General features: G+C 43.6%; 13 protein-coding genes and 1 non-coding gene across 17 annotated transcripts in view; 7 read left to right on the top strand and 7 right to left on the bottom strand.

Moving 5' to 3' along the window:
• Positions 1–12416: 12416 nt before the first annotated feature.
• LOC140304947 (perforin-1-like) lies at positions 12417–14462 on the bottom strand. Its single transcript, XM_072383737.1, has 3 exons — positions 14430–14462; positions 13751–14274; positions 12417–13624 (listed from the first exon to the last, which is right to left on the bottom strand). The coding sequence occupies exons 2-3, from the start codon at positions 14272–14274 to the stop codon at positions 12466–12468; spliced, it is 1683 nt and encodes a 560-aa protein (XP_072239838.1). The 5' UTR covers positions 14430–14462; the 3' UTR covers positions 12417–12465.
• Positions 14463–19755: 5293 nt separating this feature from the next.
• Positions 19756–22004, top strand: LOC140304946 (perforin-1-like). Its single transcript, XM_072383736.1, has 3 exons — positions 19756–19856; positions 19982–20517; positions 20656–22004. The coding sequence occupies exons 2-3, from the start codon at positions 19982–19984 to the stop codon at positions 21827–21829; spliced, it is 1710 nt and encodes a 569-aa protein (XP_072239837.1). The 5' UTR covers positions 19756–19856; the 3' UTR covers positions 21830–22004.
• Positions 22005–27498: 5494 nt separating this feature from the next.
• Positions 27499–29813, bottom strand: LOC140304945 (perforin-1-like). The gene is made up of 3 exons (XM_072383735.1): positions 29793–29813; positions 29104–29639; positions 27499–28871 (listed from the first exon to the last, which is right to left on the bottom strand). Exons 1-3 carry the CDS (start codon positions 29799–29801, stop codon positions 27704–27706), a joined length of 1713 nt encoding a protein of 570 aa, XP_072239836.1. The 5' UTR covers positions 29802–29813; the 3' UTR covers positions 27499–27703.
• Positions 29814–36445: 6632 nt separating this feature from the next.
• LOC140305184 (myeloid-associated differentiation marker-like) lies at positions 36446–42137 on the top strand. Its single transcript, XM_072383938.1, has 2 exons — positions 36446–37171; positions 42030–42137. Exons 1-2 carry the CDS (start codon positions 36446–36448, stop codon positions 42135–42137), a joined length of 834 nt encoding a protein of 277 aa, XP_072240039.1.
• On the top strand, positions 39138–72107 carry LOC140305347 (testis-expressed protein 2-like). 3 transcript variants are annotated; one of them, XM_072384182.1, is made up of 13 exons: positions 39138–39326; positions 39812–39921; positions 55319–56826; positions 58286–58486; positions 58631–58961; positions 59041–59279; positions 59408–59572; positions 59956–60055; positions 66245–66371; positions 67058–67165; positions 67344–67559; positions 67929–68049; positions 70433–72107. In XM_072384182.1, the coding sequence occupies exons 3-13, from the start codon at positions 55342–55344 to the stop codon at positions 70550–70552; spliced, it is 3213 nt and encodes a 1070-aa protein (XP_072240283.1). In that variant the 5' UTR covers positions 39138–39326; positions 39812–39921; positions 55319–55341; the 3' UTR covers positions 70553–72107. The 3 variants fall into 3 exon arrangements, with proteins under 3 accessions (XP_072240283.1, XP_072240281.1, XP_072240282.1); XM_072384180.1 differs by having other exon boundaries at positions 67052–67165; XM_072384181.1 differs by having other exon boundaries at positions 39156–39216; positions 67052–67165.
• A 1104-nt stretch (positions 72108–73211) lies between these two features.
• On the top strand, positions 73212–76494 carry LOC140305349 (group XIIB secretory phospholipase A2-like protein). The gene is made up of 4 exons (XM_072384185.1): positions 73212–73555; positions 74149–74237; positions 75959–76124; positions 76230–76494. Exons 1-4 carry the CDS (start codon positions 73300–73302, stop codon positions 76346–76348), a joined length of 630 nt encoding a protein of 209 aa, XP_072240286.1. The 5' UTR covers positions 73212–73299; the 3' UTR covers positions 76349–76494.
• Positions 76363–84479, bottom strand: LOC140305348 (uncharacterized). Of its 2 annotated transcripts, none has more exons than XM_072384183.1 (7): positions 83578–84479; positions 83363–83494; positions 82332–82460; positions 82103–82246; positions 80322–81716; positions 78858–78954; positions 76363–78508 (listed from the first exon to the last, which is right to left on the bottom strand). In XM_072384183.1, the coding sequence occupies exons 1-6, from the start codon at positions 84022–84024 to the stop codon at positions 78859–78861; spliced, it is 2343 nt and encodes a 780-aa protein (XP_072240284.1). In that variant the 5' UTR covers positions 84025–84479; the 3' UTR covers positions 76363–78508; position 78858. The 2 variants fall into 2 exon arrangements, with proteins under 2 accessions (XP_072240284.1, XP_072240285.1); XM_072384184.1 differs by having other exon boundaries at positions 82103–82237.
• Positions 84480–85722: 1243 nt separating this feature from the next.
• LOC140306452 (small nucleolar RNA snoR122) lies at positions 85723–85791 on the bottom strand. The gene has a single exon (XR_011915758.1). It is a non-coding gene; the product is annotated as a small nucleolar RNA snoR122 (small nucleolar RNA).
• Positions 85792–86350: 559 nt separating this feature from the next.
• Positions 86351–92949, bottom strand: LOC140305346 (uncharacterized). Its single transcript, XM_072384179.1, has 4 exons — positions 92771–92949; positions 89782–90412; positions 88192–88299; positions 86351–87950 (listed from the first exon to the last, which is right to left on the bottom strand). The coding sequence occupies exons 2-4, from the start codon at positions 90397–90399 to the stop codon at positions 86742–86744; spliced, it is 1935 nt and encodes a 644-aa protein (XP_072240280.1). The 5' UTR covers positions 90400–90412; positions 92771–92949; the 3' UTR covers positions 86351–86741.
• Positions 92950–93244: 295 nt separating this feature from the next.
• Positions 93245–95316, top strand: anapc11 (APC11 anaphase promoting complex subunit 11 homolog (yeast)). The gene is made up of 2 exons (XM_072383734.1): positions 93245–93609; positions 95056–95316. The coding sequence occupies exons 1-2, from the start codon at positions 93501–93503 to the stop codon at positions 95199–95201; spliced, it is 255 nt and encodes an 84-aa protein (XP_072239835.1). The 5' UTR covers positions 93245–93500; the 3' UTR covers positions 95202–95316.
• Positions 95317–95877: 561 nt separating this feature from the next.
• ppp1r27b (protein phosphatase 1, regulatory subunit 27b) lies at positions 95878–97528 on the bottom strand. The gene is made up of 3 exons (XM_072383733.1): positions 96918–97528; positions 96662–96812; positions 95878–96358 (listed from the first exon to the last, which is right to left on the bottom strand). Exons 1-3 carry the CDS (start codon positions 97144–97146, stop codon positions 96235–96237), a joined length of 504 nt encoding a protein of 167 aa, XP_072239834.1. The 5' UTR covers positions 97147–97528; the 3' UTR covers positions 95878–96234.
• Positions 97529–99840: 2312 nt separating this feature from the next.
• p4hb (prolyl 4-hydroxylase, beta polypeptide) lies at positions 99841–110289 on the bottom strand. The gene is made up of 11 exons (XM_072384191.1): positions 109957–110289; positions 108030–108236; positions 106891–107024; positions 106622–106759; positions 104723–104827; positions 104517–104642; positions 104173–104373; positions 103907–104027; positions 103129–103310; positions 102342–102458; positions 99841–101349 (listed from the first exon to the last, which is right to left on the bottom strand). The coding sequence occupies exons 1-11, from the start codon at positions 110093–110095 to the stop codon at positions 101284–101286; spliced, it is 1536 nt and encodes a 511-aa protein (XP_072240292.1). The 5' UTR covers positions 110096–110289; the 3' UTR covers positions 99841–101283.
• Positions 110290–126938: 16649 nt separating this feature from the next.
• Positions 126939–134566, top strand: ccdc40 (coiled-coil domain 40 molecular ruler complex subunit). Its single transcript, XM_072383937.1, has 17 exons — positions 126939–127029; positions 127948–128066; positions 128216–128299; positions 128452–128671; positions 129221–129378; positions 129466–129588; positions 130231–130349; positions 130611–130854; positions 130956–131138; positions 131474–131719; positions 131821–132034; positions 132206–132375; positions 132458–132549; positions 132891–133011; positions 133461–133649; positions 133725–133883; positions 134210–134566. The coding sequence occupies exons 1-17, from the start codon at positions 126939–126941 to the stop codon at positions 134468–134470; spliced, it is 2793 nt and encodes a 930-aa protein (XP_072240038.1). The 3' UTR covers positions 134471–134566.
• Positions 134567–139739: 5173 nt separating this feature from the next.
• Positions 139740–139774, top strand: part of card14 (caspase recruitment domain family, member 14) — a 14210-nt gene continuing 14175 nt past the window's right edge. The window contains exon 1 of the mRNA XM_072384178.1: positions 139740–139774. This exon is cut by the window's right edge and continues 414 nt beyond it. The gene's annotated coding sequence lies outside the window, so the exon portion shown is untranslated.

Raw genomic sequence — 139774 nt, 5'->3', positions numbered from 1 at the left:
AAATAAAAAAAGAGAAGGGCTCTGGGCCCAATGGGGGGGGGGGGGCAATGGGGCTGATAGAAGGGGTTGAATTAAGAACTTAGCAAAATGGAACACAGCAAACAGGCTTACAGTGTGACATAAAACCAAATCATGAGACTACGGACACCCAACTATAAACACCAGCTTTGTGAATATGAAAAATAAAAAAGAAGGGCTCTGGGGCCTATTGGGGGGGGGCAATGGGGCTGATAGGGGAGTGAAGGTCACGGCGGCCAAGAGGGGAGAGGTCAGAGGCCCGCGGCCAAGAGGGTTGAAGGGCACGGCGGCCAAAAAGAGTTAAGGGCCTGAGGCCAAGACACAGAGGCAATGCAAAATGGAACACGGCAAACAGGCTTACAGTGTGACATATAACCAAATAATGAGACTACGGACACCCAACTATAAACACCAGCTTTGTGAATATGAAAAATAAAAAAAGAGAAGGGCTCTGGGCCCAATGGGGGGGGGGGGCAATGGGGCTGATAGTAAGGGTTGAATTAAAAACTTAGCAAAATGTAACACGGCAAACAGGCTTACAGTGTGACATAAAACCAAATCATGAGACTACGGACACCCAACTATAAACACCAGCTTTGTGAATATGAAAAATAAAAAAAGAGAAGGGCTCTGGGCCCAATGGGGGGGGGGGGGGGGGGGGGCAATGGGGCTGATAGTAGAGGTTGAATTAAGAACTTAGCAAAATGGAACACGGCAAACAGGCTTACAGTGTGACATAAAACCAAATCATGAGACTACGGACACCCAACTATAAACACCAGCTTTGTGAGTATGAAAAATAAAAAAAGAAAAGGGCTCATTGCCCAAAAGGGGGGCGAAGGGCACGGCGGCCAAGAGAGATGAAGGGCACGGCGGCCAAAAAGAGTTAAGGGCCTGAGGCCAAGACACAGAGGCAATAGGGTGGCATACCTTTTGGTGGTCCAAATAGAAATTGGTTTAGATCAATTTTACAGACCAATTGGCAACTAAACGTTTTTTCCTTGGAGAGACGATAAATCCAGATGAGGTGCAGTCGTCACTCAGCAACCCTGTAAAAAAAATCCGGTTAGCCCACTAACCTTAGAGATCCAGATCTAATCTGAAAAAGTGTGCCATACCTTTTATCCGAGATCCAAATTAAATCCTGCTCCATTTGATGGAAACCTATTTTATGGACTAACTTGACCGTTTGGTAGGTCCAGTCGTCGCAGCAAACCTGTAAAGAAGTCAAATAAAGAATCCAGACAAACCAGAAACTGTGGTACTATTCCACAGACATTGTACCAAAAAAGAGAAGACAAAGATAAGGGCAATAATGGGGCTGATGGAAGAGGTTGACATGGGGGGGTACAATGGGGCTGATAGAAGGGGTTGAATTAAGAACTTAGCAAAATGGAACACGGCAAACAGGCTTACAGTGTGACATAAAACCAAATAATGAGACTACGGACACCCAACTATAAACACCAGCTTTGTGAATATGAAAAATAAAAAAGAGAAGGGCTCTGGGGCCTATTGGGGGGGGGGGGGTCAATGGGGCTGATAGAAGAGGTTGACATGGGGGGGCAATGGGGCTGATAGGGGGGTGAAGGTCACGGCGGCAGAGAGGGGAGAGGTCAGAGGCCCGCGGCCAAGAGGGTTGAAGGGCACGGCGGCCAAAAAGAGTTAAGGGCCTGAGGCCAAGACACAGAGGCAATGCAAAATGGAACACGGCAAACAGGCTTACAGTGTGACATAAAACCAAATAATGAGACTACGGACACCCAACTACAAACACCAGCTTTGTGAATATGAAAAATAAAAAAGAGAAGGGCTCTGGGCCCAATGGGGGGGGGGGGGGGGGGGGCAATGGGGCTGATAGTAGGGGTTGAATTAAAAACTTAGCAAAATGGAACACGGCAAACAGGCTTACAGTGTGACATAAAACCAAATCATGAGACTACGGACACCCAACTATAAACACCAGCTTTGTGAGTATGAAAAATAAAAAAAGAAAAGGGCTCATTGCCCAAAAGGGGGGCGAAGGGCACGGCGGCCAAGAGAGATGAAGGGCACGGCGGCCAAAAAGAGTTAAGGGCCTGAGGCCAAGACACAGAGGCAATAGGGTGGCATACCTTTTGGTGGTCCAAATAGAAATTGGTTTAGATCAATTTTACAGACCAATTGGCAACTAAACGTTTTTTCCTTGGAGAGACGATAAATCCAGATGAGGTGCAGTCGTCACTCAGCAACCCTGTAAAAAAAATCCGGTTAGCCCACTAACCTTAGAGATCCAGATCTAATCTGAAAAAGTGTGCCATACCTTTTATCCGAGATCCAAATTAAATCCTGCTCCATTTGATGGAAACCTATTTTATGGACTAACTTGACCGTTTGGTAGGTCCAGTCGTCGCAGCAAACCTGTAAAGAAGTCAAATAAAGAATCCAGACAAACCAGAAACTGTGGTACTATTCCACAGACATTGTACCAAAAAAGAGAAGACAAAGATAAGGGCAATAATGGGGCTGATGGAAGAGGTTGACATGGGGGGGTACAATGGGGCTGATAGAAGGGGTTGAATTAAGAACTTAGCAAAATGGAACACGGCAAACAGGCTTACAGTGTGACATAAAACCAAATAATGAGACTACGGACACCCAACTATAAACACCAGCTTTGTGAATATGAAAAATAAAAAAGAGAAGGGCTCTGGGGCCTATTGGGGGGGGGGTCAATGGGGCTGATAGAAGAGGTTGACATGGGGGGGCAATGGGGCTGATAGGGGGGTGAAGGTCACGGCGGCAGAGAGGGGAGAGGTCAGAGGCCCGCGGCCAAGAGGGTTGAAGGGCACGGCGGCCAAAAAGAGTTAAGGGCCTGAGGCCAAGACACAGAGACAATGCAAAATGGAACACGGCAAACAGGCTTACAGTGTGACATAAAACCAAATAATGAGACTACGGACACCCAACTATAAACACCAGCTTTGTGAATATGAAAAATAAAAAAGAGAAGGGCTCTGGGGCCTATGGGGGGGGGGGGCAATGGGGCTGATAGTAGAGGTTGAATTAAGAACTTAGCAAAATGGAACACGGCAAACAGGCTTACAGTGTGACATAAAACCAAATCATGAGACTACGGACACCCAACTATAAACACCAGCTTTGTGAATATGAAAAATAAAAAAGAGAAGGGCTCTGGGGCCTATTGGGGGGGGGGGGGGCAATGGGGCTGATAGAAGAGGTTGACATGGGGGGGCAATGGGGCTGATAGGGGGGTGAAGGTCACGGCGGCCAAGAGGGGAGAGGTCAGAGGCCCGCGGCCAAGAGGGTTGAAGGGCACGGCGGCCAAAAAGAGTTAAGGGCCTGAGGCCAAGACACAGAGGCAATGCAAAATGGAACACGGCAAACAGGCTTACAGTGTGACATAAAACCAAATCATGAGACTACGGACACCCAACTATAAACACCAGCTTTGTGAATATGAAAAATAAAAAAGAGAAGGGCTCTGGGGCCAATGGGGGGGGGAGGGGGGGCAATGGGGCTGATAGAAGAGGTTCAATTAAGAACTTAGCAAAATGGAACACGGCAAACAGGCTTACAGTGTGACATAAAACCAAATCATGAGACTACGGACACCCAACTATAAACACCAGCTTTGTGAATATGAAAAATAAAAAAGAGAAGGGCTCTGGGCCCAATGGGGGGGGGGCAATGGGGCTGATAGAAGGGGTTGAATTAAGAACTTAGCAAAATGGAACACAGCAAACAGGCTTACAGTGTGACATAAAACCAAATCATGAGACTACGGACACCCAACTATAAACACCAGCTTTGTGAATATGAAAAATAAAAAAAGAGAAGGGCTCTGGGCCCAATGGGGGGGGGGGGGGGGCAATGGGGCTGATAGTAAGGGTTGAATTAAAAACTTAGCAAAATGGAACACGGCAAACAGGCTTACAGTGTGACATAAAACCAAATCATGAGACTACGGACACCCAACTATAAACACCAGCTTTGTGAATATGAAAAATAAAAAAAGAGAAGGGCTCTGGGCCCAATGGGGGGGGGGGGGGGGGGGGGGGGGGGGGGGCAATGGGGCTGATAGTAGAGGTTGAATTAAGAACTTAGCAAAATGGAACACGGCAAACAGGCTTACAGTGTGACATAAAACCAAATCATGAGACTACGGACACCCAACTATAAACACCAGCTTTGTGAATATGAAAAATAAAAAAGAGAAGGGCTCTGGGGCCTATTGGGGGGGGGGGGGGGGGGGGGGGGGGGGCAATGGGGCTGATAGAAGAGGTTGACATGGGGGGGGCAATGGGGCTGATAGGGGGGTGAAGGTCACGGCGGCCAAGAGGGGAGAGGTCAGAGGCCCGCGGCCAAGAGGGTTGAAGGGCACGGCGGCCAAAAAGAGTTAAGGGCCTGAGGCCAAGACACAGAGGCAATGCAAAATGGAACACGGCAAACAGGCTTACAGTGTGACATAAAACCAAATAATGAGACTACGGACACCCAACTATAAACACCAGCTTTGTGAATATGAAAAATAAAAAAAGAGAAGGGCTCTGGGCCCAATGGGGGGGGGGGGGGGGGGCAATGGGGCTGATAGTAAGGGTTGAATTAAAAACTTAGCAAAATGGAACACGGCAAACAGGCTTACAGTGTGACATAAAACCAAATCATGAGACTACGGACACCCAACTATAAACACCAGCTTTGTGAATATGAAAAATAAAAAAAGAGAAGGGCTCTGGGCCCAATGGGGGGGGGGGGGGGGGGGCAATGGGGCTGATAGTAGAGGTTGAATTAAGAACTTAGCAAAATGGAACACGGCAAACAGGCTTACAGTGTGACATAAAACCAAATCATGAGACTACGGACACCCAACTATAAACACCAGCTTTGTGAATATGAAAAATAAAAAAGAGAAGGGCTCTGGGGCCAATGGGGGGGGGAGGGGGGGCAATGGGGCTGATAGAAGAGGTTGACATGGGGGGGCAATGGGGCTGATAGGGGGGTGAAGGTCACGGCGGCCAAGAGGGGAGAGGTCAGAGGCCCGCGGCCAAGAGGGTTGAAGGGCACGGCGGCCAAAAAGAGTTAAGGGCCTGAGGCCAAGACACAGAGGCAATGCAAAATGGAACACGGCAAACAGGCTTACAGTGTGACATAAAACCAAATCATGAGACTACGGACACCCAACTATAAACACCAGCTTTGTGAATATGAAAAATAAAAAAGAGAAGGGCTCTGGGGCCAATGGGGGGGGGAGGGGGGGCAATGGGGCTGATAGAAGGGGTTGAATTAAGAACTTAGCAAAATGGAACACAGCAAACAGGCTTACAGTGTGACATAAAACCAAATCATGAGACTACGGACACCCAACTATAAACACCAGCTTTGTGAATATGAAAAATAAAAAAAGAGAAGGGCTCTGGGCCCAATGGGGGGGGGGGGGGGGGGGGGGCAATGGGGCTGATAGTAGAGGTTGAATTAAGAACTTAGCAAAATGGAACACGGCAAACAGGCTTACAGTGTGACATAAAACCAAATCATGAGACTACGGACACCCAACTATAAACACCAGCTTTGTGAGTATGAAAAATAAAAAAAGAAAAGGGCTCATTGCCCAAAAGGGGGGCGAAGGGCACGGCGGCCAAGAGAGATGAAGGGCACGGCGGCCAAAAAGAGTTAAGGGCCTGAGGCCAAGACACAGAGGCAATAGGGTGGCATACCTTTTGGTGGTCCAAATAGAAATTGGTTTAGATCAATTTTACAGACCAATTGGCAACTAAACGTTTTTTCCTTGGAGAGACGATAAATCCAGATGAGGTGCAGTCGTCACTCAGCAACCCTGTAAAAAAAATCCGGTTAGCCCACTAACCTTAGAGATCCAGATCTAATCTGAAAAAGTGTGCCATACCTTTTATCCGAGATCCAAATTAAATCCTGCTCCATTTGATGGAAACCTATTTTATGGACTAACTTGACCGTTTGGTAGGTCCAGTCGTCGCAGCAAACCTGTAAAGAAGTCAAATAAAGAATCCAGACAAACCAGAAACTGTGGTACTATTCCACAGACATTGTACCAAAAAAGAGAAGACAAAGATAAGGGCCATAATGGGGCTGATGGAAGAGGTTGACATGGGGGGGTACAATGGGGCTGATAGAAGGGGTTGAATTAAGAACTTAGCAAAATGGAACACGGCAAACAGGCTTACAGTGTGACATAAAACCAAATAATGAGACTACGGACACCCAACTATAAACACCAGCTTTGTGAATATGAAAAATAAAAAAGAGAAGGGCTCTGGGGCCTATTGGGGGGGGGGGGGGGGGGGGGTCAATGGGGCTGATAGAAGAGGTTGACATGGGGGGGCAATGGAGCTGATAGGGGGGTGAAGGTCACGGCGGCAGAGAGGGGAGAGGTCAGAGGCCCGCGGCCAAGAGGGTTGAAGGGCACGGCGGCCAAAAAGAGTTAAGGGCCTGAGGCCAAGACACAGAGGCAATGCAAAATGGAACACGGCAAACAGGCTTACAGTGTGACATAAAACCAAATCATGAGACTACGGACACCCAACTATAAACACCAGCTTTGTGAATATGAAAAATAAAAAAAGAGAAGGGCTCTGGGCCCAATGGGGGGGGGGGGGGGCAATGGGGCTGATAGTAGAGGTTGAATTAAGAACTTAGCAAAATGGAACACGGCAAACAGGCTTACAGTGTGACATAAAACCAAATCATGAGACTACGGACACCCAACTATAAACACCAGCTTTGTGAGTATGAAAAATAAAAAAAGAAAAGGGCTCATTGCCCAAAAGGGGGGCGAAGGGCACGGCGGCCAAGAGAGATGAAGGGCACGGCGGCCAAAAAGAGTTAAGGGCCTGAGGCCAAGACACAGAGGCAATAGGGTGGCATACCTTTTGGTGGTCCAAATAGAAATTGGTTTAGATCAATTTTACAGACCAATTGGCAACTAAACGTTTTTTCCTTGGAGAGACGATAAATCCAGATGAGGTGCAGTCGTCACTCAGCAACCCTGTAAAAAAAATCCGGTTAGCCCACTAACCTTAGAGATCCAGATCTAATCTGAAAAAGTGTGCCATACCTTTTATCCGAGATCCAAATTAAATCCTGCTCCATTTGATGGAAACCTATTTTATGGACTAACTTGACCGTTTGGTAGGTCCAGTCGTCGCAGCAAACCTGTAAAGAAGTCAAATAAAGAATCCAGACAAACCAGAAACTGTGGTACTATTCCACAGACATTGTACCAAAAAAGAGAAGACAAAGATAAGGGCCATAATGGGGCTGATAGAAGACGTTGACATGGGGGGGACAATGGGGCTGATAGAAGGGGTTGAATTAAGAACTTAGCAAAATGGAACACGGCAAACAGGCTTACAGTGTGACATAAAACCAAATAATGAGACTACGGACACCCAACTATAAACACCAGCTTTGTGAATATGAAAAATAAAAAAGAGAAGGGCTCTGGGGCCTATTGGGGGGGGGGGGGGGGGGGGTCAATGGGGCTGATAGAAGAGGTTGACATGGGGGGGCAATGGGGCTGATAGGGGGGTGAAGGTCACGGCGGCAGAGAGGGGAGAGGTCAGAGGCCCGCGGCCAAGAGGGTTGAAGGGCACGGCGGCCAAAAAGAGTTAAGGGCCTGAGGCCAAGACACAGAGGCAATGCAAAATGGAACACGGCAAACAGGCTTACAGTGTGACATAAAACCAAATAATGAGACTACGGACACCCAACTATAAACACCAGCTTTGTGAATATGAAAAATAAAAAAGAGAAGGGCTCTGGGGCCTATGGGGGGGGGGCAATGGGGCTGATAGTAGAGGTTGAATTAAGAACTTAGCAAAATGGAACACGGCAAACAGGCTTACAGTGTGACATAAAACCAAATCATGAGACTACGGACACCCAACTATAAACACCAGCTTTGTGAATATGAAAAATAAAAAAGAGAAGGGCTCTGGGGCCTATGGGGGGGGGGGGGGGGGGGCAATGGGGCGGGGCGTTGATATGGAATAGGTGATATGGGGGAGAAATGAGGGCTGAACTTATTGCAACAGGCTCATTAGAAGAACTTGTACAGTTTCGAGAGCGCGATAAAGTTTGTGTAGTAAAATGGAACGCAGCAAACAGGCTTACAGTGCGTCTTATAAAACAAATCATGACTACGGACACCAGCGAGCACCCAACTATGAACACCAGCTTTGTGAGTATGAAAAATAAAAAAAGAAAAGGGCTCAGTGCCCAAAAGGGGGGGGCGCGGCGGCCATAAGGGGAGAGGACAGAGGCCCGCGGCCAAGAGGGATGAAGGGCGCGGCGGCCATAAGGGGAGAGGACAGAGGCCCGCGGCCAAGAGGGATGAAGGGCGCGGCGGCCATAAGGGGAGAGGACAGAGGCCCGCGGCCAAGAGGGATGAAGGGCACGGCGGCCAAAAAGAGTTAAGGGCCTGAGGCCAAGACACAGAGGCAATAATTTCTATTGGGACCACCAAAAGGTCTAAACCGATTTTATGGAGAAATTAACAGCTAAACGTTTTTGATATGACATATGGTTCTTGGAGAGATGATAAATCCAGATGAGGTGGAGTTGTTACTCAGTGACCCTGTAAAAAAAACCAGGTTAAACCACTAACCTTAGAGATCCAACCTGTAAAAAAAGTCAGGTTAGCCCACTAACCTTAGAGAGATCCAACCTGAAAAAGTGTGCAATACCTTTTATCCCAGATCCAAATAGAAATTAAATTCTGCTCCATTTGATCGAAACCTATTTTATGGACTAACCGGCAACTAACACGACCGTTTGGTACTTTTGGACTGATAATAAATTTTAATGAGGTCCAGTCGTCGCAGCAAACCTGTAAAGAAGTCAAATAAAGAATCCAGACCAACACAAACAAGAAACTTTGTGGTACTAACACTAGATGTAGTACTGAACTGTTATTGACTAGACGCTTCAACAGTCAGTTAAATGTAAATTAACCACACCAATTCACAGTTTATGTAAATCGGTGTAGTTAATAGAGGAAGTGAAGAAAAGACGTTGTGATGTTGGAGCGCAAAAACTTTTATTTAGAAATAGAGGGAATAGACGAATTACGCAAAAAGTAAAAGTAAGACTTAAAGTTCACTCATCTACCTGCGGGAGTAAGTTTTTGGGTTAATGGCACAAATTAACTAATGAGACAGTTGAAGTAACACCAGAGAATTTGGTGGCTCCCCCCTCAAGTTGGGGGATGCTGCACCGCTGTCATGAAAGCAAATCTCCATGTGAGCCCTGCACATGAATTTCATGTTGAAAAGGCCACAAAAATGTCAAGCAAAGCTAAACTGAACAGTGTGGCGCAGGGCCACAGGTTTCAAAGGTTCACAAACTTCTCTGGTGTTGCTTTAACTGTGACAATAAGCTCAGACCTCAGTGTGACATCATATGGCACGGGGAGACAGGTCGTCAGAGAACAGAAACAGAAAAGACGAGGCTTGGCGGCATCCAAAAACCACAAAAACCAGGCGCTTACAGATTGTAGATCTTCAGACGTTCTGCCTGTGGAAGAAGAAAAAAAAAAAGAAGGGTGTTAAGTTTTACAGAAGCAGTTTGTGGCTCAACTGGGTTCAGAGGTTAATTCAAACCGAGACATTTTATATAGTTATATAAAACTGATTTACGTAAAAACTTAGGAGGCAACTGGCTGCAGACAAGATGGCCGACCTTGTGTAATATCTGAACAGACATAGTTACAGCACTTTATTAACTTTGGGACCAACAATTGATCCATTTGGGATTTAATTTGATGTCCTCTTTAAACTTCCGCCATCTTGTCTTCAGGCAGATTCTCAGAATTCATGTAAAATGTCGGCTGAGCCATGAACAGAACCTTAACAGGTTCTATGGCCCCAACAAAAGGCTGATAACCAGTCTGGGAATGTTTTATGAAATCAAATCAAAAAGGATGCAAGTACCTGTCGTTCTTCTTTCTCGTCCCTTTTGTCTCCACCCACTGTGCAACATCTGTCCAGGTCCAGTCAGTCCAGCACAGTTCTATTGATGAGAATCAGAGCATCAAAACCACATCTCACCAAGATGTTACCAAAGAAAAGCTTCAGTGCAATCTGTTGTGTTCAAATGCCCGTGTTTTTGTTGGAATTCTAAAGGAGTTGAAGCCATCCCACTGATTGTTTGGATAATCCACTAATCAACATAAATGAATGAAAGCAGTTGTAGTGATGCTGATATATCAATGAAACTGAGATCAGATGCAAACAGCCGACCGATAATCTCTTATCGTGCATGTTCTTATAGCGCAGCTGTATCCTGTGCACTCAACATGTAAGTGCTTCAAATCTCATGTAGGATGAGAGAAGTTAAAAAGGCAGGCTGCATTTTTAAGTGACCGTTTTAAGAATGTTCACACGTAAACTGGACTTAACAAAGAATAAGTGAAAGATGAGGCACTCCTGTATGGGTGCCGTTTGCAAAGCAACATTTTGTCACATTTAGCTTCAAACCATGTTCAAAAAAATTGGTGTGAAATTTTGAGAGTCCATTTTTTGCACATTTACAACATTTGTCAACTTAGAGATATTTTAAATATTGAAATCAAAATATTAATTCTTACACTTAAATGTTAAATCTATATGTTAATGTTAAATCTAAATGTTTCAGGTGAAACTATACGTTTAGCTAATCAACTGCCTGTAACAGGATGTACCAAAATAAAAGCTCATAAGGGTCAGAGTGCGTTTATAGTGGCATATAATAAAACCGGTTACCGGCAGTTGAATTTGCATATTCGCTAAATATTTAGTTTCACCTAAAACATAAAATGTAGTAAATTAAATTAATATTCAATATATTATTGTTGTAAATGAGCAAGGTCTCAAAAATTCACACCAATTTTGCAAAGCTAAATGTGACAAAATGTTGCTGTTATTTTCAGCTTGGGCCGCTTTACAAACGGCACCGCATACACCTACCGGCTCACAGGAAAGCAGGCAACGAGCTGCAGGAACACGCGGGAAAATAAAGGTTTTGAGGGAAAAGGTTTTACTTTCTGTACTGGGTTTACCTTCTGAATGAAAAGTAGTTAATCTTTGTAATCTGCAACAATTAGTTCCATAAACGTTTAACCTATCGACCTCTCCATAATAAACAGGTGTATTTACGCATTTTACGGCCTTAAAGCGGCTGTTCTGCTATGAAATGCAATGAATTAGAGGCCCACTCCAGTTTCCTCAAACCTGTCGGCGAGCACCAGCTTTAAAGCTCTGTTAACACGCTGCTTTAAGTGATGAACACGCACAGAAAACACGCTTAAATCAACACCACCCCGAAGTGACATGTTTCCAAATAAAAACTTATTTCTTACCTGTTGGGATGAGTTTCCAGTCCTCAGCAGCCGAACACAACTGAACTGAACACGACTGTTCGGCGTCATAGTTAGTCCAGGCCTCAGTGAACCGCAGCCGATTTAAATTCCCGCTGATTACGCGCGCACACCTGCTCTAATCAGGCGGAGCACACCTGTTTTAATCAGGCGGAGCACACCTGCTCTAATCAAGCGGAGGCAGTTTCATTCACGCCTCCTCCATTTATCTTTGCTTCATGTGTTTTCTATTTGAGGCGTTAGATCAACACTTTCCACCTCTGTGAAATCCCTGAGATGTTTCCTGTCTATAATGATAATATTATTACAATGAATGGAGTAATATCAAAACCTCTTTAAACCTTTTATCCCTCATTTCGTCTCGGTTTAGTTCTGATTGCCAGTAGTATTATTTCAATAAACTTATTTTTATTTTAAACCTACTGTCTCTGCCTCCTTGGTCCAGAACTGTGTCCTTGTCCACCCACTCTTTGTCACAAATGCTAATGTTGAAGTTCTTATGTTACAAAAAAAAAAAACAATCGGAGATTTACCGTAAATGTTGCAAATATGTTTCAATGAGTTGGTATGAGTATGAGTTGTAAATGTAACTGTTCACATGACAACCGTAATTCTGACTATGTATAATATATATATATATATATCTTTAGTTTTTCAAATTTCTCATGCAGATGACCCTAAGATAAACACTTTTTGGTTAAATTTATTCTGCATATAATCATTCCTGGCCAGTTATCAGTGGCCAGGTCAGTTGTTTTCATGAGATTCATCACTGGGGCAGTGTATGCATCCTTTTGCAACCATGTGCATATTTAAGACTTGTGTATGAACTTCACATTTTGTGTTGAAAATAAATCACACAGAGACAAGAGTGCCTTTCCTGGTCCTTTATCATCAGAGTTTCAAGCATACAAGATTTAAAGATGAAAGCATAAAAACATTATTATTTGCCAATGAATTTAAGCCGTTTTCATAGATGTGATACTACTTTTGGCTTTAAGGAACACTTTGAAAAGCAAAAGCAAATAAAGATTTAACCACAGAAAATTAACATATTAAAACGTTTCGGGATATTTTAGCTTTCTCCCCAAGAGAACCCAGTTTTTGTGACGGAGGACCGCGGTCAGAGTGGAAGTAGCAGGGGTCGGCATGTAATCCTGACACTGCTGACCACCGAGGCTCGGAGCACACTTCACCTCATAGGAAAAGAAGAAGGTGCCGTGAGTGAACATGCAGCTGTCGGTCACATTTCCACTATGAGGAACAAATGAACACCGGCCAAGCAGATCACTGTTCCAGTAGGTGTCCTCGTCATAAACAGAGAAAATAAGCTTGGTCTTACTGTTCAAATCTATGGGTCCAAAGTCAAATGTCTCTGACCACTTAGGGTTGTCGTTGTTTGTTATAATGGCAGTGCGCCTTATCTGGTCACCATATTTAACCTCCACTGAGCCATCAGTTTTGGTCCACCTGTCACCATACAGGCCCTTTGCACTAAGCCCAAACACCCTCAGTGTTGCCAGACCTTTCCCAGCAGGGCAGCAGTTTGATTTGAGATTCTGGTTACCTTGACAGACACAAGCACAAGGCTCTCTTTTGTTCGATCTGTGGCCAAACTTACAGGTCTCTGAACAAACTTTCCGCAACGCATTTCGCTCGATATATTTCTCCACCTCCAGTTTCAGTCCTGCTCTGGCACGATGACCGGCCGGCAGTATGGTGTGCAGGGGATTCAGGCTGTACTGGACCACATCAGGTGTGGTTTTCAGAGACCGGAGCCAGGTTGAATACAGTGAGGGGTCAGATTTGGCCTGAAAGAGGATATCAGCTCCATCAACGTTTCCACCAGTGACCACTGTCTCACGCTCACTGAACATGCTGTTGAAACTTGGGATGGAGAGATTTCTTGCCTTCTTCTTGCAGTATTGCATAAGTGCCTTGATGATATCAGGATGCGTAAAGCTGGCTGAGGCTTCGACCGTCAAACAGTCGTTGATTTCTGTCGCCGACAGGCCGTTCAGGGTTGCCTCACAGGTCTTGACAGCAGTGATGGCCTTCACTACCCCTCCCAGAATCACCTGTTTGGTATAATGTGTACCATACGTGTCAACTAAAGCGCGATATGAATCCTTGGTTTTGTTTGAGTACGAAGGAAGGGAATTCACAGCTGATTGAAATTCACGACTCAGTGGAGGTTTTGCTGTCAGTCTGTAGCTGTGGAAAAACAAAGATCACATACTTAAGTTGCTATGGCTCCAACAATAATTTAGTTAGTTATCAAATATACTTCAGAGTCAGCATTTACCTATTTTTAACTAAAATATGTTTCCAAATACTCACCGGTAGAGGTTACAGGACACAGAATGGCGGAAGAAGGTGTAACGGTCCTTCTCAGCACTTTTCCTGACAAAGGCCCATTCTCTGGATTTGGTACCTCCATAAATGACACTGGGGTCTACAGATAAATTAAGGCCAGTTTTCCAGTCACTAGACACAGCTGATGTGGACTCATTGGCCAAACTTTCAGGAGAATGATAGACTACGCTGTCGACCTTTAAACTGCACTGGGGGAGGATTCTCCAGTCCACCACAGCTGCTGGGACCTTCTGCTTTTTTCCTTTCACGTATTTGTTGACGTACAGCCGGCAAGTTCCATTTCCAAGCTTCCACGATTCTGTGTCGACGACGGCGGCGCCTTTCCTCTCCACTGTGACGATGTCAAAGCCCTCTCCTCCCAGGTTGTAACCGGGGACAAAGTGGGCCTTCTTGCACTCTTGTGGTGTACCGATGAAGCTCACGCTGGATGGAAGACACGGAGGACTCCACGCCCAGCACAGGAGCAGGAGTTGCCAGAGCTTTGCCATCTGTATGGGAAAATATGATGTGAAAGGAGGTAAAACACATGGTCATAAAATCTGACATCTAACAATGCAGAACATAAATGTAGCTCAGTTCAAATTTTCAATAGCCTTGAATCACCATAGAGGAGATGAACAAATGCATACCAGACCTACTCTACCTTCAGTGTTGGCTCAGTAAGGACTGAGGTCACTAAGTAGACTTGTCTTATATTGTAATATCCTGGCCCTGGAGGAGGAGCCTTCACTGCCACTTTATTTTTACAGTCCACACAGCTTTGCTTTTCACACATTTTTACTGACCTCCCACCATCAGGGTGTTTTCTGTGGCATGTTCCAGTTGTTTTTAGGCTGAAAACAAAACAACATTTAAAGAATATTAAGAAAGTATTACCTTCCACCACAGGGAGATGTTTTTTAGAATCAAAACTGAACTCTCTAAATGCAAACTGATGCACGTTTACTCCATAAAAGCCCTAATTTCTGCACATTATGAGACAAAAAGCTCTCTTTTACTCATAATGTCTCTCTACCAAACAGTAGAGTGGGACATTAAAAGTTTAAGACAGTTTTATCCAGTCAAGCAAAAAAAAACTGGTCATGTGTACAGTAGTATTATTCTAAATAAAGTATCAATTATAAAGGATATAAAACTGTCTTGAAGGTCAACAGAAACTAGGAATCCAATCTGTTTGTACAGACTGTATAGATACAAATGAGTTTATTTGTTACATAAAGTACCACAAATTGAACAATTTGATCTAAAATATACATTAATGGTCATATAATTACCATCATTTTGTTTTTAGTTGTGTATTTTTGACATAAAAAATTAAAAAAGCAAAATTTCCTCTTGAATATCTTTGTACCTTCTACAAAGTTTTATCAGAAGAAGATGAAGTTGTGTCCACTGCTTGTGTGAAATGTGCATTTTTAAGATATGTAACTGTGCTTTTAGGATATGGTCCAAAAACCACAGAGTCCTGCTCTATAATAAGAGCTAAAACATAGACATCAGGTTGAAGCCGTATCTATCAGTGTCTTTCTTTCAGTGGGTTCTTGGTCTCAGTCTTTGTGTTGATGGAGTTGATGGAGATTCTCAGGAATATTTGTGTTTTGGCTTCTTAGACTTTGGAGGGATTATTTTGACAAATTAAGATGATCTCACTGAGGTGATCCTAATCCAGACATGATCATTTTGATCCCCCCTGGCAGCATCAGGGCTCTATTTAGGATTGCAGTGTCAGGCTAACATGTGGTTCTTACAGTATCTTGTTTTCAGTTTAATGTATTTATATTAAACTATAGTAAACATTTTAATCCTTTCTGACTAATAAGAGTACCATCACACAGGGATGTACGTTGTGCATAATGCTAATTGTAACAAGCGAACCTCTTTAAAGTTGTTTTTCTTCTAAATAATTACCTGGTTGGAGTCCCATCTACAGCATACAATGAGGAGCCTGTCTGTGATTTCTGTCCGGTGAGCCAAGCTAACCACTGCTCAGAAGAATTATTAAGATTAAGAGACTTTTATTGTCATGTTGATACACAAAGTTACTCCTTGGGTCATTTAACCCATTCAGGTTGGCACCTGTTGAACACACATGCACGGGGTCACACTCATGGAGTGCATTTAGCATTTAGCAGACACTTTTATTCAAAGGGACTTACAGGTAGGCAGATAGGGTAAGGGGGCCTTGCCTAAGGAGCCCTACTGGAGGTCGTACCTTTCATGCAGGGGATTTGAACCCACATTGCCATGTGGGTGACCTGGGGTGGCAATCTTACCACTACTCTATCCAGTCCCCATTTATTGGAGGGGTGGACAGCGGTTGCCACCCTTTCATCGGGTTCTGTGGATGCTTATCACATGGGTTGCACTGGTGACCTTTCAAAGGTATCAAGGTGTACCACCAAAAATTACAGTTCTAAACAAGCCAGCATCGAGCACCCTGCCACTAAATAAAAAGGTGAATTGAGTGAATAATACCATGGGCTGTGAACGTAACACTGAATCTAAAAATGTCTGCGTTGAAAAAATGTTTCATTCAAATGAGCCTGGGATGTCGTCAAAGCGAGATGTCGCACCAGCGTTTCTCGCTTCGCCCTCACAAGTTCCCTCAAACTCCCGTTAATGAGCGCAAGGTGCGACTCTGCTGATGAATTAATAGAGGTGTGATGCCGATGCTCCATAAACTTGTTGCATAATGTGAGAAGAAAAACATGAATATCATACGTATAAATAGGTGCCACATTTCAGAATGCCCACATGTTCTCTTTTGGCTATCAAGTCCTGCGTCAACAACCAGTTTCATGACCTTGTGACCCCACCGCTGTTCCTCTTTGGTCCTTCACACATCCCAGTCAGAGGCGATTAAGTCCAGCATCTGTGTGTGTTTTCGCACATCAAGCCGGGGTTGCAATATCAGCATAGTGTAGGGAACTCAAGTGTGGAATTTAATACAAACTTAAGACTTTAAATGGTGGAGAATACCAGATGGGGGGATTTCTACATCAAAGAAGAGAAATTTACAACAACCTTTGCACATGAAAGCATTTTGGGGGAGTTTTCTCAGCCCCTCTTTCCACAGACCTGTGCCATAAATTTAGGTAAATGCATTAATAGCTTAGTGCTAACGAAGCTGAACAAACAGCTCCCTTTCAGGAGAGTATTGGGGAATTATTCATTATTAATTGATTATTGATTTAACATACCAGAATCATAAGATTCTGCCTTTTTCCTTCGATTGAAGGTGGAGCCCTAAAACTAGGTAAAATAAGGCTTACTCAGATAGTGAGAACTTTCGGATAAATCCTTATATCTTATCACATCAGACTACGTGTGTCCGCTATAAATATATATTGTTGGTGCCTCGTGAGCCAGCGATATATAATTTGGCTACAATAGTGACAACATTTTCTCTTGTTACAGTGGAACTATTTGTGATGCTGGCTCTTCCTTATACTGTTTTGCCTCTGTTGCTTCCTTTTTCAGAGGCTTGTGAGCAGCTTTGACCCCCAATTCGACCTCTGTACTTTCCTCAGATTGAAAGTTAACTCATTCCCTTTGGATTTTCTGTTACTATGGATTTTACTTAATTTAATGTGTTTCCTGTTTGATCGTTTCAATCCTCAGTCCTTTACCTTGTTTTCTGCTCTCTCATATCACCTGGATCAATCGCCACGGTTGATTATATTGCGTCACTATCTCGTAAATAAACTTTTAAGATTACATTTAAGCTTTTATGAAGCTCCTAAAAAAAATAGAAACAAACAATGCTGCCATTGTTTACGAGGCCTTGTTTGTCTTTGTGCAGTGTGTCTTCTTTCATCTGTCAGCTGAAGTTTTTGAAGTTGAGCGGTTTGACACGAGGGAATTGATGTAGCTATCCGTCACCTATTTATATCACAGACAGCAGGTGTGCTGCTACAGAGAGGCGAAGTGATTGGTCGGGAGCCTCAGAGGACTCTTTGTGCCTGTGTAAATACACAACATACAGTAGTTGTATCATTCTGCCTTAGAAAAACATGAATGCACACAAACATGCACGGACATGTGGAAATTAAACCTTTGGTGAGTGTAGGCAGGTACCTGCATGTGTGCCCATGTTATAAAAATGCGATATAGAAATAATTATGTACTCAACTGCTTAAAAGTTCGGGCAGTTACACATCCGTCGCTTGAAGCTGGCACCTGCACAGACACTCCTGTCCATTCAGGCAACTCGTGTTTGCAAAACTCCAAATACTCCAAAAACTGAATTATTACCAGATGCTGTAGAGTCTGAACACAAATAAATGAAGGTGTGCATGACATTAAAGGGTTAAAACTGAAAGGTTATCACTTCAAGGAGGAAAAAATCTAAATTAGAAGGGTCCAGTTGAATTAATTAAATGACCTGAGTATCTAAAGAGCGGCCACGATAACAGCAGCTTGAATTCTAAATACTAAGGAAAGGAGCTTCAATGCTTCCTTCATAGTCTCTTTTAGTTTAGGAAACACCAGGAAATAATTCTGTCCCACAGTTCCTTGTGGCTGCAACTTTCAAAATGATGCTCAGTTATTTTCATCCTGAAAAGGACAATATGAAGTATTATTTTGAATATTCAAGCAGATCCAAGTTCTCAAAATCAACCTGTTAATTACTCTGCTCTGGCAGGACCAAAAGAAAACTCCCCACTCGCCCTTCTTTGAGGGCGGTATCCCTCTTTTCAAGCTCAGGTCCTCTACCAGAGGCCTGGGAGCATCAGGGTTCTTCGCTGTATGTTCCAAGAACTGTTGTTCCCGAAATGTTTTGGAGCCTCTCTCCCTGTTTGTGGTTCACAGCCCCGAGTGCTACTTGTTTAAGATGGTGTCCTGTGGCAAAGTGATGCAGTGGTTAACACTGTGGTCTTACATTAGGAATATTCCAGCTGTGTGTGGAGTTTAAATGTAAAGTTGGAGCCTGTGGAGACTTTCTCTGTGTCTGAAAAGGCATGAATGCTTGTTTAATCGACCATTTTAAGTGTGAATGTACATAGTCGTCTCTCTATGCTAAACCTATGATTAACTACCAACCTGTACAGGCTGAAAGTGCATATCAAGACAGGATGGATGTTTCTGCTCTCCTCAGGCCGAACACTATCTACAGCAGATGAACAGGATCTGAAAGTGATGTCCTTAAGAAAGAGGAAAAAATCCAGCTGTGACCTGACAGGACCTGAGAGATGCATCTGGACCTTCAGCTGATCCATCTACTGTTGGCCCAAGCCTCATCAGAAATGGTCTCCATGGAAGGGTGGCTGTCAAGAAGCCATTCTTAAGGAAGGGAAACAGGGAGAAAAGGCTGAGCTATGCCAAATGACACAAGAAGTGGACTGAAAATCAGTGGCAACAGGTCTTATGGAGGGATGAATCCTCCCCAGAGCCCGGACCTCAACATTATTGAAGCAGTGTGGGATCATCTGACAGAGAACGGAACAAAAGGCAGCCCACATCCAAAGAAGAGCTTTGGGATGTCCTTCAAGAAGCCTGGAGAACTATTCCTGAAGACTCCTTAAAGAAATGACAGAAAGCTTGTCTCAGAGGGTTCAGGCTGTGTTGGAGAATAAAGATGTTGACTTCCAACTTTGTTTTTGTGTAATAAACTGTATTTCCATTCGTGTTTCATTAAATCAAATAATTCAATTCCTGTTTTCCAAGAAACATATATAGAAATAAGGGCTGGATCAATACTTTTGTGCAGTAAAACAGCTTTTTAGTAGTTTGTGGCTTGAAGAATAAAGAGCATTTGTCATAATTTTGTAAAAGCACATAAACATTTAACATCTATCATGTGTCACTGAGTGTTGCTTCCCCTTTTGATTCTTCATCTTCACAAGTTCCTGTCAACACGCTGTGTGTCCATAAGCGACACAAACTTTAGTGTGATGTCCCAGCAGAGTGTAGAGTGTTTAAAAACACGAGCTTAAAAAAAAACAACCAAATATAAAACTTGTGAGAATCTAAAATATGAGATGAGCAATCAAAACTCCTCCTCCTGGACATCAGTATTTCAGGCTGGACTCTGTGAGCCACTGATTAGAGTTTGCTGTTAACATTCAAGGTAATGATGCCGTGATACTGATGAGAAATCTCAGCTTTTAGCTGCTTCAGGCCTATAAACTTGTATTGAAACTGATGCAGTACCTGATTAATGATTAATGGGCATGTTGGCTTTGTTTCCCACAGATGGTGAGGCTCTGGCAACTCCTGCTCCTGTGCTGGGCGTGGAGTCCCCTGTGTCTCCCGTCCAGTGTGAGTTTCATCGGTACACCACAAGAGTGCAAGAAGGCTCACTTTGTTCCTGGTTACAACCTGGGAGGAGAGGGCTTTAACATCGTCACAATGGAGAGGAAAGGCGCCTATATCATCGACACTGAAACATGGAAGCTTGGAAATGGCACTTGCAGAATGTACAGAAATGAATACATGCGAAGTGAAAAGCAGAAGGTCCCAGCTGCTGTGCTGGACTGGAGAATCCTCCCCCAGTGCAGTTTAATGCTCTCCACTACACTCTATGACTCCGCCGAATCTCTCATCAATGATTCCACATCATCTGTGTCCAACAACTGGAAAATTGGTCTCGACATCCCTGTAAACCCTTCAGCCAGCGTTGGGGTTGGTTTTGGAGGTTCTCAGTCCAAAATGGCTAAATTTGGCATGCAAAAGTCCAAACAAGACCGCTACACCTTTACTCGTCACTCTGTACAATGTACCTACTATAGGTGAGTATGTAGCAAACATTTGTCCTCTTTTAAAATGCAGTTTACTGCATTACACTCCAATTGATTTAAACTGCTCAGCAGTAATGTAACGCCTTAATGAAACAACACTGACTGACGTTACTTTCTGTGATCCCACAGCTACAGACTGATAGCAAAACCTCGACTGAGTCAAGACTTTGAATCAGCTGTGAATTCTCTTCCTTCTTATTCATATAGTACCAAGCAGGAGTATCGCAGGATGATTGACTCATACGGCACACATTACATCACACAAGTGTTTCTGGGGGGTGAAATGAAGGCTATCACTTCGATCAAGACCTGTAAGGCGACCATGAGCGGACTGTTGGCAACAGAAATCAAAGATTGTCTTTCTGTTGAGGCCTCAGCAAGCTTTGCAAGTTCAGCCAGCATCAAGGCCATGTATCAACACTGTAAGGACAAAAGTCGTAAGTTGAACTTTGGTCAGAGTTTCAGCAGCGCATTCAGTGAGCGCAGAACAGAGGTCGTCGGTGGAAACATTAACGAAGCTGATATCCTCTTTCGAGGGCAATCAAACCCCTCAGTCTATAGAAAATGGTTGGAGTCTCTGAAAACTATACCTGGTGTGGTCCGATACAACTTAAAGCCCCTGCATACCATTCTTCCTGCTAATCATCGCGCCAGAGCAGGGCTGAAGCAAGAGATAGAGCAGTACATCATGAAAAATACTGTGTTGAAAAAATGCTCAGAATCCTGTCAGGTTGGCCGCAGATCGAACAAAAGAGATCCTTGTGCTTGCGTCTGTAACAGTAACCAGAATCTCAAATCAAACTGCTGCCCTGCTGGGAAAGGTCTGGCAACACTGAAGGTCTATGGGCTGCGTGCAAAGGACCTGTATGGTGACAGGTGTACTCAAACTGATGGTTCAGTGGAGGTTAAATATGGTTACCAGATAAGGCGCACCAAAATCATAGAAAATAATGACAACCCTAGATGGAGGGAAACGTTTGAATTTGGACCTATCAATTTGAACAAGAGAGACGTAATCACATTTACTGTTTATGATGAGGACAGTAATTGGAACAGTGATCTGCTTGGCAAGTGCTCATTTCTTCTGCGTCAAGGAAGGCGGAACGGGGTTTGCACGTTTGATTATGGCACCTTCTTCTTTTCCTATGAAGTGAAATGTGCTCCAAGCCTTGGAGGGGCCCGGTGTCAGGAGTACATTCCCTCCCCCATGAGTGCCTCTCTGGCTGAGGTCTTCTACAGCAGAAATGGCGTCCTGGTTGGAGACACTGGTGAGAAACATACTGAATCAGACAGTTTGTTGTGATTTGATGCCATAAAAGTAAAATTGATGTAACTGAACTGGAAGTTAAGCCGACTGGAGATGTGAAACTTTACACTTTTCAAGATGTTTTTCATTTTTATTTCACATTTAATCACATGCAACATTTATTTCTTTGTCTTAGTTTCTCAAATTTCATTACAATAATGTTTGTAAAACTTGTCTGTCAGTAAAGCATTAACAGCTACCACATCGGTGTCTGTCTATTTGTTATTTATGAATATATAAGTGTTTTAAAAAAGGCTTTAGGTAAAGCTTAAGAATGATTTGATATATGAATTAATGCAGGGTGTATATGAGGTCTTGTGGATTACTATTATAAAGAATTAGTGGGGATTATTTTGCACTTATTTGACAGATAATCAGGTAAAAGTAAAGGTAAATTCATACATATTTCCATTAACAATCAAGATGGCCACATAGATTCATATTTATGCATTTGACCAAGAATAAAACTTGCTAATATAATTTTCAGCTTCATTATAAAGTGGTTTTAATTAGTAATACTTTTATGTCAGGTTTTATATCAGGCCGAAAAAAGGTTCTCTTCATTCTTAAAATCATAAATTAAACTTATTTTGATAAGAATAAACAACGAATAAACAAATAGTACCAACCAAAAACTGTTTTAAATGTATTTTTGGATGTTGGCAGAAAGTTTTTTGTAACTTAGACTTAAAAAAAAGGTTAATTTATAGCTTGAGAGGCAGATTTTGTTCAAATAAGACACCATTTTGCATGCATTTGAACTTTTATTTTACTTGGAAACTGGCACTGGAGTGTGCCTCAATGTTAAATGACAAAATGCATCTTCACACTGAAGAAATAAGTCAGATGAGGGTATTTTCTGGCTCTTCAAATCACCCAAAGGAAGATCAGGAAAAAACTTTGCTCATACCTGAGGGACAATAACAGAAGTTTGAGTTACATAAACAGGTATCATTGGAATTGTGCTTGTTTGGTATTAATCCACCTTTTACATGCATTACTTTCATTATGGGTAGAGTTGTGGTAAGATTGCCACCTTTTGTGTGGGAGACCTGGGTTCAAATCCCCTGCATCAAAGACACTACCTCCAGTAGGGGTCCTTAAGCAAGACCCCTTACCCTAACTGCCTACCTGTAAGTCGCTTTGGATAAAAGCGTCTGTTAAATGCATAAACATAAACATTATGGCTGAAATTTTTTCATTAGTGACTTTCAAAGTGACTATTTTACTGCTCATGCACCTTAATTTGCTTATGCTGTCTTATGTTTGTCAGTTTGTGAAATGAAATGAAAATATTAAGTAAAGTATAACAGAGAGAAAAACAACATTTCACAACAACAGTAAAACACTTCACTGGCGGAATTTTTCTTACTGAATTAAGGAAGGACACTTTAACACAAAGATGACAGTTAATTAAAACATATTCCAAACTTCGAAAAGTTAAGCAAAAATATTCAAAGCAGTGTGTCGCATAAAGGATGTTTTTATTCCGTCGGGATTTGAGCTTGTTTATGTACATTATGTCTGTAATAACGTTATGGGCAGAACACACAGGAAAAGTGACATCTGCATCGAATCAGTCGTGAATACTGACTGTCAACAGTAAATTCATTACTGAAGATTGTAAAGGTGGCATTAGTCCATCCCACGGATTTCAAGTTTGTAAAATTAAGTATAGTGTCGCGGTTTGTTGGTGCGAGAAGGGAGGACCCAGATGCGGAAAATCTTGAACTAAGAAAACAAAACAAAGCAATGACACAAGACAAAATAAGACTACGGCAAAAATCTGACCTGAGGAGACATGAAACATGAAAGGTAAGGTGAGGATTTTGCAAGGACCTGGAAACTAAATGCTGCGGGGAGGTGATGAGGTGCAGCTGTGGAACAGAAACAGGTGACTTGAGTGAAACTAAGTGACAGGGGAAAAACATGACAAGAAAATAAACCAAGAACTTGAAAACATAACAAAACAAAACTCCAAACGTGACATACAGTAAGTTCCGGACAATAGAGCGCAACTGAACATAAGACGCACCCTCTAATTTTAAAAAGAAAATCCAGTTTTTGCTTGTATCGGCCGCACTGGATTATAAACCGCGGGTGTCCACATCATAATATGAGATATTTACACTGAAAGATGTCACACTGAGGATTTTTAAACTTTTAATTAAATGCATATGATAACATAAAGAAATACATCCTGAAAATGCCTTTTTTCCGAACAGTGCCTGTAACACCGATGGTCTTAACTTAAATACCTATCGATAACACACAAATACAAGGCATAAATGTTTTTTTTTTATAACAGTGCCTGAAACACAGCTGGTTAAAAATAAAAATAAAAATTCAGTTACACAATTCCTACCAGGAAAAGTCACTGATCGCCTTCTTCATCTTCCTCCTGCACACTAAAACCGTCAAATGCATCTTCTTCAGTGTCCGAATTAAACAACCTCAGAACTTCTTCACTCGCTGCATCATGCATCACTTTCTGATTGTTTTCCATGTTGAGGGTGAGTACAAATGACAGATTTACAATAATTAAGTCTTATAAGTGTGTTTCATTTATCATACCATTAATGTGGACCACTGTGAACTATTCGTTCATTTTATTGGTTTAATGTTACAAGGCAAAATGTTTTTAGCGCAGTAGATGCTTATAGTCCGGAATTTACGTTAATCATCTTCTTTTTAACACTAATGTAAACGCTGTTAGTGTGTCTCTTTGTACTTGAAACATGCAGACTATTGCAGCACCTTGCTCTTTTATGTAAATACCATCTGCTCTCAGCCAAACCTGGCAACCTGGCTGCTATTACGGTGCACATCATGGTTGCCACTACCACATTCACAAGAACAAAAGTCAGTATTAAAGGACAAATATTCCTTGAACTCATCACTAACATATGGCAAACAAAACTGAACTGTTGTTAGTTTTACCTCTTAAATTTAGAAATATTTTGGTCACAAACACATTCAGCTGGAATCATTTCTCACTGCGCTGGATGTCCACAAGGTGGAGCTATTGACTTGTACAAGGTTTATTTTATTTGCAGTGTATTCTGTAAACTCCCTATATACAGCATCATCCGGTAACAAAATTAAGGACATAATAAAAATCATCTGGCCCTTATCAGGTCTTTAAAACTCGGTAAATACAACATTGGATGAACAGCATCATTATTCCTACAGATATATTAGGTGGGTAAGTCATTCAGCCGTATGAAAGATTATTTTACAAGTGAAAAACATCCAAGGCAGTTGCCAATCTTTCCAGGAATGGATGCTGCAGAGAGTTCACTGAACAAGGATGGCTTGTTTGGAAGGGCTGCAGGAGAAAGCCTCTTCTCTCTAAAAAGAACATGGCAGCACAGCTTAGGTTTGCAAAGCTGCATCTGAACAAAGCACAAGACTTCTGGAACAATGTCCTTTGGACAGACCAGAGCAAAGTGGAGATGTTTGGTCCTAATGCACAGCAGCACGTTTGGAGGAAACCAAACACAGCATATCAGCACAAACACCTCATACCAGCTGTCAAGCACGGTGGTGGAGGGCTGATGATCTGGGCTGGTTCTGCAGCCACAGGACCTGGGCACCTTGCAGTCATTGAGTCCACCATGAACTCCTCTGGATACCAAAGTATTCTAGAGTCAAATGTGAGGCCATCTGTCCCACAGCTAAAGCTGGGCTGAAACTGGCTCATCAACAGGACAAAGATCCCAAACACAGCAGCAGATCTACAGCAGCATGTGTGAAAAAGAAAAGAATCAAGGTGTTGCAATGGTCCAGTCAGAGTCCAGACCTCAGCCTGACTGAAATGCTGTGGTGGGACCTTAAGAGAGCTGTGCAGAAACCAATGCTGCAAACCTCAATGAGCTGAAGCAAGTGAGCCAAGATTCCTCCAGAACCAGGAGAGAGACTGATAACGTCACACAGGAAACCATCACTGCAGCTCACTGAAGCTGAAGCTGCTGCTACAAGCTGCTGATTCATCTTCCTTATTTTTGATTTAATACATAACAACAGTGGGTCATATTTCACGTGTTGTTGTTTATGTGAGGTTTTTATTTATCTAATTTTAGGACCTGGTAAGGTCCTAAAATCAGGAGCTTTCATCATGTCCTGGCACATTTAACCAGGATATGAACATGCATTTTAAAGGCCTGTATTAGTAAGTAATGTGAGGCTTTTCTGTGTGTTTCACATGGACTCCATTCAGCTCAGTCTGCTACTCTGCAATTTAACCTGCTTTTACAATATATAACCACCCACCAGACTACTTATTCCCACACCTCAATAAAACTGCAAAGCCTCACCTTATATTCAATATCATGGTAATCATGTTCCTGTGATGGACTGGCAGCCTGTCCAGGGTCCAGCCTGGGATAGGCTCCAGCTTTAAATGGCTTAGGGCCAAAACACGTTTTGTTTTGGCTTTTTTTCCACCCTTCAAGACCATCTCAGGTCCTCAGGAACCGGTTTACTTTCTGTTCCCATAGTCAGAAATAAACGTGGACGAGCTTCTTTTAGTTTGCATGAGTTAGATTTGTGGGACAACTGCAGGTCTGTGTAACCTCTTCCTCCTTTAAACCTTGAGACTTTCCTGTTTACCACTGCTTTTAATTCATTGTATAACTGAACTTTGATTGATAACTTTCACTACAGTGTGTGTCTTACTTTGTTTTTGGGTTTTTTTCAAAGCACTCTGAATCACCCAGTTGTTGAATTGTGCTTTTGTCTTAAAATGTACATGAGAGAGTCTGACAGATGCCACACACTTGCACATTCACATGTTCTTCACATCTAACTCGATTTAAATCTGATATATTTCAGCTCTGCAATAAGAAGAATAAAACTTTTTATCTATTATTTTGTGTTTCCTGCTTCAAATGAGTTCCTCAATACCTCTTACATTATTTCAATAGAATATGTTTATCTTCCTTTATTTAAGGTTTCAGTTCCTCCCACTCAAGCACGGTGTCTGACTTTAATGGCTTTCAGGTTAATTTACTTTAAATATCACCATGATATTGTGTTTCTAGTGATAATGTCTTTCATTCATTGCGATATAAAACTAATTAGTATGTGTAGTTGGTGTTTTTTTCCCCAAATATTTAAATAGAAGAGATCTCTGAGGGTGGTTATTTAAGGGGTTAAATGTTTCTTTTCATATAAATTGTTTTAATTAGTTTGATACCTGAAAGAATGGTGTGTTCGTCCATTCTGTTATGATTATACTATGAATACGACAGATAATGCTTCACTATTTCTCAGTTATCTTGTATCTTATTTTGAAATTATACTGCATGACTTAAAGTGTATGCATTAGTTCTTTGTTGTGATCTGGCTGTGTTAAATATCCACATACAATGCATTTAAATTCTTATTGTATCTTACAATAAATATGGAATAAAGTAAGACATTTATATAAGGCTTTTTATACAAAGAATCAAACACCTGTTGTCTTTGCTGATGCTTTATTGCAAAATTCTGCACATAAATGGAAAGAAACATGGAAAGTTGGTTATCAGAAACACATTAAGATTCAATTTAAGAAAAAATAAAGACATTATGTTTATGCATTACCCGATTAACGGACTGTCGGTATAGAAAATGGATGGATGTTTATACATTTGGCAGATGCTTTTATCCAAAGTGACTTACAGGTAGGCAGGTAGGGTAAGAGAGACCTGCCTTAGGGGTCTACTGGAGGTAGCACCTTTCATGCAGGGGATTTGAGGCCCTGTCTCCTACATGAAAGGTGGCAATCATACCACTACACTATCCAGTCCAAATTATCACTTCTGAACACAAAAGTCTTGAAAAAAAAGAATGCTATAAGCTTTGAGGAAAATCCTTCAAGAAATCATCTCACAAAAGGCCTGAACTTGAATCACCGGCTGCCTTAAACGACTCTCCGGCCAGGACACCATTTCTGGTGTAGAAAACCTTGGCCAAAGAGGGACTCATGGGGGAGGGAATGTACTCCTGACACTGGGCACCTCCAAGGCTTGGAGCACAATTCACTTCATAGGAAAAGAAGAAGGTGCCGTGAGTAAACATGCAGCTGTCTGTCACTTTCCCACTATGTAGATCAAAGGAACATTCACCAAGCTGATCACTGTTCCAATAAGTGTCCTCATCATAAACAGTGAACGTGAGTTTGTTTTTCATGCTGATGACTATAGGTCCAAATTCAAATTTTTCTGGCCACCGAGGGTTGTCGTTGTTACTGATGATAATTGTGTGCTTTGTCTGGCCACCATATTTAACCTCCACTGAACCATCAGTTTCAGTCCACCTGTCACCATACAGGCCCTTTGCACGCAGCCCATAGACCTTCAGTGTTGCCAGACCTTTCCCCGCAGGGCAGCAGTTTGATTTGAGATTCTGGTTACTGTTACAGACGCAAGCACAAGGATCTCTTTTGTTCGATCTGTGGCCAACCTGACAGGATTCTGAGCATTTTTTCAACACAGCATTCTTCATGACGTACTGCTCTATCTCTTTCTTCAGTCCTGCTCTGGCGCGATGATTAGCAGGAAGAATGTTGTGCAGGGGCTTTAAGTTGTACTGAACCACACCAGGTATGCTCTTCAGTGAGTTGAGCCATTTGGTGTAACTATCTGATTGGCTGAGAAAGAGCGCATCTCCATCAATGTCCCCACCAATTACTTCTGTCTCACGCTCATTAAATTCACTGCTGAAACTTTGTCTGGAGTTCAGTTTCTTTGCCTCAGCCTGACAGTGTTTAGTCATGGCCTTAACACTGGCACTGTTTGCAAAGTTAGCAGAAGCCTCAACTGACAAGCAATCACTAACATCTGTTGCCTCCAGTCCACTCATTGTTGCTTTGCAGGTCTTGATAGAAGTTACTGCTTTTATTTCCCCCCCTAGAGACACCTGTGTGATGTAATGTGTACCATAAGTGTCAATCACATTGCGATATGGTGACCTGTTTGCAGAGGAATAAGGAGGGAGAGAGTCCACGGCCGATACAAAGTCATGACTCAGCGGAGGATTTGTTGTCACTCTGTAACTGTGGAATAAAGAAAGCATAAGAAAAAAATCATGTTTCATCAGTGAAAAAGCTAAAAGCTAAAGCTATCTATCTTATGTTTCATCAACTTTGTTTGTCACTCTTGATGCTTTTTATGGGAAACTGCTGCCTTTATGGTCAACTATCAAAACACTTGATAAAAGGCATTTCTCATCCAACTGAACAGATAGACTCAGAAGTTAATGACAGTGAGATCTTTCCGCACACTCACCTGTAGAAGGTACACTTAACAGAGTGGCGAGTAAAGGTGTAGCGGTCTTGTTTGGATTTCGTCATGCCAAATTCAGACGCTCTGGAGTGGGAACCTCCTAAGCCACCCCCAACGGTGGCTGTAGGGTCTACAGGGATGTCAAGACTGATTTTCCAGTCGTTGGACACAGATGAGGTGGAATCATTGACCAGAGTTTCAACCGAGTTGTAAACTGTGCCTGAAACCTTCATGCTGCATTTGGGGAGGATTCTCCAGTCCACCACAGAAACTGGGACCTTCTGGATCTCTTTGTTCATGTAGCTGTTTCTGTACATCCTGCAGGTGCCGTTTGCAAGCTTCCATGTTTCAGTGTCGATGACGTAGGCGCCTTTCCCTGTCATTGTGACGATGTCGAAGCCCTCTCCTCCCAGGTTGTAACCTGGAACGAAGTGAGCTTTCTCGCAGTCTTGTGGCGAACCGATGAAGCTCACGCTGGATGAAAGACACGGAGGACTCTGCGACCAGCACAGGAGCAGGAGTTGCCAGAACCTCACCATCTGCAGGAAAAAGGGGGTTGGAGAGAGGGGATAAAACAGAATGGACAAGTGGAAATTTCACAATACTGTATAATAATTCAATGTGTAGAAACATTTAAAACAGGATGTAACTAAAATGAAAAGTTCTGCCAAAAGAGCTCTTTGGTGTCTTACCTTGACCATGGATGTCGAACTCTGCTCAACTCTTTCAAATGTCTGATCTATCTTATAGTATCTATGCAGAGGTGGAGTCTCTTGACAACTGCACTGTGAATACAATTCTCACATTTTTTTTTATTATTAGCCCAAGTTAACCACAGAAAGTAAACATTGTTTACTTGTTTCACACTTCATTTAGCACTTGTTGGCTGTTATTTAGTGGGGCCATTTTCACACATTAAGGAGATGGAAATATTACAAATATGTGCTTTGTTGATTTCTTAGAAATAAAAAGATTAAACTTCAGTTTTTCACATGCACTGTAGGTATTTAGGCCCTCAACTCCATTACTGGCTCAGGCACTTTTGGCATTCACAGCTGCCACATGTCTTATTTCTGTCACGATCATGCTTGGCTGTGGACTTTGTTCGGTTTCTGGGTTGCTTCATGTTGTACTGAATCATACCAGGTGTGCTCTTCGGTGAGTTAACCAAATTCAGTGCTGAAACTTCCTGATTATAGTCAGGAATCATGTTTTGTTAAGCTTGTATTTTGTTCCGTCTCCTTTTTGCTTCATCTGGTGTGGTTCCGGGACTTCCTGCTGGGTGTGGTGGTGGTGCCGCTCACCTGCTTCCTGTGGCCTTTTGAGCTCCAGTCTGCAGTCTTCTCATCGCCAGATTATTGGTACAACATCGACTAAATCATAGCTTAAGGCTTGTTCTAAGAACTCTTGTTTGTATTCTCAAGTCTCTGGTTTTTGTTTCTCTTCTCAGAGAAAACTCGGTCAAGATTGGAGCAAGCCGTGCACGCACCTGATCACGCTGATCCTGTTTTTAGCTGCTGCACCACCTCTGCCTCAGTCACAATTTAAGTCTGTTCTGGAAGAACTATAACCAGCTGCGGAAAGTTTTTGCCCAGCCTCTATCGGTCAGTACTCTACTTCCTTGGATTCTTGGATATTCTGGATTGCCTTACATGATTTACCACCTATTGTCCCTTCTGACACTTACTGCCACAAAGGATTATTCTGAGTTTGATTTCTCCCAAAGGAGCTTCAGTTTTCCACGATAAACACTTGTTCTTCTTCTACTCACCTGCTGTCTCTGCTCCTTCCTGGGTCCTGCCTGTCTCACAGCTTGATGTAACAGTTGTGTGACTTGTGCTATTTATACAAAAAATCCTTCTTCACTCCTTAAGGCTTGCTTCCCACAGATGCTATCCAGATCCATCAGATTGGTATCTGGAGTTCAGTGCTGTGCCTCTGCAGAAAGGTGTTCATTAGGGGAGTGGTGTTGCCGTATTTTATGGCTGTGGGGGGGTGAATGCTCTGAAGAAATGTTTAGGTCGATGTCCAAGTGAAATTCAAATGAGACAACCTTTGTGTAACAATGTAGTTTCTCTTACCGTCTGTTCTTAAGGGAGGAACCAGATGCACAACTTCAAAAAGACAAGATTTATTCCAAAAAACAAGAACAGAAAACGCGGCTGAGCCGGATATCAAAAACTTAGAACTGTGGAAAAGCAAAACAAGACTGTGGCTATGAAACAAAGACAAGACTATGAAAAAACCAAGAGGCAAAACCTGACCTGACAAACGTGACTTGACCTGAACATGAAGGGTAAGGACATGAGGGAACATGAGGGAACCTGGAAACTAAGTACTGTGGGGAGGTGATTAGTTATGAGGTGCAGCTGACTGTGGCAGCATCTTCTGTCTTCTTACCCTGACTCCAGTGTATCACTGTGCTCTGAGGTTCATCACTGGTTGTAGCCGCCTCACCCACCACTGTGAACTATACACAAAAGCAGGCATGCCTTCCTTAAATGACTCTGGTGTAAAAGGCTCTTATAGCCTAGTTCCCTCTTTTTTTATGCACTTTTCTTCGGAGAACCGAAAGCCATTCTGAGTCCGAACTGAATCAGGAAAAAAAGCATCCAGTTTCTCTGCCCCGTCTTCTTGGAATTCCCTCCAATCAGAACTTAAAATTGCAGAACTTGTTCCTCTGGAAGCATTCTGCTCTGTTTTTTAAAACAGATAATGGAAATCTTTCAAACAGTTCCTATGCTCTTAAATTGCTGCTGTATCTATAACTTCTGCACTTTATTTTTTTGTTATTTTCTTGCTTTTTAATATTTAAATGTGTTTTTTTGTTATTTTCTTGCTTTTTAATATTTGAAATGTTTTTTTTTTGTTATTTTCTTGCTTTTTAATATTTAAATGTGTTTTTTACCGTCTGTGTGTTATTGTTGTTTGTCTGTTTTTCACCACCATGACGTGTGTTGCTGCCTTTCTTGGCCGGGTCACCCTTGTGAAAAAGGTCTTGAGCTCAGAGGTTTTTTTATCCGGTTAAACAAAGGTTATCAATAAGACACATGACAGGTCTTATCTCATGATGCACGTAAACTTCCTGTCACATGGTAACGTGGCGCTCTAAGTTTGAATATCTCACATTTATATTCAAATAAACAACAATTAAAAGATCATCTACCAAGGTAGCATAACATAAAGTTCTTTTTGATCTCATTTGCATTTTGTGGAAATTAAACTTAGCTGGAGCATTTAAGCAGAATAAGAAGACATGATCTTTGCAGCTGCTCCCTCTTCACAGACCACATCACACATATCTTGCAGTGGGTGCTTTGTGGTCGAACTTGTTTTTAATAATGAGGAAGTTTAATTTGCAGCAGATTATCTGATAGGTTTGTCAACGTCAATCACAAAATCATTTTCGTGTGTTCTGACTGTCTCGGACATAAATTATAATGGCCATCTATAACATTTTTAAGATAACCTGATGACCTTTGCAGATGTTTTTACTTTTATTACTGTCTGTTTTATCTTGATTAACTGCAGGTGGCTTAAGTTAACAGGTAACCTTAAAAAACATGTTTACATGTGATATTGTAACAGGATGAATGTGCATTCAGTCTTATTTTATTTCTGTTTTTCCTTTTAATGAAATTCCACATGAACTTGCATATGAGACACAACATTAAAGGGCACCTCCATAAATAGAAATACCAAAAAAAGACAAAGAACCTAATGTCGTAAACAATGAATATTGTGTACATGTTTCTTTAGATGCTTCAGCACCTCTGATTCAGATGAAATGGATCTCTTCAAAATATTATTAAGTTCTGCAGCAGCCTGCTAACGAGGCATTGATCTGAATCAGGTGTGTTGAAGCAGGGAAACGTCTAAAACCTGCAGGACAGCGGCCCTCGAGGATGTGGACATCCCTGGTATAAATGGATCTTAGTCATATTCACTGTTTCCATCTCACTGATTTGTCCCTGCATGTTATACAGCCATGTCCACATTATATTTAAATCCCAGCAAGTCCAACAGCTTCTTCGGATTCTCCGAGATTAGATGAGACTTTCCAGTGATACAATGCCTTTTTTTTCCAATGCTGCAACCTCAGAGATCAGATATTTCCACGTGGAAATAGAGGAAGGGTCATCTCTGACCAGTACACAATCATAGACTTCTGAGCCAGCATCAAAAGCAACTGAACCACCTCCTTGTGTTGCCTAAAAGTTTCCAAGAACACATTTAAGTGGCTGACGACGCACATGACGATCTGATGCACTAATTTCACTCACAGTAAGATTTGTATTATTTTCTACTGATCATTGAGTTCAAGTTTGATCCGTTTTGACTGACGGTAAGATGGCTCATCATGATAGAATTTAGAGTACAGATCACAAATAGTTGCAACAGTCATCTCAAGCATGTGAAACTTCCTGTGTCGCGTTTTCTGTCACTGCTGCAAAGTTGCAGAAGCATCCCGCCTTTTTTGAGACACTCAAATCTTCAGGTGGATGTTTTACACGATCACGCATAGCATTTGTAATAGAAATTTCATTAATGTTGGACCACGTTTCTGCAGCAGAACTGTAAAATACTATCACAGCGTTGCCAGAAAACAGCAAACTCAACAAAGGCTTGCTCAGCAACAGATGAACCACAAACTCACACATCTGGCTTTTTTGGCAGCTCTGTCCATCTGACATGCTTCATATATCACACGTATTTTTTTATTGCTTTTCTTGGAATGAGGAAGCTCATATTTATTCATTTTTTTGTAACTTCTAAGCGGTGTACTTAGAACACCATTTAAGGCAATCCTGAATCAAAATCATTGCTTATCAAATTTCCTTAACAAGTCACACAACGATCAGATGTTTTAAGTGATGCTTGAGGAAGTACAAGTACCACAGAGTACTACATGTGTGAAAATAGGCCCCATACTTTAGTCTCTGAAACCAGACTATTGCATTTCCGTGTTATTCCGGGATTATGCCAATTAGTTTTATTAAAAGTGTATTTAAGTTGTTGTATTCCTGAACATCCAAATCCTGATTATCTGTACTTTGTTGCTTTACAGGCATCTATCAAATGCATGAAATGCAATAAAAGGTTGTAAAAAAGAAAAAAAGGCAATAAAGATAACCTCAGTTGGTATTTATTGTTTTTCTTTTTCAGTAATAGCACTATGCTGACAATTTGATGGTTGGCAAACATCACATCACAGCTGAAATTACAAAAACAGCTCAAATCCCAGTTAAAACACCTTCTGTTGTTTTGAATTCCTTCTTCTGACATATTTTGCTTCTCCAGAGAGAAACAGGTTATTAAAAGCCTTTTGTTGATGACTATCATGACAAAACCCTGGATGAACAAAAATCCATCCATCATCCATTTTCTACACACGCTTAATCCGTCGGTCGGGTCGCGGGGGGGCTGGAGCCTATCCCAGCGGTCATTGGGCGAGAGGCGGGGTACACCCTGGACAGGTCGCCAGTCCATCACAGGACCACACAGAGATAAATGAGACAAACAACCTTTCACGCTCACTCCTAAGGACTCTTCCTGATGCATCCGGGCTTGGAACCAGCACTAGAAATATACTGGCTCGTGCTCCCCAGTGGCTGGGCGCTCACACTCACACCTCGAGACAACTTTAGAGTCACCAGTTAACCTCACATGCGTGCTTTTGGACGGTGGGAGGAAGCCGGAGTCCCCGGAGAGAACCCACGCTTACACATGGAGAACATGCAGACTCCACACAGAAAGGCCCCAGCCGGGAATCGAACCTGGAACCCTCTCGCTGTGAAGCGACGGTGCTATGAACAAAAATGTGATTTGATGGTCATCCTGATATGTGATATATATATTCATCCTGAATATTCACTACTGCAGATCCACATTAGTCAGATTTTCACTGCTGTGGAGTCGTATTTTCTTGTCCTTGCAGATTTCCTTGACCTCAGAACGTTTTCCAACAAAGTCAGAAAAGACTATCGGCCTCGAGTCCCCTGAGAAGTTGTGTGTCCTATTGTTGCCACATGAGGGCGCAAACAACCTATGAGATAATCATAGCGTCTGTCACACACACACTTCCTCCATATTACTATCAGTTATGATCCAGAAACCCTCCGTGTTTAATTTTGTACAAATAATTTGGAAAAATTGGTTTGGATCAAGTTACAAATAAATACGCAGCCTTGACGCACACCACAGCCAATACCACTGCAGTTTATCAGCCACGTCCGTGTTTGTGAAGTGTGCCTTATTTGCTCTATCAGGAGTTTATGAACTTGAGTTTTGTGACACGGGGAAATTAAAGCATCCACCATCTATTTATGGCACAGAGAACAGGTGCACTGATACATAGAGTTAAAGTGATCAGTCCAGATCTTTACAAGATGCTTTGTGCTGGTCTAAATGTGCGTGTACTTTATCTGTGTAATAATAAAGTAATAAATGCGTAATAAATGCGCATTTATTCACTTAAGCACCGAATTTCCATCGCCTTTGTGTGAGAATGCACTCACGTTTACTTCCCATACACTTCTACAGTGAATGCATGTGTAGGATCAGACAACGGATGATTCACAACTTGCCACTGTAAATTGTCTGATTAAATAAGCCGCCGGCACCCACGTTCATTTCCTTTTACGCAGCTCAAACATTTTTCCAAGTGTCAGTTTGAAAAGGGAAACCAGATGCTCTTCACAAAATCACCTTCTTCTCCCTGGGGGGTCGAGTAGGCTCACACCCACAAACAGATCTGGTGAGCAACACTCAGATGATGAACAGCTTTTTGCAGGTCATAGCACAAAGAAACCACATGCAGTGTATGTAGTGCTACCTCTAATTTATAACTAGTTCCTCAGAAAAAAGGAACAACATTTCATGAGAATTTAAAACAGGAGGAAGATAACTGTTTGCATTTGCTTTTTTATTGTGGTTACTTGCACCTACCTCTAGTGAGACTGAAAGTGCGCGGCTGCAACCTCAAAAGGGAAGTAGGCGAGGTCTATTTTCACAGCAACAGTGCTTCAAAAACATATTCCAAGACATTGTATTTTGAAGACTATACACCGTATGTGAGATGATGACGCACTGTGTAACGCAAGGCTGAAAAAGGAATCGAACCCTCACTTTTTTTGGCCTGGCTCTTTCCATTGACTCCATCGGATTATTTTTCATGACGCAAGATTTGGTGGGTTTTTGAGGATTAATGCTGTTTGAACGTGTGAGATTTTGAACCATCAGACTTAAAATAAATCCAGAGGAAGTGAAACAAAGGTATTTTTCGACATACCAAAAGAAATTCTGCCTCCCGCATGTTGGATAGCTGAGATTTGACCTTGGGACGATGCCTGTGATTGTACTAGAGGCCCGAGACTTCACCAGCCCACTTTTTGTGGTGCGAACACTGGAAATCCTTTCCAGCTGTACGGCCTTCAGTCTCGTAGCCTCACTGGGAGATGAAGAGCTAAACAATCACTCTTATGTCAACACATTCAAGATCTTCTGTATGTTTACTTGGTGTTTCTTCTTCGCGTTTACCCTCCTCATCCACATTCTCAGCACCATCCAATTTCACAGCCTCCTTCCGATTTCCTGGAAGAACCTGACAATGACAATGGCAGTGCTGGGAGCCCTGATGAGCCTCAGTAGCGCTGTGCTTTTCTCTTGGATGCTCATACGTCACAGTGATCTGCTACCACGTCCTGTGGCGGCTGCAGCGGTCTCCTGTCTCATCGTCCTGGCCTATTCCTCAGAGTCGTACGTGCTCTGCACCCAGGCCCAAGAGCAAAGAGGCTACATGGGCAGCATGCCTGGTCTCCTCAAGATAGTCCAGCTGTGGGGAGGCTGTCAGATGATACCCCTGGTTGCGGTGTTGGTCTATGACAACCTCAAAGGAATACAACACTGGCAGCTGTGGACATCTGGTGTCTCATACGGCGTCTGCATCATCCTATCACTCGTCATACTGGTGGTGATTTTAGGGGACTTTGCTGGGCGATGCCTCCTACCTTTTGACAGATTTCTGGCTGGCTTCAGTCTGATCGGGGTTCTGCTCTATATGCTGGCCACAGTGATTTGTTTAACCAAAATACTGCAGCTGAGTAGCCAATCGAATCTCCCACACAAAAGTAAAGAGTTGATTATCATAGAAACAGTGGTCTCCAGCATTACTCTGTTAGCTTACACAGTGGACCTTGCTTTCTCCATCAAACTCTTGTGTGACAGGAATAATGTGTGAAACTCCTTGTGAAGTTCATCATACTTTATAATGCCTGTAAAAGTTTAGAGAGGAGAAAATCATGCCTCCTGCACATATGTAACAGTCTAACTGAATGAACATTTATGCTCTCAATCATTGCTGTAGAATCAAACTCTCTTTCTATTCTCAAAGACGCTCAACGTGTTGTCAACGTATCAAACTTTAAATAAAAGAAGTGTATAAACTGACCATGAAGACCACTTTTTAGTGTTCCACTAAGTGCCATAAATAGGAATGGTTTTATTGATGGGAATCAGTTATGCGATATTTAGACACAGGCCACAAAAATGCACTTACTGGGTGGGTTATGTGACAGGTGCACCGAAGGCTTGTTCTAATGACACAATAGCATGTTGTATGTTCTCCAGTGGATGCTTATCTGTCGTCATCACTGATAAAGTGTCAAATCCAATCGTTTTACCACGGATATATAGGTCCGATTGTTCCTACAGAGAAAGGAGATGCCAAAAGGTTCAGAGTCAGGGGGAGAAGCCAAGACTTTTTTATAGAGCTGGCCAGGTTGAGGTGTTCACAGAAACTGAACACAATACGTTGGACACTTTTATTGACATTCGCAGGCATGACTGCCGTGCAGAAGTACACCATGTTTACAGTGTGGCACCCTTAATCAATCAAGCCCAGTTTCTAATGTTCAGATTTGTGAACTGCTGACAAATATCATGAGATTTTTACTGTTAAAGTACATAAGATATCAGAAGCAGCAGCATGTGTTCATGAGAAAGATGTTACCTACACTCCTTCCACCTCAGCACTACGTGACTGTATGATAGTTGTAGACAAAGACCACAGAGTGAAGGCATCTTGATGAGTCATCAGCATGACACCTTCATCTATTCATTTAGTTTTATCTATTTGAAAATCTAGCCTCATTTGAATGTGATGAATGAATGAATGAAATACAACATTAGAAATGAAAAGTTGTAAAATCTGTAAAAGAAATAAACAATTGCAGAGTTTTGAAATATAAAAGTGTTCTGAAATAAAAGAAAAAATGTATTTCTATATCAGTGATTGTTTACATTTGTTATTAATTTAATACTGATTGTGATATACTGGCATGAACTTATTATTCATGGTGTTCATGGGCAGCTCTTGGCTCTATTTACAGTCATTTAAATAAATGTTTCTCGTACACATGAAAGATGTGGAATAACTCCAAGTGTAAAGTTTCTTTTTACGTCATTTATTTCAGTACAGCTGCTATGGATGAACACTAGGTGGCAACACCACATGAGGATGTCTCCATACTTCAACCACAGGACCGAACGTGAACATGAAATATGCATCACAAACACATCTGTTACGTTTTGTTTTATCGTAAAAATACTAAACATGATAAATTCCTGTTTTAATTTTTTTTAAACAAATTGTTCAGGGTTTACCGTTCAGTCTCACAGATTTATGATGATTTGCCTCCATGTTGTGAATGTAGCCACATAACTTTATAAATCTAACAAAATATCTAGTTTGGCTGTTAATTAAAGAATAAAAATATCACGTAATTTTTTCCAACTTTTTAAAGTCAATCAACACCTTTTCTAATGTTCTTCAGTGTGAAATTATTAATCACGGAACATATTACAAACCTATTTACATTTTACACTGTTTACAATCTCACATCTGCCTCATCTGCTCCAGGCCAAATGAGTAGATCGGTCGAAACATCGATCGCTCCCTTGAGACCGCGTCGGAGAGCTCTTTCACGGCTGTTGGGTTCGATTAGTCTGGCCTTGAAAAAGTCCAGAGTTTCTTTTTCTTTTTTCCTTTAAGGAACTGACTCCAGTTAGACTGTTGTCAACAGGCTGAGCGAGAAAGCGACACACTGAGACAACTTGGTACGTGGACTTGATAACACAAACACTAACGGCGCCCAACTCTTCGGACTCGCTTTGGAAGTTCGGTTTTGTTCGGCGCATCCAGACCAAAATGAAGCCCCTCACACACGGTGAGCTATCTCTGACTTGTCCGTTTTTTAAGGCAGTCTAAGAGTTGAGTGAGATTACTTCGGTCAGTCACGGACTTTAAAACAAATTTGCGGTTCCGTTTTAATGGGAAACGTTTCTTTTTCTCATCGGAGCTCCTGTTTGATTTGATTTTTAAGCTAGTAACGTTTAGAAAGTGGGTCAGTTTACGTCGTTGTTAGCTTGCTGTCATGCCTGCTTCACGAGACAAGCTGGTTTTTCCAGTCGTTGTTTATAATTAAAGCTCAAGAAATGTATTTTTAGACCTCGTTAGTGCCTCTTATAATTCCCCCCAGCTATATTCAGAGGATGTCAACTAAATGCAGAGCTTTTTAGTTTGCCATATGGCGCATTCAGGGTCCTCAAACGTTGTCACAAAGCAAGACTCGCGCACACCATTAATATTTCCTTGTTAAGAGTCATGTTTTCACTACATTTGACTTGTTTTTTTTGTCTTTTCTTTTTGTAGCTGACAGTGTTTTCTCAAAAGCTCACTGAGCATCATCGACATGTGAAACTTGAGTCTGCATTAGGCAGATGCAAGTCCCAGGCTGGATTGAATGGCACCGAGGATACAAGGTAAGCACTTAGCCAGTAAATTTGAACTCATTATTGATCCGTTTCCTGAGCTACAAATGACCTGAGTGGGGGCAAAGTCTACAGTGAGAACACAGAGGGGAGGAGTGCAGGGAGAAGCGAAGCTCTGAATAATGAAAAGCGGAGAAATGATGCAGCATCTTGTTGTATTTCTTACCTGAATTGTAAAACTAATGAGCTATGGAGGGATCTGCCAGCGTGAAAACTTCAACAACATGTTTACCAGCTCTGTCAGTCACCTGTGATCAAGGTGTATGAAGTATACTCGCTCATTTAAAGGAGCTTTTGGATGACTAAGCGCACAGGAGCTGTCGCAGTGCCTAAAGCACTGAGCAAAAGGCCGAGGCTTGTGTTCTTTGTTTGTCTGACGACACAAATATTCCAAATTCATCCCCAGGCAGGTTTGTGAAGTTTGGGCCAACATTCACACTTCAAGGCCCCAAAGTGCTGATGGTTCGAGTTGTTCGCAGCAAGGTGTTTTACAGGTTTCTTTGCAGTCATTACCCTCAAGGTATGTTGAAACGATCTGCTCCCCATTAGTGCTTAATCTGTTTTCCTGCAGAAGTGGTTTGTGTTCATTAGAGAAGCGCCGGTCTGGAGCGGTGTTGCAGAGCAGAAGGCTGCAGCGACAGCCACTAAAGATGCTCTCTTTGAACTCATTGTTTTAGACTTCTGTTGAAGCTTTTATGCCTGGAGGCCTTAATCATGTAATCGTGATTTAATGCTAATGAAACCTGTTGCTCTGGGAAGGCTTGAGTACAGTTTCACCCCCCAGGCCTTGGCAACAGACCACATTGCTTTTTGGTACTTAGTTTATTAAATAACTCGTTTTCTTGATTCTTGCACTCTCAAACGTTGCAGAGTCCTTATTGACTGTTGAGTTCTTGTCTTTCTGTGTGCTATTATCAGCCGTACATTTGTTTTTACCTCAGCAGTTGCTGTGTTGGTGAACAAAATGCACCAGAAATGAGAATCTAACTTGAACACATGATCATGGATCTTTGGAACTGAAGTAAACAACAGTTTGGACTTCTTGTGAAAATCAAGGCTTCTTGTGTAGGTCTGGCCTGAGTTATTTACACTCGCGGTATGTGTTCTGATAGTTTATTTTGTGGTATCGTGCTGCACATTTCTGTCCGAATAGCTGATCTCACGCTCCATGTAAAGCAGGGTTAAAGGCAGCTGTCCAGATGTTTGTTTAGCATGTTCAGTTTTAAAGGTTTGGTCTCATGAAACACACAAAAGATGAAGAATGAGCTGTAACACAATTCAAATTAGTCATCTGAAATGGGTTTCCTGTTTATTTAGCTCTGTATCAAATATCTAATCTAAAATCTATTATTTTCTATAGTTTCACAGAATACCAAGACATAGTCTGCCATGACAACTGCATTTATTTGGGTGATACATTGTCCAAGAAGTATTTTGGGATTGAAAAGTTTAGAACAATGGGCTTTTCAACCCTTTCAAAACTTTAAAATAACTGCTGAGACGCACAATTGTCAGAAAGGTTCCTTTATTATACGTCAATGTAATGATTGGAACAGATTAAGAGATTAAACATGAGTCTTTTATGTTTAACTGTCAATAAACCCATGGAATGAACAAACTCCAGACTCATTTGTGGACTAAACTGTCATTAGATTCAGAGCCTTATTGTTTTTTGGGGTTTTTATTCCCACAGATGGATAAATATTCATGTAATACCTTTTCAAGTATATTAAGTTCTGGCTACTGAGGCAACACCTGTAGGTTGATAAATGGGTTTGTGTTGTAATAAGTGAAGGGTAGGATCAGTGAAGGGAGAGATTTGCAGGTGGCGAGGGACAGATTGAGCTTTACGGTTGGAGCTGCAGGTGCAGTGAAAGAAGATCTCACAGTTTAATGTGTCAGTCGGCAGCATATCTAAATGATTTGGGAAGGAATTTTAATTTTCCTTTTGTGGTGGTTTAAATGCTGAAACCACACTCTCCTGCAACACCCTAACTGGTTTTGGACATTTTTTCCCTCACTTCTTACGATGCAGCTAAACAGGTAATGGCAGTCATCTAATCCCCGGCGCTGTTGTGTTCATCTTTACTGTGATGCAGGGAAAACTGGGCTTACAACATGCCTGTTGGCTGTGCTTTGTGGCCCTCCAAGTTCCCCCAGGTCTGAACCTGGAGGCTCCTTCGGTGCTCAGACCAGCTGAGAACTAACAGAAAGTGTTGGATGATGGATGTAAAAGATGGGGAACTTTGGCCTCTTGTCATGTGCTGACTCTGTTTGGCATTTGGCCCGTGAGCTTGTCGTGGTTTTCAGGCACCTGACTCGTGGCTCATTTTGATTAAGAGCAATAAAAAGCAAAGCTTCACTTTCTAACATCTTTTTTTTGGCTTGTTTTGAGAAACGCTGTGAGAGCCAGTGAGTGACTGACTTCAGATCCAGTCATGTTCTGTGGCCACAGGCCTGGGTGTGCCAGAGATCACGGGAGGTGCAGAGATTATCAAAATTAGATTTGCATTTGCAAACCACTGCACATTTCCAGGATTATCCAAAGTCTGTGAGGGTGAAGTTAATCGGGTGTAAACTGCATCAAGCATTTCATGAAATGGCATCACACTTCTCAGGATGTGAATGAGCTTTGGGAGGAAACTGGGTCTCATTTTGCAGATGTTCTCAGCAGGCTTCTTATCAACGTAATCATGGGTGTTGGACCTCTACGTTTCCAGCCCTTCAGGAAGCTGAATACCTCAGCTGTAATTATGAGCTTGCTTACCTTCAAGTTGACTTAGTGTCAAATAAATATTTCAAGGACAACGCAAACAGAACCTTTTTTATGGGAAGGTTCCTACCAGAATAAATGACCTGGAGTTCCCTGATGCCAGCTGCTCCTTTTACAGCCAGTTTCTGCCTGTAACCACCTCCCCTGCCGGCTCGGAGGCATGTACATGACACTGATGCACAATGAATGCATATCAGTTCCCCTCTGAAAGTAATTTATTATTGCACCAAGACCAGGAGCATGCATGTGTGCACACATGGAGGCTTTGTGGTAGGAAGGAGGGAAGGTTTCCGGTTGTGAGAACTCAGGGGGCTTCGAGTAAAATATGGTTACAATTCACTGCCTTGTACCTTTGTGCCTTTTATTCTGGACTCACAGTGTTTCCATAACTGCACACAGACCTTTGTCATTGATCAGTAAGACACTGATGGTAAACAGAACGGCGCTCCACACATCTCTATGTTAACAGCACCTTGTCAGCTGTCTGCTATAACACGAGCTGAGGGAAGCTGTAGGTGTGTGGTGAGCCTCATCAGTCAGTCATCATTCATGCCAGAACCGGTTCCAGACGGGCTCTGCTATCCAACCTTTCCAGTCACGGAAATCTGAAATGATGGCCGTCATTGAGAGATCAGGAAAGTGTGTCAGCTTGAAGTGATTTTCAGAGCTTTTTCAGGTGCCGCCCCCCCCTTCCTTCCTTGCTCCCATCATCCTAATGATCACTTGTTACCAACAGGAAGAGACAGATGCAAGGTGGGGGGTGGGGAGACGTTTAAATATAGCCTGTCTATAAATAAATGTTCACACTTGATTCTGAGACATAATCCATAAAACTTCAGTGCATTCTCTTGCATACATGTGTTGCCATCACTCATTTTCTGTTTTGAGCCCTGAGGAATAATGCAGCTGCCTTTCATAAGACTGAAGCCACTCGTTTACAATTTCATGCTTTCATTCACCATTTTAGGGTCCAATGAGCTGCTCTCACACTCCACAATGTGGTCTTTTGTCTTTACTCACTGTCAGAGAAATGCTTCGGCCAATCCCTTTCGCTTTGTCCAGCGCTGATGACAACAAATGATTATATAATTCCAGGATTGTCGTTGGTTTCCTGTTGTTGTGCAACAGCTTTTTGTTCACACTTTCTTTTGAATACATCTTGAATGTGCAGCCCTGCAGTCTGCGATTCCTCGTTTTTTCCCTCGGCCTTTGTTCTGCCGTGAAGTTGCTTCTCATTACTCTGTGAAGTCTCGTGTGGGCTTCAGAAGCTTGCTGTTGTGGAACTGACTTGAGTGGCACCACATTTAATTACTCCATACAGATTTGCTGCTGTTGCAGGTGTGGTGAATGGAAAATGCCAGAGATTCGAAGCAAGAGGACGGCGGCATCGGATTTATTGTGCTCTCAGACTATCTTGTTATGGTTTTCTTTAATTGTATATATCTGGGGAAACTGTTGAATGTAGTTTGTTGATGTCTGGCACGGCCTGGGAACTATTTGGGGAAACAGAAGCTTCTTTGTGGAAGAAAAGCAGGATGCTGGTCCTGTGCTCTCCAGGGTTGCCTTCATAGCCACACTTTGTCGACAGGACATTTAGTTTAACTGTGACTTGTTTTAGCTTAATCTCTCCAGCAGATATAAGCTACAAGACGCATCTTTTTGTTTGGTCTTTTGATGTTTCTTGTTCAAATTCTTGAGAAGACTGTCCTCATTATTACTCCATATCTTTCCTCAGAATCATAAACCATAACTAAAGTGTGCTTTTAGTCAAAGTCCATGAAAAGAGTTCTACTTTTCCTTAATAGCTTGTGTGTAAAACGTTATTTCACGGTTGACCTCTTGAGCAACAGTCATCTTACACATGTAGGATCATTGCTCTGTAGCTTAAATCAGGCTTTTAGTCAACAGCAATGAAGAAACGAATGAATAACTCTAATAATACTCCTCCTGTGATCCATTTTGTCATTATGAGAGCATTGTGTTTGGTATGGACCGATCAGAATCCTTCACTGACAGCTGCACGCATCATTTATAAGGAGGTTGACATACAAAGCTGTTCAAATGTCTTGAGCTGCTTCTCATTTCCTTCTCTTTTGCTTCCAAGCAGAACAATTTGCTTTCTTCTAATCTTTTTTCAAAGTGGTCTTGAGCAATAGTTCTTCAGGCTTTCTGAAGGTCTTTAAAAGATTTTCTTTGGTTATTGGCTGCTTTTTCGTTGATTTCCAGTCCAGTTCTTGTTGAGATGAAAATGATCTGGTGGTCTATAAGTAACCTATGAATCATTTAGTCATGCAGAAGTCAGCTTTAGTGATCAAACGGTGACAAAGATTAGTTCCCAATTCTTTAGTTGGATCTATGACAAATTCATAAGCCAATTTAATAGGATTTCTGCAGCAACAAGGTGATTCCCAAAGAGCTATTAGCTGAAAACTTGGCATATCTCAGCATGGTGTGCAGTGTGTCCTTAAAATATTTGAGGAAACTGGACAAGTGGAGGACAAAAGAAGAAGTGTCAGCCCTAAAAAACTATCTACAGCAGATGAACAGGATCTGAAAGTGATGTCCTTAAGAAAGAGGAAAAAATCCAGCTGTGACCTGACAGGACCTGAGAGATGCATCTGGACCTTCAGCTGATCCATCTACTGTTGGCCCAAGCCTCATCAGAAATGGTCTCCATGGAAGGGTGGCTGTCAAGAAGCCGTTCTTAAGGAAGGGAAACAGGGAGAAAAGGCTGAGCTGTGCCAAATGACACAAGAAGTGGACTGAAAATCAGTGGCAACAGGTCTTATGGAGGGATGAATCCTCCCCAGAGCCCGGACCTCAACATTATTGAAGCAGTGTGGGATCATCTGACAGAGAACGGAACAAAAGGCAGCCCACATCCAAAGAAGAGCTTTGGGATGTCCTTCAAGAAGCCTGGAGAACTATTCCTGAAGACTCCTTAAAGAAATGACAGAAAGCTCGTCTCAGAGGGTTCAGGCTGTGTTGGAGGATAAAGGTGAATTATATCCTCTGTTTGAATAAATCCCAGCATCTTTTTCCGTCAGTATGTAAAGGAATGAGGAGTCGGCTCAAGGCTTTTGCACAGTACATGAGGATTAGTTATATCAAAGTATGTCTTCACTGAGAGAAGAGCTGAGCTGTGATGGACAGGCTGAGTCTGTTTCTGCAGCAGGAAGCTCCATCTCTAATCTGTGTCACCGCTGCAGCAAAGGTGTTCATTCAAAAATAATGAGGGCTTGTTGATGTGTTTAAGCAGTTGGGTGAGGAGTGCATTATTTAACACGGACAAAGTCTGGGTCAATGAACTGAGGGAGCCCGACATGGAACCAAACAGGGTATTAATTGCATTCCCAATGGCTTATTTTCTGTGTGAATAACAGCAAGTCATAGTGTTTCCTCTGGCTGTTGTGGCTGTGTAAAGCCAGGATCAGAGTTATGACACCCTGCTCTTTCTCAGCCTCTCTCCCCCTCACTCTGTTCCTTAAATCAGGATTGTTTTTACTTCATAGTCTCTGTGGACGCTCTATCACATGCTCCTCATGAGCCACTGTGCCCTCGCTGTTGTAATCCACCACAGCTGAGCCACTGCAAGTAACAATTGAGCAATACAGCTATCTTCATGAGCATTTAAAAGCAAGTGATAAGTCTTCAAAACCTGACAAAACAGCTTTGTCTCAAGAATGTTTTAACGATAGCAAAACAGATGGGAAGACGTACTTCCTTGATTACTTAAAGGATTTCTTTTAAAATCTAAACAGCTGTGCTTTTCTATGATTGAACTCTTCACATCTGTCACATTATGGAAAGAATCAGATCAGTCAGTTCAAGCCTCCAAAGCTTCAACCGACAGATTTTTACATGAAGAAAAAACCCTTCGCAGCTTTAATCCCCTTAATGATCCGATATGTTTCACACCAAAACTCAGCCCAACTGCAGACACTTCAAACCAGTCGCAAAGACAAAGAATTATGAACAAGAACAGATACAACTCCAACAGAAATGGTCCTGTTGCATCAGCAGGGGTCCAGTTAATGTGCTCCAGTGAAATAGTTGGTCCACAACGAGGCTTTCGTCCATGAGGACACATGCAAACCTTCAAAGGTTTTCCATCAGACCTCCACTGCAACCGCTTCGAGAACCGCTTTAAATTTACTTTGGTTAGGCCTTTTTTTAGGTGAAAATGACTGGTGTTTTCAGGGGTTAAAGCTGTAAAGTGTACGGTTTATTTAAATTGTACCTGTAGTACAATGAGATGTGTCTCCTGTTCATTCTGCATTCAACACAGACATTTAAATACATATTTTAATGAAACCAACAACACATTAGAATGACAACAGATGCTTTTCAGAGTGAGAATATAATACATTTAAGTGTAAACAGGGGCCGTGTCTTTGGTCTTTTCTTTCTGATGTATGTTTTATGCATTTAGCTGACGCTTTTATCCAAAGCGGCTATAAGACGGAAGATATTTATGTATTTATATCCGTTGTTTCCAGGTGAAGCAGCTGATGTGATGAAGTGATGTCATGGGATGTCGATGCTGGATTTATCTTCTTTTTTTTAAATGTACGCCACTTTTTTACAAACCACACGCATTTGTTCTTTGTTTTAATTGGCCTAAATGAGGTTTCTGCTCACATCTGGACAGCACAGCTGTATGTTTTCAGTGCATCTTACCGATTGTTGCTTTAGTCACAATAGTTGGTGGAGGAATGCTGGCAGCCAGTTGATTCTCGGGATGATCTCACCGCCTTAACATTTCATTCCCCGCCTGTGTCACCAGCTTGTCAGCATTCTTGAAAACCGGTTTGGTTGTGTTGAGCTGGCTTTGTTTTTGTCTCCAGAACACAAACCTGCCCACTTGCTCATGAACACACTTTTGAACACATTTGACTCTTAAAGCTACATCAAGCGCAGCGTTGCTTTCTTACTCTGATACACAGTGTATGTCTGTAGCCGACAGAAATGTGGAGAAACCAAGAACTTAACAACTGAGCTTGGCACACCATTAAACCATTGAAACCAGGATGAGTCTTAAAGGGATATTTCTATTTATTTAGGTGGGGTTTTGTGAAGTATTTAAGTGTATTTGGTGTCTTGTCGTACAGCTCAGGTGTTGAGAATCAGAAAAGATTCCTTTTTACCGAACTGAGCCAAACTAATTGCTGCTCTTATGAGGGACAACCGAAGGGATCATTTTCTCAGTCTTGGACAACTTAAAGCTGTCATGCAGCACAGCAAAAGAGGCCTTTTTACACGTGCCCTTCGGGCAAGGGCTGAAGCACAACAAAGACGCACATTGGAAGTTTGGAGGCAGCATGGCGGTTGAAATAGATCCGCCACCGATAACCCGGTTTGTAAGTGAAAGCTGACATTGTGGAAGACGCCACTCTAATGCTACCACTATCAGCTCACATCTAAAGACTAGTGTTTTTAGTCCCAGACTAGCCTCAGACTAAAGACTACAAGACTTTAGTCTTACAAAGACTGTGAATCTTTTAGGGTCACCATTTAGAAGACTAGAATTAGATTTTTTTTCCCATCATGCTCAGCAGAAGTTTTACAAAAATGGAGGAGAAGCAGCTTTTATCTGCAGCTGCTCTGGTCTGTGCAGTGGTTTGTAGTGAAAAACCCAACAAAAAGTAGAGAAAACGCCACAGATAACGGGCACGGCCTTGGCTATATGGAAGGGGGGCAGCAGCAAGGTTTGTCTGTCCTTCAAAGGGAACTGGAGGTGACACCAGTTGCTCCTCCTTTTGGACCGTCCATTTTCGCCTGCTTGTCGCTCGTTCTTCTTCGTCCGCCGACATGTTTGTTATTGACTGTCTGCTTTCCTGTTTCTGATGCTGTCAGAGCTCATCTATTGGCTGTTGGTTGTGTTACTGCGACCTGCGATAATATTAAACACGTTTGATATGATCCCAAGACCAGGGAAAGACTGGTATGAAACGCGGTCGCAGACTGCAGATTACCGCCTTAAACTTAACGATCGAGACTCCAGTTCGACTCCTAAAGACTGTCAGCTTTTAGTCTGGAGCTGTGAAAATCGTTTGGTGTGAGCCCAGCATAAGTTACGATGCTGTCACCACTCAGCTGATTTCATGATGCTGAGCTCAATATGTGTGAGCACACACTGATGCGTTACTGAGTCGCCACTGTGGCAAATCTGAATCACCAAGAAGGAGCAGCAACAGGTTTATTAGGATGGATTTTTGGGCTGTGAAGCCATGACTAATGTGAAAAGGCCTCATGGAAAGAGTGAAATGTGAAATAGTGAAGGAAATATGGAAAAACGTGATAAATAACAAAGGCAAACAATGTGGAAACGAAGACAGAAAAGTAAAACTATTTGAATAATATCTTTTTCACTTAGTTCTTTAAATTCTTCTATATATTTCCTCATTCAGTTTCCTTATTTACTTCTTTCTTTCTTTCTTTCTTTTGGCACTTTTATCATTCCATAGCTCACAAATGGATGACAAATTAAAGGAAAACAAACACACAGTTTATCGTCTATCTTGCGCCGCCAGAATATCTTCATTGTACTTTGGTGTTGATTCTGCAACAGTGGAAGAGAGTTGTGTTACATTTCAGGCCAAAATATCAGAGTCTAACTTGGGTAAGATCCTAATACTGGTGTTTACTGTAGGATGGGACCATTGTCACCATGAGACCTTATGTAATAAGTGACCAACTCACCTGGTATTGATCTTGCTCTGATCCTTCCTCTCAGGGCACAAGTTGACCTTTAAGACCCATCAAAATCGCGGGGTTCAGGATTTCCCTGAAGTATGACCTTACAGACTTGTTGCAATACAAGAGAGAGTTCAAATGAATACTGAGTAGATGCTTCATAAATGAGTCCTTTCTAAAATATGTGCCATGGAAGTGCAGCACAGAGAGATGTCTTTGGAACCGAGTGTTAGCAAGCATCCTCTTAATGCCGCTGATATCATCTGAAACGGTTGTGTATGACATTTGAGATCCTCTGAGGGGGTTGGCATGTGGTGTTTTCTTGGCAGAGAGCAACAGGCAGGGTGACTTGCAAAAATATCCTCATTGTGAGGTGACTGAGCTGCAATCACTGCTGTTACATCACAGGAATTTAGGGTTTAACGGCTGGAATTTGGGGAGATGTACTTGTAAAGTCATTGTTCTATTTATTTATTTTTTTTAATATAAACCACTCCCAGAATTGAAAGAATTGCACACATGTCACAGTATTAATGATCATATCCTGCTTTTGTAGTAAGGCTACAGAAACTCCACATATGACACATCTTCTGCTGTAGCTGCAGGTTCTAACTCTTCTTATTCTTACGCTTATTGATTTATGTTTCAGTCCTAAGTTGGCTGCTCTCTTTTGTTGACTGATGTTTGCTCAAAGGCTCTCGGACAAACAAAACTCGTTCAGACTTGATTTTCGATTCATCAGAAGCTGTTGAACAAAGCGTCACATGTGGACGCTCATAGTGAAGCCGCCTCTCTCCAGCTGGATTGTGATCCATCCTGCATGTTGCTTGATGTTAAGATAATGATAATAGAATTAAAGGGAGGCGTTTAAAACCTACCCAGCTTCTCATCTTACTGCACCTGACCATCTACTGTGCAGAATAGGGATACTTCATGCTTTTTTTTAGTTTTAGACAGTGTTCCCAGTACTTTCTCTCACAGAAGCTCTCCCAAAGACCTTTAAACTCTGATGTGTGAAGTCAGTGGCGTTCCCTTCTATGTGCAAACCATAACCTTTTAAAAAGGGATTGAGTACCTTCAGAGGCCTCGTCCCTCAGTGGCCTCTTTTATTATTGTTCTCCATTTGTATAATCACACAACAGAGGTTATTAAGCTGTTACTTCCTGTTTCCAGCGTTAGTTTGACCAGATGTCGACTTTAGACTATTTCTAAGTGCTTTTGTTTTTCTTCTGGAGACAAACGTCGACACAGGTGCTAACATACCTGTTTTGTAGAGCAACCAGTTCAGCATGTTCTGCCATTTGTTGTCATCATGGGAATGCTGAAGAAATGACATCACTTGGCAACACCCCACGGCAGCGTTAACCCCACCCACAGCGCCGACTGGCTGTTCTTCTTCACAGTTTCAGAGGCGAAATACTGCCCTCACTTTTGGATCCATCATTGCTTGGTGTGGCATCAATCGTATACTTTAGCAATACTTAAAGTCCCCCACTGATAAAAATCAAGTTGTTATCCTTGTTAATAGCTCCAGGAGATGCTTTTTTAAAATAAAAATGGAAGACATTATAGCGCTGATTCCTGCTTTTAATATGCAGAGTTCTTGCTACAGTCTCAAAAGGGCAAGAAGAAGATTGAAGGAGCCAATCTTAACCATTTATTGATGGGTCTTTACAGATATACTGTGTGGAACTAATAAAACGACAAGCTAGCGCAGGCTACCGAAAAACTGTGGAAAAATCTGTGAAAAACTGTGGAAAAATCTGTGGAAAAAATCTGTGGAGATGATGGTTAAAAAGAAGATCAGAATGAAAAAGTCAGACCTGACATGCTGTGTTTATGCCTGTAATGGCACAAAATCAGATTCTATTAGTCTTCATTTCTTGCCCTAAGATGTTTATCTGAAAGAGTTTATTTGGAGACATTGCTCTGTCCTGTCAAAGATACCAGAGAACACAGGTCTGCAGCTCTTCTGCAAATTAAAGCCTAAAAACAGCTGAGTTTTGCCACTATATATCCAACCACTAATCCAGGTGACCCCACGAGTACGAGCAGGTAAGTCCCCGAGCTTTTAAGTTTATTTTTTATGTCTTACACTCCAGCGGTGTCTCGGTAAACTGGGCCCAGTGTGTAATGGGTTCATGTCTCTCAGGACTGCTGTCATTGCTTCGACAGTATGTTGCAAGAGCGGGGGTGGGGGTGGTGACTGGATGACACACGGCATGAGGGAAGGTTTCTCTCCTTCTGTCGGTTGCTGCAGTGGCTCCAGTAATCCTGACAAAGCGTGATGTGCAGCTTTGTTGAGGTCATAGAGTGGGACAATGAGTCATGCTTCTGTAAAAACTGGCTGCTAAGGAGGCTAAAGCTTCTCCAACATGGGATAATAACAGAGACTTCAAAAACACACAAGAAGTATTATCCCACTCATACACGGCCTGCCAGTTGATGATGGTGTAAGTCTGACTGCATTTCTTTTTATGTCGATGTGAAATCCGTTGGATCGGGTTGTGAACTTGTGTTGAACTCTGTTGGAGAAAAAAAATAACGTTTGCACTCGATGTTGTAATTGCGGAGCATCTTTCTTGGGTCTCTCCTGAAAGGGGAACTCCGGTATTTTTAAACCTCAACCTTATTTCTGGCATGAAATACGTTCATCTACGCACCGAGAACAGTTTGGTGAAAGCCAGCATCCTTCGGAAGATATTTAGATAACTGGAGATCCATATAACGGAGTGAACGGGGCTTAGAGGATGCAGCCTCTAAATAAGGCATTATCTGTCTTTATTTCACCAATACTTTAAGAAGAATGAATGAATGAACGTGTGCTATAGCTCTGTTAGCTCATAGCTGCTGTGTTGTTTTTATTGGCGGCTATCGGGGAGCTTATAGAGGGCTTTCTACACACTCTTCTACTGGGATGACGTCATAGACGGATCTCGAGTTATCTAAATATCTACCGAAGGACGCCGACTTTCACCAAACTGTTCTCGGTGAGTAGATGAACGTATTTTATGCCAGAAATAAGGTCCAGGTTTAAAAACACCGGAGTTCCCCTTTAAAAGCTGGTTTTCTTCTGGAACCAGCTTCATCGGGATCAGTGGTGAAACTTCACTGTCCTCTAAGTGTCTGAGGTGGGGACAAACAGAATTTTTCACCATCAGTTGTCAGCTTTCCACATGTGTTGAGATTTTATGAAAAGGTGGAATAAAGAAGTGTTGAGCATAAGTTTTCCATTAACTGGTTTGAAGAGAAGAAACTTGGCTGCTCATGGTTGTAATCCAGTAGAAGAAGAGTCGTCCTAACTGGAAACAAACCACGCTCTGGTTCCAGTTACCTGTACATATTTATATATCTTGGAAATGGAATTTAGACCTGACTAGTGTGTGGTGATATGTAGCTGGATGGACTATTTATGCTCACTTAAGGAGGTATTAAAGTAAGGCAGTAAATGAAAATGAAGCATTGTATGATAACTTCACAGAAGATTCCTTCTCCTGTAAATTTTGTTTGGGATCTGTGGTTTCAGCATATCTGGTTGCTTAAATTTCTCTCAGATTTCAAAATCTAAAATGGCTCCAGATGTTGGTCTTTAACATTGACGATCTGATGAGTTGAACTGAGGTCTGGTTTGACTAAATATCGTCTCATTGTGCAGGCAGTGGCTCAGAAAACTAACAGGGTAAAGGAAAAGGCATGTTTTTAGAATACGATTCTGGGATTTTACGAGTCCCACATCTGATCTGATCTGACCCTAAACCAAGAAATGTACGACAGGGTGCCTCATATTTAAGGAATCCACATAAAGTCCACCTTCTTCTCAACATTACAGAAGATTACATTAAGTTTTGCTCTGATTGGGAGATGGAACCAGCTGTCAAACTAAAAAAAAAACTGTCTTACCTCATTCAAATTTGCTATTTTGCAAATACTGTTACGGCCTTACAGTCTTCTATATTAACATGAAATTCATTTGCAACTGACCATCCGCAACAAGAGCCTCATTGTGCTGCCTCTGACCAAAGGTTGGTTAGCTGGGAACGGAGGTGGCTGGCAGCCTGCCTGACTGGGTAATAAGCTCACTCACGACCCATGTGACGGTGAGTGGCTGAGTCTGTAAATGAGTGAGCCAGCTTGATATGATGCCACCTCTGCTGCCCGGACACAGCACAAGGACGCCGGTGCCAGATGTCAGCAAGACTTTACCTTCGTCCTATTTTTACCACCAGGGGATGTGACGCAGTCTCAGAGTCGGAGACGTCGCATATTAAGTTTGGAACGAGAGTAGGACCCTCACATAGGTGAACATAAAGGTGGATCTTTGTTCAATACGTACTCGGAACTCACTGAGAGCAACACAAAGTCCTTTAGGTCATTTGATGCGATCAATCAATGATTGTTGCATTATCCCATTTCAGTTCTCCGTGTGGCTGGTGGCTGTTGCCCCAAAGCTTTTTAAAGTGATGAAGACTTAGATCTTGTCAGTGTGATGGAAATTGTGGGATTCTCGCACACGATGGCGTCACAAATCTGTTTCATGGTGAAACGTAACATGCAAAACCTGTTGTTGGGAGAAGGCCAATCATGTGATTTCCATCAGTAAAATGTGGATCGGATCAAGTGTTTGTTTTGGTTCAAAGCTGCTAAAGCAATCATGTGCTCTGATGGCCTCGATTCTCGTTTGAGTTCTGCCGTCTTTGCTCTTGATTGCTCCTGATTAGCCACTTTGATTTAGCTGATTATTTGATTGTGGTTTGTTAAAGGCCTTGTTAAGGTTTTCGGCAGGTAGATGAGATTCGTGTGCGTTAAGATGCTCGATTGCTCTGAAATTAAGCCTCATACAACCAATCCGGTTGAGCTATGCAGTAAGTGAGGAGATTATATATCATTTCCTTGTTGTTATTTCCTAAATTTCATTTCCTCTTAAGCAGGAATGCCTGGATGTTCTTTTTAGGGAATAATGACAGTGACTTTCTTCATGCTACACGCATGGTGTTGATACATTTCTAATTGGCTAAAAAGCTTTATTTATTTAGATAACACAGTTTGACAGACAGAAAATAGGATTTCTGCAGCAACAAGGTGATTCCCAAAGAGCTATTAGCTGAAAACTTGGCATATCTCAGCATGGTGTGCAGTGTGTCCTTAAAACATTTGAGGAAACTGGACAAGTGGAGGACAAAAGAAGAAGTGTCAGGCCTAAAAAACTATCTACAGCAGATGAACAGGATCTGAAAGTGATGTCCTTAAGAAAGAGGAAAAAATCCAGCTGTGACCTGACAGGACCTGAGAGATGCATCTGGACCTTCAGCTGATCCATCTACTGTTGGCCCAAGCCTCATCAGAAATGGTCTCCATGGAAGGGTGGCTGTCAAGAAGCCCTTCTTAAGGAAGGGAAACAGGGAGAAAAGGCTGAGCTATGCCAAATGACACAAGAAGTGGACTGAAAATCAGTGGCAACAGGTCTTATGGAGGGATGAATCCTCCCCAGAGCCCGGACCTCAACATTATTGAAGCAGTGTGGGATCATCTGACAGAGAACGGAACAAAAGGCAGCCCACATCCAAAGAAGAGCTTTGGGATGTCCTTCAAGAAGCCTGGAGAACTATTCCTGAAGACTCCTTAAAGAAATGACAGAAAGCTTGTCTCAGAGGGTTCAGGCTGTGTTGGAGAATAAAGGAGCTCAGACCAGAGATTCACTTTAAAGCAGCTTAAAGATGTTTTAATTATGTAATTAGCAACAGTCAATCTTCATATTTGATATTCTTTAACCTTTTTGTTTCTCTGGTTTATACTTTTGTGGTTATTTAATATATTTTTGAATAACTGAAGCACTTCTGTACTTTTATTCCTCTGTTGGTCATCGAACTGATTAACAGACTCATCACCTCCTCCCTAATCTCTTGTGATCTCTCTTTGCAGACTGACTCAGTGGGAGTACTGAAATGACCAGCCAGCATCCGAACCATGCAGACGGCTCTCCCCCCACAGACAAACTGCCACCTGTGGCCTCCAAGCTTCATGTCCAGCGATCGCTGTCAAAGGAGTCCATTACCATCCACTTCTCAGCTGTTGGGAAGGAGGAAGAGGAGGAGGAAGAGGAGCTGTTCATAACATCTGTCCCCTCTACTTCAGCTGCTGTGGTTGACTCGAAAATTGTGACGGCCTTAGAAGCGAGTGAGGAAATGTTTGAAGGGCTGAATCTGAACTCTGGGGATGTTGTTATTGCTGATTCATCCAGAAAAACCCCGTCTTCACTTATTCCTGAGCAAAAAGCCTCGACCACCAATTCTTCTCCCACAAAATCTTTGAGCTTTCCCTCCAGCGATAAACCTTTTCTCAGTCTGGTGAAGTCTCTCTCCTCTGACGTTGAGTCTCGCGATGGCGCCTCTTCTGTTCCAGCTTCCTCAATAAGACACCGGCATCTCATGAAGAGTCTCGTCAAATCTTTGTCTTCGGATACATCCCAGGACTCCTCCTCTTCCTCCTCCTCCTCCTCCACATCCTACCGTCTTCCAGAACCTCGCCTTAACCTGCAGCTCTTTAAGCAGTTCGCACAGTCCCGGATGCCTTCCGCTGCCATGGCATCAGCTAGTGACTCTAAAACTGCCCCCTCCTCGCCGTTAACCTCGCCAGAAAACAGAAGCTTCTTCAAAGTCTCAGAAGTCGAGGCACGAATTGAAGACACCAAGCGGCGTCTCTCTGAAGCCATTTCCGAACCGCTCCAGTTACTGAGTAAGATCATGGATGAAAAGGGTGGCAGCTTAGTTGGCAGCAGCATCTACCGGCCTAAGGTGCTCTCTGCCAGTGCCACGGAGCTCTCCACCATCGCCTCCTACAACGGTCACCCAGAGAGCAACAACAATTACTGCATCAAAGAGGAAGAAGGGGGGGAGCTGGAGGCCGAAAGCCCCAACAGCTGGACTTCCATCACAGCTGAGTCACTTGGTGACCCTTCTGCTGACACTAAGAGCCCCAACAAATCATCTTTAGTTACCATGTCGGCTCTCGCAAAACAGGATGATGACGAATTCTGCATCCTGGACAGCGAGGACTTTGGGACTTGCACTGACACAGAGGGTCATAGTGCTGATAAAACTGACATTACTCGATCTGGTAGCCAAGGGCCACTAAGTAGTAGTTCTGACCCAAACAGTGACGATGAATGTGAAGACATTGAGCCGCCGCCTAGTATTCCACTCTACACCCTCTCTGTCCTTACTGTTCTGGTCTATGGGTACTTTGTATTACCTCTGCCGAGTTACATTGGAGGGATGCTGCTTGGGATTGGGCTGGGTTTCCTTTTAGCCATCGGTGTTGTGTGGCTGACGGGACCAAAACGTTCAGGAGTCGCTGTTCGACATTCCAGGAACCGTGAAAAGCTGTGGAATGTGACCAGGTTGGATATTAAAGAACCAGACATTTATAAGGTTGGTGAAGATTTTCCCTCTGTTTAGTTCTCTTAATTTAAAGATTAAGGAGCTTTATTGACAAGATTACCTGATGTTACTAAATCTAAAAAGTCTGACAAGTAGAAGCAAGAAACATGTTTATATTGGACTTAGATTTAATGGATTAGATGATCAGATCACAGCTTTACACACACTAATTAAGACTTTTGAAATATATGCATCATAGGCAGCAGTCACAGTATTTAACTCCATTTGTGAACAGTGTTTGCAATTAAGTGTTAATATCACCAGTCGGTATTTTTTCAGATTGTGCTTGAAACTATGTTTGAATCTCATGTGTAGTAACGTTCATGAATTCATCAATCAGCATTTTAAAACAGTTCTTCATTGCAAAGAGCTTTGACAAACACAGGATGAGGCTAACAGCAGCGGTTACAAACTGATGTGGTGTTACTAAAACAAGACAAACTCTGTGATCTCTGAAAATCGGCTGTGATTTCCGACAGAAACGCTTCAGAGGCTCAAACAGTAGACTGATAGGTTTAAAGGGGAACTCCGGTATTTTTAAACCTAGAAATATGTTCATCTACTCACAGTTTGGTGAAAGTCGGCGTCCTTCGGTAGATATTTAGATTCCTCCAGATCCATATAACGGAGTGAACGGGGCTTAGACGATGCAGCCTCTAAATAAGGCATTATCTGTCTTTATTTCACCAATACTTTAAGAAGAATGAATGAATGAACGTGTGCTATAGCTCTGTTAGCTCATAGCTGCTGTGTTGTTGTTATTGGCGGCTATCGGGGGGCTTATAGAGGCTTTCTACACACTCATCTACTGGGATGATGTCATCGACGCCCGCCGCTGCAGCACAGCTTATTCACTCCGGTAAGAACGTCCATCTTACTCAAAGTTGTCGTCCACATCGTCAAAATCTGATAAATATCCTGCCATGTTGCACAAAACTATCAGCAGCAAACTCTGTGTGAAGTTAGCCGACTGTCACAGAGCACGGAGTGAATAAACTGTGCTGCAGGGGGGCGTGTGGATGACATCATCCCAGTAGATGAGTGTGTAGAAAGCCTCTATAAGCCCCCCCGATAGCCGCCAATAACAACAACACAGCAGCTCTGAGCTAACAGATATTTAATACTGTTCACGTGTTCAGAACTGTGAATTATTCATTTACCTTCAACCTGTTTTTCATTTTTAAAGCCCAGCTTTATGAGTAGATGGTGCTGGTGCAGCTGTTATTGTTCAGATCAATGGATCCTTGATTAATCCACTGCAGACAGACGTACGAAGAACACTTTGTAACTTTTTTGCGAAGCATTTCAGGCGATGGAGCGTTGGAGTTTTATCTCGTCTGTGTTTGTGGTTGTTTATGCAAATCTTGCTTTTTTTCCTTTTGTGTGTAGGATTCGGCGCTCCTGTTTGGGAGTAAATCTCTTTAATGCTAGTTGGTTTGCCTTCTCTCAGGGCTGGATGAATGAGATATCGAACTATGACCCGGAAACGTACCACGCCACGCTGACGCAGTCTGTGTATGTCCGCCTGGAGGGTTCCGTCATCCGTCTGTCGAAACCCAACCGCAACATCGCCCGCCGTGCTGTGCACAACGAACCAAAACCCGAAGTCACCTACATCAGTCAGAAGATCTATGACCTTACCAACTGCAAAGTACGCTTTTACACTTCTTTAACTTCAGAGCTTTGAAGGTTTTATTGAAGGTTGTTCTTTAACTTTTATTTAGTTGGTTAAGTTTTGAATGTCAGCACCGGTTACACATCGGTCTCTGGTTTATGACCACGAATGTCCCTTCAGGTGTGTTTAGTGCCTCAGAGTCTGGCCAGGAAGCGAATATGGAACAAAAAGTACCCCATCTGCATTGAACTTGGGAGACAAGATCACTTCATGTCGAAGGCAGAAGGGGACAGTGCGGAGGCCGGTGAAGCGTTAAGCTCGAAGGATAACGGCGAGGGGAGCAGAGGAGCTCAGGAGCGGAGGTCATCATCTTCTTCCAGCAGAGATCTGACCCTCTACCTGTTTGGAAGGACTGGGAGAGAGAAGGAAGAATGGTTCCAGAGGTTTCTGTCGGCCTCTAACCTCAAAGTGGAACTGAAGAAATCTTCCTCTGTTGGTGGCAGTAAGAAGGGTGAGCGATCGCTGAACTGTTTTTTTCCCTTCTAAGAGCGTAGTCTAATGGGAATGTCTGAATCCCCTCTGTTCCACAGCCTTGAGCTCTAACAGCCGCAACAGCAGCCGCGGCAGTCTGGATGAGGTGCTGGCATCTCTGCCCAGGTCAAAAGATTCGACAGCCTCCTTAACAACCGCAGGCAGTGCCAAAACAAAGCCTCTGTTAGACTACAACGTCTACATGGGCTCTTTGCTGCCAAAGCAGCTGCCAGTCAGCCCCACAGCTGGCAGCCCTGCCCTGCAGAGTCTACAGAGCAGTCCGGGGACTGATAAGAAGGTACCACAAATGATTGCTGTCATCTAATTTGCAGTTTAACCTTCCTGTGCTGCAATAACTGTAAATCATCCATGCAGATGTATTGATTTTCTGCTGGCGTTCACCTGCTAACTGCACCCTGTCTGCAGCTTCAGAGCAGCGCCTCGGCTCAGGTGCAGCCCAGGGGAGAGGAGGAGGATTTTGTTGCCTGGGTAAACGCAGCTCTCGGTCGAGTCTTCTGGGACTTCCTGACTGAGCCCTACTGGGCTGAACTGGTCTCCAAGAAGATTCAGATGAAGCTCAGCAAGATACGGGTGAGTGGGAGCGAGGCCCGTAAGAACAATTTATCCTTTTAAACGGGTTGAACTGAAACATGTCGGTCACCCTCCGGCTTTTCAAATGCCAGCGTGGCCCTTTAAATAACTACAGAAAATGTACAAATCCTGCTCATTCTCTTGAACACGCCGAGCAAACCTGAGTTATTTGCCACGTGTGCTTTGATCTGTGACTGTCTGCAATATCCTGTGGAAACATGGTAGTCAGAGCAGCTGTGGAGACAGACCTGTTCAGTCCTCCAAGGACTGACACAGAGACTCTTCACAGAGACAGTGTGTGTGTGTGGAACTGTAGCAAATTACATCAAGGTGCTGAATGATTCACAGATGATTGACCAGGTGTTTGCTTTTGTGCCTTTCAGTTGCCTTACTTCATGAATGAGCTGACTCTCACAGAGCTGGACATGGGCTCAGCCACTCCCAGAATCCTTGGGGCTTCCGCACCCTACGTTGACTATCGAGGCAAGAAAGAAAGCAATTTCAAACCACATGAAATACACACACTTTTACGTCTTTTATGAGGACAGACGGGCATTGAGGACCAGCTCGAGCTGTGGGAGCTGATGTGTAGGACACATTATTTACTGTAGTTTATTTATTTACTGGGACTGGATAGTGTAGTGGTATGATTGCCACCTATTGTGTGGGAGATCTAGGTTCAAATCTGCATGAAAGGTACTGTCTCCAGTAGGAGTCCTTAGGCAAGGCCACCTTACCCTATCTGCCTATCTGTAAGTCTCTTTGGATAAAAGCGTCTGCTAAATGCTAAATGCATAAACATAAACATAGTTTTAAACCACGCAGCACATTTAAAGCCCCGACTCCAGGAGCACATCAGTTATCCTGCAGGGTTACGCCTATAAGGCTCCCGCAGTCTTGCTTTTCTGCATGAAAGTCTTTAAAGAGGGATGCTGCATCAAATAACTGCAGAGACCAGCGGTGCACGCACAATATTAGATTTCCTCAGGAAATTGATCTGCAGAGTTTCTAAAAGGCACATTTACAGCTAAGCTGCATAAACGCATCCCAAATGATGCAGAATGCATGAGCAGCTAACTAAAAACACCCTGAAAGATCAGTAGTTTGTGAAGACATCTTCAGCACGTCCCTGATTGATAACTTAAGCTGTTCTAAGTTACCTTTCCCAGCTTTTCCAGCTGTGGAGGCATAAAAAGTTTAAGTAGTAACATTCCAAAAGGTGCCTGATTTCACTCCCTCACCGTACGCTTCAGAGTCTCTACATGAGAAATGTTTTTATATTATTTCCGTATAAACAAGCTTCTCATATGCAAAAGTAACACTCCCACCTCTGCACAGCATGTAAATGTCCTGCCTCTTCTTGTCTTTTGATTATGACATAAACTATGAATGAACCGGACCCGTCATTTAAGTGCTGTAATTTTTTCTCAGTGTCAAACTATTTTCAGATGAACCTCCTCTCACTTCTTCCACAGTGATTCACACAAAGCAACCCCCGCCTTTCAGTCCCCGCTCTGTTGTGTACAGCCGCAGTGTTGGCTAGTCTTCTCAGGGGGCTAAACCCAACCAACAGCTCACTTCTTCTGGGGTTCAGTGAACCTCGGGCTGGTTAGAATTTATTCTGAGGTCATTTCTTTTCAAAGGTCTTCTCGGCTCAGTCGAGGAGTGATTATGAGCTGCTCTGCAACTGTTAACCATTACGTCTTTAATGGAAAAATAGGACGACTGCATCATTTAATCAGTGACAATAGTTCACGTTTAAACGAACAAAAGGGACATTTGGTCTCATGACCGATCATTTCTCTCATTCTTTCTCGAGTCTCATTGTGACCAATCACAGTGCTGAGGTTGTTTCACCCAACAGCAGCACCCATGACTGCTGCCCTAACTGTCCTCTGACAGCAACACCATCCAGGCAAGCAGTGGCAACGCTGCAAGCAGCTCTCATCAACGCAAGCAACACATAAAAACTTTGTTTGTGCTAAAATTATTAGAAAATAAACAGAATTTAGAATACAAAGACGGGGATGACACAGACGCACCGTTTAAACCCAAAAAATGGGGGAAATAGTTTGAACCGAAGACGATGAAAACCATTTTGCTCATTAAACAGCAGGCAGAGTGAGGGTTACTGTGGCTGATGGGGTCAGAGAGACATACTCGCCATTTAAACAACGTATTTCCCCTTCTTTACAGCCGCTGACATTAGTCCCACCAGCAGTATTAATGCTCAGAGCTGAGCAGGTTTCACTGCCCAACCTGAGGTCAAGTCATCACTGCATGATCAGTAGAGTGCAGTACAGTCCAAGGGCGATAAAACTTTAAGCACGTGCCTCTGAATGTGGCATTAATTAGCTAAACTACCTTCAAATAGATATTTTCCATGCAAGCTGAGAGCATCTCAGGTATTTTTGCTGCTTCACAGCACAAGAAACAATGCAGCTGATAGTTGTGGTTTAACTTTGTTGGTTAAGTTTCATGAACAAGCCTCGCGCTCAGATAACATCTGGCTGGTCGCCTCCTCAGCATCAACAGTGAGCATCTCAGCAGCTCAGCGAGGCATCCGACCGGTGGGCCGACTGACCCAAAAATCTCTGCCAACCAGATTCTAAATGTAGAAATGGCACATTTTATCTGTCCCATAACAATAGAATTCAATCTTTTAGCGTGAAAATCTGGTTTCACTTTATATGAGTTCATCTTTACACCCGTAATCATGAAAGAAATCTCATTAAATCCACCAGAATTTCACCGGCATGAAGGACAACGGGCCTCATGCAAGAACGTATTTTTATTCTAAATTTTTCTCTCGTACGAACACGTCAGGTTCAACAAACGCTCTTAACTTTGGAAAACGTGTGTAAACGACCTGCGTAAATGATGAATGCCACCCGTGCATATTTAGGTGCACGAGGATAGTAAATTAGCATGCTCCACGCCCAAAATAATACCATATAAGGCCACGCTTCCTCTCTCCTGTGCCAGGAAGTGTTGAGTGTTGAGTTCTGAGAATGGCATCAAGGCGCAAAAAGAACAACTTTACGGGCTCTGAGACTGAAGTTCTGCTTTCAGAGATCCAAAAAGGGAAAATCTGTCATTTTCAGCAGTGTCAGCAGTGGAGTTACTAAAGCAAAGGAAGCAATTATGAGTGCTGTTAAAACAAAAAAAAACGTCTCGCCATGAACAGGCGCTCTGACTGCAGCTAAAGTCGTGCAGGCAGTTGTTGCCTCATCATGGCGGCACTTTGATGGGGAGGTCTTCTGGCACCACACCTTCTGGTCTGCCTGGGCCGGTTAAGGTAGTGGGAGACCCTCGATCATGGCAATACTGTGCAAAACACAGCATGCCCCCCCGCGCTTTATCGAGACACACCAGGCCTTCAATTTGTGCGCTCCACAACGGCTGCTTTGGCGCCTGTATGTGTGCAGCCTACTGCTCCGATTAATTAGTGCATAATTTAAGTCAAACAGAATAATGTCAGCATAATTATGGGGCATAATGTATATATTTATCTACGATTGCTTCAAACTAATTAAATATATAATCCATTAGTCAAGCAAACTTGATTGAATAACAGCGGACTATTTTACTAAACTCCTACCACAGGTCTGGTGAATGCGCAAATTCTCTTAAATCAGTCCAACGCACGACTTAAGAACAAATCTGCTGGTAGGAACGGTTCCTGCATGAGGTCCATTGTTTACCAGCTCATATATGAGGGCTGAGAGTGTTTAATCCACTCTGACCTGATGCAACATACGTGTGCTTTTGCACTTGTGTATTTCCTGAAAGAAACGTTGATGAGCACGAGCGCAAAGTCAGTAATTAACTAAAGAAACGGAAAGTTTTAGCTCTGAAATGGTTTAATTTCCTGCATCCTGTTGATCTTTACTATATTTGTATGCAAACTATGCATTTGAAAACGAATGTCTGCACAGCTCAGGTCTCATTGGTTTAATCTTCCCTAAAACCTTTAGTTGTGTCAGATGTCCACTTCCTGGTTTTCTCTTCCCTTTACGTTGGCCTTCATGCCATCTTCCTCTTTGTGCCCACACTCTCACTTCAGTCTGGGTATCTCTCCTCCGCTCTGTGCGATGACTCAGTGCCTCATTTTTATCACATAATAAGAGCAGCAGTTGATTGCCTCTCCAACTGAAATAGCAACAGCTTTTCTTGGAACAGTTCAAGGTAAATCACAGCTGAAATGCCACTTCAGTGTGCAGCTTCCTCACAGACAGCGATGGCTTTCAAACGTTTTGATGTATTTTTAACAGATTGGAAACAAAGTGACCCTGATCGGGCACAGGTCTTATTTTTAGATGTTTGTTACTTCTGAGCATGAGGTGGAACACAAAAGAGTTCTTACACATTCGGCTTAAGATTTCTGAAGGTGTTTAACTCCTCTAAGTCCTGCTCATGCTTCTCTTTAGAGAGTTCTGGCTGCATTAAACCCTCTCACTGAAGTGGTCAGCTTAGTTTTCCTGTTGGAGTGGCGTTACAGTGGCTGCATCCTGCTGGCATCTTAAGTCCTGCCTTCACCTTGTCTCGCTCCTCTCCTTCCTGGAACAAACAAGCTGAGTGCAGCGGATCAATGAGCCTCCTCAGATGTGCGTGTGTTCGTGTCCAGTTGTGGAATAATTTTGACATTTGGCTTCATCCCAATTAAGGAAACCTTCCCTGATTCAGCAGCTTGCACTCGGTGCCCTTTATACCCCCCCTCAGCTCACACTTTCAAGTCTGATCTGCCCTCCCAGGCTCAGCTGAACCACCCTCACGCTGCCTCTCTTTATTACCAGAAACCTTCCGCTCTTCCTTTTGTTCTAAAACCTTTAATGTCGTCTCAGCTTATCTTTCACTCACTGAATCTCTCCGGTTTCCTCTGGTGCAGCACACTTAATGCAGGATGACGTCATTTAGCACAAGGGACTTAATGCCTGGTTGCCATGTGCCAGGTGTTCATGCAGCCAGGCAGAGGAGAGGTTCGACTGTCTCAGTGCTGCTTGTCTCTTCATAATCTGACGTCTCACACAACATCAGATCAGATCAGAATGTATTTTATTACTTTTGCTGAAATCACAGATAACAAATGACTGAACTCAACTCAACTTAGTTCAGTGCTAATGTTCTACATTCAGAACATGATACAAATAATCTGCTGTGCATTATGAGCAAACATCTCCACTTTGCTCTGGTCTGTCCAAAGGACATTGTTCCAGAAGTCTTGTGCTTTGTTCAGATGCAGCTTTGCAAACCTAAGCTGTGCTGCCATGTTCTTTTTAGAGAGAAGAGGCTTTCTCCTGCAGCCCTTCCAAACAAGCCATCCTTGTTCAGTCTTTTTCTAACTGTGCTGTCATGACCTTTAACCTTTAACATGCTAACTGAGGCGTTGGTCAGTTTAAAAAAGGGTTTATTTTCTTTAAAACATGCATACATACTGTTGCTAGGCAGCAGTGCTATCTGAATCAGATTATCGGTTTCTGTTAACTGTGCAGCAGAGTTTCACAGTGAATGTGCACACACTTTAATTTATTACACTCCCACTTGACATTCTCACCCACTTAGATCTACTTTAGAAAACATTGCTGCAAGAACGTATTTTTATTCTAAATTTTTCTCTCGTACGAACACGTCAGGTTCAACAAACGCTCTTAACTTTGGAAAACGTGTGTAAACGACCTGCGTAAATGATGAATGCCACCCGTGCATATTTAGGTGCACGAGGATAGTAAATTTGCATGCTCCACGCCCAAAATAATACCATATAAGGCCACGCTTCCTCTCTCCTGTGCCAGGAAGTGTTGAGTGTTGAGTTCTGAGAATGGCATCAAGGCGCAAAAAGAACAACTTTACGGGCTCTGAGACTGAAGTTCTGCTTTCAGAGATCCAAAAAGGGAAAATCTGTCATTTTCAGCAGTGTCAGCAGTGGAGTTACTAAAGCAAAGGAAGCAATTATGAGTGCTGCTAAAACAAAAAAAAACGTCTCGCCATGAACAGGCGCTCTGACTGCAGCTAAAGTCGTGCAGGCGGTTGTTGCCTCATCATGACGGCACTTTGATGGGGAGGTCCGTGGGGGTCTTCTGGCACCACACCTTCTGGTCTGCCTGGGCCGGTTAAGGTAGTGGGAGACCCTCGATCATGGCAATACTGTGCAAATCTTTTAGAAAACATTGCTGCCCCCTAGTGGCATAAAGCCAAACTGCACCAGAAGTATATGCAAAAATGTGGCTCTTTGTACACAAAAGTATGTGAATCTGTGTTCTGAGGAGAGGAAAAGAGAATATCCAGAGTCCCACTGAGGAGGTGGTGGGGGGTTTAAAAGCATATCTGATTTCTCCCTCTTTCTTTTACCTCCCTCCCCAGTTGAGTTGCCTCATCTTTCTCTACTAAGCAGAAAAGGAAATTGAATCAGTCGTGATCCCTGCCTCAGTGATGCTCGGGGGGGGTGTTGGGAGCAGAGAGGTGGCGCAGAATTTTATAAGTTGGGAAACAAAGGAGGCAAAAAGAGCTTGAAGAGATGCAGCTGTTGCTTGTTTGTTGTGTCTGAAATAAACCGATGCTGGAGAGGACATCTGGTCACAGTTCTTTCTACTTAAGACACTGTACCGCACCAAAGCTTCACTGTGGTTTCGTGTCACTCTGAATAATTACTAATCGTCATTGTGCTCTCATCAGGTCTGTGGTTTGACTTGGAGATTTCCTACAGCGGCTCTTTCCTGATGACCCTGGAAACCAAGATGATCCTCAATCGCCTCGGAAAGGAGGGAGAAGGCCTTCGCTTTGGGGAATTTGGCAAAGATGGGTAAGATCATCAGGATCACACATTAAACCGGACTTGGATGGATTTCCAACCATTTGTGACTTAATTTAGGAAAACTGTACGCGTCTTTGTCTGCTGTTCTGCACCTTTTCTGTCTTTTTCACTTCTCCCCTCCTTTCTTGTCCCCGCTGCTCCTTCTTTGGATTCTACTTTAATGCGGATGTTGCTCGGATGTTTCTTCCTGTGGTGAGTGGTGCCTGACTTCCAGCACAGTTTCATTTCCTAATACCATCTAATGCTTCATCTCATCAATCATTCATTTCTCACTGTGCTCAGTCCTTTCATCAGTGGATTTCAGCACTTCCATCCCTCAAAATAAATCATGATAAATTGTCTGCAACAGACAGATATGATATTTCATCTCAGTTTTTTGGCTGTGACACGATGACCATGAGAAACCTGAGGTTATCAGTGCTGATACCAGCCCTGCATGCTGCACCTATAGAGCACTAGATGCAGATCCTGTCAGGGTTACACAGGCTTCCAGTAAATGGGAAGTGAGCCTGTTTTAGGGAAACAGGTGCAGATTCAGCTTTGCATGAAGTTTAAAACACTGAAAACTAATCATCCATGGTTTCTTAAAGCTAACTTATGGTGATTCACATGCTTAAATACCCCCCCCCCCCCCCCCCTCTGATCCACCTGTGTGCGACTGTTTCCAGATGCAGGCCACGGACTTACTGCCTGGCTGATAGTGATGAAGAGTCATCCAGCGCCGGTTCCTCGGATGAGGAAGACTCCTCAGAGCTCTCAAGTGACTACGCTGGAGCTGAGGGGTGAGAACGAGTTTCTGTACTTTCTTTTGCTTTCATAATCGAAGATGATAGGATGTAGAAATATGAGGAGACATTAGATGAACCTGCTTTTGTAATTTAATGGAAATATTGGCTTAGATGGTCTGGTAACAAAGGCTGCTCGGTGAAAATAAAACGCTGACTCACAGTTGCTGTCCAGATACAGTTTCGTGGGAGGTCATAAACCCAGCAAGATCATGCGCTTTGTGGACAAGATCACCAAGTCCAAGTACTTCCAGAAGGCCACAGAGACGGAGTTCATCAAAAAGAAGATGGAGGAGGTGTCCAACACGCCCCTCCTGCTCACCGTGGAGGTCCAGCAACTCCGAGGAACGCTGGCTGTCAACATACCTCCTCCTCCCACTGACAGGATATGGTACGTGAAGGAAGTATTGTCTCCCTGTTGCGTAATCTGTGGAATTACGGTGCACAGCGTCCATGTTTGTCAGAGGCTGCTCTTTCCCACAGTCTGCTCTGTTGCAAACAAAGATCTTCCAGTTTCCTCTGGTGTGAGTCAGAAGTCACAAATGTTTACCTCTAAATGGAGGAGCATTAACTTTAAACTTTAACACTGAGAATGTCTTTACTGAGAATGAGTAAGAGTCTCGCTGCTCTCAGGCAGGAGCATCTTTAACTGAATAATTACAGGTGGAAGCTCCCCTCTGCCCTCTGGTGGCGGTTCTGAGAAGAAGAGGTTTATTCGTCTTTGAGCAACTGGTTTGACGGTGCTAGTTCTGTGTTGCAGGTATGGCTTCAGGACGCCGCCTCACCTGGAACTGAAGGCACGACCTAAACTTGGAGAAAGAGAAGTCACCCTGGCTCATGTCACAGACTGGATAGAGAAAAAACTGTTCCAGGAATTCCAGGTATGTGTTGAAGCCTGCATGTGATGTAGTGACCCAGTCCTCCGGTACGCCACAAAGCAGCTCAGAGACAAAAAAGGCGAAGCTGGAGGTCTTCAGGTGGCTAAATGTTATTGATAAATTACACAAGACGCCTTACATGTTGGCCCCTTTTAAACTACTGTTACATATTAAACAATCAGAGTATGTTTCACATAGATTGCATATAAATAATGGATGTAGCCAACAAGTTGTCATCTCTTTGTTTAGCTACATCTGAAACCCACGGATGATCATAGCTCAGATGGAAGAGGAGGTTGTCCTCTAATTCAGTCCACAACATCTTCATATGTTGAGATTTATTTGGACGAGACACTGAGCATCAAGTAGCTTTAATGCCGACTATCCAATCCAGTCTAAGTTTATTTATAAAGCACATCTAAAACAACACAGTTGGCCCAAAGTGAGTACTGTCAAATATACATTTACATCAGAAATCACCGGCAGAATAAGTAAAAAAAACAACTAGAAATAAAAGTTCAACAACTCGCATTTAAAAACAGGAAGAGAAGGAGCCTGAATAACATCGAAAGCCAAGGTCAGGTGATCAGTAAACCTTAGGGACCGAGAGGGAACATATCGCTAAAGCAGGTCAGGGAGGTCGGCTGGAGGGAGTATTCAGACATTTAAATGCCAGAAGCCACTGGAGAGCAGACAGAACTGGTCAATTATCCTAACGCTCCGGTTGAAAGGCGAGCAGCAACGTTCTGGACAAGCTGAAGGCATGAAAGGGAAGTCTGGCTCCAACATAAAGAGCATTAGTCCAGACGAGTCGAGATAAAAGCCTGAATCGCCTTTTCAAAGTCTTGCCATGTCAGAGTCTTACTTAAGAGACTTTCTGTACAACAGCGCTGGTTCGCTTGTTAAATTTCAGATCATAGTCCATAATTATACGTTTTTACTGTAACGCATTAATTAAGATTAATTAATTACACAAAAATTAATGCATTTTAATCGCACTTATTTTTGCACCGCGGAACGTTTCTCACTGGATGAGTTTCAGGCAAACCGATTATATCGAAGCACCAACTAACGTCCATGACTTCAGACAACAACAAACCACAGCGAATGATAGTTAAACATGAACGAAGAAGCTGTTGAGACCGCTTTGGTTGGCCCTGTGGATGGGAAATGTTTTAAAAGACAGACGGATGGGATGGTCGGTAGCGTCGCTGTGGGATGGTGCAGGTGACCCGTGTAAAGAGGCTACAGTCCTCGCTGCAGTCGGCCTGGTTCGAATCCCGCATCGAACAGCCTTTTACTGCGTGTCATTCCCCCTCTCTCTGCTTTCTGCCTCTTTTTATCTGTCCTGTCCATTAAAAGCCATAAAAAAGTCAATTTAATAAAAATGGACGGATGGATGGAAGCGTCGATGAGAGCGCGGTTGGTTAAGTACCACCTTGAAAAATAATAAACGATGTTTTTTAGCTTAAGCTTATGTATTCAGTCACTATTCAATGGTATACTAATATCCATGTGAAACAAATTGCTTCTCACTGTTCTCAGGTCAAATATTTATATGCGATTAATTTCGATTAATTAATTACAAAACCTCTAATCGAGTCCCGGCCCTAGTTTTTACCAGTGCTTTTTATGTAGAACCAAGGTTAGAAGTGGACAGCAGTGGAAAGATATCCCCAGTTTCCTCAAAATCAAGCAGATAAACACAGAAAAGAAGGGGCCCAAGAATCGAACCTTGTGGCACCCCGCAGTAGAGAGGCACCGAAGACGACATAAACTCAGCTAAACCAACACAAAAGCTTCTGTCTGCCAAGTAGGAATGAAACCAGTCTAAGGCTGCACACGTGATGCCCACCCAGTGCTCCAGATGGGAAATAAGGACCCTGTGCTCAACAGTGTCGGACGCAAAGGTCAAATCTAAAAGTTAACAGGGCTGTGTCGGGTTTTTAATCCAGCCTGGAATAGAGTATCTTTACCTGAGACACACTCTAATGTTTAAATGTGCTGCATGAAACTCACCACAAGTAGATTCAAAGTTTTACAAAACTGGCATCATGTTTCATTGACGTAGATTAAGAGCCTCAACTGATTAGGAAAAGAGGTAATCATCTCCTCAGACTACAGATGCACTGTTGGCCGGAGCTTCCAGCCTGTGGTTGGAGCAGACAGCTTGAGCTGGCATGTTGTTGTTGCTGCAGATTTCTTATGTGGCAACACTCGTCTTTACATTTTAAAGCCATTTATTTATAATCCTCTAGGTGTTTGTACCCTGGTCAGAAGTCTCCTGGAGAAATGTTGCGTTTTGAAGTAGAAAATGTGCTGAAACTTTGTATTTAAAACATCGCAGACGGCTCAAATCAACTCATTATTCTCTCTTCCTGTTTAGAAAATCCTTGTAATGCCAAACATGGATGACGTGTGGCTCCCCATCATGCATTCTGCCATGGACCCGCGCTCAGCTGGCGGACCCTCAGGGGGCCCCTCAGTGGACCCAGAGGCCTCCTAGTGTGAGACGTCAGCACCAGTCAGCCTTATAGATTGTTTACAGTATTGCCTAAAGCTCACGAAGTCTCAAAATGGGAATTTACAACCAAAGTCTTTAGGTGTGACACTATTGTCATACAAACACATTCCCCTGGTGAGTCGCTGTCTCACCAGCCTGAAAATAAACTGAATTTTAAAAGGAACAAGGCAGAATCGACCAAGTACACTAAAGACTAACGGTTGCTTGCTGCTATGTTGGATAGAACACATTAATGAGGAGAACTATTTTTAAGAGTATCTAATATCTGAAGATGGGTCAAGTTGGGCTCCTTAACAGGGGCGGGTTGAGTTTTTTGTGATGAAGAAGCATTCACTAGACACCTTACAGCCTGCAGGTAACGGAGGAAGCGGGAGCACGAGGTGCCTGTTTAGTTTAGAGACTCATGGGATAATAGTGCAATGACGTGTTGAATTAGACTTTTAGTGCCACGCAGGTAAACTTTGGAGAAGCTCAGACTCTTGATTTGTGTTTATTTACCATGAAAACATGGATTTCTTTTCTCTTTTTTAATCGGATGTCGTGAGCAGTATTCTTTTGTGCTGTGACCAGACCTCGAACGCCCCGTTCAACTGCCAAGCCGCTGTTCCTATGCCACTGATGCCCGTTTTCCACATTTAAATGTGTGGATCCGCTGCTCGAGAGCAGATGATGTAGTGAAAGTGTCCTTCACTGTGTAATTAGCATGTTAGTGCAAAAACACTGCAAGTGCAATGGGTGCAATGCCTTCAGTTTGAGCCCGTGTGGCGACGTGTAACCGTGCGTCTGCTGATGAGGCCGCCAACACATCTGTTGAATGTATTTATGAGAGACAAACGGTTTTTACCTGGTTACATTCAGACTGGGGTATGCAAGTTATTGCACAATACACTTTTCTTTCATTCCTTTTCCTTTTTTTAATGATGAACACTACCCCGCCTTGCATATCCCTCACCAGGCTGTCGATTGGTCGTCACTCTAAGAAGGAGCAGGTGGCGTATTTACCCGTGCGTCACTTGTTCTTTAAATGACAAACAGCCACCCGCCAGGCTGCTGGTGGGCAGACGCCTCAGTGCAGTTAACATTTGGGTGAAGTTAAGGTACAAAGAGCCTCGTTAAGCATCTTTTGCCTGGAATGTATAGCCTTACCTACAGGGTCCCTCGGAGCCGGGCCGCTCTCTGGGGTTAAAGGTGCACATCCTGAGCCGCGATGCGGCGGCGGCTCGTCTTTACGAACGTACTAAAACACGACCATTAACCTTGTTTACAGGACTTAGTTTAGCATTCTTTCAGCATCGTCTTTGCTTCCTCGTTTGTGTCTCGGTTCCTGATGAAGTATTTTTGAATGACCTTGTAAAGTGGGTTCGGTTTCTTTGCGAAAAGCAAGATTTTCTTGAGGATATATGAAGTTTATGACCTGATTTGTATCTGTGAATTACTAATGCCTTTTTTGACAATTCCGTGTAATTCTAAGGCCAAATTTGGTGATTATATGTGTATCTGTCTTATTTATAGAGCAAAATAAATCTGTTAATGACAATGTTGTTGCATAATTCATGCAAATCCTTCTTGTTGTGTGTTTATTTGCCGCAGAATAGGAGGTTATTTAAAATGGATCATCTTTCCTGTAATGATTCCTTATTAAACCACCAAAAGATGTTGAGATATTTTGGAAAAAATCAACAATTTCTCCAAAACTAGATTAATTTAAAGGGGAACTCCGGTATTTTTAAACCTGGACCTTATTTCTGGCATGAAATACGTTCATCTAGTCACCGAGAACAGTTTGGTGAAAGTCGGCGTCCTTCGGAAGATATTTAGATAACTGGAGATCCATATAACGGAGAGAACGGGGCTTAGAGGATGCAGCCTCTAAATAAGGCATTATCTGTCTTTATTTCACCAATACTTTAAGAAGAATGAATGAATGAACGTGTGCTATAGCTCTGTTAGCTCATAGCTGCTGTGTTGTTGTTATTGGCGGCTATCAGGGGGGCTTATAGAGGCTTTCTACACATTCGTCTACTGGGATGATGTCATCGACGCCCCCCTGCAGCACAGTTTATTTACTCCGGTAAGAACGTCCATCGTACTCAAAGTTGTCATTCATATTGTCAGAATCTGATAAATATCCTGCCATGTTGTACAAAACTATCAGTGTGAAGTTAGCCGACTGTCACAGAGCACGGAGTGAATAAACTGTGCTGCAGGGGGGCGTGTGGATGACATCATCCCAGTAGATGAGTGTGTAGAAAGCCCTCTATAAGCCCCCCGATAGCTGCAGCACAAGTTTGTGTTTCTGTGATCAGACAAAAGCTAAATTTAATGAATAGAATTTACTGTTATTCCCTCTATAATGTCACAGCTGCAACATTCATTCTCTCGTTATTTGTGACATTTGCACGATTTAAGCCGTCCGGAGGTGAAGTTCTCTAAGTGTAAACTGTCAGTTTGCTCCTGCAGTTGCTGTTTGTGTCCAAAGAGATTAAATTAGCAGAGATTAGATTAAAAGAGATGTGTCTGAACAGCGGTGAACGCAGTGATCAATCAGCAGGAATGATAGGAGCCTGTTAAAAGGTGAGATAGAGGACGGACTTTGTTCCTCCACATGTGAGGCCATCCTGTGTTTGGCTCAAAGTTCAGGTCACGCAGACAGTTTCTGTGTCCTTTCTGTTCCCGTCTCTTCCTCTGAACCTTTAACTCTGTTGGCTCTGAGCTGTCTGGACCTCAGGATGACCCGCTGGGCCTTTCTCGCTCCTCTCCTGCTGGGCCTGTTCATCCACAGCGCTGCCGGTCAGGAGGACCCCACAGCGGCCGCTCCGCCGCCACCGGGCCACGCGTCTGATGGCAAGCAAACGGACGATGAGAACGAGGACTGGGCCATGAACTCGCTCCGGGGCGGCTTTGAGGCAGTCGGCGGCTACTTTGACTCGGTGCTGGAGTTCATGGGCGGACGGGATGGAGTGTGTCAGTACCGCTGCAGATATGGTAAGATCCCGATCATTCTGGGTTTAGTTAGTGTTTCAAAGCCTTTCAGGCCAACTGGGAGATGAAATTCTGTGGGATACGCTGAGTAAATCCACGTTTCAGGTCATCATTTTAAAAAGTACACCTCCAACAGGATGTGGAAGCCACGTTTTTGCAAGGTTCACAAACTTAACAGAGCAGGAATGCCAGCTCTTTCCACAGAGAGTAAATATTGAAACAATGCTGTAATTTTCAGAGCATTTCAGAACATTCAGAGCACCAACAAGTGATTAGAATGAAGAAATAAGGCAGATTTTATTTGAATTTTTACTTCCAACATGTTCAAATGTTCTGTGTTAAAACCACTGATGATTAAGTCATAAAGTTCTGATAAAATGATCATTTAAAAAGTCAGTCGGCGGTGAAGAAGCTGCTGTTTCTGTTTCTGTTGCTCTGTGATGAATCATGAAGTTGGTTCTGCTCCAGCTCTCATAATCAAAAGGATTAATTCAGCGAATTCTTCCACTTATCGCCGCCGTTATCTGGGCGAGAGCCTCGAAGCGGACTGTGACCTCTGGGTGAGAAGCATCTGATCTTTGTTGTTCCTCTCTCAGGTAAAGCTCCCGTTCCTCGCACCGGCTACACGATGCCTGAGCCTGATGGATGCAGCTCCTACTTCTTTGGCCTTCCTATTCCAGATGGGGTATGCATGTTCAAGCAAGCAATTTAACTGTTACTGGGAATAAAAGGTGGGGAAGAGGCTTTGAATTTAACACACTAATCAACAGTCACTTCGACACACACACTAACGTTTGAGAAGTCAAAAACAGAGTTTGTTCAGTTCTGAGCAGCTTTAAAGTGAATCTCTGGTCTGAGCTCCTTTGTTCTCCAACACAGCCTGAACCCTCTGAGACAAGCTTTCTGTCATTTCTTTAAGGAGTCTTCAGGAATAGTTCTCCAGGCTTCTTGAAGGACATCCCAAAGCTCTTCTTTGGATGTGGGCTGCCTTTTGTTCCGTTCTCTGTCAGATGATCCCACACTGCTTCAATAATGTTGAGGTCCGGGCTCTGGGGAGGATTCATCCCTCCATAAGACCTGTTGCCACTGATTTTCAGTCCACTTCTTGTGTCATTTGGCATAGCTCAGCCTTTTCTCCCTGTTTCCCTTCCTTAAGAACGGCTTCTTGACAGCCACCCTTCCATGGAGACCATTTCTGATGAGGCTTGGGCCAACAGTAGATGGATCAGCTGAAGGTCCAGATGCATCTCTCAGGTCCTGTCAGGTCACAGCTGGATTTTTTCCTCTTTCTTAAGGACATCACTTTCAGATCCTGTTCATCTGCTGTAGATAGTTTTTTAGGCCTGACACTTCTTCTTTTGTCCTCCACTTGTCCAGTTTCCTCAAATGTTTTAAGGACACACTGCACACCATGCTGAGATATGCCAAGTTTTCAGCTAATAGCTCTTTGGGAATCACCTTGTTGCTGCAGAAATCCTATTTTCTGTCTGTCAAACTGTGTTTTCTTTGCTGTTTTTCATAGATGAAACTAAAGAAATGGGAACAAATGATGTGTCTTTGTGACAAAGTGCCTAAAGATCCAATTTAAAATGGCTTCTTTGCTAAGTTGTCTGTTATGTATCGACACAACACTGGTTCATCCCTTGAGTTTGGAGCCTTTTTTATGCTTGAATGATAAATAGCTCAGAGTTAAGTGGTTTGAAAAAACATTCCTCTGAATATGATCACTGGCCTGAGTGAAAAAACTCCTCGCTTCAAAGTCCAGATAAGAACAGGATCATTATCTGAGGATCTGAGATTAAAGACGTCAGCCAACCAGAGCAGAGTTATCTCAGCAGCTGCAGCTCCTTACCTGTGCCGCCTGCAGCCACCCCGGCCCCACAATGTGACGCGGTGACATTCTTCGGTGCCGGCGGAAGTCAGACAAACTCTCTGTCCAGCATGTGTTGTATTTAGTAAAGATTCATTAGTAAGAACAAACTTTCCAGATTTACATGTCTGACCAACTGAAGCTGCATCTGTGGAGGGAAACCGTAAGAAAACGTGTTGATTTTTTAGCCTTTCTGAGGAAATGCAGCTTTTTGTGCACCAACAAAGTCCTTTTTGGTTCTGTAATGAGATCGGGTCGAACAGTAATGTGCTCTGGGATGGATTCTGGTGACGGTACATTTAAATCATGTAATACTGGACCAAAAGTAATCACACCCTCAGCTCTCAGTGGGAGCATCTGTCAGAGGTTTAACCGCCACAAAGCGTGTATCGGACATATTTCTGTACTTCTGTCTCTGAATAAAACAGCTCATTCATGTTAGATGCTCCGTTTTCCAATCACTTTTGGATTTAATCAGCTTTTCGGGCCCAGTGCTTGTACTTATCTACCGTTATTGATCCCTTTCGTTGTGTCAGATGGACGTGGGAATCCCCGCCATGACCAAGTGTTGCAATCAGCTGGATATGTGCTACGACACCTGTGGATCCAACAAGTACCGCTGCGACTCCAAGTTCCGCTGGTGCCTCCACAGCATCTGCTCGGACCTGAAGAAGAGCCTCGGCTTCGTGTCCAAAGTCGAAGGTGAGTAACTTCATCTGTTTCTGCTTCCCCTGAACAGCAGGCATCGGTCTGGGGGGGGCAGCCTGAGAACACAGCTCTGTTCTGACCCGTTTCTGCTCGTTTCAGCCTGTGAAACTGTGGCGGACACCCTGTTCAACACGGTGTGGACGCTGGGCTGCAGGCCCTACATGAACAGCCAGAGGGCCGCCTGCTACTGCCAAGGAGAGGAGAAAGATGAACTGTAGACAAGAACCGTCCTTCTATTTATAAAGACACGATCAACCGGAGGCCCATTTCAGACCGGCAAAGACTGTTTGAGTAATTTATTCGGAAGTTCTTTCTTTTCTTTTATTAAAAGTAATTCTTCATGAATAAATCTTATCTAATGAAACGGTTTTAATTACTGATGTGGTTATTATGAATGATATGAAGTCAGAACAGCCAGTCGAGTAGTTCTCCAGGACTACATGCAGGATGGGTGAAGCAGACATTTTCCTTTATTCAGAGGACTGGAGGAAGCCACCGCAGGAGGGTCAGGAGCCGCTGCTGCAGGCCCACAGCGCCATGATGTTCACCTGTTTGTTACGCAGCCTCTCTTGCATCACACCTTCTTCTTCTACATTAAAATGTTGGTAACTTGCATCCGGAGGGAAGTTAACTGAGCTTCTCAACCTCTGATCTGTGGCCTCAAACAGTCAAAATAATACCTTTAAGTGGTTTATTTATTCAGAACAAAAGTCATCTCAAGAAACTTTAACAAGTTCAGTACAGGTACGATTCATTACATCCTCTAAAAGCCAAACTGGGACCAGCTCCACAGCGGCGGGGGCCTGGAAACTGGAGGTTTTCTCCCTTTGGAAGCATCTGAGCTCCCAGCCTGAGAGCAAAGCTCTCCGTGGGGAAAGTATTCATCTCAAACATCAGCAAACTTCTGCTGCAGGAGAACTTAAAATAAGAAGCCGTGACTCTGCTGTGTGCAGCGCCGTCTGTCCCAGATCTGACGGCACATTTCTTCACGTTGCTGCCGTGTTGGGGAGGAGGGGAACCCTGAGCTGAACTGGGATCTGTGGTTTTAATGCTGCAAACATCTGTTATTCTCTAACAAAGCTCTGCTTTCTGTGACTTCTCAGAGTCGAGGTCTTGAAACTCTTGAATAAGTCGGTTTCCTTCTGTTGCAGCTCTGAACCTTAAAGACTTTGTTAATGTGGGTAAAACCAAAGAAACACCGTGTTTAAAGCATTTGGGAACGTTTATAGATGATAAACTGAGCTTCACGGGCAGTTTAGATGAAAAATGAGGCTGTTTCTCATTAAGAAGCTGAAGGAGCTGAAGGTTCACGGACGCCTGCTTTCATCCACCAGGAACAAGCTGAAGAAGAGAAGCACTGGGGATTATTAAGGGTGACACACACCCTCTACGTCGGGTATTTGAGTTACTAAGAAAGAGTAAAACACACATTCATGAGGCTTCTTTTATCCCAAATGCATGAAGCTGATGGGCTCCACGGGACGGATGTGAGCTGTTCTGCAGGAACGATAAAGTTCTGTTTTCCAAACTAAAACAGGAACTCCATATGAAGACGAGAGCATTCATAAAGCTTTGTTTGAAACAACCCGGCCGTCACCCAGCTGTCCGCCTCTGGTCCTGCAGTCAGCCGAGCTTCAGCTCATCGCCACCGACTCAGACTGCGTCCTCACCTCTCTAAGGGAGCTGTGGCGGTCCTCGGTGAAAAGGCCCAGAAGCCTCCACGGTGACCAGCTCAGGAAAAACACAACAGCGTACGTACCCCGAGTATTTATCAGGCTTTAATGCAGACATCAGTGAGATCTTTGACACTTTAGAGTAATCTGAGCCCGAGGATGAGCTTCCAGCCTCCCAACAGGCCGTGATCAGCACACAGCAGAGAAGGAATCTTCCTGTTCGGACCTCAACCTCGTAACCAAAGAAAGGACAGGAAAACATCTGCAGCTGGCTGATTACAGTAAAATAAACCAGTTTAACATGAAAATAAACCAGTTTCACATGAAAATAAACCAGTTTCACATGAAAATAAACCAGTTTAACATGAAAATAAACCAGTTTAACATGAAAATAAACCAGTTTAACATGAAAATAAACCAGTTGAACATGAAAAAAGATCAGGAAACAACCAGTATGATAAAAACACGGTTCAATGGAAGCCTCCAAAATATATTCAGAGCAAAGGGTTTGATACGAGAGAAAAGGACCAACAGATTCATCACTGAATGGTAACAGCTTCATGTTAACCTGCAGGTTAGTTCACAAAAACACTCTCAGGTAGTTCAATATGAGTGGAAACGGTCCTGCGATGCTCAGCTGTGAGCAATGGCTGTTAAAGATGGAGGTTCAGAGCTCAGATCACCGTCTCTGCGGTCCACAGACGCCTGCAAAGAGGACAAAAGCATGAAGAAGAAGAGTTTACAGTCGGCTGATGCTGCAGGAACATTTCTGTGCACAGAGGAGGTCAGTTTGGGCTGGGGGGGGGGGGGGCGTTCAACCTAAATACAGCAAACTGTACATTTTCTATTCATTCAGTCAAACGAGGGCTGGTAAATTCTGCAAAGATTTGATTAGAAAGCTGAAACATTTGTGTGCAACTCTCCAGGGAAGATGCTGAATATTCTCCTTTTAGCGGGTAAATCAGGCGGTTTTATTTGACTCCATCAGCCTTGGAAGCTGAACGAGGATCAGAAGCACAGTGAAACATCAGAAACGTGCTTCAGGTTTACTTACGTTAACTCAGCTCTGAGGTCAAAGAGTTGTCCGGCTGCATGGCGGCGGAGTTGTGGAGCTGCTTCGCCTGCTTTGCCTTCTGGTTAAATGCTTGAAGCTGGAAAAGAAGGAAAAAAACCCAGAAAACTTTGACTTAGAGGGATTTCAGATAATCATCATGAGGGTTTCCCCCTTTGTTCCAGAACATGTTTGTGCATCTTTCATATGTTGATGAAACACTTCTGCTGCATTAAGCTGAAGGAGGCGATAATCTCACGATACGATGCACGGCATTCAGCGATACGATTTTAGACGATTCGATTCGATTCGATTTAATACTCATCATGTTCTGAAAGATTTTAAAGGGACAGTGTGATTTGGCATGAATTGGACTGCTGGTCTGACCTTTGACCTGGAAGGAAAACACCGCCAGACAAACAGAAACAAGCAAACACGTCACAAACGTGTCTTCAGCGTACGCAGACTCATGTTTATATTGTGAATATTACATCATCAACCTGCTTGTTTTACTTGCTAAATACCAAAAACACAAATCCAAATTATCTAATCACAAACCATCTTTTTTTCATTTTTGAGGAGCTCAAACAAAACATTACAACAATCCTACAGTCTATAAACAGAAAAGCCATTAAAACCACTGATCTATGCACTTTATAGAACATTTTTATTAACTAATTTATCACGGTTTTGAATAATGTGTAAAAAAAAATCGATACTTTGTTGGGAATCAAAATATCGATATATATCGCGGTATCGATACAATCGTTCAGCCTGACTTCTGAGAACATCTTTGGTTGTCGTGGGTGTCGTATGGCAGTAACAAGCTAATCCTTAGAAGACCGTTAGGAGCAACAAGGACGGTTTTTAGGAGCCTCAGGAGTTTGAAAAGGTGAAAAGACAGAGAGGAAATGTGCTCAGGAGCTGTTCAAATGCTACAGATTAGCTCGTGTTTGGGAATAATCTTATTAGAAAGGCTAGAAACTAAAGTTTATCAAGGATCTGATGTCCTAAAGGTCCAGCAGCTGGTCTTCAGTTCCAGATGTTTACAGATGCTGTTAAAATCAGAGGAGATGCTACACAGTGGGAATGTGTCCTGAGACGATATCCAATCAGAACGAGCCATGAAATCCTAAAATATGTTCATTTGTGAATGAAATTAGAGCCACAATCAGCGCCTTCTGCTTCTGTTTTACACCGAATCCAAACGTCCTATAATCCTATCCTATAAAGTCCTATAATCTATAAGCAATAATCTAAACTAAACTGTGGAAAGTTGTTTTTGTGTTTGCTGCTCGAGTTAAAAAAGACTCAGAGATGGAAAACATCCCCAACATTCATCAACCCTGCGATAATTTCTCTTAAATGACATAAATCCACCAAAATGTCAGATCTCTGGCAGCTATTTCACCAGATGAACGCCTCACAGCGCCACCTGGTGGTTCCTACAATCAGCCAATCACTGACCTTCTTCCTCAGGTTGGCCTTTACTTCCTCCTCTGTTGGCTGCGGCTTCTCCTCCTCCTCCTCCTCCTCCTCCGTGCTGTCCTCGTTGTCCTGCGAGGCCAGCTTCCTCTCCCTCTCTGCAGCACTTTCCATCTGTTTCTGCGCCAAGCGTCTGGCCCTTTTCCTTTCTTTCCGTCTCCTCCGCTGGAGGTGCCTCTGCCCGCCCCTGTGCCTGCGAGCCTTTGTGAGCGGCCTCAGGTGGCGCTGGGATGGCTGTTCAGTGGCGACGACCCTCAGGCAGCGCGAACCGGGCGCCAGTCCACTCTGACCCTCGCTTACAGACAGGTCCGGGTTGATCAGTGGGAAGATGTGCTGAGGATGAGTCTGTTTGTGTGCTGCTGAGGCCTCGCTGGCTGGCTGAGGGAAGGAGTTCAGGCTGGTGGAGGCAGCAGGAGGACAGCTGCCGCTCTGAGCGTATGACCAGCAGGGGGCGGCGGCGGCGCCGTGGGAGGCGGCGGCGGCGCCGTGGGAGGCGGCGGCACCATGGGAGGCGGCGGCGCCGTGGGAGGCGGCGTAATGGGAGTATTGGTACGAGCTGTAGTCTCTGTAGCCGTGTCCTGGGGCCTGGTTGCTGGCCTCCTTCCGGTCGTGGTGCGTCGGTCCATCTCTGCCTCCTTCTCTGGAGCGGCTGCCTCCAGACTGCTGCTCGTGGTCCGGCTCTCTGCTGTGAGAGCGGCGGCGGCGGCGGCGGTGCGACGGGCTGCGACTGCGGCTTCCAGAGGTCGACCTGGAGGTGGAGGAACAGGAGGAGGAGGAGGAGGAGGAGCGGCTCTCCTTCTCCTCCCTGCTGTCGGGCCTCTGCCGGCCTTCAGGCTTCTTCCCGTAAAGCCTCTCCTGCATGCGGTCGGTTAGCTTGTTCATCTCGTCCACTTCCAGGCTCAAACCCACAGTTTTAAGAATGTTCTGCAGTTGTTCTTGCTTTTCATCGAGCTTTGGGGCGTCTTCTTCCTCCTTCTCCTTCACTCCCAGAGACTCTGGCTGAGTGCCGGAGCCCACGCCTCCGGTCAGTCCATCTCTGTGGTCAGTCGTCCTCTCCTTGGCGCCGGGTAGGGATCGCTCTGGGCTGAGCGTCTTCGGCGCCGCGCCGCTGGCCCGGCTGCAGCCCGGCGGTGAGACTCTGCCGTCCGATGGCCGGCTCTCACTCCTGAGGCCCGGATCCGACTCGCTCTTCACACCAGGGGAGCGAGGCTGGGGGAGATCCTCTCCGTCGTCGTTGACGATCCTGCTGAGCAAGTTGATGTCGACGCCTTCGTTGAGCACGCCGAGGAAGCGCTCGAACCCGCCGTCGGCGCTCCTCTCGTCCTCTGCTGGTGACGTGACGCTCCGGCCTGGAGAGGACAGCCAAACATCCGGGACCTGTGACGTACACAGGCGTCACTTACAGCTTCAAAGTTAACTTAATAAGGAAAATCCGCTCATTCTGTACTTCTGTAACAGCATAAAACAAAAAGAATATTTAGAATTTATCCAAAAAACTAAAGTTTATAAACTTTACACAAAGTTAAAGAACTAAAAAAAAGTCCCGTTTCTTTTTCCTTCCTTTCCAAAAAGCCCTTTTTCCCCAGTTAAACTTCCAGCTCTGATTTATCAGTTTTGCTGTGTTAATTGATCACAGCATCAAATATTCAGCGATCCAGACGTGTTTTAACCTGCATTTTCTTCTCATGTGTTACCAGGAACGAACAGTTGTTCTGCCAAGCTAAACCTGGGTTTTTAAACCATAAAAAACCCGTGAGATTCACCTTAGCGTGCTCCTTTCTGTTGAGCAGCTTCAGGAAGCGTTCGAAGCCGCTGTCGGCACCGTTGTGCTGCTTTACTGGTGAAGTGACGCTCTGGGTGGGCCGAGGGGCCGGAGGGGCCTCAGGAACCTCAGGGACCTCAGGAACCTGTGAAACAGATGAGGGAAAGTCAGCTGGTTCCTCCAAGCCTGTCGGATGTCTGTTCGTGCATGGAGATCCGTGCAGGACGCACCGCGTCTTTTAAGTTGGTATTGGCTCCTTTGTTGAGTAAACTAATGAAGCGCTCAAAGCCTTCGTTTCTCTCCTCGTTCGATGGTGACGTGAAGCTCCGGCTGGGAGGAGACAGCAGGACATCAGGGGCCTGTGACAAAAACAGAAAAATAACCATCAAACCATCAACCTTCAACCATCAAAGAAATGTTCTCACGACTTCAGGCTGATTCTATTCCTTCTGATGCTGGCTGCTGTGAAACTAGGATTTTACAGAGGCTTAAAGATCCTGCGTTGGTTTGAAACGCGCTCTGTGTCCTCAGAAATCACAACATTCAGAAGCTCCGACATGTAGGTCACCAGTAAAGGCGGCGTTGGGCCACAGGAGGTCGGGTTATAAGGCAGGCAGCTTGAGAACAAGCCGGTAGAGAAGTCACTTGGATCTTTATGATGTATCAAGTCCCCTGATGTGTCCCCCTGGTGGAAAACTCTGGAATCACTTCGTAAACAGGCAACAACACGAACAATTGCAAATGTAATTGTAAATGTGTGATTGAGGAAGGAAATATAATCCTGGCCTAAATCAAACACAAATGTTTTGTTGGATCATTTTTGGCTTTGATTACGGAACATATTCCCTGTGGCATTGTTGCCATAAACGTACAAAACGTCACGTTTAACTTTCAGCATTTACTTTCCCTTCATCTCCACCGTATATCCTGTCACATTTGGCCCCACAGCGCCCCCTATCAGTCACCTGTGAAATTGCAGCGTTCATTTCTGGGAGGCAGTCATGATAAAACCGCAAATGTGTGAAATCTAAAAGTATTCCTGCAAACAAAAGGATGTACGACGAGTCCTCGGTAAACCATGAGCAGGTGCTTTCCAACCTCTCTGGTCCATCCTTTCTTCTTCTGCTGCTTTTCCACAACTTTAGATTAGAATTTAAAGCTGGAATCTGAGGATGAGCTACTTTAGCATCTACATTACTACAGCCAGATATTAGGGATTTCTTTACATTTTCATGATTTATTCAACAAATATATCACAAACCTTGGCTCTGTTAGGTGGAAAAACACCACGTCTCTGCTTTAACAGCGCCGCCACTCTGAGCTTGAGCGGATGTTGGTCCTGCATCGACCCGTCTTTGCTCTGGATCTTTATTCTCCCTTTAGAGGACTGGACCTGATAAGAAGAACAAAGTGCATCCCAGCACACAGTGTATGCAAAGAGTTGTGCGCTCTGACATATGATCTACCGCTCTTTACCTTGGAATAAATGCTGAAAGGATGCTTCCGCAGAATATCCTCCACCCTGTCTCGCAGAGTTTCCCCTTTGCACATATCAGAGGAAACACCAGGAGACTTAAAAAATCCAACTGTTTTAACGGCGATGGCAGCTTTCTTGTGTATAATCTGCTCCTCTATCTCTTGGAGCTGTTTCCTCTTTCTTGACAGCTCTGCATCATACTGATCCATAACCAGTGGTACACCATCTGGGTCCTCAGCTTCCGAGTCCCGGCGGTTCTGGGTGGGGGGGCTGGGTTCCCTCCACCCAGGGCTGCTGCTGCTGTATGCTGAGTATTCACAGTAAGAGTCCCAGTCACTGCCAATCCTTGAGGTGCTCTGCATGCTTTTATTGGCAGCACTTTGGTGATTTAATTCCAGATGTGTCTGCAGTCTTTGATTAGAGTATTTCTGATTATGTGGATTCATCGTTCAGCCTCTTTTAGTTTATAAAGGCTCTGAACTTGTAGAAGAATACGTGCAGATTACTGAGGAGGGATCACCCCCCCCCCTTCCCCTCCCCATCCCTCCCCCACACCGAAGCTCACCAAGGAAAAACAAGGACCAAAATAACGTGATTTAACATAAACAGTATTAGTCACTGGTTAACTAATAAGCTAAATGACAGACGTATCGACTAAATTGTGTCTACAATTAGCTTAGCACAGCAGCTAACATATTTACCTACTTCTGCTGGTCAAACATAGATTATATCACGGAATTATCCTTATTTATTTTATCTCGAAAGCGACGAAACTCCGAAAAAGAGATTAAGTTCATTTCAGCAGCACAGAGGAACAATCTTTAAAGTAAAAAACAGCCCGAACTGAGGAACAACCGAAGGAATGCAGCAACTGCTGCTTTGGTGCTATAAAATGACAGCCGCGCCCCCTACTGGTCGGAGGACAGAAGTGACAATAATAAATGGTCTGATTTATCTTTGGTTATCTTTATAATGCTTTGTGCAAAATAAAAATGTAGCTTTCATACATTAGACTACATTTTAACATGAAAGCACTATGATACAAGTCACTCCACATGTAAAGTAATATATTACTTATTTAGAATGACTTCATTATGATCAAGAAAATGTACCTTAAGTGTTACTCACTCCGTTAAAAAAATTCCACATGATGATTATTTACTTTCCACCGTGTCCTCCTGCATGCTCAGGACGGGGGATTGACTCGAGGGGAAGTTTCAATGCAATCTGTTAGTTTCTCCGTTGTAAAAATAGCATTTTATGAACTGGACTCATTTGGATTGGAGTGAATTTGATCCGATTGGATCATGATTGTGTTACAATGAGTTAGATTATGTTCGGTTTGGGCTGGTCTGCATCTCTGAAGTGTTATGAGATGATATTTGCTGTGTTTTTGTGCTTGATAATTAAAGCTGCACTGGATAGATCGCCATTATTCCCACATTAATGCTCATTCTGTCTGCGGTTAACGTGGAACTGGTTTTAAATTGTCACGTATAGGACAGAAATTTATTTCCACTGATGGATACATTTGTAAAAATGTTACAAACACTAAGACATGCCACCAGAATATTAGATTTTTCCAGCCTAAATCACAAAAAAGAACCATAAAATTTCTTTAGATCAAAAATATTATCGTTCCCATTAGTCAACACACACATTTATTAATAAATCATTAAAGACACACTTACAGTGAAGCTGACACCCGAGAGAACGATTAACATCGATATTTAGCTTAAAGCTTTCAGTAGGTTTACTTTATTATTGGTTAAAAAGCTCTTTGGAAAGTAGAAAACTGAGTAAATGAATGATTCTGTATCAGTGATTGTGTATAAAAACTATTTATTCTTTACATTAATGATCTTAATCTGAATTATACGTTAAATCTTTTCATTTTCCCCCCACATAAATGTACTTTTCTTTGGATAAAACCTAAACAAACGTTTGTTTCTGCTTTATTGGAGTCAAAAAAGAAACTTAAATTAAAAGTTTCTGATGAACTAATCGAGCGTAAGAAGCTCCTTTTCTTTAAGTTGTGACTGATCAGAACTAAAAACAGAAACTAAATCATGATTACATTAGACAACAAACCTAAATCTAAAGCTTTATATGTACTAATTATTGCTCATTTATTCTCTTACATTTAACTCAGAAATAAGTGATATTCATCATGAAAAAGGCTGATTATACTGTGATTAAACTGATCTATGAAAGAATGTTCGTCGTGTTTAAAGCAGATTTTCTTCAGCTGTACCTCTGCTGTTGGAGTTAAACTGTAAATCAACATGATAATGAGCTATAATTCATCTTTAATGAACATATAAATGTTTTCTGCTTCGACTCGAGTCTGTTCACCTAAATTTGAAGCGATGGCAGATTATATTAATGACTTAGATCCTATCTGTGCAGCTTTGGGTGGAGACGAGGGAATGAAAAACACGAGTTAATCATTAGATAACTGGACTAGTTTTCCAGAGGAAAGGAGCTGAAATTAAACAGCTTACATGGGGGATTATTTTCCCTGCTTATGGGACTCAACACTTTTCCATTCTGATACCAGGAGAAACTAATCTGAAAGGTTATGAATCGTTAGCTCGAACGTGAAGCAACGGCTCACTTTAGCCACGAACAGAGAGGACGACCCAGATCCACTTACCAAAGAAAGCGTTCATACGAGGGTCCAAACCCTTCCTCAGGAGTTCTGCTCTTCTGTACCGAGCAGAGCGTCCCGAACACAGCCGTATAAACACAAAGACAACATGTAATTACACAGCTCTGCGAATCACTGTTTAATATCTTACAGTTTTCTGCACGTACACGGAAACAGAAGAGATGTGAACCTGGTGGATCACGCTCCGCGGCTACGGCGCTCCTGGAAAAGAACCTTCAGAAATATATTACAGTTCCTGTAAAAATCATATCAAATCATAGTGTTTAAACAAAGTATAAATAATAAAGTTGATGAGAAACGTTCATTAAAAGAGGGAAACTGCAAAGTTTGTGTTATATGCGCTATGGTTGCATGTGTAGGAGGAGGATCCTCAGAAAGTGGGAGGAGCCTCGGCGAGTGGGAGGAGCCTCTTTTTATGGGGGCGTCTCTGTGAGACTCCCTGAAGCCCCAACTTGATCCAGATGTTGGGCCCAGACCAGCACGGCGCAACACTCACACTTTTTTAATGGCCTGCAGGCAGCGGGGCCTCGGCTGCGTTTTTGTTTTCTGGTTTTTGTTCAGAGCTTGAGCGGCGTTTCCACCGGGCAGGTTAAAGAGCTGTGGGTACGGACGTGGGCCGCTGAGGTGAGGCGGGAATAAGTGCCTCGCCTGAGCGAGCACGGGGGGGAACATGTTTGGGGGTTGGACAGGTGGGAAGGGGAGGAGGGGAGGCAAGCGAGGCAAGAAAAGGCCCGGTCCAATCCGGGGGAAGATGGGAGGCGGGGCCAGAGACAGCGCTGGGTACGGCAGCGGCGAGCGGTTGGCAGAAGAGTAGGTCGGCATCACGGGAGAAGGAGGCGGCTGCGTTACAGCGTACGTGGAGTGCTGGGAAAATGCTTTTAGTGCGTCAGTGCTTTCCTGAGGGTGAGGTTTACATTCCTCGCTGTCCTGAAAGGAGCGGCCGCTCATCCGGTTTCCATATTCCGCCGCCGGCTGCGTTCGAGGCCCCTCCGGCACGTCCCTCTGAGCACTGCAGGAGTCTTTTTTCGTGTAGCAGTCGCGGGCCAGTGGGCTGAAACTGGATCTGCTGGACGATGACGACCGACTCCGATGCCGGGTGTAAAACGCTTGCCGGGTGCGTCGCTCGCCGCTTGCTTTGCGGCCACAGTCGCCCTCGCTCTTCCCATACAGACGCTCCCGAATTCGATGAGACATTTGGCCGAGCTCCTCGAAGCCCAGATCCACGCCAATGGCCTGCAAAACATCCTGCATCTGCTTGTGCTGCTGCTCATCTTCAGGAGTCCGAGGGATCTTTTCCACCACAGGAGACTTGGGCCCGCTGTCGAACGAGCTTTCCCCGCCATCGCCCCTTTGAGGATAGTTTTCATCAAACGCAGGGCGCCTGCTGGGACTCACGGACCTGTTGGGACACTGGAGAGGAACCAGTCTGTGGGAGTCCTCCGTCTCGCCCCAGCAGCTGTCGTGCTGCCGGTCCGTTTGCCTCTCAGAACAACCAGGCGACCACGGACGAGCTGCGGCGTTCTCATAAAAACTCGGAGACGCCTGCCGATGGTTGAGTTGCGGAGCGGTCTGAGTTACTATCTTTGTGAGCACGTCGACATTCACTCCCTTGTTGAGAACATCCAGAAAACGCTGGAAGCCTTTGGATGAGGTCTTCTCAGGGGTTGCGGCACTCTGTGTGATGGCGTCTCTCTCAAAAGCCTGATGGGAAACACAGACGGGAAACAGATCAACGGCGCACTCTTTGTTTGCATCAGCGTCTAAAACGGAGTTTAAAGCCATTAAAGATTAAAGAAGAGGTTTCCCCACAGCCTCGAAGTGTCCTCCATGTCTTCTATCCTATAACTGGGACAACTTGTTCCATCTCACTCATCAGTTAGCTGCTTTTACAGCGTTTAACAACTCAAAATAAATAAAAATAACAACACTTTCAGCCTCTCACCTGCCCACTGGATCCATTCACCGGAAACCTTGTTCTGTGTTGATGAAAATCATCATGATATACAGATGTGGTCGGGCTGTCTGTCCACTCTCTCGTCTGCTCATAAATCTGTGGACAAGCGGAAATATTTCATTAGTCATGAAATAGCTTCTGTCCCATGAAGGGAAAAGGCTAAAAACAAGCAAAGTTACACATAACTACAGACAGTTTGGTCAGCAAGTTAAGTCAGATTTGATGATTATAGATATATTTTAAATACTTGATAAAGAAGGTTATGACAGGAGCAAATTAGGGCTGATAAGGAGGCGATAAGTGCTTTGGTCTAAAAGCAGCTTCCATGAAAAGTCTTTTAGGAGCAAAGAAGTTCAGAGGATCTCCAGTTTGTCCATAAATGTGTTTAAAAACACAGTTCCTGGAGGGGATTTGTATCCGTTGGGCGGCCGCGGCTCAGTGGTTAGAGCGGGTCGTCCAATAACCAGCAGGTCGGTGGCAGTCTCGTCCGTGCGCTGTGATTGGCTGCCCACCGCTCCAGTGGATAAGATAAAATATATGGTATCTGTCTCCATGAGTGTGTGACCCTGCGCATGTGCATGTGCATGTGTGTGTGTTCACCGGGATGGATCAAATTCGGAGTAATTTCCTGACTAACATGACAGTAAAGTAATCTAATATTTCTCCCTCTGCAGAGCAGAATATCATGAAAGAATTAAAGGAATCTGGTATAGTTTCAGTGTAAAGGATGAGGAAGCAAGCCTAAGGAAACCCCCGTGACCTCTGACCCCTCAGACGCTGCATCAAGAACCGTCATTCATCACCAGCTGATAGAAGCACATGGACAAGGGATTACTGTGGAAACCTTTGTCAAGCACTACAATACAGAGTTCCATTCCCAAGCTTTACTGTGCAGAAAAGAAGCCTGATGTTAACCTCGTCCACTTCTCTGGGCTCGGAGGCGTCTGGGATGGACCGTCACACGCTGGAAACGTGTGCTGTGGTCAGACCCATCAGTATTCCAGATCTTTGTTGGAAGAAATGGAGCAAAGAGCAAAAGCAGCATCCAGCCTGCTGTCAGCAACCAGTCCCTGCAGCCAGGCTCTGTGATGGTATGGGGTTGGATCAGGGGGCAAAGCTCATTTCCACTTCTGTGACGGCAGCATTAATGCAGAAAAGCTCACTGAGATTTTACAGCAACATATGCTGCCTTCAAGGCCACATCTTTTCCAGGGACGTCCATAAAACCACATTCTGCACACATTACAAAGGTCGAGGAGCTCCTGCAGTGCTGACCGGTCCCAGATGGAGAATCTCACCCCGAACGGCTGCACGCTTCAAGAGCTGCTTCCAGAAAGAACAGTGAAAACAACACCTGAAAGTCTTCATCACCTGGCTTCAGCGATGCTGGAACGTCTCAAGTGTTGAGACGGAAACAACACAAAGCGGCAAAAAAATAGATAAAACATTAAACTGACGGAAGGAGAAATATCTCCGGTTCAAACATGATAAAAGTCATGATTAAGAATCCCTGCTGTGGTACCCAGTTCTTATCTATGTTCACACTTTATTTGGAGGGGAAATGAGAGGGCGACCAACCTTTGGAGAGTGGTACGGTGATCGCGTCCTCTCCTGGGAACAATCCTGGCTCTGCTTCCGCTCGTCTCCATCTTTGTAGGAACCAGAAAAGCCCGCCTCATCGTGTCGTTTCCCGTATGCAAACTCTTTCCGCTGAGGTCTCTGCCTGGACTCTGGAGAGCTTTTCCTGTATCTGAAATCTTCTTCTTGTGATGGTGTGTATTTAAACTCTCTGCTTTTTGGATCATGTGAATAAGCGTCTGGTGACAGCCTGTATGTTTTCTCCTGAGACTCATCTTGTCTGTATCTATAATCGCTGTCATCCTCCTCTGCAAACCTTTTCCTTTTATCATCCCAAACAGGGGAGGACATCTGCCTCCTCGCTGGACTCTTCTGGCTCCAGTCTCTGCTCAACACATCTTTACCGTACTGCTTAGGAGAGTCGCTGTACTCTCTGCCTCTGCTCGTCCTCTCTGTGCTACCGTGTCCATCTCCTCTGTATTTATGATAGGAATCCCGCTGATTATCTCTGTGGGACTCGTGCCTTTCTTCCCTTCTGTTGGCATAGTCATCCCACTGCCGTGAACTTCTGTCGCTGTACTGCCGCCGGTGGCTCTGCTCGGATCGCTTCGAGTACATCCTCTCGCAGCGGCTGAAAGAGAAGAGAACGAGGTGTGAAATCTGCCTTCAGACTTGACTTATAGACACACTTAAGAGAATTGATTGAATCAATCCTGTTTTTTTTTTTAAAACATTTTTCAAACAAAGAAATAAGATTTAAAATTTGAAGAATGTCCAGAACGAGAAAGGCGGCGGCTCGGATCAGTAACGGTTACAATAAAATGCACGCCACCCGAAAGCAGGGACGGCTCACAGGCTCAGGTCTTCCTAATCCGTCTGAATGAGCTCATTTAGTGACGGGCGCTGTGGCCCGCCTCATTTGGGCTGAATTTGTACGTAAGGTGATGTGCTGCTGATACTATTCAGAGGGGAAGAAGAAGCACTGCGATGTTAGCTTCAATGAAGCACTTTCTTCAAAGTCTTTGGAGGAAAAACATGAAGCGACGCATCGAGCGAACATGATTAGAAGCCGTCGGTGTTACAGCAAGGCAGCACCTGTCTCTGTTTTTCTGTGCTTACTTTGGATGCTGCAAAGCAGTTATGATGAAAATAAGTTGCAGTCACGACCGTTAGAGAACGTTCCAGGACTTAGGTTTGCAGGTAAGATCGAAAACAGCTTCATGAGTGGCAACATGTCGATGTTTGAGTCCAAGGGAGGACGAAGCCGGGCGTCTGAGCCCAGCATAAAACACATGGAGGTGAATAAGAGTTTGCTCACTGCCTATTTTGCAGAATCTGGCTTTTTTTATTGGGGTGTTTCTCTTTGAAATAGAATTCACATATAAACAAAATTATAGTTCAATAATCAAACAGGTTTTTCATTTTAAAATGTGGTTAAAATAGGAGTTTTGGTTGGAAAATTGGTCAAAAAATCCTCGGAGACTAGATGAACTAATAACTTTAAAGGGAACCAACTTGGGGAGAACGGTTACTGTAACTGTTGCACTTTGTGTTTTACACAAAGAAAGAGGACATGGGACTCATCTTGTGAGACTTTTTTCTGTTATAGTCAGTTATGATTCACTCTGAAGTGAGCTAACCTGAACCAGCTGAAGCTGGAACAATAAATTTAGTAAGGAAATGCCCAAAGTAAGATTTCCAAAGATCCAGAGAGCCATAAATCAGATTTCAACATAACACTTGAGGAACAGGTCCAGTCAGATTTATGTAAAACATAGTTTATCTCAAACTGTTGATGTGCAACACAGATCAGTTCATTAGAATTTCCTCCATCAATTACACCTCACTGCACAGATATCAGATAAATCTAAACCTGCTCTGTGGGAAATGTGTTTTAGATGCATTCCTGAGCTGGGCTCTTTCATTCACTTTACCTGGATTAGTACAAACATGAATGCCTTCAGGTCTTCTTTCCTTTAAACCCAGGACTTTTCTTAGTGGGAAACTTTTCTAAAAATCAACTAATTTCCACACGTGTTACCAGGAAATGTATGAATCCTCCTCAATTCCACCTTATGGCACCGGAAATGTGGCTGCCTTACTTGGATTATATAGGAACTTTACTGGCTTTACCATAAGGCAGAAGAGGGATATGAAGAAGGGACATAGTGCAACATTTAAGCTATTTGTCCAGATACTTTGTTAGGACCGACCTATCCAGGATGTGTAAAGTACTGCAAAGAGGCCTAATTAAAGTGGCCTAATTAAATCTCTTTATGGAAATACTAAAAACAAGATTAGACTCTGAATGTTAGCCATTCATCAGGATTCTTTGGGAATTTGTATTATAGATATGAACATATTAGATCCCTGAAATGGGAACAGAAGTTTTGTTTTGTTGGCCTTAGAAATGAGTTCCGACTTAACCAAAGTTCACTGAACAGAGATGAAAGAGGATTTTTATGAGATGATTACAGAAAGAAGTCAGTAAATGATTCATGATAAAAGCAAAGACGTACTAAAAGCACTTTTTACAAATATGGAGTAAAACACAACAGTATTGGTGACCTGTATGTATAACAAGAGTCTCTAATTGAGTCTTAAAACGAGTTTTAAGTGTTCACATAATCCCGAAACACTAACAGTTATTAGCAACCTCTTCTTGGCGGTAAAATAACCGACTGTAGACGTTTTGAACAGACTTTTAACAAAGAAGTAGGTGATAGCTTTCGTCTCCTTTGACGTAGCTGATGTTAGCTGCAGTTTGCTAGCAGGCCAACTGCAAAGTCGCTAGCACTGTCCGTCTGGTTAGCTTTAATAAGAACTAAAAATAAAAAACTATCATTAAATATCATCGACGGGAGATCATTTCCATTCACTGACGATGTAATTGTGTGACCACACATTACGCAGTGCTCATTTAGATCAGCTAAAGTGCTACTTATGTGCTAAACGACACAGAGCGATGGTCACCCTGACATTAAATTACCTTTTCCGCTGGACGGCCCACTTTCTTAAAGTTGAGGGACACCTGCAATGTAATTAAACTACTTAAAACGCTCAAAGTGTGACACACGATCCTTGTACTTCCAAAGGCAAACTGTCCGCGGCAGTTAACGTGCATCTGAAGCCAAGCCGTGTCTGTACCCGGGTGATTTGGCTTCCTACCTGACCCCGTCAGGAAGAGGTAATCCCAGCTACCGCCACCTCCTGGACGGAGGCTGAACGATATCATGATTAAATCTACAGGTTTAGCTGTTTTTCACATACCGCTGAGCGACTTTAGAATATATTAGGGTTAGTAAGATATTTTGTTGTTTTTTAAATATTGTTTTATTTTATCTTTCAAGGTTTTAGGCTTTTTTTCGAACGGCTTCACCATTTTTAAACCCCGTGACTTTAGGGGGCAGTGTTTCCTATCTGACCAATGAACCTGCTCGAATTGAGCACAAGAAGAAGAAAATTGTTACCTGGTCTGATACTCATTGGCGGGGTGTTGTTAATCTGTTAAACTAGCCCTAAAATGAATTGCTTTCTTTGCAGATAGATTGTTTACCTTTTAAGGTGTTGGATATCTGAAGGAGACGTCAAACGCCTTTTTTGTTATTACTTGAACTCTGGTGAACATCCTGCATCAGCTCAACATTAGCTTCCATGCTAACTGCTGAGGTTCGAGAGGCGTTTTGGTGAATGTTTTCTGCTCCTGTCAGACCCCGAAGATGAAGGTGAAGATCAAGCAGTGGAACGGAGTGGCCTCCTGGTTGTGGGTTGCAAACGATGAAAGCTGCGGGATTTGCAGGATGTCGTTTAACGGCTGCTGTCCTGAGTGTGAGTAACGAAGCTGGGCTGTTTGGGCTTTTGGTTCACATTCACGTGTTTATCGTCCCTGCTGCTCTCTTGAACAATATTTAAATAGAGGTACCAACAACGACACTTGATGCACACAACAATACAAACCAAGGAAACAGTAATCAAATAAAAAGCCTATGTCCTCATTCCAGGAAAATTTCAGTTTCTTTCAGACGTCATCACTGCTTCCATAAGAAGTAAGAAGGTCAGTAGATCTCAGACTCTACAGGCCTCAGTTAGCATGTTAAAGGTTAAAGGTCATGACAGCACAGTTAGAAAAAGACTGAACAAGGATGGCTTGTTTGGAAGGGCTGCAGGAGAAAGCCTCTTCTCTCTAAAAAGAACATGGCAGCACAGCTTAGGTTTGCAAAGCTGCATCTGAACAAAGCTCAAGACTTCTGGAACAATGTCCTTTGGACAGACCAGAGCAAAGTGGAGATGTTTGGTCCTAATGCACAGCAGCACGTTTGGAGGAAACCAAACACAGCATATCAGCACAAACACCTCATACCAGCTGTCAAGCACGGTGGTGGAGGGCTGATGATCTGGGCTGGTTCTGCAGCCACAGGACCTGGGCACCTTGCAGTCATTGAGTCCACCATGAACTCCTCTGGATACCAAAGTATTCTAGAGTCAAATGTGAGGCCATCTGTCCCACAGCTAAAGCTGGGCTGAAACTGGCTCATCAACAGGACAATGATCCCAAACACAGCAGCAGATCTACAGCAGAATGTGTGAAAAAGAAAAGAATCAAGGTGTTGCAATGGTCCAGTCAGAGTCCAGACCTCAGCCTGACTGAAATGCATGAGAGAGACTGATAACATCACACAGGAAACCATTACTGCAGCTCACTGCTGCTGAAGCTGCTTCTACAAGCTGCTGAATCAGGGGGTTCACTTAGTTTTTCTGCAAAGTTCTGCTAAGATAATGACAAAGTGTTATGTGTCAAGATATTGTTCATCTGAGGATGAATTTACTTGTTTTTTAATTTTTTTTGTAAAGCCTTGAAATTGAGAAGCAGGTAACTTTCTTTTTTACATGACCACAGCTCTTAATAATAATTATGGCAGCTGTTGGTCGACTAAACCAGCCTCAGTGGGAGCTCTTTGCTGGTCTGTTTAGTATTAAGACTTAAAGTTGAATGTTCTGGATATTCAGAAAAATTAGTTAAAACATGTCATTTAGAGTGAGTTTGTACAGAGTTAAAGCCAACCGGTTATTTATTAATAAAATAGAGATGATTGATACAAATTTAAGTGCACTTCTCTTAGCAAAGTGTAAAAACGGGTAATTACACAGAATAAATAGCTTTAACTGCACCATCATCAACACATCTGATGCCATAATGGTTGCGTGGTTGTTGGAAGAGATCTTTCACAGTTATTTCAGTAAACTGAAACTGTAATTTGTGATCTTGCATTGCAGGTAAAGTTCCCGGAGACGACTGCCCGCTGGTCTGGGGCCAGTGCTCCCACTGCTTCCACATGCACTGCATCCTGAAGTGGCTGAACTCGCAGCAGGTCCAGCAGCAGTGCCCCATGTGCCGCCAGGAGTGGAAGTTCAAAGAGTGAAGCTGCTGCTCAGCTCTCACATCGGCTGTAAATAGCAGAGTTTTGTACCTGTGAGATGCACATTTTTCAGTTTGTTCTGTTGATTTAAATTGTGATTAAATGGAAATGAGTCACGTGTTCTTCATGCTGCTCCTTTTCGTGGTTTGGGTCAGTGCTCAGCACATGGATTCTGACTTTCATTCTGTTGAATGAGTTTAGAAAACACGATGATTCCAGCACCAACCCTGAGGAGTCAGGCGGTGGTTGATGTCAGATTAAAAGCTTCAACATGTTTTCTGACACATGATTCTGATTTAAAATGGCTTCCTCTGCTGCTGAGGAGCCATTTCATACACATTTCAGTCAATTTTGATGTTAGATTTAATCTTCCTTGTTACTTTTCTCAGGTTCTTCACAATCTTTGCTACAAAACATCTCATTCAGTTGGAGAACCTTTAAGTTTTGTAATATTATTGAGTAACTGTTGCAAAGAGAACATTTTAAGCCAAACTTCCACCTGTTGAGCAGGTGTCAGGATGATTTGTCTCTTTAAGCTGGTTATTCTATCACCTTTTCTCTGTGTGCAGGGCTTAAAGGAGCAGTTTAAATGTTCAAATGAAGCGAATAAGAGATCTTTATTTCCTTTATTTAAAGCAGTAAAAAAAGTCATATATGAACAAGTCAAAGTGGTCAGGGAGTAAACCGAAGCGCTGCCAGAGGTACAAATAAGCTGAGCAACAACAGTTTAATTTCTCATCACTCAGATATCCTGTCAAATAAAAAAATATATGCATTATAAAAAGCTCTGATCCTTTTGACAGGGTCCAGCAGATAAGTGCTGCTGGAGAACACAGGGAAGCTCCAACCAGCAAACATTCACTGCGCTCAGAGGGCTCTGCAGCCTTCCGTGCGCCTCACATCCAGTCCTGCACCTCCAGAGCTGTGGCAGCTCACAAATTCAGGATCTGGGACCGATGCGTGCCCAGGACTGCAGCGCAGTCAGACGACTTCAGCAGCTTTCAGACGAGTGTGAAGCTCCAGAAGCCGGGTGTGTTCAGTCATTGACTGCCAGCCCGAAGAGCACCAGCAGCTCCTGGTTCTCCGGCTCGATGAGGTCAGCCGGCTTCTCCCCGCAGTCGTTCTCCAGCTCGGGGTCGGCTCCCAGCGACAGGAGGTATCTGAAGGAAACACAATACACCGCCGCTTAGTTCGAGGACACTTGCTGCTATGCTCCAGTGACGGGGGGGTAATGAGGTGCAAGAATGCAGCAGATCATTCCGCTTCTCTGATGTCTGTGCTGAAGGAGCCACAGTCAGCTGGAATGAGCTTACATCATAAACGGGGCACATCTGCTGCTTTACTTTGTAGCATTTTAGTTCCGCTGTAACCAGCAGGAAACATTTGGTAACCTCAGGTGGAAGCGTTAAGGTGGGAACATGCAACTTTACGCACTTTAAACTGAACCCAAAGTGGATGCTCACCGTGCAATGTGAGGAAAGCCGTCACTGCAGGCCATATGCAGGGGGGTCCACCCCTCTTCATCTCGCTGGTGGATGTCTGCTCCATAGTGCAACAGCAGCTTTACACACTCCAGGTTCCCAGACAGGACGGCCTCGTGGATGGCTGCCATGCCTGCACAGAGAGGTTGAGAGAGGCGGTAAGAAACTGAGTAAGATCTTACTAAAGTAAGATTTCAGACTGCACGACCGAGGCTGCGGGAGTGCTGCTGTTCCTCACCAGAGTGGTAGATGGTGTCGAGGGTGACTCTTTGGGCTCGGATGAAACGTCCGATCCTCTCCAGCTCGCCGTGGCGCACGTAGTCCTGGAAAACGATGTCATTGGGGAAGTGGACGCTCCGGATGGGCTTCAGAGACGCTGCGCTCCTGCAGGTGACCGGGACGTCGCAGCTCTGGGTGTAGACTTTGACTCCCCTGGTCTGGGACACGGGACATTCGTAGTACTTCATCTTGTAGTCTAGTTGTAGATGTTCAAATCCAGCAGCTCTTTGAGTCAGACTTCCTTCAAGGATCGGTCAGTTCGTCTCAGCGTGGCTGTCTTGCTTGTATCAACGGTGGATCTGCTCCCTGAAAGCCCTGCCTCCCGACGGTTCTCTTATACTCTACTTCAAGCTATTTTTGGTCATGACACCTCACAGATCCAGTGGCGAATTGTGGAAGATGAGTAGCCACCCTGCCCAGAGCCCTCCCACTAATAGGTCACAAGCCTCTAAGACAGCTCACATCTCCAGCCGTGACAGCCAGTAACCCCTGCGTCCGTGTCACCACCTCATGCCCAGATGCTGACCTCTTAAAGATAGCGGTGACATCCCTTCAGCTGAGGGGAGGGAAGAGACTCAAAGCTTCTGGTAAACACCAAGCAGGTTTAAAGCTGTTCACTGCTGGGGTGTGTGGCTGCCAACTGCGGGACAGGAAGGGGGGAAAGTCCATGTGACTGTTGTTGACAGTCAGCACTGACATAAACAGGTAAAAAAGGCAGCTGCTTCATGCTTATTTAATGAATAACTATATGAGACAAGGTGGGTAATGGTGATTTCTTATCACTCTGATGTGCATCATCCTCCCACGGACTGGTGGGGAATCACTTAAGCAAAACCATCTGGTTCAGATTTTCTGCTTTTCTCTGGCAGTATGACAGCAGCATTTGGATGGATTCTCATTATTCTCATCATTTCATGACAATCTCCGGTTATCCACTAAATGCCCACCATAAATTTGAGACTACATGCTGAACAGGTGATCCCAGTGAGTCTGTATCATGGTCAGTTACACAGCAACACTCGAGGAGATTAGTTCGTTACAACTTTGTGCTTCTGACTCATTTTGAAGTATTTGCTTTCGTTCTGCAATTTAATTAAATTCAGTTTTATTTATGAAGCGCAAAAATCACAACAAATGTCTTCTCAAGGCACTTCCAGTTCAAGCACATTATAATCAAATTCATTGTAATACGATCACAATCAATTTGATCAAAGTATATAAAGCTTATAAACCGATTTAACTATGGGCTGTTTTAGGGTTTTAGGCCTCATCTTGAAGGTGGGGAGGGTGTCTGCTTCATGAACCCAAACTGGAAGCTCATCGCATCCCAGAACTGTAGAGTTGAGCCAAAGAGCGAAAGGATTTGGCTGCATTCTCCTGTGTTTATTTCACTTTCGGCTCGATTAAAGAAGTTCACATGCTCTAACGTTGAAAACACGTCTTCTCTTATGCAAGGTCACATTGTTTGAGTGGTTCTGGTCAGCTTCTAATTTCAGCCTCTGTCTCTTTAAGGTCAACCTCCCCAAAAGGTCCAGTCAGCTCCGATTGATTGAGAAAACAAGGTCGCTACTCTTTTTATCTAAAAGCCAGATGTTAATGTGTAGAATCTGGTTTTTTAACCAGTTAAAAATGACTTCAGGAGCAGTGCTTTCTGTTGGAAACATTTACATTCCTCTGGTGGGTGATTTCGCTTTAATACTTGCATGTTCTTTTCATTTTTCGCTTCATTTTGACCAAATGTAGATGGTGGTTTTATCCCCTTTTAGGGAACTAAAATATTCCTTCAGACTGGTTTGAGTATTTCCAGAGCTCCACAGTTCCTCGGTGTGAACAGTAAACTGATTGAGTGACTCCCTGCTGCTACAAACCTGCAGGGTTGGAGCTTCCAGCGCGGTTGTCCCCAGGCTGTCGCCGCATCCAGGTCATCCTAAGAGCTTCTTCTTGGTTCTTGCAGACATTTCACCTCTCATCCTAAAGGCTTTTCCCGTTTTAAACTAGCGGGTGGAGAGTTATCTGCTCACAGGAAGCAGATCGGTTCATTAAGTGCCACTGAACCATCTGACCAACGTGTGGGTGGTTTTAAGTCATCCTCACCTGCGAGTCGTTTCTGTCGGGACAAGCAGGTTTTGGTGACCCAGTTTGGATCTGAAGGAACTTTTCCAAATTAGGTGAAACGTCTTAAAGAACCGAGAAGAAGTCCAGTTTTCCTGAGGTTAAAATGCAACTGATTAAAAATAATCAGCCCGTTCCTCTCTAAACCCACTGATGTCTCCCCCACAGCAGCTGGTGCGGAGGGGAATAACTCCTGATGATTCCTGTGGTGGAAACAAGTGCTCAAAATGGGACCTTCAGAAAGCGCCTGGGAGGCCCATGGGGGGGGGGGGGGGGGGGGGGGGGGGGTAATTAAGAGAAGAGATGCATATAATGTGGAATTAAAGATTTAATCTTACTTAACATGGAAGTTTTTAAAAGCTTGACTATATGAGAAACCCAAATGAAATGCACATTAAAACTTCCAGCTGAATGTTGGTTAAAATCTTAAAAGTTAAACTTTGAATTCAGGATTTTTAGCAAAGCGCAGCAGAGGACGATTGCTTTAAAAATAATCCTGCAGGTGTGAAAGTAAACTGGAGAAAAGGCACCACGTGACTTACTGAACGCCAAAAGTCTGCAGGATTTCTCCTGCGAACAGCCACTGATGGAGAGTTTAACATTAATGTGTCAGATGTGCTGAAGCAGCACAAACCTGATCAAATAAAACCTTAAATGACGGTTTCCTAACATCTGCTGCATCCTGTGTGAAACGCTTCTTTATAATCTAATTAGTTGTGACGTCGATGGATATTTAATGTGAAAAAGTGAACAAAAAACAAAACCAAAGGCACATTTTTATGTATTTTATTTATTGGCCACCATTTCACGTTTTCCACATTAATTTGAATATGATGGAATGCTTTATCAGGTACCCCCCACTCCCCCCCATTGTTGCCCGACTGACCAACCCACCACCCTGCTCTACCCACAGCCCCCTCCTTGCCAAACAAACACACCGCACATTCACTCCAGCAAACACTCTCCACGGGTCACACAGCGCATTCACACACCGCTGCGGCAACAAGGGCGCCGAGTCGAGCCGAAGGCGATGGAGAGGTTCCAGTAAGGGTGGGGGGAGAGTTGGGGCTGTGCAACTGTTCCCTCCCCACTTCTGATGTAAACAGACACTTCTCTCAGACCGAACTGACCAGTAAACAGCACCAATCTCCGTCCGCTTTAGTAACCACAGTGAATCTCTGATTAGGCATGGATCAGAGCCGGCCCCCCCCCAACCGCCACCCCAGGTCTGAAAGTGTGTCCCGGGGCCAACTCTGCCCCAACAGGGCCAACTGGCGACAGCTGGGCACGATGATACATTAAAAATAACGAGTCCTAAATTAAAAAAAAGAACAAAAACCTCAATGTGACAGTAATTAAATAAAATAGGACTTTCCTCAAAAAGTTAACCGTAGAAAATAAGTCAGTAGCCGTGCGGGTGTGAGGAGACGGAACCAAAGTATTCGGGAATGAAGAAGAAGAAATAAAGTCAACGAACCCCTCCCACTGAAAGAAAGATAATGGTCTGGGCTACAGGTGGAGGCTTTTTGTGCTACACTGGACAAACTGTGGGGTTTACTGCAATAAAGGAAGAAAAGTAGAAAAAACACGTAGGATGGCCCCTTTTCCCCTGAGAGATCAGTCCTGACAAACCTCTGGTCCTCTGGGTTTCTTTCAGAGGGAGAACACCGGCAGCCCCCCCTTACCAACAAACAGGTGACTCATACCAACACTGAACAATGGCAAGGCTTTTTTTTTTATGTTTGTTTGTTTTTTTTTTAAAGAGGGGAGCAAACTCGTCTGGAAAAATTAACATTTTGAAAAAAAAAAACTGGATCTCAATGCCATTTCTTTAACTTTTGGTTGAAAATATTCAAGGCAAACAGCTGATGTGGAGCTCTGTCGACAAGGCGTTGAGGTCTCCCACAGGGGTGTTCCATAGAGTCCCCCCCTCCCCCGCCACGGGGGACAAGCCCAGTCTGGACAGAAGTTGCACGGCTGAAGATGTAGCTGGTGAAAAAACAACAAAAAATCTATATAACTGCCTGCCGGTCACTGATGGACTGGCAGGCGGGCGGTAAAGTCAGCTGACTGACTGACTGAGAGGCAGTTTAAGGGGAATCGTAAATGTTCACAGGACAGGGAAGGTCCACGAGGAGGTGAAGGTGGTGATAGGTTGGAAGGGTTGGGGTGGGACTCGTCTCTTCTCGCCCTTTTCTCTCCTCTGCGACCGCTTACAACTCGTCGTGTCCGTCATCGCCGCCCTCGCCATCAGAATCGGTGTCCACATCTTCCAAATCCTGGACAACAATGGAGGACAAGTCAGTGATCAAGATGTGGAGAACTTGTGGTAAAATGACCATGAACTCATGATGAAAGTGAGCATTCGAATATATATATATAAAATATTAGATATTTTCTGGGGAACCAAAAGGAAAAACTAAAACTTAACAAGTCTGAGCACCAAAAGGCTGTGAGAGGAGAGGACTGCTGAGTGATAACAGCCCGCCGTGTCGATGGCATCCTCATCTTACAGAGATTTTCCTTCAGTGCACGTGACACTTTAATCAGGAGGCTCAGGACTCCCAGCAAAGCCCAGCAAACAGCTGCAGGAGGCTTCACAGGCCTGCAGGCGACCGGGCTGCAATTAGACTTCTGAGAAGGAGGAGTGGTGCCCAGAGGATTCCCCCGGCACCAAAATTCCCCGCACAAAAGGCAGGTGTTTGAATGCATCTCCTCATGTGTAACAGCAGCAGCTCCCCATCAAATCATTCTTAAATGAAGCTTATGAAAGGTGCCGCCTCTGAAAGGTTTGATGACAGTAAAATGCTTCCATCGCATCCTCAGGGTTCAGAATACCCGCTTTGATGGGAGTTTATGTAGTTTATTGTTAGCTTGTTATATCTTCATTTGTAAGTCGCTTTGGATAAAAGCGTCTGCTAAATACATAAACCAGAACCAACTGGGTCTAATTTGGTTAAGTCGGCACCTTCAGACGACAGGAGAGTGGATGTAAATAAAGCCTGCTGTATTTGTGCTGAAGCGGGGCAGATTTATGTGGCACAGACGTTACATTTGCACTTCTCTCACCGGATGTTGCCACTTTCAGAGATAAGAGTGAAGCATATTGTTGCTGGAGAGGCTTTCAGTGATTTGCATACGATGCACACTTGATGCAGTCAGAATTGGGGCAAATTGATTAGGGAATTAGGGTCAAAGGTGAGGTCGTCTTGGCTCGGAAACAAAGGATGCAGCATTTCTGAAACCCCACATTTGGTTAAGATGAGCTCACCTCTCCGTCCACCTCTTCATCCTCATCGTCTGCGGCGGGGGCTCCGCCCTCCTTACCGCCACTTTCCAGGAACTTTGTGAAGCCCTCCAGCGTTCTCTCCCCATTATAGTCGATCACCTGTTGATGAGAAGAGGTTTCTGATGAATGCACGCGTTTAATAAAAGTGATGATCGTTTGGGCTTCAACATCCATCCATAAAACATCAGATAAAATGCACCCGGTCAGAGGGATGAATGTCGATTTAAACTAGTTTTAGAAGACAACAAACTGCAAGGGAACTGATTTATACAGGTCCAGACGACCCGTCACACAGCAGCTCATGGCCAATTCTGTCTTAGCATGCCTCATCCAAGCAGGGTCAGGGGCTAATCCAGAGACTTACCATGAACCGACCCCGATATACGCCACTAATTTACAGCTAGGGAGCAGACAACATGAAGTGAGGCACGTGCAGGCTGTCTCAGAGCGAGTCGGATCATAGAGCAGAACCTTTAAGAACCGAACACCAACAACATAAAGGTGCAAAGCTCACTGGGCCTGCAGGCTCAGGTTTCTGGGCATGGTTAACGTCGCTTAATCAGGAGACACCGAGCACACCAGGAAAGCCCCGTGACAATGATTTTTAACCTGATAAACAGGACCCCCCCACCTCTGAAGGAGTGTCATTTCTACCAGGAGGAAACTGATGGATGGACTGAATGGGGACAAAGTGTCAGAGGGTGAAAACCAAAAGAAAGGACACATTCCACAGGAGGTTGGGCCTCAGTTGCCACGTGAGGACGCTCACCTTGCGTTCCTCTCCTGCAGGGAAGAACTTCAGAGTGGGGAAACTGTGGACTTTAACCGTCTCGATCTCGTTGACAGTGGAGTCCATCTTGGCCACGATGGTGTCTGCGCTGTCCTTGTATTTCTCTCCCAGCGTCTCCCAGATGGGAGCCAGCTGTTTGCAGTGTCCACACCAAGGTGCATCTGGAACATCACAAAAAAAACATTAGAAAACATCTTAACAGCTGTATTTATGAAGGATTAAGATGATGCAGCAGTTTGTGGAACGTAGCAGAACCTTTTCCTTCCAGCATGTTAAATTATGGTCCAACACATCCACTTTTACCGCCCTGATGCAGTTATGTGCAGCCTAAACCTCGTGGCCTTACTCCAATTTGATTCTCTAGGAAATCACCTGTCCCCCCCACCCCCCCACTGTGCATGACTGCCCATATACTCTATTTAACTGCCAGAAATGGAGAGTTTCTCCGAAAATAGCACCAAATTTAGACCAGGATTGCTATAAAAATAATCCTGCAGATATATTTAACTTGATCTTCTCAGCACCAGTGACTGGTGGCAAATTAATTTAGGGAGTGTGGGGGGGGGTGAGGAGCCTTCAGAATGAGCCCGCAGATATTTGGAGAGGGCTTAGCGAGATTCAAGTTTCAGTTAGAAGGAAAAGGCTTTGCCAAATCTCCAAAGCCCGAGCAACTTTGAAAGGTTTTCTTCAGGCTGTTGATGGAAAAATTAAGCTCCTAAAGACATTAAAATAAGCCAAAAAACAACGAGACACTTACAGAATTCCACAAAGACGTTCTTTGCAGGATTAAATGCAACTTCTTCAAAGTTTTTGCCCACCAACACCTTGACGGGGTTTTTGTCCCAGTCGTCAGCGATGTCCTGGCTCATGAGGTGGGGCTGAACACAAAGAGTTACACATCAGCAACAGGACAACCCTCCAGAGCTCCCCAGCTGTGAGGAGGCGCGTTATAAAGTGGATTAATGCTGTAATTGGTTTGGAACACAGTCCCACCTGCAGCTCTGACCGGCTGCGGTCACTCACCTTTAGTTTGCCGTCAACGAAGCTCGTGCAGAACGCAGTGATGCTTTCTGCAGTGATGTCGCCGCTCTCTGGCTTGTACTTGGTCATCTCGTCCTCCAAGGTGATGAGGCGGATGGCGGGGCACTCCTCTTTCTTCAGGCCGAAGAACTCCAAGATGCGCTGGTTGTCCTCCACGTCGCTGTCGATGAAGATGAACAGGATCTGGACGGAGAGATGGAGCAGATCAGTTAATCGACTTTATTCTGACCCTTTATCCCCAAATCTCTCTCAGAGAATTCCTCAACTTGACTTCACAGCGGTTTAAGAAAGCTGCTGCAGCTGTAACATCCAGCAGGTTTACCTACCTGACCCTTGAATCCTGAGGCGGCTTTCTTAAACTGGTCCATTTTGTCCTGGAAATATGAAGCAGCTTTGGGCAGAAACATCAGGATGTGGGACTTGATGTCTCCACCGAAGATTTTTGGGGCCGTCTGCATAAAAGAAAACAATAAGTTAAACACGTGTTAAACCCACTTAGACACAGATGGAGCGAGTGGCGCCCGCTGGTTACCTGTTCGGTGAACTCAATGACCAGAGGCAGCTGGTTAGCCTTGACAAAAGCCAGAAGTTTTTCTTTGGTCGGCTCTCCATCAAAGGTGTTACGTCCCTCATCAAACTGCAAAGAAAACAGAGACACGAATAATCAGCCAGGGGGCACACCTAATCTGCCTGTGAACACCAAACATAGATTTACCAGACAAACCACTTTAAAAGCCCCCAGCGGGCCAAACTGACTTTTATTGGGCATCACGAATAGCAGCTGGTACCGCTCTACCAAGCAGTAAGTAAGGGCTGGCAGGTTTCTGGGCTCCGAAACTCAACTCCAAACCCAAGCTGCAATAAACAAGTCAAACCCCCATCCTGCTATTTATTAAAACTGAGCCGCTTGCTTTGGGAGGGTTTGCTTAGCTGCAGCCTACATGTCAACAGTGTTCACATCAGAGTAAAGTTACCGGCATGAACCTGAAGCCAAACAAAGGCAGCAGGAGGCGAGAGCACCGGAGCATGTGCCAACATGAAAGATGACCATCCAGCTCTCCAAAGGCAGAGATATTTAAAGCCGCTTCACGCCGAGGCAACAAAGGCTGCACGAAATGATCCTGATCTGTAACCCACCGTGTATGGAAAAGATGCAGAATGGTACGAGGTGTAAAGCCGGAGGGGGAATACGGCCGAATATGAAAAGATTTCACTTTCATTCTTTCTTTCTTTAAAGCTGCTTTTGCCTCCATCTCACTGACAGACTCTTGGACTTTGGCCCAGTTGGACAAATCTACACACCCACCGAGATACTGCTTTGCTGATAAGGAGGATACATGAACTCCAGGATGTTTCCTATGGAGCAGGCTCAATGTACCAAGAATATCTTTTGATCATCAGACCCTTGGAGCTGTAATCTAGTCAGTGTCAGCCAAGATGTCCGACTCTGGCCCTGTGAAGGCGTGGCACCAGATGACCAATCACACGGACCAGAACAGCTGAGTATGTTCAGAATCACAAGGGGGATTTTAAAGTTATAACCCAAGAAAACGGCACCCTGAAGCACATCAGAATCTAAAAACCTACATCAATGAGTCGATTACATTTATTCTTATTGAAGCTTCAGCCCTGAAACTGTTGCAGAATGACCTGCAAATCTTTCAGAAAAGCAGCTCAAAGGACGCTGAAGAGTTTATGTCGTATAGAACCTCATCCTCGGTATCGACTGATCAGTCCATCATGCTTTTTATAACCTCTTATCTTTAACCCGCTGTGGGGAAGATTGAAAGTTACTGAGGTGGTAAATTGTTTTTTTATACGTGTAAACCCAGGAATAAATTTCAAGTTGGCTCACAAACCTCTCAGTAAGCGTCTGACCTAGTCTTCAAGGCACGGCTGAAATAGCACCTCTGTGTCGGAGTAAATTTCAATAAGTAACAAGACAAAAGGCCTTTTTGGGCTTCAAGGATGAAATTCAGCTCATTTGTTCAGCTTCTGCCCATAGATACTTGGAAGAAGCACCGCAACCCAATACAGCTCCTGGTCATTCACCGGAGAGATGCAGCATCTGACCCAAAGGTCAATGAATGTGTAAAATATTACATGACCTCAGACAGGCCAAGTTTAGCACTGGATAGTGGATGCTGCGCAGTCTGCAGCATCGAATTTCCCAAAAATGTAGATCAAAAAGTCAGTGGGGCGCCTTCGCCAACTTGGTCATGAATGTTTAAACATATGTTTGTTTCATAAGTGGAAACTAGCGTTCCAATAACCCAATTACGAAATATCTCGATTATGTAACGGACCAAGTAACCACTTTATATAATCAAGCCTTAGCAAGCACCAGGTCTCCAGTAACAGGTGCCTCGCCAGTTTGAGTCCATTTGGATGCAACAGGACATGGAGGAAATAGAGCTGAACTCCGGCTCACCTTCTTGAAGAGGACGATGCCGTCCTTCGACACCTCAAACTTGGAGTAAATGGCGTCGCTGGAGGTCATGGCGAAGGGGACATCATCTGTGGCTTCGGCTGCTTTTTCGTAGGCTTTGGCCCCAGCAGATGTGGCGTCCTGCACACAAAAAACTGACCTTTAGAGACAACACTGACACCGATTGTTCAATGATTACGACTCAAGTCAAACATCAGCCTCACGGCTTCATGTTGAACTGGAAAATGCTGCAAACATGTTCAGACTCGCACCTTAAAGAAGCCGATGACGGCCACTTCATTGTCAGCGATCAGAGACTCGGCTTCGGTGACCTCGGTGAGGGTGGCGACGGCAGGCCCCGTGCGCTTCTTCAGCCAGTTGACGATGTCATCTGCCTGTCTGCCAGCTGCCACAACAACCAAACACAATAGGTCAAGTGTGTCAGTCTGCGTCGGCACATGCAGCAGAGCACAGCTTAAAGTCTACAGCCAACCAATGAGGCCAACAGATGCTCGACTGAATGTGCAGAGCCTCTGTGGTCAAACGGCACAGAGACACCCTCCATAAATCTGCCGTCTCAAAGCAAAAAAAGAGACTACTTCTGCATTTTCCGACTAACTGCTTTTACACCTTCATCTGATGCTCGTTTGCTTTCACTTCCAAATAAATCCAACCGCATAAAAAACATGTTTACCCTTCTTTAAAGTGAGGCTTCTGCTATTAATATGAATTTAAAGACGAACATGGTGATGCAACACGGTGGTAATTCCACCCGTGTTTTCACACATATTGATGAAATGATACAGCGCACAGTCTCCGCAGAGCTATGAGCTCCCGGGCAGCGCGTGGGAGGCGGGAAAAAGGTGCTTCTGGAAGCTGGATTTAACTCCAGAGTAGTCGTTTCCACAGAAGCACTTCCAAACCTCCTCTCCCCTCCCATTCCAAGCGGAGTCAGGCCCAGGCGACGTGAGGAAATGCACATATGTCTGCCCCGGCTCTGCATCGGCATGGGGGGAACATGTGGAGGAGGCCTGGCCCACTTTCTGCCTCATGAATGCAGATGAAAGCCGATTGGCTGGCCCACTGTTTATGCTGCTGAGCAGATCATGTTTCAGTCAGTGGGCCTCACTCAGGTCGTCTGATCCAGTTCTTTTTGTCTTCCAACATGCAAGTCAACAGTATTTTACCGTTTAATCGTCAGGGTTCATGAAGTTTATACAATGTGGGAGTGACAGAGACACTGAACATGTTTAAAAATGTTTAAACCAAATTAAAAGAAAACAGAAGCTCATCTAGATTTCTAGAACAATGAAATCCTCAAAAACATGCATCTGAATTAACTTTCCAACACTAATCATCACTGCTGAGTCACCCGAAACAAACGGAGGCTGCTCTGGAAACAACTACTCACCAGAGTACTCTTTGGGAGACTCTTTATCTCCACCCTTGAAGAACTTGATGGTGGGATATCCCCGGACGCCGTACTCCTGGGCCAGCTCGGCCTCCTCTGTGGCGTCCACCTTACCCAGGCGGATGCTTGAACTCTCGGCCTTCAGGATGCCGGCAGCCTTGGCGTACTCTGGAGCGAGGGCCTTGCAGTGGCCGCACCATGGTGCATCTGTGGATCAGATTAAATTATACTAAATAAAGAGACTTTACACAAGAATAAGCTATAATGATTTAAAAAGGCACCAACATTTAATTAACAGAGAAAAATCTTGAATTTGGGCACAAACTGATCATTATACAAGCAAAGTTTTTCTGTCAAATTCAACTTTAAACGAAGGACGGGAGCAGGAGTCCAGCCACAGACATCAAGGACGAGTTTAACTGTGTTCTGCAGTCGCATCTTAATATGCATGTGCATCTGTGGACCACATACAGAGGCGAGGGCTGCTGCTAAATATGTGCACAAAATTAATAAATTAATACAAATGAAAGGGGACCTCGCACAACAATAGTTATCATGTCAAAAAACATTCAACTAATGAGATAAAACGTAGAAAGCCTCAACGTTTGGGCACATCTTACAGGACCAAATGAGGGCCGATTACCATTCAAAACGAGAGGAAAATAAATCTGACAAACAGGTTTTTCCTGTTAATAACAACTTAAAGTGCTTCATATTCAAATATATCCATCAAGGAAAAAAAAACAAAACAAAAAAAGGGGGCAAGAGTTTAAATCCAGCCATAAAAATCCCAGACTAGTTTAATTCTGCTCTGTGGTCGCACCTTAATTGTAAGTTAAGGCCTCAAAGTGAACTTTTTTTTTTAAGTCCAACACACATTTCAAACAGATCAAAACCTAATCAGAAGTGACACGTCAAACAAATAACCCTCCCATTGCATCATCTGCACTTGTCGTTAAGGTATTAAACTTCCTAACTTCCTCGTCCAAGTTCAGTCAACTTAAACGCATATCAACTTTTGTAAAGTACACGTCAACCTAGCTCCACATTTCACGCTCGATCCCGCCCAGCTGAGACATACTTGGGCCAACGAGGCCTTGATCCCTCCCATCCCGACATCATTGGACAGTGTTCCACTGGGCCACATCTGACTGGCCCAAACATCTCTCAGGTCAACAATCCAACACAAAGTGTAGCGCGATGGGCCCGGGGGGCTCCGCAGATATGGCCTGTTTAAAACACTAAAACCAACCCCGGTCAGTTGGAATATAACTAGCTCCAAAATAAGACTAGATGCGAGTTAAATGTGCTCAGAGTTGAGCGAAAAGTGAAAGCAACCATGTGAAACCACAGCAGGCAATCGAAACTTACGGCGTAAATCTGTATTTACCCAGTTAGGACCCAGACTTCAGTTGGACACCAACGAGAACGACTAACGTTCCAAAACGTCAACGCACGCGCCGACTCCTGTCCTAAAACGTTACATGAACCAAGTTCTCTTACACACCGAGGTGGAGCAGATCATTTTAAATCGTGAATAAGGATGAGTAGAAGCTACGTTTTGAAGTGGTTAGCAGATCAAGTCGCGCAGTTTTGCCACATTTAAATAAAATCACAATCTCTTGGCATCCTCGACGCGAGCTTGTCAACTCTAATGGGAAGCTGTACAAATGAAACTCCGATAATAAGAAACGGACTGGTTGTTTTGGCAGCGGCAGCTGGGTCACTGGGTGAGGGAGTCATGCATGGATGCAGAACTGAACTAACATCAGTGCTTTAGCGGCTACCAGCAGTAACTTGTCTCAAGTATCAAAGTTTAATGCTAACATCACCCCCAGCTTAACTCAGCTAGCTCTGCAGCCGGCGTACCCGCAGGGCGAAGCTAACTAGCGTTAGCCGCAGACACTCGGCAGCTTGCTTTACTTACAGAATTCAACCAGTATGTTCGGGTGAGCCTGAAGAGCCTCGTCGAAGTTACTTTTCTTCAGCACCAGGACATCTTCTTCCTCGGCGATCTCAGCCCTGCTGGCCACAGCCAGCGTGCACAAGAGCAAAAACTTAAACATAGTTGCCGTCGATTATTCTTCCACACAGGGACGCGGGAGCTGTAGACACGGTCAGCGACGTGTTGGTTCAGAAAATCGTCTCACTTTCTGGTCCTTTTCCTTCCTTGGGGTTGGGAGAGTAGCTGGTATTTGTGTCTACCGCTACTAACGTGGCAGTGCACGCAGAAACCGGAGGGGTCAGCTGCAGTGCGCATGCGCCTTTATCAGGCCGAAAGCAGTTCGTGTTGAATTGTGACTGGACCGCAGCGGACGGCACCTGGAAGTGAAAGATGCGCGCTGCCTGCGCTCTGCCGCCTACTCATCATGACACACTGCAGCTCTAAATGGAAAGAGCTTAACTGTGAGCTAAGAACATGATGTTTAACCATCCAGTCCGCAAAAATACAACATATTCAAAGGTTATTTTAGCTGTAGTGCATCAAAAATTGAGCAGAATGTATGTGAAAAATGTAAATTGTGGCATAGTTTAGTAATTTATACATATATTTTGGCTCGGGAGTGTAACTGATGTAACAATACTGAAAGACGTGTGGAAATCTGGTACTTTTGTGCTCCCAAAGAGCAAAGTCTGAATGATGAGTAACGCTTTTATCAATGTGACTTTATTCTTTAAACACCCTCTCCCACTATCTTTTGAAGCCTTTTTTTTTCTTTTTACAGAATAAAATGAAATTTTCTTTATGTTTGGCATTTGAATGTCAAATAAAATGTGATGTAACTAACACTTAAAGGTGTATTAAGGACATTTTCTTTATGCTTTTATCTCCCTAATGACAGCCAGTTACTATAAAACCCTGGTTTACCTACTCTATTCTGAAAAAAGATACAGCAGCAAAAACCTTCATAATCTTAAAAATGACCAGAGAATGAAAACAATTTTTAAAAAGATGTTTTGTCCACAGAGCACTCTGTGAATACTAATATCTAAAGGGAGGGTTTTTTGGCTGAATATTGAGAAATTTGCTTCAGAAATTGACACATAAAGCTGCTAAGAGGAAGTTTTAAGGCACATAGCCAGCACAAAGTGTGTTACAGATAAAGAGAAGCTCGCTCAAACATTTATATCTGGCAAATGTGTTGTAGGAAATAACTGTTCTTCTGTTTGTCCATTCTGCAAAGCTAATGGAAAATATCTATGCAGTCTGATTTTGGCAAGGTTTGAGGATTTAGTTGATGTGTGTGCAGCACTGAGCAGATGTGAGTCAATGAGGAAATTTCTAAGCTGTTCAGCAGCGACAGTCAGAGATTAGATCCAGAGATATTGTAGGAATGACTTGACGGTTGTGGGATAAGGAAGCTTTCAGAAAAGAGAGATGACAGTCATGATCTAAAAGGATGCAGGTGGTTCTGTTTGAATTATCATGTAAATGTTAAAGAGGAAGACTTTTACAGAAAGTACAGATAGAACACAGAATTTATTCTTTTATGTAAACTCGACAAATGTTAAAGTGTTGATATTGACTATTTAAACATGAGTAACTGTAAGTCAACATCCAGATGAACTCATATGTGGATACAACCTCACTGTCCATATTAGTAGATTTACACCTGAATGTGTCTTATAGCACATATATGACTTCTTTCCTGGTGTCCTGAAAAGTAAAGTTAGTCTTCAAGACTTTTGTAATCATGATAACTAACATGTCGAGACCTGGGATTAACATAAAAAATAGAATATTTAATTACTAAGAGAAGATAAACGTGAGTTTATTTGACTAAACTGGTTAGTTAGTGAGCACTTGTGCATGAGAATTTAGATAATTACATTTATATGGCTTTCAAAGCTCACTCTGGACTCTGGCTCAGATGATTGCTTTATTACTGTGTATCAGTGAAACATTCAGACTCATTATTCATCAGCCAAAGAGCTCAGAGTCCTTTCTAATAAGTCCTCCAGTTGAAGTGATCATATAGGCTGATTGTTCATGCCCTTAAATGTGATCCATAAAGGTGTAAAGCACCCCCCCACACACACAAGTGGCAGGTGGGAAATACAGCTCATATGAGCATTTCTGCATCAGAGCAGACAACATTTTTACATTATTTGGTTAGGGTCAGAAGAAAGATCACGGTTAGGGTTGAAATACATTCTTATTACCAGGTGACCATCACCCTCATGGACACCATTTTATTGGTTTTCATTTCAACACAACCAACTACAACATAGTTCTGTCCCTTCCTGGTTGGGATTAATTTGGTTGAGGATTGGAGTTTATCTCAATGGCTCCCCTTTAGTCAGTCTAATAACTGAAATAAGGAGCCAAAGGCGATGCACGGACCTGTGCACGTCATTCTGGGTCCCATCACCCTGTGTCCCATCACCCTGTGTGGCCGGCCAACTTGAGGAGTAATAACAGATGTAGACTTATATTTTGGTTATTTTAGCGATCATGTGGAGGATGTTTTTGTCTTTGTGACGAATCAAGAAAGATTTTAGATTTGGTTACTCTGGATAACTCTATTGCATCCTGGGCTGCACTGTGGTAAGGTGGTTATCACAGTTTCCTCACACAGCAAGATGGTTCCAGGTTCAATTCCCAGCTGGGGCCTTTCTGTGTGGAGTTTCCATGTTCTCCCTGCGTATGCGTGGGTTCTCTCCTGGTTCTCCGGCTTCCTCTTGCTGTCCAAACACATGCAGGTTAGGTTAACTGGTGACTCTAAATTGTCCTTAGGAGTGAGTGTAGATGGTTGTGTGTCTCGTTTCTGTCTGTGTGGCCCTGTGATGGACTGGCGACCCGTCCGGGGTGTACTCCGCCTCTCGCCCAATGATGGCTGGGATAGGCTCCAGCCCAGGTTAAAGAGTAGAGGTGACCGGGCTTTTGTGGTGATTGCACCAAAGCTCTGGAACGAGCTGCCACTGATATACGCTTGGCTCCCTCCCTCAGTGTATTTAAATCCCACCTAAAAACCCATTTATATGCCCTGGCGTTTAACTCAGCTTGATTGCCTTATTTGCTTATTTATATGTATGTATGTGTATTCTGTTACCCTCACTTTCTGTTGTCTGTTCCGCTGTTTATCAAGTCCAGCACTTTGGCCAGCTGTTGGTGTCGTTTTTAAAGTGCTTTATCAATAAACCTGACTTGACTTGATGTGACTAGTTTAATATTTACTGAATTAGTCTTTTATTTGCAGGTTAGGGTTAGAAGAAAATCTAAAATGCGTTCTTTTTGCAGCACAACAGTCAACTTAATGGTTGCCATTTTTTTACACTTCACATGCAGTTGCTCTCAGGACCAGTAGGTGTCGCATTTTCTTAGCATGTGTTTATCTGTAGTTTCGGCCTGCGTGAACCAATGTGGCGACATACTTTGACAGAGGAAAGTCACATCAGTGTGAGATTTGAAAATATGACTTCTGCCCTATCTAAACCGTAAAGTATTTAACTCGGGGGAACGACTTCAAAGCAACAAGCTTTCCTCTGCATCTGCAATAAAACCGATGCAACAAAAGGTACAAAACACACTCGTCCTGCTGGTATAACAGGCCTTGTGATATCAGACGCCCTCTTCAGTAAATATGTCACGCTTATGTTCTAATAACATTTAGCCTTGTCCTCAGCCTTCAGCCGGATAACGTTTGAATAAAACAAATAACAGAAGCTGAGATATCCTGAATATTGTTGAGACAGTATGTTGATCGAGCTCCAAAACATCTGATCATACATCCCCTGTTATGTAACTTGATAACTTCAGTTATCAGGAACCGATGGAGGACTTTAAAGTCTCCAAAGGTAAATAACTTTAAAGGTGAGTCACTTTGGTTGTGGAGAAGATGAAAAAACACTTTGTACTGTCAGTGTAACACAACATCCATTACATTTATCACAGGTAACAACACCGTTGGTTTGATTTGAGGCTCCTCCGCTGTGTGTTTTGGATTTTTAGGTTCTTCTTTGATATAACAGGACTGGGGATTCTGCTCCTCCTCCCCCACAGTAAAGTGTGCCTTTCATAGACAGTGTCCTTCTCTCAGCTCTCTCCTTTGACACGTTTTCTACCAAGTCCTCTTTTAAATCTTACAGCTCTGATCTGTAGCTGTAAATCCTGCAAGAAAACACTGTTTAAAAACCACAGAACAAACTGGTTTAACCTACATTTGACTTGAGTGATGTTAAAGAATTTAATCTGGATGTTAATTTAAATCAGAACTGAAATTAACAATAATTAACATTTTGGTTATAAATCACACAGACCGGCTGCAAAGTGGGATTCTTGATCAAAAGTTGTTTTATTTTCCAAGTAACGAGCCTGTTTTCCTGAAGTATTAATGGTAGAATATTTTAGTAATTATCCACAGTTTCCTTTATCGCTTCATTATCACAACCAAGGTAAAATATGAGTGCCCTAACTGATCAGTCAGTGATGTAACACCATGTTTTCCCCCAGTTTTTGATACACAGGCTGCTCAGAAATGGATGGCAGCATGTTGTAGGCTGGTGTTTCTTCTACTTTAACCTTTAACCTTTTACAGGTTATTCAGAGCTTATGAAACTCAGTGACTCATCTGTTGCTTTATTTTGCCTCTCCAACAGGGACAAAGAAAGACAAGGTCTCCACGACCTTGTCCACTACTACAATCAGGTGCCATGAACTTGTGCCAGTCCTAATTTTGACAAAGCAGTGAGCTCCGAGCCAACTGGCTGGGACAGTTTGTCACTTTTACACTTGGTTTGGCCACATCCTGCAATCTGTCACTTCATATAAGTCAACCTTTCTTCCCCCTAAATTAACACTTACTGGATCACAATTGAATAAAGTGACAAACATTATGACATAAGTGGAAATAAAATAGAAATTAAATCCCTTTTTTGTTCTTTTTGCACTTATATCTAACTGTAGTTTATTGTATTTGATCTCCACACCTCATATATTGTGCTGCTGCAGCTACTTTTCATGTCAGTAAGCTGTTAAGTCTTTTTAATCAAGGACAGTTTGTAAAGTCAAGCGTTACCTTTGTTTACTGAGTAAAGTAAGTCGTTTTTAGATGATCTGTCAGGTTATGCAAAGTTTTGGAGTTTAGTTTTGTTTAAACATAATTTTGTCCACCTAAAAGATGTGTGAAGACACTAATCTGATATTCAGAGGGTTTGTCTTATTCAAAAATCCAAGTGCAGTGACACCTTGCCACAAGTCGCTGGACTCCTCTGGCTGCTGTTGCTTAATATCTTTCAGACTGCAGAAACAAGCACTGACATTACCACAATTATTCTGGCTCATGTGGTCTTCATTTAGAATGAGGACTGAGGCAAAACTGCTGATAAACTGGCTCATCCAGCAGCAGCAGGAGCATTAGTCTTCATTTGGAGTGAGGACTGAGGCAAAACTGCTGGTAAACTGGCTCATCCAGTAGCAGCAGGAGCATTAGTCTTCATTTGGAGTGAGGACTGAGGCAAAACTGCTGGTAAACTGGCTCATCCAGCAGCAGCTGGAGCATTAGTCTTTATTTGGAATGAGGACTGAGGCAAAACTGCTGGTAAACTGGCTCATCCAGCAGCAGCAGGAGCATTAGTCTTCATTTGGAGTGAGGACTGAGGCAAAACTGCTGGTAAACTGGCTCATCCAGCAGCAGCTGGAGCATTAGTCTTCATTTGGAGTGAGGACTGAGGCAAAACTGCTGGTAAACTGGCTCATCCAGCAGCAGCAGGAGCATTAGTATTCATTTGGAGTGAGGACTGAGGTAAAACTGCTGGTAAACTGGCTCATCCAGCAGCAGCAGGAGCATTAGTCTTCATTTGGAGTGAGGACTGAGGCAAAACTGCTGGTAAACTGGCTCATCCAGCAGCAGCAGGAGCATTAGTCTTCATTTGGAGTGAGGACTGAGGTAAAACTGCTGGTAAACTGGCTCATCCAGCAGCAGCTGGAGCATTAGTCTTCATTTGGAGTGAGGACTGAGGCAAAACTGCTGGTAAACTGGCTCATCCAGCAGTGGCAGGAGCATTAGTATTAATTTGGAATGAGGACTGAGGCAAAACTGCTGGTAAACTGGCTCATCCAGCAGTGGCAGGAGCATTAGTATTAATTTGGAATGAGGACTGAGGCAAAACTGCTGGTAAACTGGCTCATCCAGCAGCAGAAGGAGCATTAGTCTTCATTTGGAATGAGGACTGAGACAAAACTGCTGGTAAACTGGCTCATCCAGCAGCAGCTGGAGCATTAGTCTTCATTTGGAGTGAGAACTGAGGCAAAACTGCTGGTAAACTGGCTCATCCAGCAGCAGCTGGAGCATTAGTCTTCATTTGGAGTGAGGACTGAGGCAAAACTGCTGGTAAACTGGCTCATCCAGCAGCAGCAGGAGCATTAGTCTTCATTTGGAATGAGGACTGAGGCAAAACTGCTGGTAAACTGGCTCATCCAGCAGCAGCAGGAGCATTAGTCTTCATTTGGAGTGAGGACTGAGGCAAAACTGCTGGTAAACTGGCTCATCCAGCAGCAGCAGGAGCATTAGTCTTCATTTGGAGTGAGGACTGAGGCAAAACTGCTGGTAAACTGGCTCATCCAGCATCAGCTGGAGCATTAGTCTTCATGTGGAGTGAGGACTGAGGCAAAACTGCTGGTAAACTGGCTCATCCAGCAGCAGCTGGAGCATTAGTCTTCATTTGGAGTGAGGACTGAGGCAAAACTGCTGGTAAACTGGCTCATCCAGCAGCAGCTGGAGCATTAGTCTTCATTTGGAATGAGGACTGAGGCAAAACTGCTGGTAAACTGGCTCATCCAGCAGCAGCAGGAGCATTAGTCTTCATTTAGAATGAGGACTGAGGCAAAACTGCTGGTAAACTGGCTCATCCAGCAGTAGCTGGAGCATTAGTCTTCATTTGGAGTGAGGACTGAGGCAAAACTGCTGGTAAACTGGCTCATCCAGCAGCAGAAGGAGCATTAGTCTTCATTTGGAATGAGGACTGAGGCAAAACTGCTGGTAAACTGGCTCATCCAGCAGCAGCAGGAGCATTCGTCTTCATTTGGAATGAGGACTGAGGTAAAACTGCTGGTAAACTGGCTCATCCAGCAGCGGCTGGAGCATTAGTCTTCATTTGGAATGAGGACTGAGGCAAAACTGCTGGTAAACTGGCTCATCCAGTAGCAGCTGGAGCATTAGTCTTCATTTGGAATGAGGACTGAGGCAAAACTGCTGGTAAACTGGCTCATCCAGCAGCAGCAGGAGCATTAGTCTTCATTTGGAATGAGGACTGAGGCAAAACTGCTGGTAAACTGGCTCATCCAGCAGCGGCAGGAGCATTAGTCTTCATTTGGAATGAGGACTGAGGTAAAACTGCTGGTAAACTGGCTCATCCAGCAGCAGCAGGAGCATTAGTCTTCATTTGGAGTGAGGACTGAGGCAAAACTGCTGGTAAACTGGCTCATCCAGCAGCAGCTGGAGCATTAGTTTTCATTTGGAGTGAGGACTGAGGCAAAACTGCTGGTAAACTGGCTCATCCAGCAGCAGCTGGAGCATTAGTCTTCATTTGGAATGAGGACTGAGGCAAAACTGCTGGTAAACTGGCTCATCCAGCAGCAGCAGGAGCATTAGTCTTCATTTGGAGTGAGGACTGAGGCAAAACTGCTGGTAAACTGGCTCATCCAGCAGCAGCAGGAGCATTAGTATTAATTTGGAGTGAGGACTGAGGCAAAACTGCTGGTAAACTGGCTCATCCAGCAGCAGCAGGAGCATTAGTCTTCATTTGGAATGAGGACTGAGGCAAAACTGCTGGTAAACTGGCTCATCCAGCAGCGGCAGGAGCATTAGTCTTCATTTGGAATGAGGACTGAGGTAAAACTGCTGGTAAACTGGCTCACCCAGCAGCAGCAGGAGCATTAGTCTTCATTTGGAGTGAGGACTGAGGCAAAACTGCTGGTAAACTGGCTTTGGAATGAGGACTGAGGTAAAACTGCTGGTAAACTGGCTCATCCAGCAGCGGCAGGAGCATTAGTCTTCATTTGGAGTGAGGACTGAGGCAAAACTGCTGGTAAACTGGCTCATCCAGCAGCAGAAGGAGCATTAGTCTTCATTTGGAGTGAGGACTGAGGCAAAACTGCTGGTAAACTGGCTCATCCAGCAGCAGCTGGAGCATTAGTCTTCATTTGGAGTGAGGACTGAGGCAAAACTGCTGGTAAACTGGCTCATCCAGCAGCAGCTGGAGCATTAGTCTTCATTTGGAATGAGGACTGAGGCAAAACTGCTGGTAAACTGGCTCATCCAGCAGCAGCAGGAGCATTAGTCTTTATTTGGAATGAGGACTGAAACAGGGTTTATGTAAAGAAAGTAGTGCAGCATTAACACTCTCATCAAAAGGTCTAATCAGGAGTTTAATAGCTGTTGTGTGAAGGTACTCTGTGGATCAAAAACACAAATTATATGAATCACCTCACATGTTTTTGTCCAGCAGAAGGATAATTTGGAGGAAATGTAATTTCTATGAATGACGAAAGCAGGAAGTTCACTAATCAGCATGATGGATGCAGGTCAGGAGGACAGAATGAATGATGAGGGCATGCTGATCAAAGTGCACTTTCCCTGAGCCCATGTTTTGTTCATTTGGCTGTAGTCGGTTCATTAAAGCTTAATGGGACTTTAATAGGGACGTTGGTAGAGTTGTAGAGAAAGAAATATGAATGTGCACAACCACTGCAAGCCCATGGAGTCCTTGAGTTTATGAAAGGAGAACATTCAGTTAGTGGGGAGTCTGACGCAGGTTCTTAATGAACAATGCAGGCTCTGATATCATGGCTGAAAACACAAGCAGAAGCATGTCATTAAAAGGCAGGTCTGCCATTTTCCCTCCTTTAAATGAATCACCAAGCAATCTGCCACCTCCAGTAAGATGAGCTGTTTTTTATAGTATTTGCTGTAAGGTCTAATGGACTCATACAGCCACATCTTGTAAAATGTCATGATCTTATTTCACATGACTGATGTTTATCTGTTGGCCTTTTGCTCCATTTGTTCAGAGGCGATGTTGTCTTCCTCCACTGGTTCCACGTCAGCCTTCATCTACGTCCATTTAGTCAAGAGATGGCTTCCCCTTTGAATGTTTACGTTTTCCCTTTTCCCCATTACCACAAAGACTGGCAAACAATGGAGTTATTGTGAGGCCTACCTCAAATCTAAGATTTAAAGATACCTTTCTGATACCTAACTATCGTTTGTAACAGCTTCCCAAATCACAAAGGTTTCCTGAAACCTTTAAAAACTGCCCTCAAAAACCTGTAAGGAAACTGCAAATGTAGCATCAGGTCTGAATGGGTTAAATGTTAAATTCCTGAATAACGGGGACACTGGAAAAATGTGAATAAAAATATAATGCAGTGATTTTAGTGTCATTAGATGGCATCAACATGTCTCACCACTGTGAAGCATCCCCTCCTCCTCCAACAACATCTGGAAACATCTGATCTGCTGGACCTTTTGGAGACATTATCGTCTGATATGGGATTCTAGCTGCTCAGTAGTTTAAGTCTTTTCTTTGTTGTATTTTGTTTTTCATGGTGCTCCAAATGTTTTCAGGTGGTGAAAGGTCCAGATTGCACGTCCTCCACCCCCCCGCCCTCTTCTACTACGAAGCCATGCTGTTGGGATAGATGCAGTAGGCGGTTTAACATTGTCCTGCTGAAATATGAAAGGCCTTTCTTTGAAAATATGTCATTATTTAGCTCTTAAACCTGTTTATACAGCACTGATGGAGCTTTTCCAGATGTGCACGTTCCCAGTTCCATAGGCACTGATGCCTGTCCTCATCCTGGATGAACCCTGTCCTCTTTACCCACAGGACAGGGTGCCCATGATTCCCAAAATTAATTAGAAAATTTGATCGATCGGCAGTTTTCCACTTTGTCTCAGTCCATTCTAAATCGGCTTCGGTCCGGAGAAGACGGCAGAGTTTCTGGATCACGTTCACATACGGCTTCTTCTTTGCCTGATGGCGCTTTAATCTGCACTTGTGGACGTTACGGGGAGCTGTGCTCACAGACAATGATTTCTGGAAGTGTTCCTGAGCCCATGCAGTAATAAATTCCACGACAGAATCATGTTTCGATGCTTTTTTGCCCGAAGCCTTGAGCATCACGGGTGTCCAACATATGTCCCGTGTCCTTTGCTCACAGAGACGTCTCCAGAGTCTAAATCTTTCCAGGATTTTGTACTGTGGACGACAGAATATTCAAAGTCTCCTTTTGAGGAACATTGTTACGAAATTGCTGCACAATTTGCAGACAGCGTTTTTATGGAGTTTCTCATCTTTACTTCTGAGAGACTCTGCCTTTCAAAGGCCCCCAGTCCTGATGCAAGTTGACCCAATTAGTCATAACATATTCCTCCACCTTCTTCATTTCACTACCACTTACTTTTCCTGCCTTTTGGTCACATTTCTGCCAGGAAATGAAAGATGAACTAACATTTAATGATATATATTCTATGTTACATAGTGAATAAAATATCAGTTCATGGGACATTACAGCATATCACTGTGTTCTATTTGTCTTTACATTTTTCCAGTTGTAGTAATAAATAAATGAAAGGTCACTGATAGCTTTGTGTCATTAAGATTATTCACATGCTTGACTCTTTGTTATATCTTATTTAGGCTTCTCCATGTCACGAGCTGCAGCTGTGCTCAGGCAGCACAGATAGCGTTATCCTGATTTTAACCTACAGTGTCAGAATGCCCCATCATGAGGCCTCTTTCTAAGATAAATGATAAGGAGAGCTTTCCAATCTGGTGGTTTTAATGCTGCAACAGCCATGACCCAAATCTGTGTGACGGAACAATACGTCCACCACGTCTAAAATGAGCTGCATGCGAACGACAACAAATGACCTATTACACCAAGAAATAATTAACTGAACAAAAACTAAGTTGAAATCCACAAACAGAGAACAAGTACACTCCATGATTCATTATAATTTTGCAGCAGCAGTACTGTGTGACCCCCTGTGGTCCCCCTTTTGAAAATGGGATCACCGGCCTGGTATTCAGTCCAGAGGTACCGTCCCTGACCTTCCCGCAACCGACAACCAACACCACTTGAGTTTGGATCGGACAGACCGTTACTCCATGAACGGGAAGTTTCCCAGGAGGACAGTGGAGTCTCCAGCGCATAACCCAGAGACTCCACGTGGGTTGGGTTCTTTGAGCAACAATCAGAGGAAAACTCCTGTGTTTGTGCACTGAGACAGGAGAAGGCCACAAGAAGGCCAAGAGGCCTTGCACCTCTCACCCAGAGGAGCTCCAGATTGGAGAAAAATGTCCAGCTCTTCTCTGGGAGAATACCTCCAGAACCACTGCTCCTGAGGTGAGTCAGACTTCATCTAACTCAAGCCTCTCTCAACCCTGCTTCACATCTTTATGAGCATAGTTTAGCCAGTTTCAGCCGCCGGGGATCAGAAGGCCAAGGCCCTTGGCTTTGGCTAAGCTGACCAGACGTCCCCGTTTTGGGTGACCTGTCCCCGGTCAAAGTTGTCCCCGATTTTGACACTGAATAGGGGGAAATGCACGCAGACTCGAACATCAGTTATTACGGCAGCCATTTAATGCATCGCCAGAGAAGACGTCGTATGACGTACAACAACAACAAATAGGCGGGAAAAGGGAAAGAAAAGGAGACCAGCGGCCGCGATAAATGGCATGTGGTATATTAACTTATTTATTTTGTGTGAACTGGTAGTAGAATTGGCTGTGAGTGTGTGTGAAGTGATGTAACATTAAAGTAAGTATGATTGTTTATGTGAATTGAAGACGTAATGTAATGTTATAAAAGTCAGTGAAAGTTTACATTAGCAGGAGATTACCAGGTGATAACATATTTTTCTCATGTTCTGCTCTTATTCTGCCCAGGCTCGTGAGGTGGATGAATGGGGAGATAACTGTAATGTCACCCTTTTTTTATTGCCACCTTTTGTCATAAATATCAGTTCAGTATTCAGCTGTGAGTAGAAACGTCTGATCAAAAAATCCATCCTAACTTATATTAACATTTTTGTCTTCCTCAGTGGATGGATGGATGGTGATGTCATCCATTTGTTTGATTGCAACATTTTGTGTAATAAAAGCTGGTCAAAATTAGGGCTAAGCAAATTTTAAATGATTTAATCGCATGATTTCCTGTGATTAATCACGATTAATCGCACTGTTATATGCAAAATCCAATAATGAATTCAAAAGTAGCAAATAACCGACATATGATTTAAGTACTCCGGTGATAAGACAATTCAATGTTGCAGTGATAACAAATAACTTTGGTTCTGTCGACTGCGCCTCTGGAAGAACTTGGAAATGTAAAAGTTCTGTAACCTTCTCCACGTTTGTTTGGCCCGCTTCATCCGCCATTCTTTTCTTTTCTGACTGTTTCCTGTGAGCCGCAGCGGTGAGCAACACACTAGGCTCGCTCATGATGGACTTTTCAAAATAAAAGCCAGTGAGCAACAGACGTTTACAATAAAAATAATAAATTATAGGCCTGCACGGTGGTGTGGTGGTTAGCACCGTCACCTCACAGCAAGAGGGTTCCAGGTTCAATCCCTACCTGGGGCCTTTCTGTGTGGAGTTTGCATGTTCTCCCCGTGGGTTCTCTCCAGGTACTCCGGCTTCCTCCCACCATCCAAAAACATGCATGTCAGGTTAATTGTTGACTCCAAATTGTCCGTAGGAGTGAGTGTGAGTGTGCATGGTTGTTTGTCTCGTTTGTCTCTATGTGACCCTATGATGGACTGGACAGGGTGTACCCCGCCTGATGGGATAGGCTCCAGCCTACCCACTACCCGATTAACTGACTGTCGGTATAGAAAATCGATAATAAAAACCGCGTTAATGGGACACTAATAATTGTCGGCGATAATAAATTAATTAGTTAAAGCAAAAATAATGCGTTAATGTGCCCATCCCTAGTTAAAATACATGAAAAAGTACTTTTTTATTTATTTTATTTATTTCATAATGATAACATTTAATGTTCTTTCACCGCCAGATTTTCATTTCAGAACTGTGGTCACCTTAGCTTTGGCTGCTGCCCAGTCCAGTCCACAGTGGACCGTTATGGTGCTCCCTGCAGGCAGGAGGTCCAAAGATCATTGAAAAGCGAGGACTTGGGGATTAACTTGAAACTGAACTTCTGAAAACTTGACCAGAGCCTTGTGCAGCGATTTGGCCTAAAACTGAAACAGCCAGAGCGGATGGGAAGAGCGTCAGTGACTTGGTTACATCCACCACAAACCCACCGGGTTTAAGGTTGGGTACCAAAACACTGTTCTGGTATCTGAGCTGATCAGCTAATCCATGTGCACACCTCAGCTGAGGAGGGGTGAGAGGGGAAAGAAGGAAAAGGTCAGGCATTAAGAGAATAGATAAAAAAAAAAGGGGGAAAGGAGGAGCGCTTTGGGGTTTTCAAGAACATTTTTTACTTTTACATGTCTTTAGATGTCCTCATCTGCAAAAACATTTGAATATTTCTTTAAAAAGGTTCCATTTATTGAACCGTAAACTCACGTTTTTGTCAGTTTTGAAGGTCGGGTTATATCTTACAGTTTCTGATTGTGGTTCCTTGACCTTATTTAACTTTATCTTTTATTATGTGCGTGTGTGCAAATCTACTCCCGAGTTTTAGCCAGATTTTAGATTACGGTACAATGTCAGGTTGACTCTAATTTCAGGATAATGTTTTTATGTTCAAAGTGTTGGATCAGCCTCTGGAACCACATCTCAGTCCGTTTCTATCCGAATGTTAAACATGTCTGTCCACTGCAAATGAATCAGTGAATGAACTGCATTTCTGAAGAGTTTAAATATTAAAATATTTAAAAAATCTACCACATGAGTTCCTGTTTACTGTAAAAATGGGGTCGGATTTAGTCTGCTGCAGAATATGAGCTTGTTTATTAGCAAATATTGTTTTCAGCGTAGTGATTCAATCACTCCCGGTAACTCCGTCCTCTTTTGCCTATTTTATTTGTCAATTTATTATCTTTTCCACCAGATTTGCCCATTTTTAGCTGGTAAGCTTTTAAATCTGCATGCACTGCTTCAGCAGCACCATCACGCGTGATGTCAACCCAGCGCCTCACTGCGCCACCAAAAGTTGAATGCGCCTAATCACCTACACAGTTGCCATGGTTACTGGTCTGCACATACATGACAGCCACCTCTGCAGGGAGGGGCTTTGGAGGCAGAGCTGAAGCAACTCGTTATAAAGAGAAAAATGCAAGAATTTGCTTAAAGCAAACAGTCGGTATTAAATCCCACCTTTATAACCTTTGAGCTTCTTTTTGGGGCCATTAACAAAAACTGAATGAACTGAACGCTTAATGCAGTGTCTGACTGCTTTGTTGTATTTGATTGCATCAGATGTACAGTGAGTGTATGAACAGGATAAACTTAATTTGTCAGAGCAGTCATGCAGAGGAGGTGAGATGGAAGGAAAGATGTTCTATTTTCAACAATCGCGTCTGGTTCAGACAGATCAAAATGTCTCCCTCAAAGAAATAAGGATGTTATGATTTTACCCGCTGCAGAAGTATAACCAAAAGATACACAGAGAGAACTTAAAAGCAAATAAGCTTTAATAAAATAGAACTACATACTAAAAACACGGGAGAAAAATGAGGAACAGTCTGTGTAAAATGGCTCTCAGACAGAGGGCTGCTAAGATGTGATAGATGCCAAAGACGTCATTTTATCGCCAGCTTCTGTCTCCCCACATATATCAGATACTGACGAAAACCAAGGACTTAAGTTGTATATATAATTATTTTTTTTTCATTAAACCTTAGCTGCTAAAGTCAAGTACTTGTTTTAAACTGGTTAGATGATTATTGCAGATGAGGACAGAGGCTTTTCCAGTGTTCACCACCAGGGGGCGGCACTGCTCCAGGAACATACAGCTGCAGCTCCTCTCTTCTAATACTTGGTGTTGGTTGATGGCTGTTGGGTCCATCCTGTCGCAGAACCATCCGGTACACTACAGCATGCTGAATAAATCCATTTTAACAACCTTAATGTGACAGTTCAGTACGAAATGATCTGTGCCTTTCATGAAAGGATTTTTATTGCTTTTACCTGTCCGTCAGATGGATGACGAGGAAGAAAATCTGGTGTTTTTGATTTGTGTTTTTATATAAGAGCAAACAGCTCGCTGTCATCTGTTGATGCCAGTCTGAACTCATGGAGAAAGATGCAGCCATATTCTAATTTCCTGCTATTGATCTACACTCATCACACTCTGAAAAATGGGCTAAAGGAAATAATCAAAGGAAGCAAATATTGTGGAAAAATCTCCTTTTTCTGTAACTGAAAGCATACCTTTGGGTTAGTTTAAAGAGGAAAGCCGAATAAGGAAAAGTTAAAGTTAAAGTTTTAACTTTAAAAACACTCCCAAACAAAATGAACATAAATAACACTGTGGTCTTCTACTAATTTACTAAATGTGTGTTAATATGATATATGGTAAATAGTTTGAATTTATAACTGAGAACCTAAATGTTGCTAACAAAGTTTACGATCACAGAAAAGAAAGTCAATAATAAGAAAACAAGTCATAGAAGCAGAAAAGTTATATAAAAGCCAAATTCTGACATAAACATGCAGCATATCAAAGAATACATGGAAATTGTGCACAGAGAGAAATAGGAGCAATCGTGCAATTGATTTAGCAAAGGCATCAATGGACATCCTGTCTGGTAGGAATGAACTCTGTTTACCAAAGTATTTTACAATCAAATGTGAGGCCGTCTGACTGGCTGCTAAAGCTAGGCAGGAGTTGGTTAATGCAACGGGACAATGAGCCCAACCACAGCGGAATCTGCAGCAGAAACTCTGAAAATGAAGAACTCAACCTATTGTAATGGTCCAGTCGAAGTCCAGACCTCAGTCTGGCTGAAACGCACGTGAGAGACTGATAACGTCCCACAGAAAACCTTTACCTGTCTGAAATGCTCAGCTAAAGAGATCTCAGTGTCCGCAGACCTCAATGAACTGACGCACCACTGGAGAGAATAAAGAGAGCTGAGCTGTACAAGCTTGAGAACATCAAAATATTGCAGTTTAATTCACTTTAAATACTGTTGCCCGTCCAAACCTATCAATGAGAGTATTAAACGGTAGAAAATAACCCCCACGGAGACACCTGACTCTGCAGAGCATCGCTTTGAGCTCTGCACTTCCTGCTTTAACGGAAGTTTGCGGTTGCCTGGCAACGTTTTTGCGGCGGCCTGCTGGTGGCTGTTTAGCAGCGATAAGCAGGGGTTAAATAGCATTGTGGTGGTTATAAGGAGCATTTTTCATCTTATTATTAAATAGCAAACGTTTGTTGTCATCAGTCGCTGTGAGATAAGGTTTCCCGCAACCTCCATCGACCGCAACGCAGACTGACGCTGGTCCTGGTTTTTATTCGAGAGTCTTCAACATCAGCCACATCCGGGACGCCAGTAAAATAAAACCAAGACAACATAAAAGAGGAGGAACTTTATCTAGTTGCGTGGCTTAACAGTAACTCAGAGAAATGACACTTCCGTGTGAATTCTGCCATCTGTTAACCACCTGTTGGTCATTTCAGGTTCAATGCAGAGCGCTGAGGAAGAGGAGGCATTAAAGGCGAGCTCCACCCAAAATGACGGCTCCGCCAACCTGCGGGATGAAGGTGGCGAGGCAGCAGAGGGAAGTGGAGCACTTGGTCCAGAGGTGAGGTGTCCAGAGAGGTCAGAAAGACCTTTATCTTTCATTTCCCTGCTTTATCTTGTCTTCTTCTGCTTGTAAAGGCGCGTTGGACATCTGTCCAGGTGGAGGTTAGGACTAGAACAGCTGTAGAAAGTCTTAATAAAGCTCAACACTGAAAATGTAATCTGCTTTACAACATCTGAGCTAATGACGACCTCTGTGGGTGACTCACAGGAACCATCAGCACCTCAGCCGGATGACCTCTCACCCCAGCATGACCTTGACCTCAGCGTAGCAGGTGAGTCCCGCCCACCCCACCCTAATCTGTCAGTATAATTAAAAGGTTAATAAGGGGTGTGATACACTCAGCTCACCAGACGAGATTTTAAGACATTTACCATAACAAAGTATATGTCTGGACCCACAGACTTTATTTAACCAGGTGCACATGCATTTTGAAACGTTTTATTATAACTCTTTACATGCATAATGTAAGCATGAGCTTTTAATAAACTTCTTCCACAAATTTAAACTAAATTCCCGCGGTGTGCAGCATTATTTTTCATACAATGCTTAAATATTGTCCGTGTCACTCTGCTGCCATTTATCATTTCCGCCGGTTACCCAAAATGCTGCCAAACAAACGATTTGAAAGTGGCGGGAGCATCTTCAATGCTAATACCGGTTTTTCCGGACGTCATTCTGGCTGCTTGCAGCTTCCCCTCCTTCTCCTCTTCTTCTTTTCCTTCTCCTTCTTTAGGTTCTGGCAGACAAGACGTAGCAAAGGCGCATTACTGCCCCTACAGGTCACAAATAGAAGTTTGGATAGCTCGCGAGATAGATTTTTAACACGACGAGAAATATCCTCGAGTTTAATCTCGCGAGATCTCTTGGCACGAAATCTCGTCACACCCCCAGTTAATACAGGTTAATTTAACATAAGTGTTTAACCTATTTATAATTACTCTGACTACCTTTACAAAAACCTTGACCGAATACAGGAAACATTACCTTTATTCATTTAAACACAATTGTTCTTAACACATTTAATTTGAGTTAAACAAAGAGAACAAAGTGTTGAGAACAGGATGTTATACTGGGAAAATATCTGCTGTCACAATGTCAAAGAGACACAGAAAATACATCCGTCATTACGAGTTCTAATTCACAATGATCTTTATTTGTCGAATAATGCCTTTTATCGTGTGTATTTCAGTGCTAGCAACACCTCACCTGTTGAGCCCAATCTCATCAGAAGACATGGAGGATCAGGAATCCCCACAGGAGCAGGAGGAAGAGGAGGAGGAGGATTTAATCATTCTTGATCCTGAACATGTCTGTAACTTAGTCCTAAAGTCCTTCAATGTTCATGGAATAGTTTTTTCCAAAGATAAACCATCAGGGTCTGAGCTTTTTGTCTCTGATGATAAACAGAGATGATTAAAAAAGATAATGTTTTGTTGTTCCACGTCACCTGTTTGCAGCTGCTGGTCCGAAGGTTTCAAGGTGCTCTGAGCAATCTGTTCCGCAAGCAGCTGGAGAGGGGCAAGTCAGAGCTTTATGAAAAGGTGCGCTACTTCGCTGTTGATTGAAAAGAAAAGCTGTAGAAACATCTCTAAATGTGCCAAGGAGATGATGCTCCTCATATGTTTTAATGCACAACTTAACACTATTTATTGGCTAATAAACTAACTTGGTCTGACTTGTGCTCTCCCTCCAGCTTGGATTTGAGAAGGAGGGTGACAGCCACAACCAGGAAGTCTTAGTCAAGGCGTTCAGGATTCAGGAACAGCTGGCCAGAGTGCAAAAGATGCTGGAGGACATTCATCAGACAAAGGCAGAGGCTGAAAACAAGCGTCAGCGGGCACACGATCACCTGGAGGTTGTGAAGAGCAGATATTCCAACATCAGCAGCCAGAACAGCCAAGCCCAAGATGAAGGTGGAACTGACTCCTCATGTGGTGCTTGTGTCTTGGTGCCCGTTCAGGATCATATTTCACTCCAACTGCTGCCTCTTTACTTTAAACTTTGACCCATTTATTGAAAATAAGAGAAATTTAATTTATTTTTTAATCTAGAAACCACAGTCTGAGCAACCAGAGCTCCAAGAGCATCAGATATCAGTGCTGTTAGACGCATATTTCCTCTTAGATTTTTATTTAAATGCCCTTACTTTACTTTTAATGGTACCTCAGTCCTTTTAAAAGTAGCACAGCTCTGGATATTGATTCTTTTTGCTGAAGTTTTGTAGATTAACACAGTTTGAATAGCAATAGACTGGAATATATTTCTAGATCAGGATTTTAAGGTAACAATTTTAAGTTTAAATGCAAAATATTCAGTTGCTGAAATTGAAAACCTCACATTTACATCTACTGTTCTGCAGGTTTTGTTTGAGAAGTGGTCTGTTATTTGCTCCATCAGACAGAAATGTTTCAGTGTAAAGTGCCAATTCATGCATCTAAACCACAGTTTCCTATTTTTTCCAGTGACTAAGCTACAAACGTCGTTGGACAGATTATTGCGAAACCTCCTTATTGCACAAGGACACATTGAAGAGCTGCACAACAAAGTCAAGATTGTGGATAATTTCCGACACAAAGCAGCTGCTGAGAAGACTCAGGCAGAAGAAAAGAAACTGAAGCAGGTGCACACATTAAAAGCTCCAGATGTTTTAAAAGTTGTCATTGATGAAGTTACTGATGTTCCTTTAAAAATGCTGCTGTGACATCAGGACTTGTACGTGGAGCGTCTAACAAAGGAGATGGAGAGGCTGACTCAGCAGATCGCCATGTATGAGGCCCAGGCCAGTGCTCAAGCAGAGGAGACAGGAGCCGCCAAAGAGGCTCTTTCTGAGGTAACTGTTGGGGGCGGAGCCAAGAGATCGCCATGGCCACCGCTCTTTTTAGCATTTTGACAAGCCCACACAACCAGTTGCACTTGGGTTCAAATCCCCTGCATGAAAGGTACTACTACCTCCAGTAGGGGTCCTTAGGCAAGACCCCCTTATCCTACCTGCCTATCTGTAAGTCGCTTTGGATAAAAGCGTCTGCTAAATACATAAACATATAAACATTGCACTTTTCATACAAAGTGAATGTACCACAAACATCATTAAAGCATCATTAATCCTACTGGAGACAGTACCTTTCACACAGGGGATTTGAATCCAGATCTCCCACACGAAAGGTGGCAATCATACCACTACACTATCCACATGTGTCAATAAGAGCAAACAAAGAAATTTGGGAGTACAAACTCCTACAAAAGTTCCTACTTCTAAGGCGTTAGCAAATCTCACATGATTGTCACTCCTTAAACAACTTTTATCTCACAAACATCTTTTCTCTAGATGTCACACCAGCAGAATGTCTTAGTTTGACGTATTATCAGACAGATCGTGTCATAAAATAAACTCTGGAGTTCTACCCACAGTCGGTCCAGCCCTTGTGAATGATCTACATCTGCGCTCACACTCTCTGTGGCTGTCTTTGTGCAGGCTGAGCTGAAGATGGAGTTGCACTTGATAGGGCATAAACAGCTGGTGCAGCAGTGGAACAGCAGCCTGATGGCCAGGAGGAGACGAGTCGAGGCCTCCAACTCCATGCAGGAAATGCGGTAAGATGGAGGGAAAGAGGAGGCTCGATGTTATTAAGCAGCTAGTTCACTATAAAGCTGCTAAATGTGTTTAACCGACCACCTTCATGTTGGTGACATTCTTCTTGTGGCAGTATTTTGGAAATTGTATTTCTGTATGTCAGGCTGTTGGTTTCCACTGCTTTTCATGAATGGAAATTGGAAAAAACTGACATTTGATTTGATAGATTTGTCTAAAAAGCAAACAGTAAGATTCTTCATCGCTCTGTGTTTTTCCTTCAGTCTCGTCGAGCAACAGGTGAATTTGCTGGACAGAGAGATCGAAAGCTATAAGAAAAGTTTCATCACAGAGCAGGAGAAAAACGAGACGCTGACTCTGCAGCTCAGCTGGTCTGAAATGGATTGTGCCACTTCTGAAAAAATTATAAGTCAGAAACGGGCTCAGCAAGAGGCGCTGCAGGCCGATTATAGCACCTGCCTGCGCATTGTGCATGAGACTGAGAGGACTCTCACCGGACTCACAAAGGTGAGTAGAAGGCCAGCGCTCCTGCTGCAGTTCTTCACTGCATGCTCTTTTCCTCTGTAACAACCCCACACTCCCACCTTTCTTCTGTGCTCTTTTCAAAGGAAACTGGCACATACCAGACTGAACTGAACATTCAGAGGAAGCAGATTGAGAAAGAGAGCTGCGTTCGTCTGGAGCTGGAAGACAAAATCATGTCCTACATGCAGAAGAAGCTCACTCACAACAAGGCTGCAAAGTACTCCCAACAGCTCACTGCCAAAATGGCCGCTCTCAAGAACAAGAAGGTGCACGATGGGGTTCACAAATGTAGAAAAATCATCACACTTTTAAGCTTCCGTCTGTTTCTTTTTCCTGATTTACCATAAAAGTGGGAAACTGTGTATTTTATAGATTAAATACCTGCTGTCTTACAAAAGAATCTTTATGAAATGACCTTGTGATAAAAATGGAAGTTTGATAATAGATTCAATCACTATACATTTAATTTTTAAGCTCAACATTATTCATGTTATTTTTAACTTTTGGAGGGCTACATTTGGAGCCACTGATAGCTTTAACCCAGTCTAACAAACTGCCGATAACAAGCTGTGTGTTATTTCTAATCTCTTCCGACCCTCAGATGCATCAGTTGCAGCAGCTGGAGAACCAGGTATTGTCAGTGAAACTGGAGAAACAAAAGGTTGAGCAACATGTGAGCCGGCTGGTACTCACCCAGCAAGACTTAAATGAGGAGATTGCCAAGTTCAACAAGTTACTGAACTTAAGTCAGGCCAAGTACTCTTCATTTGTTCAACTCATCGAGCAGAAACAGGCGACAATCTCCGTCTGCAACAGCAAGGTTTCTCAGATCGCGGCCCGCACTGGGGTGAGGATTAGTAAATTTGTGAATTCATTATAAGCAACCTTTCCACTCAGACCTTAAAAACTACACGATGCCTTTGTGATTTCTGTGTTCCCTGCTCCCAGCAAGAAGACCTGAGTCCTCTGCACATCAAGGTTCAGCAAATAATGGCTCAGATTGAGGAGCTGGCAGCACAAATCAATAGAAATCAGCAGCTCTGGATGACGCAGCAGGGGACCTTAGTGGGAATGACCCAGGAGATAGAGACCAACAGCAGGGACATGCGTGAACTGCAGATGGATTACACTGGACTGCAGCAGAGGAAAATCCGCTTAGAGAGTAAGCATTACATGAAAACACCCACAGCAACAGGGCCAAAAACGGTGGATTAAACTATCTGTAAAGCATCCGAGTCAAATAAAAACAGGTTCTGTTAGGGTACCATTAACGTATAGTAAACACAACTATCTGCAATCATATTTAAACCAAGTCCTACTTCAACACCTCCAGGGCAGATTGAACTTGAAGAACGAGAGGAGGCAGAACAGGAGGGCAACTCGAAGATGCTGAGGAGAGACCTGGTGAAGCTCAACACCCTTCTGAGCAAAAACCAAGAGCTCAGCCAGGCTCTGGAGCAGGAGAACACACTGATGGAGACAGACTTCCTTCACAGAATCAAGGCATGACAGGGCTCTTCCAAATTTAGCCTCTTTTCCGCTGTTTTATCATAAATAATTGCTTAAGATGAAATGTTGTTGCTAGGAGGCAGAGTGGAAGTCTGTCAACATCCAGCTGAAACTCAGCGAGACGCAGGAGGAGAAAGAGAGGCTCCTCAACTGTCTGGTGGAGGCTGAGTCAGTCACTTCATCATTTTGTCCTTATTCAGTCTGAGTCTCTATGACCATATCTTATCTAACGCATGTTCCCTAATGAGGTGACCAAGTATATGTCTGCATATATGAGAAATAGATTAAATTAGTGATGATATGTCGTGTATTTTAGAAAGCAGCTCAGTCTGGTTAAAAGTTCATACCTAACAAACATATCTGATGCCTTTGGGTTTTTTTTTGACACGTGTCCTTTGTTGTGTGCGTGTGTGTGTGTGTGGGTGTGTGTGTGTGTTCTTTGTTGTGTGTGTGTGTGTGTGTGTGTGTGTGTGTGTGTGTGTGTGTGGTTTTGCACGTGTGACCTGCAGGCGGCAGATCATGCTGTGGGAGAAGAAGACCCAGATTTTAAAGGAGACTCGTTCAGTTGTGGACTCAGAGCTTCACGAGGGAGAAATCAAGAAGATGAAATCTGAAATACACCGTATGGAGGTAGGAATCTCTGTGCCGTCCAGCTGTTTTCACTGTGAAAGATCTCACCTTATATGAACAAAAGTGCGGCACAGAGAATTTGTGTAGGTTGACAAAATCCGAGCAAGTGTGAAGCAACATAAAAATGTAACGTTTTCAATATATTTCCCAGAAAGTGGAAGTAAAGTGACTCCGGGGTTCTACAGAAACACTGCAGTGTCAAACTTCTAAAGAAATGTGCTCATAAGTCGCTCAGAGGCATGACTGAGTGCGGGGGAAGTAATGGAGTCATGAGCGGGGGGGTGAAAGAGGGAGCAGCGGCGGTACAGCGCTTTTTCCTTAACCTTCTGGTGTCCCAGCCTCCTAACCGTATGGGTAGAATAAGCAGAAAAACGACTTGCAGTATCTCCTCGGTGAATCTAAGAAGTCCAGTCGATGAAGCCTGATAAGATGATCGTTTGTGTGTCCAGTTGCGAGTCAGCCAGCTGACGAAGCAGCAGGAGCAGCTGATGAGGGAAAGCGAAGCAGTTGTGGCGAAAAGGGAGACCCTCATCCTGCGCAAGGAGGCCATGGGCCACAGCTCGCACCGGCAGAAAACAACGGGAGAACTTCAGCGCTCCAACGAGAGCCTTCAGCGCAAGATCAAGTTAACATGCAAGGTTGGAGGTGTGGGTTTTCAGCCTCTGCAGATGCACCAGGAGCGTGTTTCACTATGATCTCATTTGTTTTACCAGGAGGTTTCAGAGTGTGAGCGTGTGCTCAGGGAGCTTCAGCAGAGCCAGGCCGGCCTCGGTGGCAGGCTGATGCAGGAGAAGCAGCAGCTCACAGAGCTCTTCTGCAGCAGCAGCATCCTCGGCTCTGACATGACCAACCTGCAGGACGCCAAAGAAAGGGTGAATCTGTGTTTCTGAACTGTTCTGTGCATGACTCTTCATCAGTCGAGAACAGGCTCAAGTAACAGGCAACACTGCATGTTTCACTGAAGTCTTTTGTCACAAAGTGTTGCAAAGGGTGCGGCGACAATGTTTACAACACTAGTGAATTTGCTGACTCATGTATCACAGTTTCCACTGATGGAAATCCCTCCCACTGACTAAGAATAACAGAAATAACCTGTCCTTGTCTTTCGCTCTCTCTGAATCTTATTGCAAAACCCCAAACATTTAAAAGCACAATACACATCTGCCATTGTTCTTTATCTCGTTCTATCTCTCTCTAGAAACTATCCCACTTAATCACGCTGCAGAATCGGAAGAAGAGGCTGCAGGGAGTGTGTGAGGGCAGCTACAAAGCCTCGTCCACCAGCGAAACATTGGGTGCCGCCCTGCAGAGCCAGACTGAGCGCCTGCAGGCTATCAGCGCCATCCTGCACCAAACCTGTGAGGAGTTCCCTCAGCACCAGTGGGCACTTTCCAGGGTGTCACAAGCACTGGCAGCACGTGCAAAGACGCCCCAAGAGAAGGAAACATCCGGAGAATGAGGGGAAGATGGAGACATGAAGGTGAAACTGGAGAGGGAAAGATTAAACCAGTACTGACTAATATAAAATAAAGACTAGTGATAAAAACACAGAATTTAATCTTTTACAGTGTTTGTCATTATCTCCTCTGATGTTTTACGATACATAAAAAGTTACTTGTGACATTTTCTCCCTAAATTATTTCAGGAAATACCCTCTGAGACATTCAGTGTCGTCTGTAGTCTAATCTGTGCTTTGTGTCAGCCATATAAATACATAAATGCTTATAATATGTGAACTTTCTCTTACCACCTGGCAGTGCTTTCTTGTGAGGTAAAATAAAGAGTTTTACTGTCTTGGTCAATAGTTTAAAGCCTTTCTGCAGTTTTTCTTTGGACATTTGCTGCGTTTTCACTCATTTTCAGCACAGTTCTTGTACCTGAACATTTTCAGAGGAATGCCTTTTGTCTGTTAAGCCACTTAACTCCGACCTATGAGTCATTCACACCTAATTGAAGGGATGAACCTGTGTTGCATCGACACATAACAGACAACTTAGCAAACCAATTTGTTTTCTTTGTTACCAGCAGCACAAAAACACATCATTTCTTTAGTTGCATCTATGAAAAACAGCAAAGAAAACACAGTTTGACAGACAGAAAATAGGATGCTCGTTAAAATGCTCAAAGCAGCAATGAACAGTTATCAAAACAGTTGAGTTATTTTGGATGGGAACACTTTCTTCTTGTACGATACACTCTGTGGCATCAGTTGTACAGTAATACAGTTTATTATACAATATAATGCTTAAATGGTCTTTATTTCTGATTTGCTCTAAATATTTCTACATCCCAATTGTCTTACAAATGTTAAACCTATGAATTTGAATGACTCATACTTCATATTTAGTCATTTTTTAATCTAAAACCGTCGGACAAACGCAGCGATACACACTAACCATAAATGCAATGAGAAATTTCTCAAATTCGCAAATGATTCATAGTCAGTTTGTGAAGCCAGAGCAGGCATGTGCGACTGAGCCAGCCTCAACTTCCACTTGTTGTGCTTAATAGCTCTGAAGCAAACTAACTTTATCTGCAACATGTTATCCACTATCACATGCAGATGATTGGTTATAATCTGTGTGTGGTTTGGAATTATAAATGAACATTTGCTGTGGGTCACTGAGCAAATAACCTGGTCCTGTATGAAAATACCTGTAAACCTGGTGTTAGTCAGCTGTCTTTTCTGCAGCTTTTTTTTTTTAGTAAAAGTGAACCGAAGTGTGAAACATTGTGCAATGAGGCTGCATGTTTAAAACGTCCCCTCATTTAGAAGAAACTCTATATCCTCCTTTGTTAATTTTTGGTATGTGTTTTTATGGCAGTTTGCTGCGCAGAAGAATCAGATTTTCACTTCCTCGTATCCAGTCTGTGGGTGTTTTTAACCTTTCCACTCAATAATTCATTTATTTTTGTTTTTATCAGTGCTGAACATAACAACCAGAGTGACTAATTTGCCATAAAGTAACCTCTCAAATGTTTTCTATCATATTCAGCGCCTTCTGAAGCTGTAAAATAAAATTGTTTGATGTTTTTTCAGAGAACCTCAGGCATTAAAAGGTTGTTTCCAGGCTTTTCGAAACCTGTTTTAAAATTGCACCTCAAGTCTCAGTTGGCAACAGTTTAATCAAGCAGCCGTCTGACATACTTGAAGCACCTTTTCTGTACGTGACTACAGTGCGAAGTGATTTCAACACCGTGGTCTATGCGATGCTGCAGAACCGGTTCCCCAGGATGTGTCTGGAAGGACACAGCTGATCCAAAAAATAAAGATAAAAGTTTTCCTCATACCCCACCCTGTATTTCTCACTTCAGTCTAATCTGAACTAGTAAAGAGAGCTTTTACAGGACTGATTTGGTTTGAGCCACTCATTGGTAGCTACCAAAAAAAACGGCATGTTCTTATTCTGAATTGCGCTGTTTTAAACTTCAAAGTGTCATCTTTACCCACATGAAAGGTTCCCTTTGGTATAATAAGAGTCTTTTCCACATCGCCTTCATGATCAGAACCATTGGTGTGTGTTCAGGACACATTTATGGACCCCAGAATTGAACTGTTAAGCTTAGTTTATGCTTCTGTGTCACATCGACGGCGTAGCTCCGGTGTAGGGGTCTGTAGGGGTCCGTAGGAGTCTGTAGGGGACCGTAGGTGTCTTTAGGGGTCTGTAGGGGTCTGTAGGGGTTTGTAGGGGTCTTTAGGGGTCTGTAGGGGTCTGTAGAGGTTTGTAGGGGTCTGTAGGGGTTTGTAGGGGTCTGTAGGGGTCTGTAGAGGTTTGTAGGGGTCCGTAGGGGTCTTTAGGGGTCTGTAGGGGTCCGTAGGGGTCTGTAGGTGTCTGCAGGGGTCTGCAGGGGTTTGTAGGGGTCTGTAGGGGTCCGTAGGGGTCTGTAGGTGTCTTTAGGGGTCTGTAGGGGTCTGTAGTGGTTTGTAGGGGTCTGTAGGGGTCCGTAGGGGTCCGTAGGGGTCTGTAGGGGTCTGTAGGAGTCCGTAGGGGTCTGTAGGGGTTTGTAGGGGTTTGTAGGAGTCCGTAGGGGTCTGTAGGGGTCCATAGGGGTACCATAGGGAAAAGTAAGGATAGAAGAAAACAACAGCACCAAGAAGCTAACATGGAGAGCGAGGAGGCCACCGTGTTCATGGTCTGCATGGCGGTGATATTAATCATGGACGATCACATCAGGCGTCTAAGATGGAGGCTGGAAGAGCTCACAGCGAGAGTCAGGAGACGGAGAATCCAGCAGCGGGCGATACTTCTTCGTTTCATGGAGGAAAGAAGGAGAGCAGAGCGCCGCAGACAAAGGAGACGACGTCTGAGTTTAACTTATTAAACAGGCGCCGGTTGTGTCCGTGTCGTATGAGTAAACATTTCAGACAAGGGGCGGAGCTACCAGCCACCAAACACCTACGTCATATGTGTTCCTATGGAAACCAGAAAAGACCTCGGAGAAGGAGCTAAAATGGTTCTAGGAACTGAGGGCCGTGGTCCCTAGTTCCTGTATGTCCGAATGCGCAAAAAAACGGCCCTATTCCTGAAAAGGTTCTAGGAACTGCAAAAGGTTCCTACAGTGGGAATGCGTCTATTGCTGCTGTTAACTGTGACCGGAAGAAAAAACAAGGATTCGGCTATAACCCCTGAAACCACACAACCCCCAGCAGCATGGCGGTGAATTGCAGAGCAATATGTTCCCTCAACGCAGAACTTCGAATGCTCCATGAAGGCGTCACGTGACGCAGAAACATAAACTGCACCGGCTTCATTTATCAGCCCTTCTTTCTTTTTAATTCTCTGAGGTAATCATCCACACTGCCGCTTCCCCGGATCACATGACTGTGTGTTTGTGTTATTAATTCTGCGTTTCACAAAAGAGTCAATGGTTATATGAGCTTCATTCTGACCAGCCTTCGTCACAGGCATTGTTCCCTCTGTGATTCACTTCTTCGTATTTGTGTCCTATTGAAGAGGACATGAGAAAACAATTCCTTCTCTGACAAACTAAAACCTGAGATTGTAATCAGATGGGTATGGTTTCTCAGTTTTAGTAAAGCAAGTTAAGGGTCTTATTCAGTTCACAATAGGGAACTGAAAGAGGCTTTTTTTACCTGGCGAGCATGACGTGAGAGCAGCATTTTCTCTTGGCATTAAGCAGTGACGACAGATGCGACCTGTAAATGGACACATATACCATATATACAGCTAAACTTTACTATTAGGACGATTACATGTTCAGTTGTAGACGTGTAGAACTACGCAGCGACTCTCTTACAGCAGACAGTCGGACAGAAACTGACACAAAGGGGCGCATTTAAACAAAAAGGTCTCAGGTATAATAGATTACTTTTCACATCTGTTATTTAAGTTGAGCTTTTGTTTTGGCCTTGATGCAGACAGCTGCATGTTCACCATCTCTGTCTGTATCTGTGTCCTGAGCAGGCGCCAAACTTATTTGATCTGAGGCAGTGCTTCCACGATTACATCACAACCGTGGCTCTTTTTTAAGGCGTTTAAGGCACTTTAGTTTGACGTTAACTGTGATATCAAAGTGTTTATCTCTGGGCCTCTGCTGGCTACGATAACAACAAACCACGCACCAAAGCATGTTCTTTAGCGTGTCTTATTAGATATTAAAACAAATAGATAAATGAAGAGATGTATCTGTTCTTATGGTCCTTCAGAACATCTTAGCTCTCCATAACACCGTGGACCATATCAGGAGGAGATTTAAGAGGAAGTCATGAAAAAGTGAGACGTTACTGTGAATAGGTTCATTTTGTGACTGTAAAATTGGTTTCTTCATATTAATCTTTGTGAACTGGACTTTGAACTAGTTCTTGTGAAGTGTGAACTTGCACAACGCTGAACGGAGACCAGTCAGCCGTTTGTTGTTGAAGGAAACAGGATCCGGATGAAATGATTCACAAAGCCGCACCACTAAGTTTTACAAACATACTGTAAGGAAAGAGAAATGTATGTTGTTCATCGTCTTTGCTTTTATTCACTTTTGATTTTATCTTTGTTTGTGTGTTTAATGATTTTCTGTCTATGAACCAAACTGTATCATTTTTAAAGCCCCGAATAACTGTTATAGTTTGAAATCTGTTATCAATTTCGTCATTTTAAAGAGATGTTTACACACTGTCTCTTTACATTTCCATATTTCCTGCAGCTATAAAGGCCAGATAGTCTTCACACCTATATATAATTTAGAGTAGGTTGCGTTGGCTGCTTCCATTTGTTTGCATTAACCCTTTATGGCAAAATAAACAGTACGTTCACACATAAGAACCATAAGTTGGCCAACAAAACCCCTCCGCTGACAGCCCATGCCATCCTGACCATTATTTCCTTCTGTAAGAGAGGACTTTGCACTTGAGTGCTCAGTGTTTGCTTCTGTCCGTGGCGTGGTGTGTGTGTTTGCTTTGCTGTGATTAGGAATTATTAAGCTGAACTCACATGTCAGCTAATGTCTCTGCGTTAGACGCAGGGTTTGTTCATTTGCCCCGCTGGGTGCAGCCCTTTGTTCTACACACAAATCTGCTTTCAATCATTAATAAAGCAGAGCCGGCGTTTATTATTTCTGAATTTTCTGTTCAGAACAAACAGACACAACAAAGCCACGCAGAGTGTGACTAAAAGAGACGTACAGTTAACGTGGCTGCGTGTTATTGAGTGTTTGCGTGAAGCTGAGTTTTGCGCCAGCATGCGTTATAGTCCGCAGGCAGGCGCAGTTCCCGCTGTGCTGCAACACACTGGTCTTGTCTCACAGGTTT

The sequence above is a fragment of the Leuresthes tenuis genome, unplaced genomic scaffold, assembly GCF_036924035.1.
Source record: "Leuresthes tenuis unplaced genomic scaffold, fLeuTen1.0.hap1 SCAF_4, whole genome shotgun sequence".
NCBI classification, from domain to species: Eukaryota; Metazoa; Chordata; class Actinopteri; order Atheriniformes; family Atherinopsidae; genus Leuresthes; species Leuresthes tenuis.
The sequence above is the reverse complement of the archived record's forward strand: the minus strand, read 5'-3'. Positions and strand labels throughout refer to the sequence as shown.

Coding starts and splice junctions, on each gene's coding strand:
- LOC140304947 (XM_072383737.1), bottom strand. CDS start 14,274: ATGGCAAAGCTCTGGCAACTCCTGCTCCTGTGCTGGGCGTGGAGTCCT. Junction 13,625..13,750: donor GTGTCCTGTAACCTCTACCG/GTGAGTATTTGG, acceptor GTTTTTCCACAG/CTACAGACTGACAGCAAAAC.
- LOC140304946 (XM_072383736.1), top strand. CDS start 19,982: ATGGTGAGGCTCTGGCAACTCCTGCTCCTGTGCTGGGCGTGGAGTCCC. Junction 20,518..20,655: donor GTACAATGTACCTACTATAG/GTGAGTATGTAG, acceptor GTGATCCCACAG/CTACAGACTGATAGCAAAAC.
- LOC140304945 (XM_072383735.1), bottom strand. Junction 28,872..29,103: donor GTTAAGTGTACCTTCTACAG/GTGAGTGTGCGG, acceptor TTTATTCCACAG/TTACAGAGTGACAACAAATC.
- LOC140305184 (XM_072383938.1), top strand. CDS start 36,446: ATGCCTGTGATTGTACTAGAGGCCCGAGACTTCACCAGCCCACTTTTT. Junction 37,172..42,029: donor TGCTCTATATGCTGGCCACA/GTGATTTGTTTA, acceptor ACTGTGATGCAG/GGAAAACTGGGCTTACAACA.
- LOC140305347 (XM_072384180.1), top strand. CDS start 55,342: ATGACCAGCCAGCATCCGAACCATGCAGACGGCTCTCCCCCCACAGAC. Junction 60,056..66,244: donor ACCCTACGTTGACTATCGAG/GCAAGAAAGAAA, acceptor TGCTCTCATCAG/GTCTGTGGTTTGACTTGGAG. Junction 67,560..67,928: donor CCTCCCACTGACAGGATATG/GTACGTGAAGGA, acceptor TCTGTGTTGCAG/GTATGGCTTCAGGACGCCGC.
- LOC140305349 (XM_072384185.1), top strand. CDS start 73,300: ATGACCCGCTGGGCCTTTCTCGCTCCTCTCCTGCTGGGCCTGTTCATC. Junction 74,238..75,958: donor GCCTTCCTATTCCAGATGGG/GTATGCATGTTC, acceptor TCGTTGTGTCAG/ATGGACGTGGGAATCCCCGC. Junction 76,125..76,229: donor CTTCGTGTCCAAAGTCGAAG/GTGAGTAACTTC, acceptor TGCTCGTTTCAG/CCTGTGAAACTGTGGCGGAC.
- LOC140305348 (XM_072384183.1), bottom strand. CDS start 84,024: ATGAATCCACATAATCAGAAATACTCTAATCAAAGACTGCAGACACAT. Junction 81,717..82,102: donor ACAGAAAGGAGCACGCTAAG/GTGAATCTCACG, acceptor TGTACGTCACAG/GTCCCGGATGTTTGGCTGTC. Junction 78,955..80,321: donor AGGCCAACCTGAGGAAGAAG/GTCAGTGATTGG, acceptor CTTCTTTTCCAG/CTTCAAGCATTTAACCAGAA.
- LOC140305346 (XM_072384179.1), bottom strand. CDS start 90,399: ATGTACTCGAAGCGATCCGAGCAGAGCCACCGGCGGCAGTACAGCGAC. Junction 88,300..89,781: donor CACCGTACCACTCTCCAAAG/GTTGGTCGCCCT, acceptor GCTTGTCCACAG/ATTTATGAGCAGACGAGAGA. Junction 87,951..88,191: donor TGAATGGATCCAGTGGGCAG/GTGAGAGGCTGA, acceptor GTTTCCCATCAG/GCTTTTGAGAGAGACGCCAT.
- anapc11 (XM_072383734.1), top strand. CDS start 93,501: ATGAAGGTGAAGATCAAGCAGTGGAACGGAGTGGCCTCCTGGTTGTGG. Junction 93,610..95,055: donor TAACGGCTGCTGTCCTGAGT/GTGAGTAACGAA, acceptor CTTGCATTGCAG/GTAAAGTTCCCGGAGACGAC.
- ppp1r27b (XM_072383733.1), bottom strand. CDS start 97,146: ATGAAGTACTACGAATGTCCCGTGTCCCAGACCAGGGGAGTCAAAGTC. Junction 96,813..96,917: donor CGACACCATCTACCACTCTG/GTGAGGAACAGC, acceptor CTCTCTGTGCAG/GCATGGCAGCCATCCACGAG. Junction 96,359..96,661: donor GGCTTTCCTCACATTGCACG/GTGAGCATCCAC, acceptor TGTTTCCTTCAG/ATACCTCCTGTCGCTGGGAG.
- p4hb (XM_072384191.1), bottom strand. CDS start 110,095: ATGTTTAAGTTTTTGCTCTTGTGCACGCTGGCTGTGGCCAGCAGGGCT. Junction 104,828..106,621: donor GCATCGTCCTCTTCAAGAAG/GTGAGCCGGAGT, acceptor TTTTCTTTGCAG/TTTGATGAGGGACGTAACAC. Junction 101,350..102,341: donor ATGAAGAGGTGGACGGAGAG/GTGAGCTCATCT, acceptor ATTGTTGTCCAG/GATTTGGAAGATGTGGACAC.
- ccdc40 (XM_072383937.1), top strand. CDS start 126,939: ATGACGACCTCTGTGGGTGACTCACAGGAACCATCAGCACCTCAGCCG. Junction 132,376..132,457: donor ACTTCCTTCACAGAATCAAG/GCATGACAGGGC, acceptor TGTTGTTGCTAG/GAGGCAGAGTGGAAGTCTGT. Junction 132,550..132,890: donor AACTGTCTGGTGGAGGCTGA/GTCAGTCACTTC, acceptor TGTGACCTGCAG/GCGGCAGATCATGCTGTGGG.